We start from the raw sequence: 144179 nt of genomic DNA on the forward strand, positions 1-144179 counted from the left end.
CTACATCTTCAATTTCTATTTGCACAATAAACCACAATAGTTTAAGATGTCAATAGATAAATATCCAATAATACTTATCTATAATGCATAACAAAATCTAATATAAAGCACCATGGATATCTTAAAATTATATTCCATACCTTAGGGTTTTTATCTTCTTCAAGAAGACTATCATCATAAAGATTTATTGAACTTTTTGGTTTCTTCGTTGATAGAGACTTCACTTTTTCTCTTCATATCCCATGTCCTCGATACTAAGTCTTTGCTAAATTTGTAAAAACTCTTCCTCTATCGCTAGCCCCTCCTTTTCATATTCCACAATTTGATTAATACACGAATGCAAGGCTACATAGCTGTCTTGAAAATTCTATCCCTCAACATCAAGACTTGCTAGTTATTCATGTCCATAACCTATAAAATTCTTATCATTTTGGCCCCAGGCTACAAGGATTGCTCAGCAATAATCTTCTTTGAGATAAAAAAGATGTTGAATATTATTTATCAATACATATCCATTTTTTGTTGATTAGGTAACTGGAAAATGTTGGGACATAATCAAGAGGACCTTCTTCAATCTTTGCACTCAACTTTATCTCCTTTTCTTCCACTTTTATAATGTTCTCACTTTTAAACAAAACAACATCAAATCCTTGTACTAGTTGGTTCTCAACATCCTTCTTAAACATTTTCCCCTTCTCTTTAACCTCTTTATCTTTACTTGCAATATCATCTCTCTTCTTCTCTTGTATTGTATCTAAAGAACAATTGTACATATACTAAAGATATACAAGAAATCCAACATCCTTGTGGACAAGAAGATATTGATGCTGATTCTAATGAAAATGGAAATTTGCTTCCCACTTCTTGAATTCCTTATCAATGAGGCTAAACCTTGTTTGAAAAGCTATTCTAGCAACATTAATAGCTTCCACTACATCACTATAATGGTCAAAAACCCTCAATCTCTAGGCCCTACACATGTCTATCATAAGACTCCCTATAATCCTTCAGTTTATCTTCAAGATCATTCAAGAGCTCTTGCAAATCAAAGGGAACATTCAGCATATCTCTTATGTAAATGAATCTGGATGAATTTTTGGTTGCACAAAACCACATCATTTTACATATGTACAAGATCAAATCAAGTTTGCTAGAAAAATCCTATTAATCCCTTCATGCCATTTTTGGCTTTTTGATATTTTGTGTCACTCACTCTTGGCTTCGAAGCTTACCCTTTTAATGTGAAGCATGCTCATCAAGGGAACTTGAGCAAGGCTTCAATGTCCTCTTCCTCCTCTTGGACCACCAAACACAAAACCCAGAAGTGGACTTCCTACTATCTGCATGTCCTACATAATCAGAGTCAGTATACCCCACGACTCCTGTATCTTGGCTGCCATAACAAAGACACATATCTATTGTGCCTTTCAGGTACCTAATAATACCCTTCACATCATCCCAATGTTTCTTGCTAGGTGTAGCCATATAATGTGCCACAACCCCAACTGCAAAAGTAATATCTGGACGGGTGGCTATCATGGCATACATAAGACTGCCCACGACTGATGCATAGGGAATCTTTGCCATGTCGGCCCTCTGCTCATCTATCTGTGGACAATTGGCCTATGAAACTTTCATATGAGAAGGTAATGGACAGCAATAGGCTTAACATATTGCATGCGGAAGCACTCAAGGACTTTATGAATATACTCCCTCTGTGACAGATAGAGTAGTCCCTGAGATCTATCACGCCTAATGCTCATACCAAGTATATGATAGGCCTGTTCCAGATCTTTCATCTCAAATCTCTTCTTGAGCTGAGCCTTAAGAGCATCTAGCTCTTCATGAGCTGTCCATGCTAAAAGCATGTCATCCACGTAGAGTACCAAAATCAGTAAAGAACCATCACGGGCTTTCTTCGTGTACAAGCATGGATCCATAGCACTACTGCGATTGTAGCCCTATGACTGCATGAATGCATCAAACTTATGGTACCATTTCCTAGGTACATGCTTCAAGCCATATAGACTCTTCTTTAGCTTGCACACTACGTGTTCCCTACTAAGGTTTGTAAAGCCCTTAAGCTGCTCCATGTAAATCTCATCATGCAAGTCCCCATGTAGAAAAGTCGTCTTGACATCCATCTAGTACAAGTCCAAGTCAAGCTGTGCAACCAAGGCCAAAACTAAGCATAGGGTGATCATCTTGACCACAGGAGAAAAGACTTTATCAAAGTCAACATCATGCTCTTGCTTAAAACCCTTAGCAACCAATCGATCCTTGTATGTCGGTTTGAGGTGTCCAGAGGTACTTTTTAGCTTGTACACCTACTTGTATGGCAAAGCCTTATTACCCTGAGGCAAGGAAACCAAATTCCAAGTTTGATTCTTATGCAATGAGTCAAGCTCAGACTGCATAGCCCTCTCCCAAGAGTGACAATCACCCCTATGCATAGCCTCATCATAAGTGAGAAGCTCTCCTGCATCTGTAACCAGTACATAATTCATAGAGAGCTCAAAATAGTTAGGAGGGTGTCTGTCTCTAGTAGAACGCCTCAACCCAGGCTCTGTTGCCTGACTGATATCCAGTCTAACATCAGCATATCTAGCATCTGGGCCATGAGCATCAGGTGATGCCACATGCTGTCTAGGAGCGGGCTGAACGGGAGCAGGTGGCTCCTCCTAAAAGATAACTCTACATACCTCAACCACTTTCTTAGGCTGCATATGCATTTTTTCCTCATGAAAGATGACATCATGGGTACGGATTGCTTTCCGTGCCTATGGATCCCATAGACGATAACCCATCTCTCCTGCATCTCTATAGCCAATGAAAATGCATTTGACACTTTTAGGATCCAACTTATTGCGTTTGTCCTTGGGCACATGGCAGAATGCCTCACGTCCAAAGACACGCAAATGATCATAAGAGGGAGGCTTACCTGCCCATGCCTCCTCTGCAACCTGAAAGTCAATGCCACTGCTAGGTGACTTGTTAATGAGACGACTACAATAGTAACTGCCTCAGCCTAAAAGTGCTGCAGTAAGCCAGCCTGGCTAAGCATGCTACGGACCCTTTCCTGAATGGTCCTATTCATGCGTTCAGCCATACCATTTTGGGGTGGGGTGTAAGGAGCGGTCAATTGACACTTAATACCCCAGTCATCACAAAACTGCACAAAAGCACGTGATACATACTCACCCCCATTATCTAATCTTAGGCATTTGAGCCTTTTCCTAGACTGGTTCTCTGCCAATGCAAGCCAATGCTGAAATTTGTCTAAGACATTGCCCAAACCTTACGTGAGTAATCATCTATGAAAGTAATAAAGTACTTTGCCCCACCAAGTGAGTGACAGGGCATGGGCCCACATACGTCTGAGTACACGAGAGCCAAGGGCTCACCCATGAGTTTCTTACCAGACTTTTTATGCGTATTTCTAGTCTGCCTGCCATACAAACAATGATCACAAGAATCAAAATGCGAAGAGTCAAAAGGTAGAGGATACTGCAAAGCATGGAGCATTTCATTCATTTAAGAGACATATGCCCCAAACGAGCATGCCAAAGGGATACATGGGGAACAGAACCCACAAACAAAACATGATCCAATGTAGCTCCAGATACAAGTAAGGGATAGAGGCTGCCAAACTTGGCACCTCTTGCAAGTACAAACTTGCCACGAGTAATCTTTTATGCAGAGTCTCCAAAAGACACAAAATACCCTGCATCATCAAGCTGTCCAGCTGACATAAGGCTGCGACTCAATGCAGGTACATGGTGTACATCATGCAAAACAAAAGAAGTGCAAGAAGGAAACTCTAGCCTAACATCTCCAATGCCCACAATGTCAAGGGACCTGTCATCACCAAGACGCACAAAACGAGACATGGTACAATAGGTATGAAACCAATCTCTATAGGGTACCACATGAAAGGATGCACCTGAATCCAAGAGCCATCACTGCACATACATAGAATGTATCTCAGAATTCTGTAAGGCATCGCATGAAGAATCTGCAAGTATGTAATCATCATCTGAATCAATGGCATGCATGACATTAACCTCTTTTATCTTCACACTGGACTCTGCAGGTACAATACTGCGCTCAGAAGACTTTTCTTGCACTTTTTCTTTTCCCTTTTCCTTGCACTTATCATCACGCATTTTATGGCACTGTGGCCTAATATTTCCTGCTTTCCCACAATAATGACAGGTAAGATCAAACTTCCATCCACGGGACTTACTATGACCACGTGACTTGGACCTAGACTTCTGAGAGTCCCTGCCCTTATGATCATTATCATGCCTGCCATGTCTGCCACCTCTAATGGTCAATGCATGTGAAGAGCGGGAAGCATCATTGTTTCTCTTATTGATTTCCTCAATCGGTAAAGCACTCTCAACATCTTTGATTTTCAGCCATCAAGCTTGTTCGTGGGGAATATATCCCATGATTCAGGCAAGGTACCAAGCAGAAACAACGGGTGCAAGTTATCTTTAAACTCAATACCCTGTGACAACAGACAGTCCTTCATGATAGCATAAAACTGACTAAAATGAGATGAAAGGGAGGTCTCTTCCTTCATGCGAAGGTCCACTAACTGCTTCAGTCAATACATCTATGACACGGGACTCTGCTGCGCATAGAGCTCCTGAATCTTCTCCCATAAATCCCATGCACTCTGATTTTCATCTTCAACAACATTATGATGGACTTCTTCTAAGAGTGACAAAATAATGGTAGACTTGCATAGCTCATCAACTTCCATCCAAGCATCATCATCCATATCCTCAGGTTTAACACCCTTGAAACACAAGGGTTTAATCTGCAACTTCTACACCAAAACCTGCCATATTTGGGACTTCCAATATCCATACTTGGTATCATCCAACTTGGCAATGTTAAAGAGAGCTGTATCTTTCAAATGACTAGCCATACTATCCCAAATCAAAGCAAAAAAGTAAAATTTCATGTTGCTGTAATTAGTAGAAAATGCACTAAAACCACTGCTAAAACTGGCTGAAAGGGTGGATTTCACTAAGAGAAGCACTTGTCTACCAAATATGACCAAGATAACATCAAATAGTAAGCATTACCCCCATAGAAGTGCTCAAATTTTGCAGATTCCAGCTTGTTGTAATAAATGATAGAAGTATGTAAAACTGTCCCAAAATGAAGCAAGATACATCCAACAGTGAGTTTCCAGGGGCAAGAAGGTACCAAGAACTGTCAAAACCAATCACCTATCAGGCAAAAGACATCTCATAGGTCTAGACGTCATGCATGTAATGGGTCTCGGGGTAAGAGAAGAGACCAAGCACAAGCACAACCGATAGAGCAAGTAGCTCAATACATAACCATCCAAGATACATACAAAACTGACAAAGCTATGACAAAGATAGGTGCCTGCCCCAATATGTGTATCAAATCATACCACTACAAACAAACTACAGACATAAAGCTCTCAAGAGAGCAAATGCATGTAACTATCCCACAAGCTCAAGCATGCCAACTGAAGCCAAATGCCAGTGACGAACGACCAAGTTGGATCTTAATCCAAGCTCAAAAGCATTCCGGAACCAAGAAGAAGCATTTCACAACCTCCAAATACATCGGTATGATCATTCAAACCTCCAGGAAGCACCCCGTATCCATGAACCAATGCATACACCAAGTAAATGAGCTTCATCCTATTGTATTACAGCAAGCAATTTACTATTAAATGAAGCTCAGACGGTGCTCAAATCTATTCCAAATTAGTCCCAAAGTATAGCATAGCATCCCATAACATCCAAGCATCACTGGGCATCAAACGAGCAATGCCAAGAAACATTAAACAGTAAATGTCAAGTATTGCCCTATTTTGGCAGTCTTGGAACTGTGTATACAGCAAAGAGCTGAAGGGGGAAGCACTCGAATCATTCATCGGGAGTCAAGCACTAATTCCAGGAGTCAAGCAATGCTCAGGAGGGTTGCCAAGAGTGCCGGGAAGCCGAGAATGAGCAGGGAAATGTCGGGGAGCAGATCAGCCAACCCCCTAAAAATACACGGAAAATTGCACTAGCTATTCCTAAGGGCTGGGGGATCTTCAATAGCCCTTGGGGGAACTTGGCAATGTCAAGGGGGCTCCAATGGATCTCGAGAAGAAGCCGATGAAGGTCCGGAAGCTCGAGGAGGAGGCGAGAGATCAAAACATACCTGCAAATGAAGGTGCCATGGCTACCATTGAAGCTCTTCAAATTCGGGTTGAAGAGAATGCCAAGCAAGCTCCAATGTCTTTACTCCGATACCAATTGAAAGGGAAGTGAAACCCGGGAGGAGCAAGCTTGGAGGTGAGAACTATGGCGGATGAAGAGCAAGAGCCAAGAAAGAGAGAGACGTAAAAGTGGGAACTCCAACAACCACAATGTGTTGCCGAGCCTTCCTTTATTCAAATTGTCACTAAAAGAATAAAGAATAAGTGACTGTGACGAGCGCCCACCACCTAGTGTGCAGTGACGGGTACTATCAGTGTAGTAATACACGAGCGGCTAGGCGGAGGCGCCTTTACCCCCAACATGCTCTATAAGTGCCTCTTTACACCTCATGTTTATGTGTGCCTTGATGGATGAACAATCTTGACATTGTGCTGCTGGCATCACATAATACACTACACACTCACACTTGGAGAGAAAATTTGGGGAATGCTTGCAATAGAAATATCCAAGGCTTCCAAGACTATTAGTTGACATTCTAATAGTTAGTATATTGGTACTAAGGGAGTCAAGAGATGGGAGTCAATTCATAATACATAGTCATATAAGGGTACAAAAGGTAGGATGCTATTGCAGAATGTTTTTAAAAACCTTGCAAATGAGGAGAGCTACACCTATCCATACAATATGGCTTGGCGATCTAGATATTGAATGACCAGCATATTTTCTATTTGGACACTCTAGTTCTCTGACACATTTTCTTCAACAAACTCTACCATGGGATCCGATCAATGTCGACATGGGCTTTGGCCAACACCTCTCTTCATACTAGTGAGGCAAAAGTCAGTTGATGCCATGCATCTAGCTAATCGGGTGCTCCAAGATACAAGGATTTTAATTTTCATTCCCACAACACACTCCATGGAGGAGCTCACCAAGCAAATTGTGGAGGACGGGTATTGGCAAATAGAGTCAGGGAAAAGGTGTTGGGCCCTACGCATGACACAGGTTATTCATAGCGAGATATATGTTTGTGTTGTTCAAGACAGAGAGGTGAGAGGTTCAAAGTCACAATATGGTCATTTTGGTTTCCATTTACATATCATACTTGGTAGCTTCATTTACTTATAGCAATTGCTAATATTAGTATTTCATGCTTTAAATGCAAGTACATTTTATATATATTCTAGTGGACATGCACTTAGATGTCAATTACAAAGCAATTATCCCTCCCAAATTCACAAAAGACGGTATTACTATGGATGAGTAGGTGTGAGATACAACAAGAGCCCTAATGAGAGGTTGATATGAGATCCATTTTTGTAAAACTATTGCAAAGTCATTTTCTAAGCTTTTAGTAGGTTCCTAATCCCTTGGTGTCAATATCATCCACAATAGGTAGCATGAAACATGGTAGGGCTTTTTGGAACTCATTTTTACAAACATAAAAACTATTGCAAAGTCCTTTTCTAGGCTTTTAGTAGATTCCTAATCCCTTAGTACCAATACCACCTACTATAGGCAGCACGCAATGTGGTAGAGCTTTTAAGAGCTCATTTTTTGCAAACATACATAAAAGCAGGAGATGCCATGTTAGATTGCAATATTATGTGTGGTGACCTTGCATCAATAGCACTGAATTCTCAAAGACAACTTGCATACTTATATCGCTTTGCCAAAGAGGGAAGATTTCTAAGAGAAAAGGTAATATGTTTATGTAAACTAATATAATATTTGATCATAATGTAGCTCTCTTTTTATCATACCAATACATACATGCTCACCTTTCCAATCGCTCTTGTTTAGCTTTCCCCCACAATCTGGAAGCTAGTTGTGTTCGATGTGAACAGAGTATTTATCCATAGGTAGCCAAAGTAGAAAGGATCATTATCAATGAATCCCTTGGAAGTGGACAAATATTGAGTGACTTTTTAGCTGGGCCTCGCTAAGTTTTTGAAGGGAATATCTACCTTGTTCAAAATTGCAATTCAAAGCTCAATGAAGGAGGACAACTTAAGCGAGCTACTCGAACTGGTTAGAAGTGATTATGTAAAGAAAACAAAGCAAGCACCAGCATTTGTATTTCAATATGGACACAAGGCAAGTGCAAAATAGATCCCACAACCACTTCTTCAACTAGAAGGAGTTACGTGAAGCCCCTTTTTTATGAAATGTTTTGATGATATTGATTGGCCAACACTGACACTGTTTATGGATGATAGCATGGAGAAGATGCAAAGGAACCTACCCACCTCCTTTATATGCCCCCCTCATTTAAGGGAAATCTCGTGGACACCATCCTCTTGGAACACATACTTCCCTACTTGATTAAGCTAGTATGTTTTCACGATGGAGCCCAAGAGTTTGTTAGACATCACTGATTCTATTCTCCAGTAATGGATCTCGATTGATATTTTTTGTGCACAATGAATATATACATTTTCTTTGTACACAATAGTTTGCCATCTTGCAAATGCAGTTGTGGACTTAGTACACCTTTTCTTAAATTATTTGATGGTTGAAAGTTTTGAGTGTTGAATGATAGAGTATTGGAAGGAACAACTGGAACATTTAATGAGGCAATACATAACTATACTTTACAAATACTATTTAGCCATTGCATGATTATCGTAAGCTTAATCAAATGAGGATGAGAGAGTACATAAGAAAGAGAGAGATGAATGTGCAAGTAAAGCAATTTTTGTATGTGGTTTTTCTCAGGTGTGCACAATTGCAATACTAATATAATAGGATGTGTAAATAAAGCACATGCAAAAAATAGAGAGAAGGGAAAAATGTGAATGTAAACATATATGTGAATGTATACATGTATGTGAATATATATGTTCATAATTGAATGAGTAACAATGTGATAATATTGTTGTCCTAATATTAACTATTTGAACAAATATTGCCCCTTTTTATAGTAAATTCATGCAATAGTACAAAAATCTATTAGTGTAACAAATTATTTGATTATTGAAAGTTTCAAGTGTCGAATGGTACAATCTTAAAGGGAATAAATGAATAATGCAATATAAAGCTACAACTTACAAAGATTGTGAAGTAATTGCAAGGATTATTTGTAAGTCTAATCGATTGAGGATGTGAGAGAGCACAATTGAATCTAGTGAAAATATTTATGTTACGGTTTTGCCCATGTGTGCACACTTGAAATACTAATATGTTAGGATGTAATTGCAAAACACATACAGCAAATTAAGAGTAGAGAGAAATGTGAATGTATATGTGCATACAAGAGTACATGTGTATAATTGAACGAGTAACAGTGTGACATCATTATTGCCGAAATATTAACTACTAAAAGTATTTAACACAATGGATCTCATACTCACCCTAAATCCTTTCAAAATTACAATGATTATTGTAAATGGATACATAACATTCAATCCATATGTGAGCCTAATTAAATGAGAGAGAGAGAGAGAGAGAGAGAGAGAGAGAGAGAGAGAATAGAATTGCTAGTTGTGTATGAGTATGTGTGTGTGTGTAATCCATACTTGAGGTAGTTAACATGGGGAAAGAAACATTCAGAGAGAGAGAGAGAGAGAGAGAGAGAGAGAGAGAGAGAGGAAAAATGATATTTGAGGTAGTTAACATAGGGGGGAGAAACATGGGTGGAGAAAGAGACACCGTGTTGGTGGTGGTGTTGGTAGTGGTGCTAACGTGAGGGGGAGAGTAAGATGTGGTGGTGGTGGCAGTGGTAATGATAGTGGTAGTGGTGTTGGTAGAGATCCTAGTAGCGATGGAGAACCAGTAGTGAAGGTGGTGTTGGTGACAGCATTAAAATGTTAGTTGGCGAAGACAATGGCGAAGATGGTGGTGGAGGAGGTGCTAGTGGTGGTTGTGGGGGAAGTGACGATGGTGGTGAAGATGGTGGTGGAGTGGAGGAGCTACAATGGTGCTTGATATATACCCAAGAGAAAAGAAGAAATAAGTGGACTGTGTGGAACAAGAATTGGAGGTTGTCCAAAAAAGGTCACTCGTTAAAAGACTCGCTTCTCGCATGCACTCAAAACCTTAATTCTAACCATGATGTATCAAAATGAAAAGTGAATAAAAGAGCTCATTTTTGTGTGTGCCAGTTTGTGGGATCTAGGTCTCTCCTTCATTTTTTACGTCCATTGCTTGCATGTTTGTGTGTGTGTAAACAAGATGAACGATTGCACAAGTAGAACAATTCAAAATTAAGCATTACATAGTATGGTAAGAGGCAAAACAATATCCCATCAAAAAGAGGAGTAAATATTTCGTAGGCTATTTTCTTGCAACTTGCCCTTGGAGGGTTAGGTTGTGCTATGAGTGAGGCCATTTAACAAATCATTAACCAAAATCCCCCTAATTCTTAAACCAAGCTAGTCTTAGCAAGTAATATCCTTTTCATCCTAACTATTAAACAGTATGATAGTATATATAAGTATTCATACAATCAGAGGAACATATTAAAATTCAGCTTCTTATTCCCAATTACAAATAATTAGGGTTTACTAAGGTCACAAGTTCTAGCAAGGTTATAAACCCTTGTCAGAGAGAGAACTAGGGAGAGAGAAAGAGGAGAGAGAAAGACTGCAGAGGAGAGAGAAAGACTGCAGGAAGTGAGAGAAATAGAGTGACGAGGAGAGAGAAAGACTAGAATTGGAGAGAGAAAGACAGGAAAGATGAAGAAGCCATGGAAGCTTGGAGCAAGAAGGGAGAGAAAGATTGTAAATGTATTGATATGTCAAAAAGATATGAAAAATTACAACTTATCTCCTTATATACCAATGTCAGTGTGACATGGCATATTATCAACATTTCTTACACTAATTCCTTATTCTCAGCTTCTTACAATCCATCCCTTCCCAAAAGTTTTTGTCCTCAAAAACAAACCTGAAAGACTAGAAAAGGATAGATGAAACAGAGTACTACTCTGATACAAGGCTACAAAAATAGGAAAAGCACTAGTTTGTACTAGGTAATGGAGAGGATCGTAAGTGGGAAATGAAGGTGCAAAATCCTGCTCAAAACCTCCTGGATCAAAAGGTGTTCCATCATAATGATTGTCCAAGAGAATAGAATGCCTCTCAACCACATACTCCAATCCACCTGGATCAAATGGATACAATGAAGTATCCCCATAATCAAATCCATGATCACATCCATAATCCCCTGGATCATAGGGAAGCACAATGCCATCTTTATATTCATGTATGCCCAAATCATATATTATATCATCATCAAACATGTGTCGGTCATCATAACCATGATCAAGGTACTCATTATCAAATGCGTTCAATGGCTGTTGTAGACCTTGATTAAGTGTAAACTGATGCCCAAAAATATAATCATGAGATTTCTTTAAGAGTCTAAAACCATCAATATGACCATCTACATCTGCAAGTGTTTCATGTGATTCATCAACGAAGATGCCATCAGCTTGTACATCTTGCTCATCTGCAAGTGCCTCATGTAATTCATCAACGAAGATACCATCAGCTTGTACATCTTGCTCTTCATTGTTCACTTCTTGTACATCTTCTTGGACTCGTACATCTTCTTGGTCTTCTTCTTGCTCATCCTCTTGTTGATCATGTTGTTCATTATCCAAATCTTGTTGTTGAAGAGATGGATGCTCATAAGCATAAGCATGTTGACCATAGTAACCATTCTACTGCCAAGGTTCAATGGGATGATACTCTGCATTATGATATGGTACATCATATTTATAAGCATTAACATGCTGTCCAGATGTACTTGTATACTGCTCATATTCATTTGCATATTGTTGTTGTTCATATTCATAAGATACATGTGGATCATAGTGTGTACCATCAGCATATACATGTTGTCTATAAGCATAAGCATTTGATCCAAGTGTACCATCAGCATATAGATGCTGGCCATGAACATAAGCATTTGATTCAGGTCCTGCTGTTTTTTCCATAAGTGCAATACACTATTGAATCGAAACTACAAGTTTGTCAATATTAGCTTTTGTTTGAAGCTGATCTTGTACAAGTTTGTCCATTTTAGCCTATGTTTGAAGCCAACCTTGTCCAAGTTTGTCCATTTTAGCCTGTGTTTGAAGCCAACCTTGTCCAAGTTTGTCCATCTTAGCATGTATTTGAAGCCAACGTTGTTCACTAGAGCTGGAGCTATTGTTCTTAGCTGCTGCCATTGCAGTCAAGTTGAAGAGATATGCTGTTCCTTGAAAAATAGAAGTCCAAATAAGGTGTATGATAGCTTGACTCGAAGGTTAGGATGTCTAGTATCAAGTAGAAATCCTGGTTTGAATTTAGGAGTAGCAATACCCCTCTCTGTTTAAGAATTTCCAGAACTGTCCACAGTAAACTGCTAGTAAACTACCGGTACCAAATAGGCTCTAGCTCGAGAAATATGTGTCCAAATGAGACGTTTGATGGCTCCACTCGAAGCTTATGATGTACAGTATCGCTTCCAATTGTTTCTTTGTCGTTAGAATGATGCTACTAATTTCTGTAGCAACTTTTCCAAATCTGTCCCTGTTTGGACTGCACCCTGTTTTGGCCCTGTTCCAAGCGTTTTGAGTACTTCAATCTTGTGCTATCCATAGACCTGAGAAAAAGATATGTATCCGTAAATCTGGAGCATTGCACAAAAATAGGAAGGAACTCCCATTTCACACTGAATTTGGTCCTTTAATCACATAGAAACAGTGGCATGGTTGCAAAGGCTGAAACAACAAAGTTATTTAGCTCTGACAAGCTGCACCATTCATTTGCATTTGGAGCATCCTTGCCTGAGTTTAGTAACTTAATGTCTGCCACTGAAGAACATGTATTTCCATTCTACCCCCCCCCCCCCCCAAGTAATGCACATCATGATTTCCAGTTCTGTTTCACATGCAGAGTGATCTTTCAATTCTTCAAAATCAGCTAGCTCTCTTGATATTCTCTGTCTCTTTCTCCTGGCCTCATTCGAAGCCCAACAAGTTCTGCCTCAGCAACAGTGCTACTCCCATCTTCTTCCATGTTCTCTTCCATAGTACTTTCATCATGTTCATCTGGAGCTTTCACATACTGTGAAGGAAGCTCCTCCAAAAGACATCTTGCAACGGAAGCAAAGTTCACTGCCAATTGCCAGGGACATTCCTACACGCACAGGGCAGATCCTGAGGTTTCTAAAAGGTTACCAAGCAGGCACACGTGAGAGGGAAATAGAGATGCAGAATTTGAGGGCAGCCGTCTGAGAAAATCCGGCAGGGACAAGGCCAACTGATGAATAGAAAATGCCCAAAGGCCTTTGCTTACAAAGACCTATTTCAGTGAAGGGAACTTTTGAAAGAGAATTGGAATTGTTAAAATCTCTGTTGCAAAGCATTCATGGAATGGCATCCATGGAGATTGTTCTCACTTTACATGCCGCAAAGCAAGTAGCACAACAGTCTGTTCTAAACACAGGATAAAGCTTTTGGTACTGTCATGTTGTTCTGGCACAGCTAATAGGATGTCACAAAGCAGAGAGAAGAGTCTTCTTTCGGCAAGATATTTGATAAGTGATCCGCTTTGGCACTTTTCTTCCTTCCAAGCCCCTTCAGCATTACTTGACGATGCTTCTCCTTCAGGAATTCAACCACGACCCTGACAGTCCATCATCATGGAGAAGGAGAAACTCAAAGCTGTTCTGTCTTCTTCCATTGCCGAGAGAACAGAGCTCATCGATCAGTTGGCTGCAGAAAAGAAGATGGCAGCTGCAGCTGAAGTGCAGATTTCTGAACTCTTGCGAGCCAAGTCTGAGCTTGAAGCCACTGAGCTTGAAGCCAGAATAGCCGCTTTCCTTGCTCAGCACCAAGAGCTCGTTGAAAAAAAAATTACAATCGGAGAGGAATGCAACTGAAGTGTTCAATAATGGACTGTTAGCAGAGAAGGCACAGATGGAAGCTTCTTTGTCAGCAGAGAAGGCACAATTGGAAACTATTTTGTCAAGCTTATTAACAGAAAAATCAGCTTTGGAAACGTCTTTCTCAGATATGATTATTGCAGGCAGAACTTTCTAGTCAACTGCAAGCAGAGAAGGAGACGGCATTTGAAGGAAGAAGTCAATGGGCTGGGACTAGACAAAAGTATGCTGCTGTCTGAGAAGATGATGATACTTGCAGAGAAGGTGAAGCTTGAAGGCACCATCTTACTTTGACCTCCGAACTCGAGAATCTTCAACTAGAGAATGAAAAGATGCAGTCACAGTCATTGGAGAGGGTGGTTCTGGGGAAGCTCTTGCCATAGGCTGCTGCAATAAAATGCTTATACTGGAAAATGCTGTATATTATGTTGCTAGTCCGGAGGCATGTGCAGCTAATCTTGTGGAAAGATGCTGCTGCAGCACCACAGGCAACAGAGGCATTGAAGATCACTGCTCATGAACTTGTGAAATTGAATGTAGCCGATGAAGTTATTCCGGAGCCCATTGGCGGTGCTGAAATGAGTCTGTTCTCAATCGAACTTGGCGCTGAACGCCTGCTGTGAACAAAAGTTTTCACTTCCAACAAGTATGGCTAGCAAGTTGTCCCCTGCTACTCCCCGACCTAAGCTCCAGAGGGGTCCAGGCTTGGAGGTAGACAGAACCACCCCTCCTGCAGCTAAGACAGGTACCAGTATCTTTGGAGAAAACAGTCCAAAGGCAGGAGCGGAGAGGAGGTTAAAGAGGATGACACCATAGAGGAGGTGCTCTCTTCATGCCAGAATGCTTCTGATCTGAAGCTTTTGACTAGTAATGGCTCTATACTCTTCTCGTGGTTAGATTACCATGCCCCTTCCAAACTCCTGCAAGTAAGATTGGGCCTCCATCAGGCACAGAAGCCCCTGGAACCGCACATGGCTATTCATTTCGATTTTGCAGAGAAGCTGCACGATACTGCAGGGTACATAGCTTTATTGCATCTATAGGGGTCGTGGCCCATAAGCATCTGATACATTCAGATGATTTTTTGGTCGTGGGATGCTGAACCAATGTCCACAAAGCCACAATAGAAACAGACGCACACAACACAGCTAATAGAACCACAAATGTGCCTGTCGATCAGCACAGAGAAGCGAACAACTGTTAGTAGAGGGGCGGAGCTTCACCAAGTGCAAGAAGATGTACCGAATGCAAGCTTAACGGAAGAACAGTATCATGAAGGAAGAGGATCAGGAGAGGAGGATGTGCTCTTGGCTAAAATCTCAAGTAATTTTGGAGTAGCTAAGGATGAAGCAGAAGAGGAAGAAAGAATGCCGCACGCAGATTACAAAAAAAATAAAAATAAAATCAATCAGCACATCAGGAAGCTATAATTCCTAACCAATTTGTTGCCAAATGCAAGCAGCTGAAGTCCTTGCTTTCCAAGCTTTACATCGATAGCAAAATGCAGAACGAACTAATTGCAAGCCTCTCCAAGTCAAGATCTCCTGCTTCTAGTTGTCACACGCTTGAAAGACTCCAAGAAAGCTACAATGGTCTGTGTGGTCTTCATGAAAGCTGCCATTAATGCTCCTGCATGCAGTCCTTGTGGTCAGGAGGTGTAAACTCCCAAGAAAGCTGCCATTAATGCTTATGCATACAGTCCTTGTGGTCAGGAGGTGTAAACTCCCAAGAAAGCTGCCATTAATGCTTCTGCATGCAGTCCTTGTGGTCAGGAGGTGCTTTGGAAACTCCCCTACTGCTCCCGTACTTGTGTACCTTCAATTTTGCATAAAATTTGGTGACGTCCAGCCATTTAAGCTTTTATCCGTCATATCTGACCTTGAATATCTCCAGATGTAGTCACTTGCTAACTGTAGTTGTCCTGCAACACTCCACTAGTCACTGTCTTGTACCATTTTTGTCTGAAATTAATTTTGAAATAAAAAAATGAGAGTGAAAATTGAAAAAAATAATGGATCAAAGACTGAAGCTCTGATACCACTTGTCAGAGAGAGAACTAGGGAGAGAGAAAGACTGCAGAGGAGAGAGAAAGACTGCAAGAAGTGAGAGAAATAGAGTGACGAGGAGAGAGAAAGACTAGAATTGGAGAGAGAAAGACAGGAAAGATGAAGAAGCCATGGAAACTTGGAGCAAGAAGGGAGAGAAAGATTGTAAATGTATTGATATGTCAAAAAGATATGAAAAATTACAACTTATCTCCTTATATACCAATGTCAGTGTAACATGGCATATTATCAACATTTCTTACACTAATTCCTTATTCTCAGCTTCTTACAACCATAACCTAGTAACATCTAAATATGTGAGTCTAGATATATTTAAGAAAATCCATGTAGCCAAGGTTGAGAAATTGCATTGATATTAGATTAATGCAATTGAGATGCCTTCACTTCCAGGGTTCCATAGTATTGCCATAGAGAACCATTTCAGTATTGTATATATAAGGTCCGGCAACTAATATTTATATTCAACTACTTCTTCAATTTATCATTATTGAGATCCGTCACAAATTAATTTATCAATGCAACCACCAGGCACAACAGATTTATCATGGATAATAGCTCGATTTCCATCATTGCTACATCATGTAATCCAAGAGGTATATTATGCAAATACGGGTTGATGTATATGCTAGCAGCATAAGCCGGGAGCATTGATAAATGCTAGCCATGGCGAGGGGTAGTAATATGCCAGAAAATGAAGGTCACGCAGCAAACAGAGTGCCACTAAAAGAAAAATCGAACCAGAACAACGATCTAGGACAAACATACCGTCTGCACGAAGGGTTTGCCCCAAAGTATGTCTTCATGATCGCGTACGACCTGCTAACCTATGCATTAGAGTGAGACTACAGCTACCAGCATCCAAGCGCATGGACGCTGACATGTAAACATAGAGGGGAGGGGCAACATGTCTTTCCCAGCGACCATCATGAAGGCGACGGGCAAGGAAGGTGGAGCCGCAACAAACATTAGGGCTGAAATGGATAAACCTAGGGTCATACTAGTTGCAATTTGCCTCACGCACACCTAGTGCCAAACCCAAGAATTCTTGCACAAATGGGAATTCAGTTTTATAGTTTACACTAAATCTCTTTATTTTTCAGAAACTAAAACATACATCTGAGGCAATATATTAAGATAAATAGAAACCAATTTTTTTCAAACAAGGTCATAAGAAGGGCAACTTGTCACCCCACTTTATGGGAAAATGTAATGTTGTTGTATTGTAGTGGACAAGGCAAGAAAGGTTATGTGGTGTCTTAAAGCGCAAACTTTGACTTTAGAATTCCCAAGTCAAGGGAAAGAGTTGATTATGTTGTTAGTTGCATATCCATAGGTTGGCTTTGCAGAAAATACATTTTTATCGCACCCACTTCATTGCAAAAAAGGTCCAGAAGGATGTGACCAAACCCTAAATGCTAAATTGCACCCGCATTCATAGTTGAGAGAGAGAGAGAGAGAGAGAATGTGTGTGTGTGTGTGTGTGTGTGTGTGTGTGTGTGTGTGAGGGACTTGGTGAGTAAAAACCCTCTCTTGCATCCATTCTTCTCCTTATCTACTTCCTTTTCTCTTACATCGCATGCTTCACAAGGAATCTAAGTTCATTGTGTGTGAGAAAGTGTTACCCATCCTCCATGGCTCAAAGGAAGGAAAAAAGGTGTTGGATCAACAACTTGGCTTGCAAAGGGCATCCTCGAGGATCATGTGACCATCTACTTCCTTCTTCAAGTAAGGACTACAACAAGTTGGTATCGGAGAGGTGTGTAAATTACAATCTCTTGTGTTATTGAGCTTTATTGTTTGCATGGTTATTGTGAGAGGTCTAACTTCAATATCGAAGAAACCAATGTCAAACAAGAACTACAAGCATGGATCAAGGCAATGGAGCACTATTTTGATGTTATGGGTACCCTAGTTGTGAATTAGTCCATGATTGATTGCCTTTTCATCACTAACGAAGCCAAAATTTGGTGAAAGCAATAGTACCAAGACAATGCACTAATAGAGGCCTCTCAAATGTGGTAGCAAATCAAGGAAGACATCGTGAAAGGATGATATCTACCACATCCTTTGATTCCATCAAGATGAATGAATTCTAAAACCTCCACCAATTGAACTTGACTTTGGAAGCTTATGACTCAAAATTCGTGAGCCTCAAAAAGTATGCTCCACCAATGGTAACTGCACAACACCAATGGTAACGGCACAATCGTCAATATGAAGAATATCCAAAGACAACCAGAGAATTCATAGCATATACAACTACCATGGGAAAAATCATGTTTTGAGTGGATCCTAAGTAAAAAAGGTAGAGTCAATGGACAAACCTCTATAATCATCCAAGAGCAAGGAAGTGTAAATAACAAACAATGCTTCCAATGTGGAAAGACTAGACATCTAAGTTTAGACCATCCTAATCACCCAAAGAACCCAAATTTCAAACACTCTATAATGAGAGAAAGGGGAAATTGAAACAACCAAAGGAATCAAGGAAGGGCAAGGGCAATTAGATCTTATGTCAACTCCATGATGTCAACCAACAGGATTGAGAAAGGGGAAGAGCAATTGGATCTAAAGTCAACTCCATGATAGGCCAAACTATGGAAGATGAACCTACTCTAGGCAAACAATGTAGAGTGAGGATCCATAATGTGGCCATTCAACCAAAGGAGTGGATCAACATTACACAATCATTCAAATACCAACAACTTATCTAGGTAAATCATTCAAAATATTGATTGATTGTGGAAGCATGCATTCTTTATTATCTCCAAAGAAAGTAACAAAGTGTTCTCTTTTGGTTCTCACAATAGGACTTCATTGATGCCAAAAATCCCATTGCAAGGGAAATTCTTATCTCATCAAATTCGATTTTGAAATGTCTAATAGAATAGTGTTCAATAACTAGTTCATTATTTCAAAGGTGAGCTTTACATATATAATCTTGTTAATGTGGATAGAATTCACAAGGTATGACAATCTTACTTAATTGTAGGTATCTATCCATCAACTCTCATTTGGTGTGGCAGTGTGGCACTTAGAATCCCATGCCAAGCATCTCGAGAATCTTGTGAGACGTTATGATGCTAGTGTTGGTGGTCTTGATGCTATTAATGGTGTTGGTGAATGGCTATTTGAAAGGTTAAAAAGGTAATGTCCCAATAATGAGGCTCAATATCACTTGGAGAAAATCCCACCACAAGTATCTAGAGAGAGGTTGGTGGTGGTGGGGGATAATAGTGGTGCAATGGTGTTGGTGGTGATGGCAACACAATGATAAAGATAATGGCAATGATGGCCTAGTGCATTTGTGTTGGTGTTGGTGCTAGCGTTGATGCTAGAGTTGGTATTAGCTATGGTGGCCACTATTGGTGTTGTTGCTAGTGCTAGTGTGTATATATCTAATAACAATATTCCTTCCTAGAGATCTACATGGATGACTCGCAATTTGATATGAGGAATATAAGGAACCTAAATTTGCTAGAAAACAATAGAAAGGTTTTGTATCAATAAGTTCTTTTATCCTTAAAGAGACAAAACCCTAGGACTCTACCAGTGAAGAGAAAATTCTAGCCATTCTAGCTCCTAAATTGACAAGTGAAGGAAATGGGAGGCCTTGAAATGTGTAGCCATCAATAGAGATATAGGAAATGGGAGACCTTGAAATGTGTAATCATCAATTAACTATATAAAGCTACAAGCTACAGCTACAAATTTGCATATGCTCCTATTTGAACTTTGGCTCTAATACCAAACCCAAGACTTAGTTGTTGTTCTCACTTAACACAATATGCAATAGTGAAAACCAATGAATGCATATATAACAAGAATAGCGATGGAAAAAAAACCTGTCAATGTTGGGGATCAAAGGTCAATCTCACTACTTCACCACCTCATCTAAGAAGAAAATATTTTTCCATAAGGAATATAAGGAGATCAACAACATTGTCATCTTGATCCTCTTGGTATTCTATATATAGTCTGTGGTTATTTAGAGGATCATAATTTACTTCTTATGATAACTTTATTGAAATATATGTTTTTGCACGTGCTTGCTTTTTTCCTTTATAGTAGAGAAGCAAACATGGTTTATAGTCTAGATCCACTTGTTTTGGCAATGTGTCATCAAAACACATTGTTGATTTTATTGAAACCATAAATTCCCCAAAAAAAGTCATCTATGATTCTATAATACAATGAGATTGTTTTATATTTTCCATACTAAATGGTGGCTTAATCTATATTTTCATCACCAATACAATATTACAAGCTTTATCTCATCAAAAGGCATAGCTTTAAATTTTATAGCATAGACAAAGACAATTAATCGCTCTAGGGGAGTGACCCAAACCAAAGACCAACTTTAACTTTATCACTTGCGCATTCTTAGGTCACTCAAGGCCAAAATCAACTTTGATTTTGGCCTCAACGTGCCCACTCCTCAAATCGCGGAACATGTCTTAGCAGTCCATCGAGAGACATATCTAGAAGACGCCGCCCGCCACTCCCAAGGAATGACATGGGGTTTGCCAACTAGGGTCTCTCGAGTCTGCCCCACAACGGAACTTATCCGGCCGTTCCCACTAGGATCGACCTGAAGTCCGGATTCCTTATAATCGGGTCTTCCTAACAGTCTTCTAGCATCAGACTGCAACTACTCCACTTTGCGCAGATACAACTGGACAAAAGTAGACTCATACCGCACTTGGTTCAATAAGAATGGGAGACGAGAGGGATGCATCGCTCGACCTCTCTACCCGTAGGGCATAGTCCCATTCCGATCCCCTAAAACGGTATGAATCAGGTTTTTAACTTACAAGTTCTAAGATCCTTGTCTATCTAATGTTTCCATCAAATAAATTCCATTGAGGAAAGCTCTCGGCTAACCGAGACCACCCTGCCGTAGGATGGACCCGACGGTCACATCCGCCACGCTTCCCTCGGGGATTGTTTTAGTTATCAATTACCTACCACATTATGTTTGACACATAAAAGTAGCTTCATTAATCAACCCGTTAACCACAGGTTCCTTTATGTAATTTAGGGCACAAACACGAAGACAAGATAACAAGATCAAACACTTCCTTAACTTATTTTCAAATTAATGTTTGTCTCCCGCCCATATAGGAGAATTAAGTGTTCCTTTCTGCCTCCGCAGAAATAATCCTTCCGTATCCCGGAATACATTAAGTATCATGCCCGAAGGCTATCCCAACAATCTACAGGATTGCTGCTCCAAGTTCCGTCCGTAGACTAGTACACAGGCCTCGAGATCCCATCTCAAGTCATGTCGGCCTCTTGTGTGGGATCCGAAGGCAAGGGATTTACAGCCAGAGCCTCCCCTGGCACCCAAGCGTCCTCCCGCTCCAAGCAGCACCCACGGAGAAACCTCTCGCGGCGGGTTAGGTCCCTATACCCGGCGCGGCTAACAACCCTTGTGGATAAGGCCAGATAGACAGTCGGAGGTAATTGATCCTGCCTCTCCCTCTAGGCTCTTAACATGAAGCATTAAGTGTTTTGCCTTGAATAAGTTCCTCGAGCAAAGAAGTTCAAACAATGTACCTAAGTATACAATCACAATCATCTCAAAGGTCGTTTGTACGGCCAACTGCTAAGGTATGGTTCCTTTTTCCCGAATGCTTCCAGCATACAATCCTGGATCGTTCGCGACTTGGCGAGATCCCAATAATCTCAAACAAGATCATACAAGCAAATATTCTTGATAGGTTAACTTATTTTAACTTGCTCTTTTCCTTGGGTTTTACCTTATGGTATCTTAACCCTAACTCAAAGCATTAACTGATTAACCAAGGCAACGGACAAGCCTTATTCGCAACCCAACCAAGGGTCTTTTATTCCTCCTGTTCTTTACATTATCTCCCTCTAACCAAGTTCAGTTAACGCACTTGGCAACGCAAGACTTTTCATCTAGTCCTTCAGATATAATCTAGATGCATGCGTCCCTTCCATCTCTCTTAGTGCGGTACTATACAAAATTTTCCGATTAACTCATCTTACTCGCACTTCGAATTCTTAAAGCATCAACACAATCCGCGATCTTTAACTCTTTTCACATTTAGTCAATGAGTATTTAACCCTAATGTGCAAGTACTTGTATAGCCTAAGTTTTCCTGCATCAGTGCAAATGCATCCTATGAATAGAAACTATCATTTCATGTGTCTAATTTAATCACGGATGCAAAACGTGATTTTTATTGGTTAATTTAAGCATTGCTTTACGCGAAGGTCTATCATTTTATGTAAAAATTTATGAAAACCGTATCGTTTCATATACGTCAATCCATGCAGAATCCATTCTATTTGTCCACGACTCCCATACAATCATGCCGTATTTGCAATATTTCGTGCAACAATATTTCTTGTACTAGACTAGTCAATATTTCATGCACTTGACTTTTCATAATCATGCACCATGAACAATAAGCAATAAGAATAGTGGGAGGATTAGATACCATTTTCGAGGGGATTTCTTGATTCCCGTGAATGAGTCTTCGTGTTTGGCCTTCTGATTTCTCTTCGAGTTTCCTTCATTCTCACCTTCTTCTCCTCCTCCTCTCTCTCCCTCTTCTTCACCTTCTCCTTCTCCTCCTCTCTCTCTCTTCTTCTCCTCTCTCTCCCTCTTCTTCTACTTCTCTCTTATTCTCTCTTCTTCTCCTTCTCTCTTCTCTCTCTCCTCTTTTTCTCTTCTTCTCCTTCCCTCTCTCTCTCCCCTTCTCTTCTTCTCTCCCTCTCCTCTTCCTCTTCTACTTTTTTCTCTTCTCCTCTTCTTCTCCCTCTCTTCTCTCTCCTTCTCTTCTTCTCTCCCTCTCCGCTCTCTTCTCTCTCTCCTCTTCTTCCTTTTCTACCATCTTTCTTCACCTCCATTGAAACTTCCAAATACAAACACATTTCAAATGAAACAAAGCTTGTATATCGCATGATCTAATACTTGGAAACCAAAATTTATGATTAATTTTGAGTTGCTCTATTATTCATTTGCTCTTCTAATAAGAACTGGAGGTCTCCTTTAAGTCGCCTTGATGTTTAGCTAAACAAGGATTAAAACTTAAAAAGATATGCTCACTTCTAAATCCAAATTCCCATGAATGAGATGCATATTGATTGTTTGTAAGGCAAATAACTATTATATGCACACTTCTAAATCCAAATTCCCATCAATGAGATGCATAATGATTGTTTGTAAGGTAAATAACTATTATATATGCACACTTCTTATATGCAACCTCATAATAGATTATGATACACACTTCTTGTATGCAAGCTTATATTAATCGAACACACATTATAGAAAGGACAACACATAGTTCTTGAATTTATATATTTTTGGCTTTTGGGTATTTCAATTATTCATCTTTCCCTTCATGATACTCTTCAACATATTCTTTTATTACTCTAAAAACTTTATGACAACTCTTTAAAGTAGCTCATAACCTAATAGGTTCTTTACGCTCCTTTTTCAATCACTTCTCCATTTAAAATTGAGAGCAACTGTCTATATATACTTCTCCATTTAAAATTGAGTGAGTGTCTATAGATAGTATCATCAAATATTTGAAGAGCTCCTTGCACATCTTTCAATAACAAGATAAATTTAATCCTCTTTCTATTTTTCATATATAAGGATCCTTGCCCAAAATGAGTACCGTCAAATCATTGTTATATCTATGTAGAGACCAAGGAAAGCCAGGATGAAGGAAATTTAAGGTCATTTTGTGATTCACGAAAGATAAAAAGTCAACCCCCTTGCTAGGCATTTTTCACCCCAATGAGACCCTTCAAAAGGGAGTTTACCCTTCACTAGGGTACAAGTAAATTTGCCCTTCAAAATGAGTATACCATAGGATAAAAAGATAGGCACACCCTTCCAATCTTTTCATGATGCAATGGAGGTTTTAGTAAACCCCTTCAAAATAAAAATTTGGGCTGTCTTTCAAATTCTAACACTGATCACCTGCCATGATAGTCCACTTCCCTCTGTGCTCACCTTAAGTGCACCCAACCACCTGTTGTTGGCACACCCCTTTATCATCATACACTTCAGCACAAGCTGGCCTATGCATGTATCTGCTGCATGTCTAGGTGGGCCACAAGACTTGCCTACCAAAGGCACCTGTACCTTCTTTTTACTTTTCCAGCAATGTCGGTAGTTTCCATTGAACTCTAGACAGAGTTCTGCTACCTTCATTGTCAATCTCAAACTTCTTAATTACATAACAAGACATCCCATTGCATGGAACTTCTTATAAAGTGCAGTTGGCAAGATATCCTCCATGTCAACGAACAAAAATTGCAATTGACTTGATTGCTTGTGAAACCTCTCCAGTCTTTCGGCACTGGGAATCCTGTATGTTATGTCTACATTGATCAATCAGCACATTAATGCTGGTTTGTGGATGCTTGTCATCAAGGTCTATCATGGCTCTTACAAGCTGTTCTCAACTAGCAAGCAATTTACATTTTATCCTACCATGCTGCATTGTGGTGAAAATATGTTCTGCAGGCCAATGATCCTTTATTGTCCAGGACAGATGCCACGTTTAATTGTGCAACCACTCTACTCTGTGCAAGAAAAGAGCTAAAGGGGTACCACAATCAGAATATAGAATTGTGATAAGAGAGCTTTGAAACTAAAGTAAACGCAAAAGAAAAATGTGTCAAGCTCATAAAATATCGTCAACTTAGTCACCTGTTCACTCCATAGGTCTCCCACCCATGCTCTCCCCCTACCAGCCAGAGTCCTGGTCAAAACCACTGGGCCCTTACAGTGGCCTGTCAACATTGACTTTCTAGTCATCTGAATGCTCCAAAGAAGTTGGTCAACTAGCCTCAACCATTCACCAAGGCTGCCATCAGCTTCATAATCAACCTTTAACCTCCTTTCTGTGTAAATGGTGATCCTGCACATACTGAAACAGAACCTGAACCAATAGCACCAAAACTGAACTAGAATCACATACAGAATCAGAAACCATAGCTGCTGATGAGCAGATTCATGTGTTGTGGCTGGAGTCAAAAATCCCTTCTACTATCCTTGGTTGAAGTGGTTTGACACAGTCATTTTGTTCCTTTTGCTAAACAAATGTACTGACAGATTCCAATTTGAAAAGCCAAAACAACTATCACATGAAGCAAGAATAACTCAAAAATATGCCTAGTAGCTTACATTATTGAATCAATTCCATAATACCTAATGAGAAGAGGTTTGGTATCCGCCCAAAACAGAGAGAATTCCATCAAACACAGCAGAGTCTACTTCCCAGTGAAACACCACAACCAAAAGCCCTGTAAGATGCCACAAATAGCTGACTCTTTCATTCTCTCTGCTAAAAGAAGAATCATTCTACATTCAGAAAATAGAATTTCTTCTGTTTTCTACCACTCATATTTTCAAAAATCGGAAGTACAGGCAGGCCTGGAGCACATAGGATGATGATAGAAACATGCGGGTATGCTAGATCTGTTTATCCACATCTTCAAGATCCCATTCAGCATTTTGTACTTATGGCTCATGAATACCGAATTAATGCTATTACATAAGCTGTAACTCACATATACATGGCTCGTGGCAGTTTCTTCCCTCTTTGTCAGTTGTTCAGACACATTAAGATGGTGCAACTCAATTCAGGCAATGAGAGAAAATGTGAGGCACAAGGAAGGCTGTGCACACCTCGGAACTTGCTATGCTAAGATATAACAATGCCATGGTTTTTGAAACAAAACTAGCTTCTGGAAGACCTTGATTCTTTTCTACCATGCCGCTCCTCAGTATCATCCCTTTTCTCTGTCACCTCTCAAGGTCTTTTCTCACTTCTTTGGTCTCTGAATTTTCCATCCTCCCTAAAACGATCACCAAAAACTCTTCTGTTTTCGTTCTTTGGGATCTCTTTCACATCCTCTCTTTGTCTGCCATGACTTCTGTCATAACTGGACTTGCTGCTCTGAAGCTTCTCATCGTCTTTGTAGTGACCAGTTATTTCACGTCCACTCCAGCAAGTTCCACCACCATTCCTATTATACCATGCATCTTCATTTGAACTATACCAAGTATCCTCCTTCAAACTATACCGCGTATATTCCCTTCTATCTGCGCTGGACCTTAACGTGGTTTCTCTTCTTGCTTCCAACTTGCCCTTACTCTCTCTTATATCAGCAACTTCATCCCTTTTCTTAGAAGGGGCTTTGTACTTGTCATGATCCCACCTTGGTTCCTTGTCCCTTGGTCCCCAGCCTGTATCAGCACTTCTCTGTGGACACTCAATACAGATATTTGATATCAGCACACACCAAGAATCAGAAAGTTACATACAAGCATAACAACATAAGTTTATTTGAACATCAGACAATACTTTCCAAGTCCATCACAGCAAACATACAACCTTCTGACAACAAAATGATAAGAACAACCTTCAAGAAAACCTACCAGAGTCACATTGAGAACCGTAGAGTTGCTCACCCCCATTTCCAGTAGCATCAGGCAGCCAGCTCATGTTTTAGGAGTATGTTACGAACTAAACCCTATCCAAGCTTTATCAAAATTTAGTATATACATGCCAAGCAAACAAACAGTTGGATAAATCCAGACAAGGACCTGATTCTCAGGCTGACTCCATTTTCCTAACAACAGATTCAATTCATCAACCAATAATCCTAAGCCCACAAATTCCTACCTTAGAAGCCCATTGTTTAAACTGCATGTAGAAAATTGTATCCCTTATTCAAGAAGTCAAAAATCCCATTGTTTAGACTGAATATTCAAAAGCCTATAGCTCATTCAAAAAGAAAACATGAACCTTATAAAGAGCACGCTTAGCCACCCACTTGAGCACTCTCAGGCAGTGTTCACTTACAACTTCCAAATGTTATTTACATTCACGCCCTTGTTAGGACCTTTACACATCATTTGTGCATTTGTTTTTCTTCCCAAAACTAGAAAATGCGCATTTTTTTTCTCACCCTAACTAGGAAATGACCATTTTTGAAATAGACTGCAACAAATAAGTGTGCATATCATATGGTGAAGAAGCAAAAAGCCACAGCTCAAGAACATTTCACAAAACCGCGAGCACTGTACCTTTTCATCATGAGAGAATTTGCAAGATGATCCCCTGCTGCACTCACCACGCTGGAAAGCATAGCAAACTCCTCTCTCTTCCCGTTTCCGCTGTTGTTCTTCCTCATCTTCCTCTACCTTCCTTTTATAGTTAGCCACATGATCTACCTTCAAGACCCGACCAACCACTGAGGCTCCATTCAGATTATCTGCAGCAAAGTATGAGTTCAACCATGGGTATGTTTTCAAAGCAATGACAGACTTGCAAAAATCAGTTTCAAAAAACAAGTTATGACCTTAAATTCAACTGTGGATATATTTTCCAAAGAATAAAAGACATGCAAAACTCTGTTTCAAACAAGTCGCAATCTCTAACAATTAAACAAGTGATTATGAAAATATAACATGGTATTCTTTTCAAGCATTATAGTGTACTCACTTGAAATGCTTTTGCAAAATGCTTATTTCAGTATACTTACAGAAATGCTTTTACACATCCATTACATATATAATGCATGTTTAACGGAAAGAGATGAAATGCATTATGTAGCATGCAACCTGCGGCCTGCTGCCCCAGTGCCAGGGGTCACAATCCAACTGAAGGTCCAAGTGGATGCACGGCTGATGCCAAAGAGGAATGAGAGTGAAGAGGAATTCCCAGATCTGCTCTCACTGGGTCTGGGACTGAAGTACCAAGTCAGAGGGAGTTTGTGATGAAACCCCCGAGGGTCTGGCCCATTGAAAACGTACAAGTATCTAGCCAGGTCATAGAATAACTGAAATTTAAATACAATGCCAATAAATCTGAAGAAGAATGGACAATACGCGTCATCAACAACATGCAACACTCCCCCCAACTGAGACTGCACATCATCCTTCACAGCAATGCTCCTGTAGGTTGGCTGGTCCTGAACACTGGAGTTGCTGTTTGGAGTCATGAAAGAGTGTGCTCTGTTCCTGATCCCGGTACTCCTAGAAACCTGAACACTTGCCCATTGAGATGATAGAGATCTAGTACTAATCACTTCACTGCACCCACAATTCTGCTGCAATAGGATAGCTGTCTTATCCTTGTTCTTTGAATCTGCCACAGAGTTGAGTCCAGTCTCTGGAAAGATATATCTTTGCCTTTGGGGACAGAATAAATAAACACACACACACACACATGTGAGTGTGTGTGTGTGTGTGTGTGTGTGTGACTTGAGAGATATGAAGAATTGGAAATGCATAGAAATGACTTTGGTAATCTAATCACAAAATCACTGATCAACCATATGGCATGTACACACAATTTATAAATTGGCCTATTAACAACTATTTCAATATCAACCATAATCCATGAAATTAGAGACATAACAATCAACAAAAATAAAGATTCAAAACATTGTAATCACCAATGGTGCATTGTAATCAGCAATGTTGCATTAGTCCAACAAACATGCAATGTAAAGTCACAAAATATGCACCAAAGATGCAAGTTACAAGAGCTTCTCGTTGATTCCAAGTCAATACTCTAAAAGTTCCAAGAGGCTAAGTGCTCTCATTCATGGAAGATGGCTCCCCTGGGCCTGAATGCTTATCGCGTTGAACAACATCCTCGCCATCACCATCATCATCACCATTTCCCCACCGTACAAAAGAATTAGCCTTTGCAACTGATGTCCAAGCTAGCAAGCAAATATTGGAGCTCACATAAACCAGGTCATTCGTCTTCATTGCACCAAGAAGATTTCTCTTCTTTGAGTAAATATGCTTGAATGAACTCCATAGCTACTCTAAACAAGACGAGCTAACTATTTGGCTAAGAATACGAATAGCCAAACTCCACACCTCTAGAGCTTTTGCCCCACAATCCTCCCACCATAAAGCAACTCCAATAGTTATCTTGTTCTCTAGCACATCCTCTGTATTAAACATCCCTAATGTCTACCGATACACAAAGAACTGATTTTTTATTTTGCATTGCATCTCACAACTAGGATAGAGCCTTGCAAGCAATGTGTTCCAAGCCTTAACCACCTCGAGGTCTCTTTCTTGCATCTTCCTTGGAAACTCAAGATCAAGCACATATGTTGCAACATGCATAGGCGAGTCGTACTCATTCCATCTGCTAATGCATAACTCCTTGATCTGCCCATACCTTTTAGCATTTGGCTCCAAACTCTCCAACTTTTCAATCATGCGATCCATACCTTTATATATCTTTCTAATGCATGAATCCATCCATCTACAAGCCGCAACATATGCATGATAGGATCAACCATATAATTGGTGTGATTCACCTCATTCCAATGTGATTCACCCCATCCCAATAATCTCTATCAAAGATATATGCATTACATAACACAGCAATGGTAGTGGTAGTAGCAGCCCCATTTCAATTTTCATACTCATCACCAACAAATAGTTCTCTAATTGAACCTTTGCAATAGTGTAATTAACCAAGCATAAAAATTTTATATGCAAATCGTGTTTCCGAGTATTTGAGAACTCAAAGGTTCTTTGTCGCTTCTTTTGTGAAACTCAGCATACAAGTACTGATGCTTACATAGAAATGTGACAATCTTGTTGCCTTTCGCAACAACAAATGCAATCCACAATAAGTCCCCAATATCCTTCAACAAGTTATTCAAGCAATGTGCCATTCATGGACTAAAGGTGATATGTGGATACATTGCCATTAAAACATTTCCTATTGCCCTATTTGTAGGTTCACCATCAACCACAAATTGCACTCCATTTTCTACCCGACAACCTGCACTGCCTGGAGGCTCGCACCACTTAAATGCCAATACAATTGCACCTTTCCAATCTCTGAGGCATCATGACTACCAACAAAGTATACATCCCCACGAGAATATGCAACACCACCATGTATGGATAACCTATGGCATGTATCACTCCATCAATTTGCTATCAATGTCACTCCATTTCTTGCCCATTGATTACAAATATTTGTTGTTGCAATCTCTATGGCTGCTTCTCCTTTTGAAGCAATGTAGTCTTGATAGTTTTTTATGAAGGGGGCCTATATCTGGGTCCATACTCTGCAATCTTCATCACCATATTTAAACAATACAAGCTGAATTGAATGCAATATGGTCATGATAGAAAAAGCATACCACTACTACATCTATTTCCTCTGTTTTCTTTGGTTCCCATGAACTGTGCAATGAACTCTATCTAATACAACAACCTGCTGTTGTCACTCATGGCCCATGAGAAGGTTGCATAGTTGCTAATCCTAGTGGTCTTAAGCATGAAGCACCATGCCCTACTCACCTTGGAGTCCATGATGTTGAATCCACTGCTATGTTTGGTGTCCTCCTTACATACATATTCCCCATAGAAGTAGCTACGCGATCAAGCAACTCTCGTCTTTTCTCAAATGATATATTAATACAAAAACGAACACCTTTCCCCTCCTCAATGATAGGCTCTCACTCTATCAGGCCCACTAGTGCAACCATAAGGGCAAAGCTTGCATTTCCAAGGGCGAGCTCCTCCACCTCTCATTGGCACCCCTACATCTACCTCATCCCACCATGACCAAGTGGTGCTTTCACTTCCTCCAATTGTTGATGAAGTACCTACTAAGAATGATGAAGATCCCATAGATGTTGGCACTGCCATCTATATTAAAAGTAACAAATAATGAGTGAAGTTCAATGAAATTGCAGAAAATTGCAACCCAAATTCATGCATGTGTTTGCTAAGAATGCCCAAAGTCTGGTGCTATTTCAGTCTACATTGCTTTGCTGAAAATGCCCCAAATTAGGAGCGATTTCAGCCCCCAAATGTGGGGCATTCCATCTTGCTGAACTACTGAAAATGCCCCAAATTCAGGGCAATTTCAGCTACCAAATTTGGGGCATTTCAGTCTGCATTCCTTTGCTAAAAATACCCTAAATTTGGGGCAATGATTGATTTAATATGCCCCAAATCTGGGGGCAATTTCAGATCCCAAATGCCCCAGATTTGGGGACATTGAACCAAATTTGGGCCCCAATCCTTGTTGCTGATAAAGCCCCAAATTTGGGAAAGATTGCAGCCTAAATCGTAGATGCTTTGAATGCCCCATATTGCCACAAGTTAACCAAATTTTGGGGACATTGCAGCTAACTTTGAGCTGCGAATCCTTGCCGAATCACCCCCAAATTTGGGGCAATGACTGATCCGAAATGCCCCCCCAGTGTCAAATTTGGGCCTACCCAATTTATTGGCCACTAGTATTAGTGGTGACATTAGAGACTAGGCATTAATTGATTAATGCCAATCTAAGGGTCAATAACTGCTCAGGGATACTTGGGAGATCAATTGGCTGGGCCAATTTAATTATTGGTTGGTCAAATTATTTTTTTGGACACTCAAATAATTATTAAGTTAATTTTCAAAATTAATATTCTAAAAATTAATTTAATAAGCTGGATAATGTTGGAAAATGGGATCAAAAGGCTACCACTTAGCAAAACTGATCCGGGTGTCAACGATGAGAAAACTGCAAGCGACAGCTAGCCGCTGAAAACACAACAATATGAGGCCTCCATGTAGCAAGGCAATACCAAGTATGGAAACACCAAGTGCTACAGAGGATGTTGATGACATGGTAGCAATCATGTGGGTTGGATAGCCAATGAGAGGAAGGCTAACAACTGAAATCTGCACATGGGATTGAGAAAGCTACACACAAGGATGGATTGAATGGTGGGCAACCTATCTATTTATGGATGCAAAAGAATCCTCCCAAATTGCGGCCTATTAAGTGTACCCCAGTGAGGGAGAATGAAAAAAGATGGTTAGATTCAACACATCACAAAACAAACAAGCTAATCCAACCACTCGAGGCTGTTCAAGATGAGAAAAAGGGTGATGAAGGATGGCGAGGTGGTGGTAAGGTGGTGAAGAACCTGCAGTGAAGATAGCTCAAGCCCAAGTATGCTCTACACAATGAGATGTATAGAGTAATGCTACATGATGAGAATGCACCTACAATAGGTGCCACTTGGACAGTGTCCCTTGTGTAAAATTTGTTTCATTAGCGCCCTTTACAAAGATAATGAAATCATGCAAAGCAAAAGAAAATGTGCAACCCAGTTGAGGGAGGGGGAAACGTCAAAGACAAGTATCGAATCCTGTACAATATCGAGAAAGAATAGAAACCCCCTCTCAACCCTAGATGTCGAGGCTGAAGGAGAAAGAGGAGCGTAATGTCAATCTTCTGTGGTGCCAAGATCCATGATAATAGATAAAGATGAGAATGAAGCACCCTAATTGGAAAAGCGAGGTAGAAGTTACCTCCATGATAGCATCAAGAGGGATGCTGCACAATCCACCTCGGGAGGGGAAGCCTCCATGCTAGTAGAAGAGCAAATCTCCTATGGATATGAAACCACGAAAGGAACGGTACACATCCCATGTCTCCAAGCCAGCAAGGACTAGTGAAAACCTGCATGTTAGCCCTACACTAAAATACAAAGCCTTGCAAAGAGAGATCAAAATTTGCAAAATATAGGTTAGTAGTGAGATGCTCCAAAGAAAAACAAAACAAAAAATGAGAGCTAAATGAAAAAACAATGCAATGAGTGTGTATAAATGAGTAAATGTAGCGGAAGACTAAGGAGTCTAAGGATGTGGCCACCATCGCATACATCTATTAACAAGTAGCTAAGACCAATCAGCTAATCCTTCAAGAGTACTAAAAGATATGGGTCATTATCTACTGCCACATGTCTAATGGTCACTGGGGCAAAAGGAGCAGATGGAGCAACAATGGGAGGCATAGATCCACTAGACTATCCAACGGGAGTGGAAACAATTGCAATAGTCTATTGAGGCTTCTTAGGAGACTGTTGTTGACCTTGGTATGACACTCCTCGCCACATGGCCCATTCTCTAGCAATGTGCAAAACCTATTTTTCTTAGAAAGTCATTACCAAATGGGTTTTGTTCCTTTATTTTCGTCAAAGGAAGAGGCGTCACCCTTGTTTTGGCTTGCCTTCATGGGCAACCAAACCCTCTTTGAATAAGAGTATATGGAAAACTTATTGTGACCTTGATCATGCAGCCTCGCGTAACGCAAGAACTGACACTCGAACTCATAGATTCGCAATCGCAACAACAATATAATGTGTTGAATAAAAGTATTTTTCAAGTAATTATTCAAAAAGAACATAATCTGATCATCGTCTAACTTCAAAGAGCCAAAAGTGGTAAACTCCACGAGTAGCCACCAATATTCTACGAACTTGACTTTCATATCATCACCTTTCTTAATGTAAAACTCTTGAAGCTCAAATTCGAGAGTGATATGTTGAGAGCAATCTCGTGCCACATAGCGGTCAATGAGATGACTCCAACACTCAAATGCAAGAGGGAAATACTGTAACTGAGAGTGAAGCTCAAGAAACACCCTTGCATAAGCTCAACATTGGTTGTCGCTCTCCATTGATGAATGTAATTAGGGTAAGCTAGTCGAGGGTCCAACATAGACCCCAAACAAACTACTAGGTCTCAAAGACCCTGAGATTCAAGCACTTATTGCATGAAGTTTAACCAGGTGGTAAAATTCAACCCATTCAAACAAGTATTATCCATGAAGGTATACTTGGCCATAGCAAGAGGAGTGGTAATGCTCTAGGATGGAAAAGATGGGTAGGGAGGATCGGGTGGGGGAGTGGAGTACACTTGGGAAATAATCCTCGAGTGCCCACCATGCAAGCAAAAAGTATGCACAGTGGATTTAAATGTGGGCATGGTGACCACATGAGTAGCCTATGGAGGAGAGAGGGGGACACGAGCAAAAGATGAAAATCCATGCATAGGAGTGACCCATGGAGTGTGTGATGACACACCATAAGCAAAGGATAGAAATTCTTGCGTCCGAAAGATCAATGAATAGCAAGGTGAGTGATCGGGGGTAGTGAGGCCAATACCCATCACAACCGTCCCAAGGTGAAAAGAAGTACTCACATATGGATATGTTGAAGACACAATGTTAAAAGGATGGCATTCCCCCGAATAATGTACCATGGTACAAAGAGATAGTAAAGTGTAGGTACATAGAATATGGTGTGGAGAACGATAAGAGTGCTAGGAGCAAAGATGAAGGATCCACCTCCTAATGTGTTGGATGCGAAAATGGAGTGTAATGCAATGTTTTGGAATGAAGAAGAGAGGAAATCAAGATGTGGATTATAAAAGGGTGAGATAAGAGGGATTTCAGAAGATTGCTTTATATGCTCAAATAAAACAAAAGATGTAGATATATTTGATTAAGGATGTCTGCTTCAAGAGCCCCCCTCTATTAAAATTCCCATACGGAAAATCATCCACATCTTACACACCAAAAGGAGAAACAAGAGAGGGTTTTTATTCATACAACTCCAAGGGGTTGCAAAAACCTAACACTTGGCCTAGCTAAGATAAAGAAACTGTGTAATGTCCCCATAAGATCTAACCTGCACACGAGACACGACACAAGCCAAACACACCAAAAGGAGAAACAAGAGATGGTTTTGATTCATACAACTCAAAGGAGTTGCACAAACTTGACATTGGGCCTAGCTAAGATAATGAAGATGTGTAACGTCCCCATAGGATCCAACCTACACACTAGACATGATTGTTGTCCTCAACAATATCCTCAAGACAAAAACGAATCTTCAATGCTCTGGATAGTTTTTCCACTTGAACAAATATTCAGGGTAATAGTCTGACGGGATCGTTTAGTCCTAAGATTAAGAACCAATTTGGCTTCTGAGTAAAAGATAACAAGCAATATATTCAAGCCGTGAGACTTTCTCAATCGGAACAATCTAGTTACCTTGTCTCAATTGTTTTTTTCAAACAACTCCCGTGGAACATAGGGTGAACTCGAATTTCCAAAGACAAGTCTGACTCATAGGATACGCTACATATCTTCTTGATAATTTGAAAAGAAGCACAATACCTTGAAGACAATTTATAGCACTTGCTAGTAGTCACTGAATTTGAGTCCTTTGGGACTTTTAAAGTAAACCCACATGTCTTCCTGGGGCTCTCTAGAAGTACGATGTTGATTAGCATAAAATGTGGCACAATCCTAAACCATTTTAATGCTTTCCCTTGCAATTGTCAACATCACTTGTATATTGTATTGTGCAAAACATCAACTACAAATTACATTTTTATCCCCCTAGCTCTATCGCAATTGGTGGATACATAAGCATAAACAAGTTACAACCAGTAGCAAAATGCTTAGCACTATTATAAGCAAACTCAATCTGAAGAAGATAATGCTCCCAATCAAATTGTCTTTGAGAGACATATGCATGAAGCATATCCTCCATGGTATGATCCGTCTGTTCGCCTTGCCCATCAGTTTCAAGATGTTCCGAGGACGATATGGACAATCCAGTTCCCAATTTTTAAAAGACCGTTTCTTAGAAATGGCCATTGAACTTAAGAATCCCAATCACTTACCATTTCATCAAGCAAGCCATAAAATCTATACAATTGTTCAACAAAGAGACCAGCCAACTCATGGCTTCTCACTGTCGTCTTTATAGAAACAAATCGAGCCATTTTTATCAATCAGCCGACCACAACCTAGATTAAATCATAATCTTGATTCATATGAGACAATCCTACTACAAAATCCATACAAATGCTATTTCATTTCCTATCGGGGATTTGTAAAGAATCCAACTCCCTACTTGCTTGTGCCATTCAACTTTATTAAGCTAACACTGCAGACATTCACGCACATAAGACTCAACCATAATCTTAATATGCAGCCAATAAAAATAACCAGTAACCAAGGCCAAAGTCTAGAGTATGCTAGCATGTCCAATACTTGCAACATCGTAATACTCGTATAAAATTTTCTTACAGATATCCTAATCATCAAGTACACACACTTCACCTTGTTTAAAAAGTAATCTATTTTAAATGGAATACGTTAAGTCCGTCTTTCTCTCAATAGTCAATCTTCAAACATCCAAACTACCTCAGCTTCCCAAGCTAATAGGTCCCTCTTAAACTAGTTATCATATCTTACCAAAGTGAATTTCATTTTGGCAATGCCCTTTAAGAGCAAAATAGAGACCAACAAAAATTTCGAAGAAAGACAAGGTATTGACTTCAGAAATTTGACTAAAAACATCAGCAACCATATTAGTCTCTTATAGCGAATTTTGAAGTCAAACTCTTGCAAAAGCTCCATCCATCTTGCCTTGCAACCACCAGATCCGGCTAATCATATAAGTATCTCAATGAGTGGTGATTCGTCCAATAATAAATTAGGCAACATACAAATAATGATGTCATACTTTAAGTGCATGGATGACTACCAAGAATTCCTTCTCTTAGGTGGTATAATATATTTGGGCATCGACGAGCTTACGGCTCTCAAACACCATAGGTCAACCATCCTAATAAAGAACACCTAAAGCATAATCACTCGTATCAATATAAGCCTCAAAAGGTTTATTCAAATTGATAATCTACAACATCGGTGTAGTGATAACAAGCCATTTTAATGATTAAAAACATTGATCACGCTCACTAGTTCAAACAACGGACGAACTAACATATTTTTTCTATCTACAACATCGGTACAGTGGTCACAAGTCATTTTAATATTTGAAAACATTGATCGCGCTCACTAGTTCAAACAACGAACGAACTAACATACTTTTTCTTACTTCAAATACCCTTAAGGAAACATACTAAGGGTTTAACAATATGAGCATAGTTCTTAACGAATTTTCCAAAAAACCTCGTAAAACCTAGAGAATATTTTACTTGCCTTATGGTCCCTGAGATAGATCGATTGAGCACTACTCGTAACTTTTTGAGATCAATACAAATGTCATCAATCGAGATAATATGACCCAGGTATAATAATAGCTTCTTGCAAAAGATTTCGCACTTGGATAGTTTAGCGAACAATTGCTCTCATCTTAAAAGACATAAGAAAATACGCAAATGTTTCGCATGTTTCTCCAATGACTTACTATAAATAAGGATGTCGTTAAGAAAAATAACTATCCACTTCCCTAGATACGAACGAAATAGATCATAGATCATCTATTGGAAAGTTGCAAGAGCATTGGTCAATCCAAAAGATAGGACCAAAAACTAATAATATCCATATCGCGTTCAAAACGCAATTTTTGGGACATCCTCCAAAGCTATCCGTATCTAATGGTATTCGAACCTTAGATCAATTTTCATAAAATAACGCACACCAAAAAGTCAAAGATCATCTATCTATAGCAACAGATATTTACTCTTTATGGTCACCTTATTAAAATCTTTGTAATCCCCATATAAGCGTATCATGTCATTCTTTTTTTGACAGAAACAATAGGCACACTCCACGGGAATTTACTCGACTCAATATAACCCTTAGCCAAATAGTCCTAGAGTTGCCTAGCTATCTCATCTTTCTCTTTCAAGCTAAACCTATAAGGTTACAAAGAGAGAGAGAGAGAGAGAGAGAGAGAGAGAGAGAGAGATGGGATGGTTGTCGAGTAAGGTTTCAATCCTATGGTCTAAGGTTCCGCAAGACCACGAAAGTCCATCAAGTAGCTCGTACGAAAAAGCATCAGCAAACTCATGTAATATAGAATCCAAATATCCGCTTACATTTGAACGACATTAAGATTGTTAATAAAAGAAATTGAATCACATTGATTATCAGGCAATTAAACTTTTTCAACAAAACAAATATAAGTAGTAACAATTGGATCGAAAAAACATTGAGTAAACTCTATTGTTGAAATTATCTATATATTATTTTCTATAATCCCACAGGGTAAACAATTCTCAATCACATGGAAACGATCATCAAACTCAAACGAAAGTACATAATTTTTATAATCAATATACAAGGAGTATTTTTCAAAGAACCATGGCATGCCTAGAATAACATCCACATGGTCAAGGGTCATAAGTTCAAAATCCATGACCTGATGGTATTGTTGGATCAAAAGATCCAAGTCTAGCACCATCTATTAGATTTGTTTATCCTCATGTGTGAACACATTATTTTGTGTAAAACTATGTGTTTAGGTATGAACAACTTTTATACCACTTAGCACTAAATAAGAGTGAAAGGTGTAGATGGATACCTCGACCTATATATCCACATCCTATCACTTATATTTTCATACTACAAATCTCACTATCAATCTATCTTTTAGCTTATGTGTACATGCAAAAGTTCTCTCTCTCTCTCTCTCTCTCTCTCTCTCTCTCTCTCTCTCTCTCTCTCTCTCTCTCTCTCTCTCTCTCTCTCCATGGAGTTCCATCTACCATGGTTTGCTAATCACACGCGAGCTTCATACCCAACAATGGTATCAAAGCGAGTTTGCCTTCAACTTCACCCATGGCTATCCAATATTCTAGTGGTTCTCTTTGTGTGTCCATTTTGCATATTTGCCACTAGCTCTTCGCTGCACATCTAAAGAAGAGGAGGAGAAAATACTATGCTTCTAATCTATGTGTGTGTCCCGCATCTATCCTTCAAAATAGACCTATGCATGCCTTGCACCTATCCTTCACAACAGACCTATCGTCTATTTGACATGCATGCCCTGCACCTATTCTTCACGACAGACATACTGCCAACAAACAGTCATCAAGCCCCTATCTACTAGTCGCTCTACCTGCATTCTATGCACCCTGATCAAACGTGCTGGTCTACCTCATCGTCTACCCCATAATTGTCATTAGATATCTTGCCTATACCACGTCAACCTCCTTGCCCATTGACATTCACATCATAGTCTCATCATCTGCCTTGATACCATTTACCACAAAAATAAGATTTTTAAACCAAACCTTAGTTGATTAAAGTCTTTTTAAAAGAAGTGGGCTTTTTCCATTTTGAACCCATCTCTCAAAATTTCATAACAAAATTTGAGGCTTCTTTAATCTGAGCCCAATTCTCAAAATTTCTTCTCTCAACTTTGGGGGTTTTCACATTAGTGTCTATTTACATAAAATTGGGGCCATTGACGACACACACAAGACCACTCGAGTGCTCATGCCTTCAGTATCGCGTGAAAAATGATTTGCCAAGCATCCAATGTTTGACGACATCATCGCACGCAATCAACATTGATCGCGATGTCCTCAATATTAACATCAAGGGAAAATCTTTTATCCCAAAATTTAATATAATAACAAAAATAAAACTAAAATATAACAATATTAAAATTAGACACTAGCCATGCTTATGCAAGTGCTAAGATCTTTCCAACACTTACTAAAATTGTGTGGGTTTTCTGGCCGAATTTTAATCCAAAACAAATTGTATTTCTTTCTTTTTTTTTTCATTCTGATTCACAAAGGAATTATATTTTAAGGAGGATTCGAACCACTTTGTGCATGACCTCTTAGTTAATCCTGAAAGCTATACTCATATATTAGACCTCTCATCATATGCCTAGTGCCTCTAAGCCACGTTGGCTTTTTATCAACCTCTAAGCCATGCACACACACCTCTGAACCATGTCTTACATCAGGTCCCTAAGCTTATCAATAGACCATGTCATGACCAACCTCATGTTGTATCTCTCTTACTTATGTATCTCCTTTTTCAAAATCATTGTATGGGATTAGAGACTACCTCTTTGAAGTAAAATCTTTTCTTTTTCCTTTTTTATATGTTTCAATCATCCATGACCCGAGGGGATTTTGCTAGATTTATTCGTCCTCGTGTATGAACACACTTTATTGTGTCAAAGTGTGTGTTTAGGTGTAAACACCTTTTACACCACTTAGCATTAAATAAGGGTCAAAGATATAGATGGATAACTTAGTCTATATATCCACACTCTATCTATCACTTATACTTTCATACTACATAAATCACTATCAATCTATCTTTCAATTTATGTATACATGCAAGAGTATTCTCTCTCTCTCTCTCTCTCTCTCTCTCTCTCTCTCTCTCTCTCTCTCTCTCTCTCTCCATGGAGTTCCATCCACCATAGCCTATTGGTTACACACGAGCTCCATACCCAATACCATCCAATCCCAACGATCCACCGTAGGGCTCTCCAAATATGGAACACAATAAACTCGATCAACGAGTATTGTACAGAATCGCAAACTCTATATCAAGCAAAAAGAAATAAAATTATAAGTAGAACCATTATCAAATAAAACTATAACGCCTTGATCATTATACACCCTATGACCTCTAAAAGATCATGCGGATCAAATACAATTTTATTAATGGAACTACTATTGCTATTGCTAGCATTAACAAAACATTCTTCAGATAAAATTTCAAACGAAATACCTGGAGCCTCAAAGGTATTTATCAAAGTCTTGAAAGTAGACTTCGCCTTTTTGTTCTAGGGACACTTACAATCACTGCAAAAATGACATGTTTGATGACACACAAAACAAAGGCCCTTTGAGTGATCCTCGCTACAAGTGACCTTACCCCTTGCCTTCCTTTTTTTAATGCAACTCCAAGGTCAGGTGATAAGTTACCATGGGAATAGATGACTTCTTTAGCTTAAAGATTGAGACAACTTGATGGGAATCCCCAGTTGACCGGCTGCCCCTACTTGCAACCAATGTATTATCAAAATCCTTTGTATACCTATAGACATCCTCAAGCGAATGAAGAGGATTGTGGAGCACCTCAATAGCAATCCAAAGAGGTATCCCATGTAGAGCAACACTTGATTATCCAAGGCCTTCATCCTATACAATAATTTTTTTATTTCTTAGAGTACGATCCAAGCTCTTTTTTCTCATATCAAGCTCAAATAATTTTCAAAAATTTTCAATCAGATCATCGGTCTCATGAAATAGTTCCAAAAAACGAATTAAAAATCAGCCCAAATCGCCGGCTTAGGATGTAAGCCCACCCATCAAGCGTACACCTTCGCCTATAACATAATTTGTGTCTACCCTATGCGTTGAGTAATATCAAACTAATACAAATCGAAATACACCATCATTTTGGCCAATCATGAGTCGATGTTTGTCTCGTCACATTTCTTCATCTCCCCTTTAAAGGGATCAAGGTGGAGCTGAAGAAACAACTTCCTCATGGCTGCAGACAAATGGAGAATGGGAAGTGCGCAATTTGGCTATCTACTACTACATTTCCTTCACTTGACCTTGCAGAATCGCCACAATGGACTAATCTCCTTCGAACTTCAAAGAAGAAGAGCCTTCGAGATGTTGCTCATGCATGTGCTCACCTTTGGAAGAAGGCAAACGAGTATCCTCCATGTGCTGAGATTCTGTGAAAATGGGAACATTTAAGAGAAATACACCATGAGAAGACATGATATTGACAAAATAAGAGACTTTGAAAACGATAGAGAGAGATGACAAAAGAAGAGCAAAGAAGTAAAAACGGTCTACATTTAATGCAAAACTTGATCCTCTCTTTTTTCTTTTTTGTGGAGTGGATGGGATGGGTGGGATAGTAAAGAAGGGGGCAGCCTCGGTCAAGTAGTGAAACTAGTAAATAAGTCCAATTATTGTTTAAAAGAAAGATAATGTTTGATTGACTCCTTTCTTTTTTTCAAAAAATAAAAATTTATAAGTAGGATATAATAGATTCAACCACGTGGGTCATTGTTGGAAAATGACAGCCAACTATGGAGGAGAGAAAAGAGAGACAATGAGAGTGTCTTGAAGCAAAATAGTAGAGTGTACTTGCTGAACTAAAGGAATGAGAATGAAAGGTACGAGATAGATCTAAGATAGACCTAGCTCTAACTCAACTAGAGTTAACTAACTCTAACTCTTAACCCTAAGAGTGGTGACACAACTTATAACTTTAGTTGTGTTCACACTAAGAACTTTAAAAGAGCTAAAGACTAAAACATTTGGCACTACCCATAGAATTGGCAAATTCTAACACCCCCCTACAGTGCAAATGTAGTAAAGTACAAGAATGATCAGTCACATCAAAGGGTAGCAAGTTGAAGGACTTGCAAAAAGCCTCAAACTTCTCACAAGGTAGTGCCTTGGTGAAAATGTCTGCAACATTTTCCTGTGTAGCAATATACATCAAGCTGATCTCTCCTACATAACATCTCTCTCTAACATAATAGTAATGCGCCTCAATATGTTTCGTGTGAGCATGAAACACACGATTTCCTGCCACTAGAATAGCACTCTTAACCATCAAAAAAAATGGGTATAGGACCCTCCAATGGTAAACGTAGATCAACCAACAATCTGTAAAATCATACACATTCCAAGGCTTCCTTGTACTCGGCCTCACAGGATGAGGTAGCCACTGTAGGCTATTTCTTGCTTAGCCATGAAATGCATGAACCTAGAAAGAAACAATGTCCACTAGTAGACTACCTAGTGTCATGAGGACATGTATTTTTGAAAACCTCACTTCACATGTAGATTAATTTTTAATCACATGATTAAGTAAATGTTGCACGTGTGAGGTACAACTTGGGTTAAAGTAAATTTACGAGCTTGGGACCCGAAGAAATCACAGGATGTCAAAGGCAAAAGTTGCTATAAGTTATGCCACACATGTACTTAGTGGTATCCATTTGGCCATACATGTCAATTGGTGACAGTAGAGAAGTGGCGTTTAATGGTACCTAACGCCAAATTGATAGTCAAAGATGACGCACAGACACTCAAGAATGGAAGTTGCCTAGCCAATTTAATTATTGGCCAATCATATTATTTTTTAAGGCACCGAAAATATTGCTAGATTAATTTTCAGTATTTTAAGGCTGAAAATTAATATTTAATTATGAAAAATGTCGGAAAAACCATTTGGGAAGGTTGCCACTTGTCAATAATGCCCATGCAAGATTGAAAAACGTCTTTAGAGGCTGGAGAGAGACATTTTTATAAATTCAGCCTACAAGAGAGGGAGGAGAGGCTGCTGGTCTAATTTGCAGCAATTGGAGGACCTTCTGAGGCAGCCAAGGGCAGAAGAAGACCAATCAATAGCAGTTAACAGCATCTACAGGCTGTTGAGACAAGGCAGCAGCAATAAATGACTGATTTTCTTCAATTCTTTGCATCTACATGCTGTTGTGGCAAGGCAGCAGCTGCATTTGACTGATTTTCAGTCATTCTTCGTGACAAACTCTGAATTTTCTCTCTCTACAGCTTTCCCTCTCATCTCCCAACCATTTCATAGCCTTGCTCCGAAAATCTTAGCATTTTGGAGCCTTGGAGGCTAAGAAATTTCAAATTTCTCTGCTGTAAACTCTAATCAGCCAGCAGAAATTAGGGTTTAGCAACAGCCTCAAGAAGCGTGCCAAAAATTGGAAGCTCCAAGACTTGGATTCAACCGGGTTGAAGCTGTTTTTAGCCTATTCAAGTGGAGGGGCCAGCAAATAATTGAATTTTGAGCATTCTCCATCTCCATCAAAGCGAGTGAAGGCCAATTGATTGCCCGAATCAAGGAGCAAATCATATTAAAGACTTGCTTGTGATTTTGAGCAGCAAGGGGAGTTGGAATACTGAAAGGGATTGAGAAAATCCCATTGTAAATCAACTTTTTCTTGAATAAAGCTAAAGAAATACCAAAAGGGGTACCAGTTTTGGGACCAATCGGATGTGTCTTATCCAAGATCAGTATATAAATTTGTATTTTCAGATTTGAATTAATTGTTTGCTGCTGTAATTAAGTTGTAGTCAGGGATTTACTACCCATACACGGAAGGAAGACTGGTTTCATGGAAAATTAATCTAATAATTATTTTGATGTCTTGAAAAATAATCTGATTGGCCAATCAATAAATTGGCTAGGCAACTTCCATTCCCGAGTGTCTCTACGCCATCTTTGATCATCAATTTGACATTAGGTACCCTTAAATGCCACTTCTCTAGTGTCACCAACTGACATTTATGGCCAAACGGACCACCTAGACCAACAACTGGCACCAGATACCACCAAGTACCTGTGTGGCATAACTTATAGTAACTTTTGCATTTTACATCCTGTGATTTCTTTTGGTCCCGGGCTTGTAATTTTACTTTAACCCCAGTTGCACCTCACATGTGCAATATTTACTTAATCATGTGATTAAAAACTAATCCACATGTTAAGTGAGGTTTTCAAAAATACATGTCCTCAAGACACCTAGTGTCTGCATCACCAACCCAATCCAAATCACTATAAGCCTAAAATTGCAAGTCTCTCCCCATGAAATAATAATGCATGTGACAAAGTACCTTGCAAGTATTTGAAGATCCGCTTAATAACTTGCCAATGTATAGTACGTGGACTATGCATATACCTACTCACCTGAGACACTACATACTGAATATGAAGGTGTGTATTGTAAAGATAAATAAGAAAACCAACAACTTGGCTGTAAATTGCAACATCAGACATCTCTTCACCATATGCATAAACAGCTTCAAGCCAGGCTCCATAGGAGTACACATAGGTTTGCAATATTGCATATTAACCTATGTAACAACTTATCTACATATTGTAATTATGGCATCATGACACCATGATAATTTTGGGTGAATTGAATCCCAAAATAATAGTATAGACAGCCCATATCTGAAATAGCAATAGCATGTTCTAATTCAGCCTTGAAGTCTGCAATTTTCACAGTCATTAAAACAGGCCATCTTCCACGTCTTCATTCCAAAAAGGAAAAACGGCCCACCCCTCACGCATAGCAAAGGTCGAACCCACCAAACGGTGTTGTCCATTCCACCCCGCAAAGTCAATTTGATCGTTCATATTCCGAACAAAGTGGCATCGCTCTGTTGGCTGCCCTGCTGTGACATTCCACCCTACCATGATGGATTTCTGGCAGTTCGTCTATCCAAGTCACCACTCTCTCTCACCTATATTTCAATCAATCGGTTGATCTTTCCCTCTCACTCAATCGAGACTTTCTCTTTCTCCAAAAAATTCATAATTGAGATGTTCTCTTTCTCCAAGTTAATCGTTTTCAAATAATCGAGATGTTCTCATCCTCCAAGATAATCATTTTCTGTTTCCACGGTTATCAATCATCTCCTCTTTCCCCAACACCCAAAATCCAACTTGACAATAAGATTAACATTAGTAACATAAGCACTAAATTAATTGTAGCATTAACATAAGCATTAAATATTAAAAATGACTGTAGCATTTAATGTTATACTAAACTTAAAATCGATGCTAAACTTACCATTAAATATTACATTACTATCAATGAAAATTCTCCTATGCTAATTCAAGCTACAAGGTTTCAAACTACAATGATGCTTTGCCATAGCCCTAGAGTGGCAACTCCCCGAACTCCAATCATTGGAACAACCGAAAAACACTTGCACACTGCCATCACCCCAACACATAACCCGAGTACAAGTACGAAAAATCATTGCTCTCATACCCACCACCCGCAACACGTGCCCCCTGTTATGCTAAGAATTGCTCTTAGCCACTTAAACAGCCCCAAAACATGCTTATTTTAGGCTTATTTTAGCCAGAACCCTAATTTTCTATAAATTGGCAGCCAATTCTCTCTCCTGCTGTTGCAGTCGATGCAATCTTTCTCTCTCCTGCAGGCTGTCTTGCCTATGTTTCTACTCTTCCTCTCACCTGCTGACTGTGTTTTTACTCTTTCTCTCTCTTCCAAGCTGTCCTGCCTGCGTTTTTAATCTCTCTCACCTCTTGCCTGCGTTTTTAGTCTTTCTCTCACTTGCTGCCTGCATTTCTAGTTTTTCTCTCTCCTCACTGCTGTCCGCATCAGATCCAGCTTCTCACTGCTGCGTTTACTGGTGTTCGACATCTGGAGGCTGCCTTGCTGCGATTCAGGATCCGTTCTGAGTACGACACACTCTCCAACTCATTACCCCTGCCCCAATCCTTGAGATACAGGAGTTCGAGGTTCAGTATTCATTCACTGCAATAGTGTGTTTACTGCATGAGCATCGTATTATTAGTAGTCATATCATTTCATTTATTCACTGTGTTCGTTGTCTCTGAGTTACCTTAACCCTAACTGTGTTCTTTTATCAATCTCTGCTTTGTCGTACGGTTTCTGTTTATGCTTCTGTGTTAGGGTATTCTCTTTAGATGGTATCAGAGCCTGGTACTCTCTGAGAAACCTAGGCCTTTGATCTAAGAGCTCTTCGCAAGAAGCAAGAACAACATTAAGTTCAAATGGCTTCGAACACATCAACACCAATTCTCTCTCCAGAACAACCTATGGCGAGAACCGAGCGAGAGTGGGCCGATCAGCTTGCTCCACAAAGTTCCGACATGGTGGAAGACACATATGAGTACATGGAAGAACAGATAGGCAAGCTCACCTCTGAAGAATATAAACTGATCATAGCCTATCGACGAAAAAAGATTTAGGAGCTCGACCGAAGGATTGCCCTTCAAGAAAAGCTTTTGAATGAAGGTATGCATGATTGTCACTCTTCAGATGTTGCACGTAAGTCTGATGATGTTGTAGGGCCGTCGAGACCTCCATCAGGGATGGGCACCCCTCTCGAAGAGCAAGCTCCAGATTATTTTCCATTTTTTCGGACTCTTCAATTCTCTCCGGTGCAAGGTACTTTTGATTCGTCTTTTGTACCTTCTTCTTTTACCTCTTCTATTTTGCAATATACTAATAGAGTTCATGTGGAAGAAAGAGTCCAGTCTGTTGACTACGGAAAAGGTCCTCTTGAGGACCAATTCTTGTATATTAGCACACGTCGCGTGGACTATAAGAAAAAGTCAGGTACCTCTTCTTCTGCCCTTGCTTCTTTTCCATCTACTTCACATAATCAGAATGAATTTGGTGTTCCTTTCACTTCATTACATGGTGCATCATTATCTTCACAATTTCATTTTCAATCTTTAAATGATAAAAATGAACAAAAAGAATCTGCACCTCATATACCTCACTTTCAAAACCCACCCATCCCACCACATTCTTCCGTTGCTTCACCACTTCCATTTATACCATTTACATTTCCATTTCAGACACCTCATGTCGCACCGCACATCACATCGAGAGTTTTGGAAACATAGGCACATCCTTTAGAACCTCATCCTTCCCTCAGCCGGATGGTGTTTCACCTATCTCATATACACTTTCCGGGTCATTACAGCCTGTGTATCCTACTCAGTCTCTCCCAAGTGTGGATCAGTTGCCTCCACAGTTTGCCTCCATGGTTCTAGCTCATCTTCCGCCAAGAATGCATTTAATGACAACATTTGTTTATACAGGTCAAACTTTACTACCTAGTCGAATTTGATGAGACATGTCCTTGACTCACAAAACCTATGGGAACTTGTGCAGGGAACCTATGGGATCTTGTGCAGGGGTTGCAACCCCAACCCGATCTCACATTTGTTCCATAAAACGTCGTCCACTCATGGAAGGCTAGGAATGCCTCCGCTAATGTGGAGCTGATGCAAGGCTTATTGCATGAGTTTCATTCTCAGCTTTAGTATTTTGACTTAGTATCAAAGCGGTGGGCACACTTGACAAGATAGCTACACACACATGCCTAATGACAAGATAGGTAAGCTTACTCCCCGAGCTAATCTCCTTATTTTTGTGGGATATTCCTCTAAAGCGAAAGCCTATCGTTTCTTCAATCCTCAAACAAACAAGGTGATCGTTAGACGAGATGTTTTTGACGAAAGGGATATTGTGCAGTTTTCTACATAGGATTCTAATACGTTTCCTTCTTCCACATCATCCGAGATCGTACCTACTGAGCCTGGTCTACTTCCCGCTCCTAACATTCCTGCAGTTTCTTCAGCTTCCAGAAACCCTTTGCGAGACCCGTTACCACGCTGGTACCAGCAGACCATGCGGGATTCGGGGATCCTACCACCGGATTCCTCTCCGGAGGGACCTATAAGATCTACCCGGCTTGCTCCTCAAGCATCATTTGCAACGTTGCTTACAGCTGATTACATAGCAAATTCTGAGCCGGATACATCACTGGAGGCTCTTCGACATCCTCAATAGTGAGAGCCCGTGGAAAACAAGCTAGAGAATATTGACCGAAATGAGACTTGGACATTGTTGAATCGTCCGAGCTAGAAGAAAGTCATCGGGACAAAGTGGATTTTTCAGACGGCATTGATTATTTTAAAAAAATCATTGCCTCTACTACATAGTTGACTTCCTTTCGGTTGCTACTCGCGCACGCTACTCACCACGGCTGGCCAATACATCAAATGGATGTGAAGAGTGCCTTCCTGAACAGATACTTGGAGGAGAAAGTCTATGTGCAACAACCACCGGGCTTTTCTTCAGGAATACCTAGGGATCCGGTATTCCACTTGCAGAAAGCTCTTTATGGGCTGAAGCAAGCGCAACGATCCTAGTTCCATAGAATGAAAAAGTTCTTACAGACTCATGCATTCCATTCTACCCCTTATGACCTGAACTTATATGTTCGATCTCCACCAAAGGGGATTAGCTATATCCTGCTATACGTTGATGAATTACTCATCACAAGCTCAGATTCTGCTGCCATAGCAGAAATTAAGGCTAAGCTTAAAGCTGCATTTGAAATGAGAGACCTTGGTTTGTTGTCCTATTTTTTGGGGATGGAGTTAGTTTGTTCTGGAGAATCTATTTTTGTGTCACAGCAAAAGTGCGCACTTCAGCTTGTCGAACAGTATACTTCGGATCAGACATGGCCAATGGCCATGCCTCTTCCTCCTACTCTCCACTTGTCGAAGGATATCCTAGGACAACCCTTCGATGCACACACCTATCGTTCTGTTGTAGAAAAGCTTCTTTGGTTAATTCACACTCAACCAGATTTAGCTTACTCAGTTGGCATACTCAGTCAGTATATCACAGCACCTAGGATGTCACATTGCAGTGAATGTCTTCGTGTGTTGCGTTATTTGCAGTGTGCTTTTTCTTATGGCTTAACATATAGTTCCGGTTTATGTTTACAGGGATACACTGATTCTGATTGGGCAGGAGATCCTGACACCCGGCTTTTCCATGGTGGCTCCCATTTCTTGGTCCAGCCATAGGCAAGACACGATGGCGGCTTCCATGGCCGAGGCTGCGTACCAGACTCTCTTCGATGGCACCACCGACGCCATCTATTCGAGGAGTTTACTAGCGGCGCTTCATTTTCCATGTGACTCTCCCACAGTTGTCTACTGCGACAACCAGAGTGCCATTGCCCTTGCGGGCAATCCGATTATCACACCACAAATACGGCATGTGGGAGTCCACTTTGACTTTTTCAGAGAGTAGGTTGAGCTAGGAACTATTCTCACCTAGAGTTTGTGCCTTCATCAGATAATTTTGCAGATATCTTTACTAAAGCGGTCAACTGGCCGGTTCTTCAGTACCTGCTACCTAGGATCGGCTTGGATACACCCTCCTCTACTTCTTCAGCTTGACGAGGAGAGGGTGCTTCCCTCTTGCTTTTCCTTCCCGTTTGAGAGGGAGCGGCTTCTACTCTTGATTGTGGCAGTGATAATGCTTACAGTTTTTAGACATTACATTCACTTATTCTTTTATATTGTATTATGGGCATTTCTAACTTCATCCGCGCCGTCAGGATGACCTGATTGTAAAAGGGCACTTGGACAAGTGAACAATTCCCTTGTGAGGGCACTGTCCCAGTGGCACCGTTGCATAGCATATTGCATGAGCATGACCTCTTGCATCTCCCTTTGCATTACCCCATGCATTGGCATTCTGTTCATGTAAACATGCATTTGTTTGCATTTATCCCTTTTCGGTCTTTTAGACTGGTCGACTCTAGGATCCACTATATTCGTAGCATAACACATGGCAGTTCTCCTAACGACACTTTTTCTACCCTTGCTTGCTTGCTTGTTTTGCTTGTCTTGCTAAGCACACCATTCTTTTTTTTTTTGCCTTTCCACATATTCACCACATGATTGGCACATACACACACTTGTTCTCATCCTTAGATACTTATCCTAGTCAGTGCGAGGGATTGGTCTGCTAGTTTTGTGCTTGACTTGGGAAACTCTCTTTATCTTTTCCTATCTGTCACTTAATTGGCCGCTGCCCCAATATTAGTTATGTATTTTCAAAACATTTCAAAAAAAAAAAAAACCATTGATTCTATCCGCCTTTGTAAGACTTGGTAGGCCCTTGGGCAGCCGCCGAGCACCTTTGGTCCGATGCCCTAGCCTCTCTGGGGTGATCACTTGGGCTCCCTTGGTAAGATAACCATGGCCTCTCTAGTCTTGGTAGGCCACTAGGCAGCGGACGTACACCCTTTGTCCGATGCCCTAGCTGCTTTGGGGTGGGATGCCTTGGGATAAATCAAAATTTAAGCTAGCCTACTTTTCTCGCCCTATTTTGGGCCTGAGAGGGGGTGTTGTGCTAAGAATTACTCTTAGCCACTTAAACAGTCCCAAAACATGCTTCTTTTAGGCTTATTTTAGCCAGAACCCTAATTTTCTATAAATTGCAAGCCAACCCTCCACTCTTTTCTGAATCTCGTTTTCATGGGTTTCAAGTGTTATCAGCTTGCTGCCCACACCGTGTTCGCGAAGGACATCTTAACCCTTGCTGTCCATCACTATTCCCTACAGTCTAGCGCCTGTTTCCATCCCTCCACACGCTGATTGCTGCTGGTTCTGCCTGACGACTAACTGCTGATCATCTGCACTGCTATCATACAGCCTGCCACGTCAGCAAACTACTGCATTCGCAAGCTCCAACTGTTGCCCTGATAGTTTTCTCTCCTGTTACAATCGTTGCAGTCTTTCTCTCACTTGTTAGCTGTCATCTACAGTTTTCTCTCCTCCTGCAGTCGCTGCAGTCTTTCTCTCTCCTGCAGGCTGTCCTGCCTGCGTTTTTAGTCTTTCTCTCTCCTCAGGCTGTCCTGCCTGCGTTTTTAGTCTTTCTCTTACCTGTTGCATGAGTTTTTAGTCTTTCTCTCTCCTCACTGTTGTCTTCATCAGATCCAGCTTCTCACTATTACATTTGCTGGTTTTCGACATCCCGAGGATGCCTTGCTGCGATTCGGGATTCGTTCGGAGTATGACACACTCTCCAACTCCTTACCCCTGCCCTGATCCTCGAGATACATGAGTCCGAGGTTCAATATTCATTCACTGCAATAGTATGTTTGCTGCATGAGCATCGTATTATTAGTAGTCATATCATTTCATTTATTCACTGTGTTCATTGTCTCTGAGTTACCCTAACCCTAACTGTGTTCTTTTATCAGTTTGTGCTTTGTCGTACAGTTTTTGTTTATGCGTCTGTGTTAGGGTAGTGTAAACACCCCCTGTGCACGCCTCTCCCGCCAACAATGTCTCATACCACCCTTAACAAGAGAAAGGCATACCAAGGCGCGAATCATCACGATTTCATGAGCAAAAGTGGTTTTTGTACATGTCATCGGATCTTGAGCCCAATTGCAAGTCGATGCTCTGATACCAATGTAACATCCCCATAAGATCCAACCTACATACGAGACACTACACAAGCCAAACTCATCACTATAAAGGGATTGGACATCAACTCATCTCCCAACTATAGAGCTAATCAAGCCATAGTAACTAGGAACGGTTGTTTGAAGTCCCCCAGAAGAAGAAAATGCCATCCGAGACAAATGTGCCGAAGTGGACGTTGAAATAGGACGAGGGATGTCCCTTGTCTCATCCCCCCATCTTGACCGTCCCCTGTCCTGTTTTCCTTGTCACGTTCCCTATTGGGGGTGGGGCCTTTTAGGAGGTGGTTTTCTGGTGGCTTTTTTTGTGGGTGAGTGTTTTTAGACTTCTTACAAGGACTTTCCATTTTGTCACAAATACACATACAAAATCAACATACTCTTGTATGAAGTCATATCAATTCAGCTCACATTACACATGCAGTTTTTCTACAATGGAAAATACATATATGAATGAATACACATGCATATGTTTTTGGATAGTATACCACATCACATGCATAAATTTTAAAATGCTATCTATGTATCCCATCCCCTCCCCCGCCCCCCCCCCCCCCCCCCCCTTGCCCCTGTTCCTTGCTTTTGGCCATCCCCCTCCCTGTCCCTGTTCCCATCTCCCATTCCATGCTACTATGAATTGGGCTCACCCCTGAGCCTAAGAGCTAGCAACACTCCAAGTCATGACCACATCCCAAGGGTTGGAGTCCCATACTACAAGCCTACACCATCTTGGTGTACGAATGCATCAGCCAACGAGCCAAGAGTCCAAGAGTAGCGATCACACAATGAATGTGTACAATAGGGCCTTAAGTCCTATAAACAGGACTCGGCTGCCATAGCCCCAAAGTATCCTTAGTGCATTCGCACTAAGTCACTTTTTAACCACCATGACCAATGCTACTAGCGCCCCATCTGAATATCCAAGGACAAAACAAGATGGGTTGCCAATCATCCCACATGTCATATGTCCTCCATGATCAGAGAGGTGATCAGCCTTACCAATTGGTCCGAATGTAGTAGCAAAGCTTATAGGAGGGGTGTAAACGCAACTATACGTGATGCACAAATACTTTTCAAACTCCTCTGTCATGTCACTAAAATCTAGAACATAAGAAGAAAAAGAAAGTGAAGGTAGAGGTGGGGTCCATATTGCTTCCTCACGGTCTCCAATGATGTGGAAGCCTGATAAGACATCATGGGAGCCAAAGAAGAAGGTGTCTGAGACATAATGAATCAATAACATGTCGTTCGTGTACCTCACACAAACCAAGTCTCCAAAATATCTATAGGATACCCTTTACAAGAGCACCGGCCCTAGTATCATGTGAAAATATGCTAGGGTTTGCACTAAGAAAACACAACACATACGAACACGACTAAAACACAATAACTTAGATAGTAACACAATAGAGAACTCTAAAGTGAATGAATCAATGTTGCAAATAAATGAGAGAATGTACAGAATGCTCAAGGATAGAGCTGTTCAATAGTCAATGGCACTCATGGGAGTGGGCTAAGGGAGGTATCCATATGTATCATCCACCGGTGTGACAGATATTGAGTGCTATAGTCAACAGTCAAAGCGGTTAGAGTGTGGGAAGTGTAAAACATTGATCACCAAGGTAGTAGGAGACCCAAGTGACAACAAAGGAAGTGGAGAATGATGCAAGCAATCACAACAACTACAAAAACACAAGTTGATTCAATTGTCAAATCGAGACCAATCAAGAGCTGTAAACACAAGCTGATCTAGGTATCAATGATAAGAAAACTACAAGCAACAACTCGATCTGACAATGCAGCAATAGAAGGCCTCCAAGCAACAAGGTGACAACAAAGATAGAGACCCCACGTGTCAAAAAGGATGTTCATGACGAGAGGATCTTGATGATGTGGCAGCAAGCACCAAGGCTGGTTTACCATCGGGTAGAAGGCTAATGGCTGAAATCTGCGTATGGGAGTGAGAAACCTGCACACAAAAATGGGCTAAATGGTGGGCAGCCTACCTATATATAGATGCAGAAAAATCCTCCCAAACTAGGGTTTTATATGTGGGACACAAAAACTCTCTACAACCACCCACATTTAATGAAACTTTTGGTAATTTACCATTTTGGGGCTATTTTAAAGAGCTCATAAAAAGGAAGCTTCATGTTGCATGTGCATATGCATGGATTATCGTGCTTTGAATAAAATCACAACAAAGAATCAATTTCCGACCCCTCGAATCGATGATATTCTGAATAGATTGCAAGGGCAACCATATTCAGCCGTATTGCTTTGAAAAGTGGGTATCATCAAATTCGCATTAGACCAAAGGATGTGCCTAAGACAACTTTTGGGATATCTTTTGGGTTGTATGAGTTTCTTGTTATGCCTTTTGGGCTACAAAAGCTCGTATCACATTTAATCGGATGGTGGATTGCATCTTCAAGCCAACTTGGGATCTGTAGTAGACACATTCCATTATGGCATGATTGCCTACTAAAAGAATGAAGCAGAACATAGAAAGCATTTGGAAATCGTGTTCAATGAGTTACATAAGTACACGCTAGCAGCTGATGGCATTTGTATGGACCTTGCAAAGGTTGAGGCAATATGCACATGGCCATCTTTCAAGAATATCCATGAGATCAATGGTTTCTTGAAAAATGTTTCTATTATAGGAAGTATGTGCGCAGTTTTGCTGAAATTGCATCTCCATTGCATGCTTTGCAAAAGAAGGGTGTGTCTTTTAAGTGGACAGCAATGGAAATTTCAGCATTTGAGAAGCGAAAGTAAAAGATGACTTCAAATATTGTGCTTGTGTTGCCTAATCTAAGGAAGTAATTCGTTGTTCAATGTGATGCACGTGGGAATAGCAAAGGGGTTGTTTCAATGCAAGATGGCGGAGTTATGGCATATAAGAGTTGTGTTCTTCATGGTGCAAAAAGAAATTTGTAGATCTATGAGAAAGAATTGCTTCCTATAACTCATGTAGTTTTGACATGGAAACACTATCTTTCAAGGCTGATTTCACAGTGCACATGGACCATTAAAACATTGCGCTATTTCTTGACTCAAATTAAGTTGCCTGAGAAGCATATGAGATGGACCAACTTCTTATCTATGTTTCACTTTCAAATTGTACAAATCGATGGGAAAAGGAATGTCATGGTTGATGCATTGTTAGCTAGAACAATTGAGATATGCTAATGAAAAATGCATTCTATGAATTTCTAGCAGTAGTTTTGGATCCTTCATGAGCCTTATGTTGAATATGTTGGCTGGAAATTTTCAGTTGAGATATGTTGAAAAACCACTTCTTCAATTTACACACTTCATTTAGGGTTTCACTTAGTGCGCCATCCTAGACAACTTATGCCTATAAATAGGCAATCACTTCATTCATTCTTTACCACCACTCTTCAGTCATTCTTCACCCCTCTTCCTCCGTCATCAAACACCCTTCTCTTCGCCCTCCCCTCACACCCCTTCAAAAGGACATTGCGGTTCGTAGGCTTGTAGCAACCTTCACCCTTCCTCTTCTACGTCAAGCACGTTGTTCCATCACTCATCAAGCCTTGCATTTGAAGAATTTTCCACCTGGCGTCACTATCATTTGCTTGGCATCGGCACCCTTCTCTTTCAAGCTCCACCTTAACCTATGATATTCAATCTAGAGAACTTCTCCTTACCTAGCCTCATTGTCTCCACCTTGGCATCAACATCCTAGCCTCTAGTGACAATCTACACCACCTAGCATCAATGATTTCATTATTCGTCTATTGCAAGGGCTCCTGGTACCTGCGTTTTTGCAGCGTGGCTCCTCCTCCACCACTTTGTGTCACTCATCTACCACAGAGGCTACTGGGACCTACGTTTTTGTAGCCTGGCTCCTCCTCCATCATCTAGCGTCACTTGTCTATCACGGCGGCTACTAGTACCTACGTTTTTGCAGCCCGTCTCGTCCTCCATCATCTAATGTCATCGTTATCCACCTAGCATCAGAATCTGGGCTGCTCTCCCTACGTTTGACAACTCCAACACTTTGGGATTTGCATTTTGCTATCCAAGTTACTCCCCAACATCAAAGGACTGCGGTTTGCTCCCTTTACAGCCGGTGATCATCTTCCACATCTCCAACAACATCAAAGGACTACGGTTCAGTCCCTCAACAGTTGTCCTTCACCTTCTAGTGATTACTTCGACAGCCCATTGCCCAAAGAACCACGTTTCGCTTCCTTCACTGTGTAGAGTTCCACAGGTACTATCGCCTGATTCAAACGAGACCGTGCAATTATCTTCTAAGCTTTTGCTCCACTATATCAACTTTTCTTCTCGTAGCGTGATTCAGTGTATCATCACCATCTTCTTCTTGTATTTCTGAGTTTCTTTTCTCTCTCAGTGTTTGTCGTACACACTCTATGTTACTTCCCGCAAACCCTATTCTTTCTCTGCACTATGGCTTATTTAAATATGGTATCAAAGCATACCTCTTATTTTGAACATGGTATTAAAGCACAGGAGCTTAGAGAGCTAAAGACCATGTTCATCAGAGAAGGCAAAGACAAGTTGGGGGTTCGACATCATCTACTGATTTCACCCTTCATTTCCACTACATCACCAAGAAACAAAGACACTCTTCTCTTCCTTTCCCACCCATCCACCCAATCTTTTATAAGTTGATACTGCGGTGCTACGACTTCTGTAGGGACCGGTTAGGCACGGAGATCGAGACAGTATATCGATGTGCGCAGTGAGAGAAAAAGAGAGTGAGAGAGAGCAGAGTAGAGAGTGAGCACGTTTTTAGGTACAATGACGAGTGTGTACTTTTAGGTTTTTAGATAGATATATATCTGTAAGTACAAGTGCTAAGGGTGTGTTCACACCGAAGCACATTTAAAAGACACGAGAACTATATTCCCAACAACCTCCCATCTAAAGGCAATGTGCCTTAAGAGGAGAAAAGAATCAGCTAGGTCTAGGTATGTACAAAGCTAAAGTACATATATCTATCCAACTCCCATCATCTATCGGCAATGAGTAACTCCCTCTGCTGTAAGACTCTTCGTAAGAAGGTCTGCAAGGTTATCATCTATATGCACTTTGAGAAGCTCAATGCTTTTGCTGTCAAGTACATCTCTAATGAAGTGGTACTTCACCTGTATATGCTTTATCTTTGCATAAAAGACAGGATTCCGTGCTAGTATGATAGCACTCTGACTATCACAATGGAGAACATATAACTCAGTGATGCCAAGCTCTCCCACCAAATATGAAAGCCATAAAGCCTCCTTGAATGCCTCAATGGCAGTCACATACTCTGCCTTTGTAGTAAACAATGCAACACACTTTTGTAGCCTGGAGATCCAAGAGACTGCTCCTCCTATGAAAGTAAACACATACCCAAAAGTGGACTTCCTACAATCCGCATGACCAGCATAGTCTGCATCTGTAAAGCCAACAATAGATGCCTTTTGCTTTCCAAAGCAGATGCACAACTCCTTTGTGCTTTTGAGCTATCTCATAATACATTTCACTGCATCCCAATGCTTCTTGTCAGGGGTTGCTATGTATCTGCTAACCACTCCCACTGCAAAGACAATGTCAAGACGTGTAGCAACCATAGCATACATCAAACTGCCAACAGTTGAAGCATATGGTGTCTTGGCCATTTCAGCCTTCTCATCATCAGATGTAGGACTGTCCTTTGCACTAAGTTCCACTAATGGAGCCAATGGAATCCCAATTGTTTTTCCCCCTTTCATATTGAAACGATGCAAAACTTTGAAGACATACTCTTACTGAGATAGATAGAGTAAGCCTTTCCATCTATCTCTAAGTATTCGCATGCCAAGAATGTTATTTGCATCACCAAGATCCTTCATGTCAAAGCTGCCATGAAGACTTTGCTTCGATGAATCCAAGGCATGAGTATCCCTGTCAGCAATCAGCATGTCATCAACATACAAAACCAAGATAATCAGGCTGTCATCTGCTGTCTTCTTAGTGTACAAGTAGTGATTCACTTGACTTCTATGAAAGCCTTGGGACTGCATGAATATATCAAACTTATGATACCATTCTCTTAGTGCTTGTTTTAGCCCATACAAACTCCTTTTGAGTTTACATACCATTTTTTCCTTCCGTTGTTCAACAAACCCTTTAGGCTGCTACATATATATGTCTTCATGTAGATCACCATGTAAAAACACAATCTTTACATCCATCTGTATGAGCTCCATATCCTCAATTGCAACCAAGCCCAAAATGGTTCTCAAAGTAGTCATCTTGACTACAGGTGAGAAAATCTCATCAAAGTCAATTCCATGCTCTTGCTTGCACCCCTTTGCAACCAGTCTTGCTTTGTACTTTGGTGAGGAACCAGAAGTGACCTTCATCTTGTAAACCCATTTGCATGGAAGAGTTTTCTGCCCTTTAGGCAACTGCACCAAGTTCCAAGTGCCATTTTTCTCAAGAGATTCCATCTCTGACAACATGGCTTTATACCATTTCTTGCTGTTATGTCTGTCCATTGCTTCCTTGAAGCAAGACGGTTCACCACAGTCCGTCGACATGACATAATCAGCACATTATTTGCACCATGAACAAATCTGTCAGGTTGTCTAATAGCCCTAGACGATCTCCTAACCAAATGGTCATTATTTGCTGGTTGTTCCTGCAAATTTCCATTTTCAGCATGCTGTCCTGGCATTTCAGCCTGCAAATCAGCATTAACAACTTGTTATCCTGGCTATTCCTGCACATGTTATGGCTCATTTTCATGGGCAATAGCTGGCTGATCATTTCCAGCATCATTTCCTACATTTACAGGTTCATTTGCAGCAGGTATTTGCTACTGTACAGCGGGCACATTCTGCTGTCCAAATGGGATTTCTTCCCAAAATACAACCCTACAGACCTCCTCAGTCTTTTCGGGCTGTTTGTGCATGCGATTTTCCCGGAAGATAACATCATTGCTACATATTACTTTCCTTTTCTCGAGATCCCACAATCTATACCCCATTTCACCCTCGTCGCCATATCCTAGGAAAATGCATTTACCGGACTTTGGCTCAAGTTTACTGTGTTTTTCTTTACAAATGTGTACAAAAGCCTCACAGCCAAACACTTTCAGATGAGCATATGAAGGTAGCTTGCCCAACCATGCTTCTTGGGGAACTCCCCTCCCCCCCCCCCCCCCCCCCAAAGACCTGTTTGGTGACTGATTAATTAAGTGAACGGCTGTCATAACAGCATCAGCCCAAAAACATGGGGTAATGCAGCATGAGACAGCATTGTACGGACCTTATTCTGTATGGTCCGATTCATACGCTCTACAACTCCATTTTGGGACGGATTATGATGGGCAGTGAGCTCCCTCTTTATCCCTTTGCTGTCACAAAATGCCTGAAAGGCCTTGGACACATATTCCCCACCATTGTCAGAGCGAAGACACTTAAGTGTCTTATCTATCTGATTTTCAGCCAATGCCAAGAATTAGTTAAACTTATCAAGCACTTCATCCTTGCTACGAATGGGATAAACTCATACCTTCCGTGTAACATCATCAACAAAGGTGACAAAATATTTCTTTCCCCCTAAAGATAATCCTGGCATTTGACATACATCCAAATGTACTAACTCTAGAGGAGAAGACTTCAAAGAAAGAGACTTTTTGTGAGACGTATGTGCATGTGTGCCATAAATGCAATGACCACAATGCTCAAAATCAGCATAACAAAGACAAGGCAAGTAACCCAAACGAGAAAGCACTTTTATTCATGTTTGACTCATGTGTCCCAACCGGCCGTTCCACAAAGAAATGCTTGGCTGCTCGGTCACAGCAACAACATGGTCAAGCACACTAGATACATGAAGTGGATACAAAGTATCACTTTTGCAGCCACTGGTAATAACCCTAGATCCCTTACAGATCTTCCATTTTCCATCACCAAAGGTGATATGAAAACCATCATCATCTAGCTGCCCTGTGCTAATCAAGCTCTTCTTGAGTTGAGGTACATGCCGTACATACTGAAGTGTAAAGACAAAGCCATGCTAAAACTGTAACTGCACACTGCCAATACCTACAATCTCACATGCATAGTTGTCCCCAAGATGGACAATATCATGTCGACCCCCTGTATAGGCGGAAAACCACTCACGATGAGAGGTGACATGAAAGGAAGCACCTGAATCAAGAATTCAGGTCTACATGTCATCATCTATATCTGCAAGTAAAGCATGTGCACCAAAGTGTGAAGAGACAAAGAGTACGTCACTCCCACTGTCAGTGTCATGAGTGACTATATTCACCTCTTCAATTTTTACACTGCTCTTCTTAGGCTGGCTGTCCTTCTTCTCTTCCGTGCTATCATCTGTCTTCTTGCCTTTTCCTTTCTCTTTCTTCCATTTGTAGCAGTCACGTTTAAAGTGACCCTTCTTGCCACAATGATGGCATTAAACATCTTTGCCATGTGATTTGCTGCATCCCTTGACATCATATTTTCTCTTTTGCTATGATCTGCCCCTAGTATGCAAAGCACTGGAAGACTTACTGGATGCATTGTTCTGTCGATTCATCTCTTCCATAAGTAGAGCACTCACTACATCAGCATACAAAAGGATCACATTAGAATTGCTCATAGCAGTCTTGAATGTATCCCAACTCTCTGGTAGAGTGCAAAGCAAGAAAGTAGCCTTAAATTCCTCATCAATCATGAACTTCAAGGCAACCAGCTGGCTGAAAATGGAGTTAAAATCACTCAAGTGAGTAGACATTGCTGTACCCTCTTTCGTACGCAAATCCATAAGCTTTTTCAGCCAATACACTTTGCTTGCAGCACTCTTTTGTGCATACAGTTCTTCCAGTCTAGTCCATATAGCATATGCACAATCAGAACCTTCAATGTTGAAGTGCAAGGCATTAGAAATCGATAGCTCTATGGTTGAGCGTGCAATCTCATTTAACTCATCCCAATCGTCATGATCCATGTCCGCGGGCTTTGCCCCTTTGGTTTTGATCGGCTTTGACTACTTTTGTAACAGGATATTGTAGCACTGCTTTTGCCAAACTATAAAATTGTGTGCGCCTTCAAGCTTCTTTATGTGCGTCAGATTACTGCTGTCATTGGTGCCAGCCATGATTTTCAGCCCAAATGTGACCAAAAAACCAGCAAATGCAGGCCCCAACTGTCACCCAAGTGACCAAGGTACAAACAAGTACCAATCAGCAATAAATGACCACGCAGAAGCACAGATTTCAGATCTGTAATTAAATTTTCAGAAGCACCAAACCATGTGCTACAGCATTATCCAACTGATTACAGCTATTCCAAGGGCATGTCCATCACATTACATGAGAAATCCCAAAATTTCAGCTGCAATTTCTGTTGTACATGTATCCACGGGCATAAAATTTGACACGAGCGGTCAAAAGCCCCAAAACATTGTGCTCAAATCATCAAACACACATCTGCATTTCCTGTCATGCATAGGACAGTCCAATTTTTCCAAAATAGAGCAATTTCAGCAAAATCCCCAAATTTTACCAAGTGTTGATGTCCAAATTGCGCGGAATTCAACCTGCATGTACATAAAATTTTATAGGCTGCACAGATTTTGCCCAAACTGCAAAAGCCCCAAATTGCACGGGGTCCAATTTGCATCAATGTCGAGAAATTCGGTAAATTTCAGCCCAATTTACGCATGTACATGAAAATCCCCAAATGTCGGGGACAAAATGTCACAAATTCCTGCAATTTCTGAGACAAATTTGCTTGTCCTGCATCACAATCCCCAAATCTGGGAAAAGCCCCAAATTTCTGGGCCTAAATCTGCCCAGATTTGCACCTTGTGCTTGCGCGCGCGAATACCTAGAAGAGAGGAGGTAAATCAGACTGAAAATTTCTGATTTTTAAAAAAATATTAAACCGTTGACCTGCCCATCGTCCGTGCAGTCACGTCGCGTGACGGCTTGTCACTCGTGCAGCCCGACCGTCATGCCACCTGTTACACACCGCCTGACCAAGTCCTGACTGCTGGTCGTCGCCTAGTCTGCAACGTTGCCTGCAGAAGTTGCTTGTGCTCCCCCATGGTCGTACATCAGCTGCTGTCCACCATGCCCACTGGTCGTCAGACTGAACCAGTCGACTGCTACTCCCGCTGTCGCCTTGTCTCCAGCAATCGTCTAGGCTCGTTGCGACTGACTGCCATCTGCCGTTGCCCACTGGCTGCACGTCACGTCAATGACTCTCCTGCTCGCCTTTCCTATTCAAACTCCGAGTGGCACGGAGATACCAGTTTGTAGGGACCAGTTAGGCATGGAGATTGAGACAAAATGTCGTGCGCAATGTGAGAGAGAGAGAGAGAGAGAGAGCAAAGTAGAGAGTGAGCACGTTTTTAGGTACAATGACGAGTGTGTATCTTTAGGTTTTTAGATAGATATATATGTATAAGTACAAGTGCTAAGGGTGTGTTCACATCCGAGCACATTTAAAAGGAACAAGGCCTTTATTCCCAACAACTTCTCCACAAGCAAATGCACAAACCATTGGGTGCTCCTCTTGCGGCATTACCGAAACCCCCACTGATGCTTGCCGCCATGGACCTTTGCTCCCTACCCCGTCGAAGTATATGTGTCTACCCCACTGAGAGACAGTGACTATTGCCCACCCTTATCTCTGCATGAGCTTCACCTTTCCCCACCTGCAACTACTTAGATTCGAGAGGCCATCCCTGGGAGTTCTTTGATACCATAGATACCTTCTTCAACATGACCAGCAGCCCTTCCTTCATCATCAAATGATTCGAAGTCTGTGATCCATGAGTTTTTAGATTCTCTCTCATAGAGGGGCCTTCAAAAAGGGATGCACTCTCTTTGCCCTCAAAGGGGGCTTCTACTTCTTCGGCTTCAAAGGAGGCCCTTGCGTCTCCACCCCTTGAGGGGGCACCTCCTTATCGTAAAGTTTGTCGCCCTCCATTTACTCTTTTCAGATGGCTATCCTCGAGCAATCATCTCTTCTCCTGTCACCCAAGATCTTAAAAGACCACTTCGATCGGAGCCTTGGAGGTTCAACCGCAACTTGGTGACGAGGCCTTCAAATTCCTTCCAACATGGAGTTACAGAGCTATTGGCTTCTCTCCCAAGGTGGAGTCGGGTTCTACAATTCATCCCCGCCTATTGTTCCTTACTATAGGTTACCTTTCAGGTGGAAATCTTGGATCTCCAAGATCCTCTTCTTCTTCATCGTATCTCTCTTGGCTCCTCTTTTTTCATCCCTTTTGGACCTGAGAGGGAGTGTTGAGAAACCACTTCTTCAATTGACTCACTTCATTTAGGGTTTCGCACTAACAGCCCCAAAAAGGGCTGGTATCCACATTTTGGCCAATTTTCAAATGGGCTCCCACACAATGGTGTACCACCCTAGAAAACTTATGCCTATAAATAGACACTCACTTCATTCATTCTTTACCACCACTCTTCAATCATTCTTCACCCCTCTTTCTCCATCATCAAACACTTTCCTTCGCCAACCCCTTTCACCACCCTCACACCCCTTCACGAGGACATTGCGGTTCGTGGCTCATGGCCACCTTCACCCTTCCTCTTCTGCTTTAAGCACCCTATTCCATCATCAGGCCCTACGTTTAGAGCATCTTCCACCTAGTATCACCATCATCTGCATGGCATCAACACCCTTCTTCTTCAAGCTCCACTTCATCTGCGTTTTTAAATCCGGAGGTCTTCTCCTTACCTAGCGTCATCTTCTCTGGCTTGGCGTCAACATCCTAGCCTCTCGCGACATTCGACACCACTTAGCATGAGTGATTTCATCATTCGTCTATCACAAGGGTTGCTAGGGCCTGCGTTTTTGCAACCTAGCTCCTCCTCCATTACCTGGCATCACTCGTCTATCACAAAGGTAGATGGTGTTGTGCTAAGAATTGCTCTTAGCTACTTAAACAGCCCCAAAACATGCTTACTTTAGGCTTATTTTAGCCAAAACCCTAAAATGGGGAGCGGATCGAGAGAGTTAAGCGGGAGACGATCTAGAACCCTAATTTTCTATAAATTGGCAGCCATCCCTGCACTCTTCCCACAATCTCATTTTTGCAGATTTCAGGTGTTATCAGCTTGCTGCCCACACCCCGTTTGCGGAGGACATCTCAGCACTTGCTGTCCATCACTGTTCCTTACAGTCTAGCGCCTATTTTCAACCCTCCACATGCTGATTACTGCTGTTTTTGCCTGGCAACTGACTGCTAATCATTTGCACTGTTGTCGTACAACCTGCCACGTCAGCAAACTTCTTGCGTTTGCAGGATTCAGTTGCCGCCCTGACAGTTTTCTCTCTTCTACTGCAGTCATTGCAGTTTTTCTCTCTCCTGTAAACTGTCCTGCCTGCATTTTTAGTCTTTCTTTCTCCTGCAGACTGTCCTACCTGTGTTTTTTGTATTTCTCTCACCTGTTGCCTGCGTTTTTAGTCTTTCTCTCTCCTCACTGTTGTCTGCATCAGATCCAGCTTCTCACTCCAACATTTGCTGGTGTTCGACATCCGGAGGCTGCCTTGTTGCAATTCAAGATCCGTTCAGAGTACGACACACTCTCCAGCTCATTACCCCTGCCCTGATCCTCGAGATACAGGAGAGTTCGAGGTTCAGTATTCATTCACTATCATAGTGTGTTTGCTGCATGAGCATCGTATTATTAGTAATCATATCATTTCATTTATTCATTGTGTTCGTTGTCTCTGAGTTACCCTAACCCTAACTGTGTTCTTTTATCAATCTGTGCTTTGTCATACGGTTTCTGTTTATGCTTCTGTGTTAGGGTATTTTCTTTACATGGTATCAGAGCCTGGTACTCTCAGAGAAACCTAGGCCTTTCATCTGAGAGCTCTTCGCAAGAAGCAAGAACAACAGTAGGTTCAAATGGCTTTGAACACATCAACACCAATTCTCTCTCCAAAACAACCTATGCCGAGAAACGAGCGAGAGTGGGCCGATCAGCTTGCTCCACAAAGTTCCAACATGGTGGAAGATACATCTGAATACATGGAAGAACAGATAAGCAAGCTGACCTCTGAAGAATATAAACTGATCATAGCCTATCGACGAAAGAAGATTGAGAAGCTGGACCGAAGGATTGCCCTTCAAGAAAAGCTTCTGAATGAAGATATGTATGATTGTCACTCTTTAGATGTTGCACGTAAGTCTGATGATGTTGCAGGGCCGTCAAGACCTTTGTCAGGGATGGGCCTCCCTCTTAGAGAACAAGATCCGAAGTATTTTCCATTTTTTCAGACTCTTCCGTTCTCTCCGGTGCAAGGTACTTTTGATTCGTCTTTTGTGCCTTTTTCTTTTACCTCTTCTGTTTTGCAATATACTGGTAGAGATCAAGTCTGTTGACTACGAAAAAGGTTCTCTTGAGGACCAATTCTTGTATGTTAAGACACGTTGCCGGGATTATAAGAAAAAGTCAGGTACCTTTTTTTCTGCCCTTACTTCTTTTCCGTCTACTTCACATAATCAAAATGAATTTGGTATTTCTTTCACTTTATTACATGATGCATCATCATCTTTACAGTTTCATTTTCAATCTTTAAATGATAAAAATAAACAAAAAGAATATGCACCTCATACACCTCACTTTCAAAACCCACCCATCCCACCACATTCTTGCACTGCTTCACCACTTTCATTTACACCATTTACATTTCCATTTCAGACACCTCATGTCGCACCGCACATCACACCGGGGGATTATGGAAATATAGACGCATCCTTTAGGACCTCATCCTTCCCTCAGACGAGTGGTATTCCACCTACCTCATACACACTTTCGAGATCATTGCAGCCTGGGTATCCCACTTAGTCTCTCCCGAGTGCGGATCAGTTGCCTCCGCAGTTTGCCTCCATGGCATTGCCTAGTGGACCTTCTCGTCATACTGTTGTGTCCCAGTCTCACTTTGGACAAGGCTACTGTGTCCCAATGCCTCCACCTATACTGACACCTTATGGAAACATTCATATTTCAATGCCTCCATATCGATCGGCACTCATTGGACACTCACAGTCTACATCTCCCTAGCCACCTCTTCACCCTCCATCTTACTCTTATCAGACACACCCACCTCCACCATCTTTCCCACCATCATCTTACACCACCTACTCGACACCTCACAATTCTAGCTCATCTTTTGCCAAGAATGCATTTAATGAAAAGACTCATTTTAATGGGTTAAATTTTACTACTTGGTCGAATTAGATGAGATATGTCTTTGACTCACAGAACCTATGGGATCTTGTGCAGGGATTGAAACCCCAACCCCATCCCGCATTTGATCCATACTAGGTCGTTCGCTCATGAAAGGCTGATACTGAGCTTATTGCATGAGTTTCATTCTCAGCTTCAGCATTTTGACTTACCGTCAGAGCGATGGGCACACATGCCTGACGGCTATGCGGCTCTGGATAGAATCCGTTGTATTAATCTTGACTATGAGCTTCAGCTTTTCAAAATCGGTGACCGAGATGACTTTAAAGTCAAGTTGGTTGAGTATTGGTGTCTCCTCGCTAAATTCTCCACTACGGGGACTCCCAAGTCCTCTGACGATCAAGTCACATTGTTCCTAAATAAACTCCCCAAGAAATACTTCAAATTTGTGGAAGGAATAGTTTCAAAGCCTACCATGCCTACATTCTATGAATTTGAGTGTCAGCTGTTGCGTTACACACGATTGTTCGATCCGTTTCATAGGAATTCCTCTTCAGAGGGGACTCTTCTTGCTCCTTCTCAAAAAGGGCAACAAGGGAGGGGCAAACCAAATCAAAACCAAACTCAAACTCAAAAGCTAAATCAATCTGGGGATTCTCAAGGAAACTTCTAGTTACAGCTTAAACCAGGTTGGCAGAATGTACCTAAAAAGAATAGATATTGTCAACATTGTCAAAAGATTGGCCATTTTGATGACGAGTGTCAATCAAATGCACGAGGCACAACACCAAAACCCAAGTCTCAGACCCCCGCCCCTCAATCGAGCAACCCCCAGCAAGGGAGACAGGGTGGTGGCAAGGGGCACTTTAAAGATCAAACTCACACTGCCGCCGCACAATCATCTCAGTCGACAACGTTCTCAACTCCAGAGGGTTTGTTTGACTGGTCTCCAGAGACCCACATCGTCTCCGTAGAGACATACGATGCGAGTCTCGTTCACATCTGTGAGTTGCCTCTTGACGAGGTTACTGCAAAGGCCCACTCGTCACAGCTGAGTACTTCAACTCTAGTTTGGATTGTGGACAGTGGAGCTACACATCACATGACTCCTATAGAGGACATTTTCCGTACCCAAGTCCTTGCAACCGGGCGGTTCCGTATAAGAAACAACTCCTCGAACAAGATTCAGGCTCAAGGTTGTCTGAGTTTTGCCATTGACAAGGGTCCGAATTTGGCTTGGCTGGACAATGTATATCATGTCCCTCAGCTTGGGGTGACCTTGTTATCTGTTCAACAGCTTTGCCGGTTGGGGCGAGCAGTTTTCTTTACAGCGACCACAGTCGAGGTCCTTGACTCTCAGATTGTGGCCTATACCACATGACTCATTTTCTCTCTGATCCGACTGTCGAGGGCTCCGTGTTCCATAGCTTCCAAGCCTTCGTCACATCTCCGGAGTCTACGCATAATGAGTGTCTTCTTTGGCATTTTCCCTTAGGGCATATTGGTTATGACTCACTTTATGCGTTGTCACGCCATGAGCTTCTTGAGGGCCTTCCACGCCTGAAGCTAGCTCAAGATGTTTGTCAAGCCTGTCAGCTCGGGAAGCAACACCGTACCCCATTTTCTCAACAGTCTACACATAGAGCTGAGAAACCTCTTAGATTGATTCACGTTGATCTTTGCAAGGAGACATCCACTGCCCCTTTGAACGGCGCACTGTATTTCTTTTTTATAGTGGATGATCATTCTCGATACATGTGGGTGTACTTTCTCAAGCATAAATCAAATACTTTCACATATTTTTCGCTTGGGTACTGCTGGTTCATAACCAAATTGGTCGTCGTGTCGAGTGCATGAGGAGAGATAGCGGTGGTGATTCATCTCCCACGAGTATTCTGAGTTTCTATAGAAGCATGGCATTTCTCGCTACCTCACCTCTACCAACTCCCCCTCTCAGAATGGAGTCGTAGAGCATAGAAACCACACAATCATGGAAATGGCATGCTCTATGCTGTTCGCAGCAGAGCTTCCTGAGCACCTTTGGGTCGAGGCTGTTAACACTTTGGTGTACATCCTTAACCGGTGCTCGACTGCGGCTTTTCCTCAAAAGACCCCGTATGAGGCATTTTTTGACTCTCAACCAGTTATTTCCCATTTCAGAGTCTTCGAGTGCCGTGCGTACACACACAGACGCCTGATGACAAGATAGATAAGCTTACTCCCCGAGTTGGTCTCCTTATTTTTGTGGGATATTCCTCTGAAGCGAAAGCCTATCGTTTCTTCGATCCTCCGACAAACAAGGTGATCGTTAGGCGTGATGTTTTTTTTTTAGAGAGGGATATTGTGCAGTTTTTTGCACCCGATTCCGATCTGTTTCCTTCTTCCACATCATCCAAGATCGTACTAACTGAGCCTAGTCTACTACCCGCTCCTGACATTCCTGCAGTTTCTTCAGCTCCCAAGCCCCCTTAACGAGACCTATTACCTCGTTGGTACCAACCAACCATGCGGAATTCAAGGATCCTACCACCGGATTCCTCTTTGAAGGGACCTAGAAGATCTACCCAGCTTGCTCATCAGGCATCATTTGCATCACTGTTCACAGCTAATTACATAGCGCATTCCGAGCCGGATACATAGCACGAGGCTCTTCAGCATCCTCAATGGCAAGAGGCCATGGAAAAGGAGCTTGAGAGTATTGACCGAAATGAGACTTGGACATTGGTGGATCGTCCGAGCCAGAAGAAAGTCATCGGAACAAAGTAGATTTTTAGAACTAAGCTAAAAGCTAATGGGACTTTAGACAAGTACAAGGCTCGCCTTGTAGTGCAAGGGTTTCGACAGAAGCACAGCATTGATTATGAAGAGACCTTTGCCCCTTCTGCACGGTTGACTTCCTTTCGGTTGCTACTCCCGCTCGCCGCTCACTATGGCTAGCCGATACATCAAATGGATATCAAGAGTACCTTCCTGAACGGATACTTAGAGGAGGAAGTCTATGTGGAGCAGCCACCGGGCTTTCCTTCAGGAAACCCTAGGAATCAAGTATTCCACTTGCAGAAAGCTCTTTATGGGCTGAAGCAAGCACCGCGATCTTGGTTCCATAAAATGGATGAGTTCTTACAAACTCATGGATTCCATTCTATCCCTTATGGCCCAAACTTATATGTTCAATCCACACTAGAGGCGGTTAGCTATATCCTGCTATACGTTGATGACTTACTCATCACAAGTACATATTTTGCTGCCATAGCAGAAATTAAGGCTAAGCTTAAAGCTACATTTGAAATGACAGACCATGGTTTGTTGTCCTATGTTTTGGGGATGGAGGTAGTTCGTTCTGGAGGATGTATTTTTGTATCACAGCAAAAGTACACCCTTCAACTTGTGAAACAGTACACTTCGGATCAAACACGGCCAGTGGCCACACCTCTTGATCCTATTGTCCACTTGCCGAAGGATACCCTAGGATAGCCCTTCGATGCATACACCTATCGTTCTCTTGTAGGAAAACTTCTTTGGTTAATTCACACTAGGCCAGATTACTTAGTTAGCATACTCAGTCACTATTTCACAATACCTAGGATGTCACATTGGATTGCATGTCTTCGTGTGTTGCATTATTTGCAGTGTACTTTTTCTTATGGCTTGGCATATGGTTTTGGTTTATATTTGCAAGGGTACACTGATTCTGATTAGATAGGATATCCTGACACCCGGCGTTCCCATGGCGCCTACCTTTTTACCTTGGGCACGCCTCTCATTTTTTAGTCCAGCCGTAAGCAAGAGACAATGGCAGCTTCCACGGTTGAGGTTGAGTACCGATCTTTCTTCAATGGCACCACCGAGGCCATCTATCTGAGGAGCTTACTAGCGGCGCTTCATTTTCCATGTGACTCTTCCCCACTTGTCTACTACGACAATAAGAGTGCCATTGCCCTTGCGGGTAATCCGATCATCACATCACCGACATGGCATGTGGAAGTCCACATCCATTTTTCGATAGAGCAGGTTGAGCTAGGCACTATTCACCTAGAGTTGGTGCCTTCATCAAATAATTTTGCCGATATCTTGACCAAAGCGGTCAACTAGCCGGTTCTTCAATACCTGCTTCCCAGGATCGGCTTGGATACACCCTCCCCTACTTCTTCCGCTTGACGGGGAGAGGGTGCTTCCCTCTTGATTTCCCTTTCAAATTGAGAGAGGACGGCTTCTACTCTTGATCATGGCAGTGATAATGCTTACAATTTTTAGACATTTCATTCACTTATTCTTTTATATTGTATTATGGGCATTTGTAACTTCATCCGCACCATCAGGATGACCTGATTGTAAAAGGGCACTTGGACAAGTGAACAATTCTCCTGCGAGGGCATTGTCCCAGTGGCACCGTTGCATAGCATCTTGCATGAGCACAACATCTTGCATCTCCCTTTGCATTACCCCATGCATTGGCATTCTATTCATGTAAACATGCATCTGTGTGTATTTATCACTTTTCGATCTTTTGGAGTCGTCGACTCTAAGATCCACCATATTTGTAGTATAGCACATGGCAATTCTCCTAACGGCAATTTCCCTACCCTTGCTTGCTTGCTTGTTTTGCTTGTCTTACTAAGCCCACCATCCTCTCTTTTTTTGCCTTTCCACATATTCACCACTTGATTGGCACATACACACACTTGTTCTCATACTTAGACACTTATTCTAATCAGTGCACGGGATTGGTCAGCTAGTTTTGTGCTTGACTTGGGTTTAAAACTCTCTTTATCTTTTCCTATCTGTCACTTAATCGGCCGTTACCCCCTATATTACCTACATATTTTCAAAACATTTCCAAAAAAAAAAGTCTATTGATTCCATCCGCCTTTGTAGGACTTGGTAGGCCCTTGGGCAACCGCCGAGTACCCTTGGTCCGATGCCTTGGACTCTTTGGGCTGATCACTTGGGCTCCCTTGGTAAGATAACCATCGCCTCTGTAGTCTAGGTAGGCCACTGGGAAGCTGACATGCATCCTGTGTCCGATGCCCTCGCTGCTTTGGGATGGGACGCCTTGGGGTAAATCAAAATTTAGGCTGGCCTACTTTTCTCGCCTTTTTTGGGGCGTGAGAGGGAGTGTTGTGCTAAGAATTACTCTTAGCCACTTAAACAGCCCCAAAATATGCTTATTTTGGGCTTATTTTAGCCAAAACCCTAAAACGGGGAGCAGATTAAGAAAGTTAAGTGGGAGAGGATCTAAAACCCTAATTTTCTATCAATTGGCAGCCATCCCTCCACTCTTCTCACAGTCTCGTTTTTACAGGTTTCAAGTGTTATCAGTTTGCTGCCCACACCCCGTTCGTGGAGGACATCTCAGCCCTTGCTGTCCATCACTATTCCCTACAGTTTGGCCTCTATTTCCAGCCCTCCTCACGCTGATTGCTGTTGTTTTTGCCTGGCGACTGACTGCTGACCATCTGCACTTCTGTCGTACAGCCTGCCACATCAGCAAACTGCTGCGTTTGCAGGCTCCAGCTGCCACCCTGACAAATTTCTCTCTCTTGCTGCAGTCATTGCAGTTTTTCTCTCTCTTGTAGGCTATCCTACCTGCATTTTTAATCTTTCTCTCACCTGCTGCCTGCGTTTTTAGTCTTTCTTTCTCCTACAAGCTGTCCTACTTGCGTTTTTAGTATTTTTCTCTCCTCACTGCTACAGTATCAGATCCAGCTTCTCCCCGCAGCATTTGCTGGTGTTCAGGATCCGGAGGCTGCCTTGCTGCAATTCGAGATCCTTTCGGAGTACGACACACTCTCCAGTTCATTATCCTTGCCCTGATCCTTGAGATACAGAAGTTCAAGGTTCAATATTCATTCATTGCATAGTGTGTTTGCTACATGAGCATCATATTATTAGTAGTCATATCATTTCATTTATTCATTGTGTTCATTCTCTCTGAGTTACCCTAACCCTAACCCTAACTGTGTTGTTTTATCAGTCTGTGCTTTGTCATACGGTTTCTATTTATGCTTTTGTGTTAGGTTATTTTCTTTACAGATGGGACCTATGTTTTTGCAGCCTGGCCCCTCCATCACCTAGCGTCACTCGTCTATCTCACAGAGGCTGCTAGTACTTGCATTTTTTCAACCCGGCTTGTCCTCCATCATCTGGCGTCATTGTTATCCACCTAGCATCATCATCTGGGTTGCTCTCCCTTCTTTTGACAACTTCGACACTTTGGGATTTGCATTTTGCTACCCACGTCACTCCCTAGCATCAAAGGACTGTGATTCGCTCCCTCGACAACCGGTGATCATCTTCCACATCTCTGACAATATCACAAAGCTGCGGTTTGCTCCCTCGATAGTGATTACTTCAATAGCCCATTGCTCAAAGAACCACGTTTCGCTCCCTTCACTATGTAGATTCCCACAGGTGCTATCACCTGATTCAAACAGGACAGTGCAGTTGTCTTCCAAGCTTCCGCTCCACTATATCAACTTTTCTTCCCATAGCATGATTCAATATATCATCACTATGTTCTTCTTGTGTTTCTAAGTTTCCCTTCTCTCTCAATGTTTGTCATACACACTCTGTGTTACTCCCCGCAAACCCTACTATCTTTTTGCACTGTCACTTATTTTAAGATGATATCAGAGCATGCGTCTTATTTTTGACATGATATCAAATCATACTTGTTATTTTTGACAAATGGAAATAGCACTCTATAAATTTTTTGCAGCAGTTTTAGAATCTTTATGTGTCTTATATTATATTTATGCTAGCTGAAAACTTTCAGCAAGTGTTAGGCATAAGCTTGGTTAAGCAACAATGGTCAATATTGTTTACATTATGATGCCTTTTGAAAATTTCCAACGAAGTATGTCTTTCTTTGGCACATTGCAATGCACTCAAGCATAATTGCAAGAATTTCAAGGGGCAAGTCTGTCAGGAGACTGTTAAATTTTAATGCTTTGCTTAGCATTTGATTAAAAGTTAATCAAATGTGCAGAGGTGACTTCCACATCTGAGGTGCAACTTAATTATTTCATAATGTGGAATCTAGGACCCTGAGATATTGGTTGGTACCAAAGGCAAAAGTTGTAATAAGTTTTACCTAACAAGTACTAGGTGGTACACGGTGCCTAATTTGGACCTAGAACAATTTAGTGGCCACTATTGTTAATGCTGATATTAAAGACTAAGCATTAATCAATTAATTAGTGTCAATCTAACGATCAATAACTGCTCAAGGATACTTGGGAGACAAATTGGCCGGTTGGAAGCGATAGGGACGTAGCTCGAGCAAGAGTGAACGAGTAAGTGTGACGGCTCGAGGGAATGTGAGCAGAGTGAAAGTACGAGACGATAAGAGTGTACCAACAATTGTTGTTGGTACACAAAGAATAAAATGTATTTATACTTAGGGCACGTAAAGGGTGCGTTCACATGTACAATGTGCGTGTACTATACACGGAGGTTACTGGGCCTTTATATCCCAACAACCTCCCACTTAAAGGTCCGATATAAACCTCTAGCTAACCAACTCCCACTAGTCGAATGCAATGCTCGTGCTAAGCTTTGCTTAGACTTTTAGTGAGAACATTTGCAAGGTTATCATGTATTTTAATTTTGGTCAATGTGATTTGACCATCTTTCAGAATATGTCTGATGAAGTGATATCGCACATCTATATGCTTTGTGCGTGAATGATACATGGCATTCTTAGCCAGATACACAACACTCTGGCTATCACATCCCAAAACTACAGTACCTGTAGACGTGCCAAGATCATCTGCAAGTCTGCTCAACCATATAGCTTCCTTAGAAGCTTTAGTAGTTGATATGTATTCAGCTTCAGTGGTACTCAATGCAACAATATTCTGCAACCTGGAACACCAAGAAACAGCCCCACCAGCAACTGTAAAGACATACCCGCTGGTGGGCCTACGTGTGTCCAAGTCACCTACCATATCTACATCACAATAACCCTGCAAATTAAGTGCACCCTACCCATAGCAAATACTTTTTCTTTGTATATCCTTAAGGTATCGAAGAATACACTTGACAGCCTCCCAATGTGCTTTGCCAAGATTTGACATAAACCTGCTAACAACTCCCACTGCATGAGCAATGTCTGGACAAGTAGCAACCATAGCATACATAAGAGAGCCACAAGCTGATGCATAAGAAACTCCCTTCATAGCATTTGCTTCCACATCATCTTTCAGGTTGTTGGCTTTGCTAAGCTTGAGATAAGGAGGTAAGGTTACCCCAAAAGGCTTAGCTTCAGCCATGTTAAATCTGTCCAGTACCTTTCCAATGTACTTTTCTTGAGATAAAAACAGCAATTTCTGCATTCTATCTCTACGAATCCTCATGCCCAAAATATGCTTTGATTCCCCAAATCTTTCATGGAGAAAGCTGATTTCAGCTGATTTTTGAGAGCATCCAAGCTAGTCTTTCTTTTCCCAGCTAGTAACATATCATCCACATACAAAACAAGTATGATGGGGCTGCCATCTGTATCCTTTTTCATGTACAAGCAATGATCTGCATGGCTGCATGTAAACTCATGAGATAGCATAAAAGTATCAAATTTTTTGTACTACTGCCGTAGTGCTTGATTCAGCCCATACAGGCTGTGTTTTAGCTTACACACCATCTGCTCTTTAGGAAGAACTACAAAGCCCTCAGACTGTTTCATGTAGATTTCCTCATCAATGTCACCATGCAAGAAAGTTGTTTTTATATGCATTTGATACAGCTCTAAATCCAAAATAGCAGTAAGAGCAAAAAGCACACGTAAAGTGGTCATCTTCACAACAGGTGAGAAGACCTCTTGGAAGTCAATCCCTTCCTTTTGTGCATAACCTTTGGCAACTAGCCTTGCCTTGTACTTGGGTTTCCCATCAACTGTCTTAACTTTGTACACCCATTTGTTTGGAAGTGGCTTCCTTCCCTTTGGCAATGACACAAGATCCCAAGTATCATTTGCATATAGAGATTTAATCTCTTACTGCATAGCTACCTCCCACTTACTGCTGAACTCACATGACTTGGTCTCTTTAAATGTAAGAGGCTCACCCTCACCTGTAAGCATCACATAACGCAAGGAGGGGTCAAACCTATGTGATTGTCTTCTTATGCGTGTAGACCTGCATACCCAATGATCAACATTTTCAGGAATTGAGTGTACATCTGGAGGTATATTATTTTCAGCATTCATTTGCTGTTGTAAACCATTTTCAGCATGCTGTTCATGCTATACAGCACCTTCATTTTCATAATCAGCAAGCCTATCTTACTGTCCATGACCTCCTTGTGCTTCTATTTGCTGTCCATCATCATCTGGCTCAAAAGTGACCGGCTGATCATTAGTTTCAGTCTGTGGTACAGCATCTTGAGGCTCATTTTGTGAAGTTATGGATGGTTGCAAACTTTGAAATTTCACCTTTTTCAGATCTTCATTAGAGGCTAAAGTGGCTTTCAGCAATTTTGCCTCATTGAACACAACATTACGACTGCGAATAATTTTCTTGGACTCAGGTAACCACACTCTGTAGCCAAATTCACCTTCATCACCATAGCCCATGAAAATGCCTTTGGTGGATTTTGGGTCAAGTTTATTCCTCAGCTTATCCCTAACATGTACAAAAGCATCACAGCCAAATATACATAAATGGTCATATGAGGCCGATTTGCCAGACCAAACCTCCTCAAGGATGCCATTATTTAAGGACCTATTTGGAGAGCGGTTGCAAATGTGAACCGCGGTTTTGAGTGCCTTTCCCCAAAATGCATAAGGGAGATTAGCAGTGGACAGTATGCACCGCACTCTTTCACATAAAGTCCTGTTATATCTTTCAGCCACCCCATTTGAAGAAGGACTGTAAGGGGCTGTAAGCTCGCTCTTAATACTATGTAAGTCACAAAATGACTTGAATTCAGTCGATGTGAACTCACCCCCATTATCAGTTCTCAAGCATTTCAGCTTTCTATCTATCTAAGTAGTCACAAATGCATGAAAAGTTTTAAAAACAGCAAACACTTCACTTTTCTTTTTCAGCAAGTACACCCAAATCTTCTTGGAACAATCATCAATACAGGAGAAAAAATATGCAGCACCACCCAATGATTTCACGGACATACTACATACATCAAAATGCAAGTCCAAGACATTGGACTTACGAGAGACACCAGAGTAAAAGGAATTTTTTATTTGCTTTCCAAACTGACACTCCTTACAAAAATCAAGTTTAGAGCCTTTTCCATCAACCCTCTTCAAAGAGATAAGAACATCAAGTCCTTTTTGGCTCATATGGCCTAATCTCTTATGCCATAACTCCAAGTGGCTGCAAATTTCAGCAACTGCAAGAAACTTACCGTTCAAGGCTTTACAATGCAAACAATACAATGTGCCCTTCTTGGATCCTTTTGCAATCAACATGGAACCCTTTTTTACTTTCCACAAACCACCACCAAACAATGCAGTGTAGCCATGCAAGTCAAGCTGACCAACAGATAGTAAAGTCTTTTTAATGCCAGGCACATATCTGACATCTTTCAACACAAGCTCTTGACCATTGTCAAAAGACAAGTGTACAGTGCCAATCCCATCAATGCTGCAAGCATGGTTATTTCCAAGGTACACCTTTCCATAACTGTTTGCATTGAACATAGCAAAACGCTCCAAGCGGAGTTACATGGAAAGAGGCACCAGAGTCTACAATCCAAGTCTGAGTGATACCATCATCAACTGACAAGAGTGCATCAATCACATCAGCCTTGGTAATCTGCATATCCTGCATGCAAGGGCATCATAATCAACTGCACATAATACATCAGTCTCTATATCTAAAAGCTCCTCTATGACCACACTAGAGGCCACATTGGCCTTTTCTTTGCCTTTGGATGTCTCCAATGCATCTGTCTTTTCTTCCTTCTTTTTATCTCCTGCATTCTTCTTTCTCTCTTGTTCCTTCTTGTAGTACCTGCAATCAAGTTTTTTGTGGCTCTTCCAACCATAGTGATAGCAAGTAATGTCACTCTTATCCTTTCCTTTGCTCTTTCTCCTGTTTCTCTGCCCTACATATGCATTTTTCTTTTCAGCCCTGCCTCTTACATTATAAGCTGAGTTGCTGCCTTCTCCACTAGACATACTTCTAATTTCTTCATTCAAGATAGAACCCCTCACCCCATCATCTGAGAGATTGGGGTTATTGTTGAGTGAAACCACCAAGGCTTCCCACGAGTCTGGTAGTGTCATGATCAAGAAGATCGCCCTCGACTTATCATCAAAGTCCAAATTTGCACCTTTGAGCTGATTTAGAATCCTTGTAAATGCTCTCAAGTGCTCAGCAGCAGGCTTTGATTCATCCAATCCCATATTCACCAACTTGTGCATTAAATGCACTTGATTAACAGGTGTGGTGATCTCATAAGTAGTTTTCAATTGCATAACCTGTGTCTAAACCCTTAATGTCTGTCATCAGTGACACCCATCTTTATGTAAGCCACAGCCTTTTTATTCACTCTGGCCCAATCTGCATCAAACATTAGTGCAAGTTTATCTTCCTGCAAAGCATCTTCACAATCCTTCAGGAACAAAATGCCCTGTATACGGTCTTTCCAAAGGTCAAATCCATGACCATCAAACCATTTAATCTCCATCAAACTCTTGATGTCTGAACTGGAAGAAGTTGCAGCCATTTTATCACGAACACAAGAGTAAATGCACTAATCTGCGGAAGCACAAGCTGAACCAGCAAAATACCTTGCTGTTTTTCCTCAACCAGAAATAAATCTCTACTGTTTATACATTAACCAACCACTGCACGGGCAAAAGATGCAGAAATTTACCAAAATTCTACACAAATCCCCAAATTTTCAAGTCCAAAATTGCATGAATGTCAGTCAATCTGACCCAACTGAGTAAAGCTTTGCCAATACATGAAAAGCCCCAAATTTCTGGAATCCAATGTCGGGAAATTTTACCCAAAAATGCAAAATTTCGACAAAATTGGCAAAATCCCCAATTTAATTGAGGTCAGCACTCGCGATGTCTGCAATTTCTAACTCAAAGGTCATTGATAAGCATGAATGATGCCAAATCTGGGAAAAGCCCCAAATTCTGTGGCTCGAATCCTCACAGATCCGTGATCTGTGCTTCTAGCGTGTGAACTCCCGTCAGTGGTAAGTGGTAATGAGAAGATTAGAGAAATTTTGATTTTTTTTTTAACAAAGGAACCGACAGGCGAGGGCGCGGGGGTTCCGTTGACCTTCAGGCAGGTTGCTTGGCGGCGCCTGCCTGTTGCGTGACGTCGTCATCCACCTGTCGCCCACGTGCCTGCCAATCGCCAGTTGTCGCCCAGTACACTTCAGCCCGCCCTGTCCCTGCCGTCCTGTCCGCGTACCCCTTGCAAGTCGTCGCGACTCCTGCCAAGTCTCTAATCTACCAGTCGCCCGCTACCCGCAAAGGTCTCTGCCTGTCGCCTGCTTGCAGAAAGTCACCTGCTAGTCCACGACACAAAAGCTCGGTCGCCCGCTTGCTGGTTCACGAGACGAATGCTCAGTTGCCCTTCTGCTGGTCGTTTTCGACTGGTAAGACGTTGGGAAGCGTGCACAGAACCTTAGGCTCTGATACCAGTTGTTGGAAGCGATAGGGACGCATCGAGCAGGAGTGTCAGAGAGAGAACTAGGGAGAGAAGAAGAGGAGAGAGAAAGACTGCAGGAAGAGAGAGAAATAGAGTGACGAGAAGAAAGAAAGACTAGAATTGAAGAGAGAAAGACAGAAAAGGTGAAGAAGCCATGGAAGCTTGGAGCAAGAAGGAAGAGAAAGATTGTAATTGTATTGATATGTCAAAAAGATGTGAAAAATTACAACCTCTCTCCTTATATACCAGTGTCAATGTGACATGGCATATTATTAGTATTCTAAGTATTCCCAGCTTCTTACAATCCATCCCTTCCCAAAAGTTTTTGTCCCCAAAAACAAAACTAGAAAGAGCTAAAGAAAAGATGGATAGAACAGAGTACTACTCTGTTTTACAGCTTTACAAATAGGGAATGAGTGAAGAATTTATCATTACAAGGGCTGAATTTGAAGTACGGAAAGTGGACCCTGCTATATACATGATTTGAAGAACTTTAGAAGCCATTGGAGCCATAGAATCTTCAACAAATAGTTCCAGAAGAAAGTAGACAGCTTGCTGAAATAACAGTCCCTGCTGGACCAAATCAACCATAACTTTTGATAGAAGTGTCCAAATGAGGTGTACCACATATCAAAACGAAGCTCTTGAAGAGTACTTTAAGCTCATGTAGATAGCTCAATTCTGAAAATGAAGTACGACAAAAACTGTTCTAAAACAGCGTGCTGTCCTGAACCAGTCTGCACCAATACTAGCTCCATAAGCAATAGGCTTCAGCCACCAATGTATCCTTCAAGTATGGATACTCATCCAATATTGAATCAGGTCTCCAAGAAGCCTCTTCAGAGGGTAAACCTCTCCATTTAATCAAATATTCCACAATAGAACGTGATCGAAGTTTCTTTTCACGCTGACCTATAACAGCCTCTGGGATGTACTGAACGATACCATCTTCATCAATAGGTGGCAGCTCATCAACTAATCCACTGGATCACCATAATAGGGCTTGAGCTGACTAACATGGAAGACGTTATGAATTTTTGTAAAAGAGGGAAGCTCTAGTCTGTATGCCAAATCTCCAATCCGCTTAAGGATCCTGTAAGGGCCATAGAATCTGTGGGCAAGCTTATTACTGGATCCATCTTTCAATGTAGAATACTTGGATTTGGGCACCTTCAACAAAACCAGCTCTCCTTCCTGGAACTCTAGAGGCCTCCTCTTCTCATCAGCATACATCTTCATCTGATCTTGAGCCTTCCTTAGATTCACCTTGCATTGCTGAAGAAGGGTCTGCATTCTATCCAACTCTTCCTTCCCATGAGGGTTGATCTTTTCGTTAAAAATGACTGTGGGTAGGGGCACCTTGTAACCATACAAAGCCTCAAAGGGTGAAACTCCTATGCTCGCATGAGTGGAATTATTATAAGCAAACTCAGCCAGGTGTAACCAAGAATCCCATGAGGTTTGGACATCATAGCAAAAATGGCGAAGATATGTCTCCAACCATTTATTAACTCTCTCTCTCTGTCCATCAGTTTGGGGATGATAAGCCGTAGATGGAGCCAACTTGGTACCCATAGATGTAAATACCGCTTGCCAAAAGTTACTCATAAACTTTGAGTCCCTATCATGGACAATCACCTGCGGTAATCCATGCAATCTGAAAATATGCTCCATAAACTGGTTGGCCACCTGAGAAGCAGTAAACTGAATTTTTGTTGGGATAAAATGAGCTGCTTTGGTGAGTCTGTCAACCACCACATAAATACTATTTCACCCCTTCTTGGTAGTAGGTAAGCCAGTGATAAAGTCCATAGTAATATGAGTCCATTTACCCGTAGGAATAGGTAATGGCTGCAATAAACCCCCTGGCTTATGGGTGCTATCCTTATTTTGCTGACAAGGCATACACTTCATAACGAAGTCCTTGACATCTTTCCACAGTCCTTTCCAATAAAAGCTCTTGCTGATCCTGTCATAAGTCTTGAAAACTCCCAAGTGTCCAGCTCAAGGCGAAGAATGCATCTCCTCCATAATTTTTCGCTTGAAAGAAGAAGTAGAGGGAATAACAATCTTGCCCTTCCACCAAATAAGACCATTTTTAAGCTGGTAGTGCGAGTTTTCTTCCATGAGACCTTGCTGTAATTTCTGAAAGATTTGGCTGAATTCCTCATCTAAGAGATATACCTCTTGTAGCTCTTCAATCCAATCACTATGTAATTCCGTCATGGCTGATACTTTGCAGGCCCACATACGAGAGAGAGAATCAGCCACTGTGTTATCTTTACCCCTTGTATGAGTGATGTCAAAGTCATAATTTTGTAATGTTGCTACCCATCGTCGTTGCTTTGGAGTAAGATTTGACTGAGTAAGGAAATACTTGAGTACGCGATGATCACTATGTACTCTGAATCGGCTGCCATATAAGTAATGGTGCCATTTCTTGATTGCATGCAAAATAGCCAACATTTCCTGATCATAAACATTCATGGCCATCTCCTTATCAGTAAGCTTACGGCTTTCAAATGCAATTACTCCATGCTCCTGAAGCAAAACAGCCCCAATGCCACGGCCACTAGCATCACATTGTATAGTAAACTCTTTAGAGAAATCCGGGCATACAAGAATAGGAGCGGAGGTAAGTAATTCCTTTAACTGGTTGAAGCTGCTATCTGCAAGAGAATCCCAAAAGAAAGCCTCTTTCTTCAACCTGTCAGTTAAAGGGGCTGCAATTGCCGCATAATGCTTTATAAATCTGCGATAGAATGAAGATAAACCAAGAAATCCTCTAAGAGAGGTAGTAGTAGTAGGCGTTGGCCAATCTTTTATCCATTGCACCTTCTTGGGATCAGCCTGTATTCCTTTTTCACTGACTATATGTCCCAAGTATTCCACTTCAGTCTGCATGAAAGAACACTTCTTCTCCTTAGCAAAAAGCCTATGATGTCTCAACACATCAAAAACCTTCCTCATATGCGACAAATGATCCTGAAAAGTCTTGCTGTAGATCAAAATGTCGTCGAAGAACACCAAGACAAACTGAAAGAGGAAAGGTTGTAGAATCTTATTCATCAGGCTTTGAAAGGTAGCTGGAGCGTTTGTAAGGCCGAATGGCATCACCAAGAAATGGTAGAGCCCACGATCAGTCCTAAAAGCAGTCTTGACCTCATCACCCTCTCTCATGCGAATCTGATGATACCCTGATCTCAAATCAATCTTCGTGAAGAATCGAGCCCCCTTAAGCTCATCAAGCAAATCATCTATCCTGGGTATAGGATACATGTTCTTCACTGTTATCTTGTTAAGATCCCTGTAGTCAATGCACATTCTGAAAGATCCATCTTTCTTTTTTACTAACAGGACTGGGGATGCATACGGTGAAGAACTTGGTTCAATGAATCCCATTTCAAGAAGCTCTTTGATTTGCTTGGCTACTTCCTCTCGTTCACATTTTGATAGTCTGTAAGGTGGCTTATTGATCGTCTTTGAGTTGGGTTCCAAATCAATGGGGTGATCCACCGCTCTCTTAGGAGGCAATGAAGTAGGTACTTCAAATAGATCTCTGTACTCCTCAAGAAGAGCTGTCAAGGCTGGATGGTTTGCTGAATTATTGGGCTGATCCTGTGTTTCTTTGTTCAAATGCAATACAAATATCTGTGAGCGCTTCTTGTACTCTTTCTTGAGTTGTTGAATAGTGATAAGCTGAAAATCAGATTTACTAGGGATCCCCTGTAAACGGATGAGCTGTCCATTGGAGAAAAACTCCATATGTAACTGTGAGAAATCCATAGTAATCCTGTCTAAGGTCATCAACCAGTCACAACCAAGTACAATATCTATGGGCCCCATTTCCAAAGTGATCAGGTTTACTTTGACTTCAAAATTTTCAGCCATCTGCAAAGAAACCTGTGGACAAATCTGTGTGCTGATTTCCTCTTCACCATTAGCCACTTGTACTCTAATGGGCTGTTGTAAGTCGGTGGGAACACAATTCAACTTGTACAAAATGGATTTATTGACAAAACTGTGGGTACTGCCACTATCTATCAGGATGAACACTGGCTTTCCACATATGCTTCCCTTCATACGAAGTGTATTAGGGTTCTTAGATCCCGTCCAAGCATCCATAGAGATAGAACAATTAGTGGCAGTAGGCAACTCATTACAAAATCCACCAGGATCAAATGGGATATCACCGCCTGGATCAAAAGGAAAAGAGTCAAATGGATCATAGAAGTACTCCTGTCCACCATCATCCTCGAAATCTTCATTTTCAGCATTGATTGGGACTGCATTAACTTCATCTATGTCATTTTCAAGGTCCTCAAGAGCTAGCATACTCTGAATTTTTGGCTTGGCATTTTTGTATACACACTTTGAAGCATGGTCAGGAGTATACTTTTCTCCACACTTGAAGCATAAGCCTTTGTCCTTTCTTTCCTTGTAAAGATCCATGAGAATATTTCTGGAATTTGTATTGGCTGAAGTAGACTTAGGCTTATTGTCACCTTACTTAAATTCAACCTTTGGACTGTTTGCTGTCCTGAAATTGCCTTGAAGCCTAGAAGCATTAAATGGAGGATAAGTTGGTATCCGTAAGCTCCCACTAGGTATATGATTGCTGCCATAATTGTTACCAACTTGCCCTTGCTTTAAAACAGTCCTTGGCTGTCCATAACTTGGCTGAAATGAAGATTCTTTCCTATACTTCCTTCCAAAGCGCTCTGCAAGCTCAATAGCCTTGAAAAGTGAAGTAGGATTCTGCGCCATAACATCAGCTGACAAGGATGGTTCTAAACCATACATGAACTTGTGTAACTTGGCCTCATCACTGATGTTTTCCACATACATGGTCAAGTTGAGGAATTGGTTTGTATATTCTCTTACACTTAGGCCCCTTTGTTCCAAAGCATACCATCTTCGTTCTAACTTCTCTTTTTCAAGAGGTGAAACAAAGACTTCAGCCATAAGTGCCTTGAAAGCTTCCCAATTCTCAATAAGTACATTCTCTTTCTTGATATACCTCCAAGTGTGAGCAAATCCTTCTAAGTGGAGGGAGGCAAAATGTATCTTCATGTCATCAGTTTTAGGAAATATGTCGAAATAAGACTCCATCTTAGAAGTCCATTTGTCTAATTCTGATGGTGAAGATGACTGGCCATTGAATTTGAATAAAACAATTTTATCCTTGAATTCTCTATCATGGAAAGGTTGTTGTCCCAAAACTGGCTGATCGGAATTTCTAAGTACAGAACCCCCAAAATGAGATTGAAATCTTCCAACAGGTGGCTGAGAATTACCCTGTAATCTTCCTGTTGGTAAAACACCCCTAGAATGCTGAGTATGCAGTCCAAAAGCTTGAGTATTGGCGCCGTTCAAACTGCCCAAATAGTCATCATGCCTTTGTGAAGCTTCTCCCACTTCATATTGACTATTGGGTATGCCTCTTCTTCCTATGATCCCATCTCCATAACCATTTTGGTTGGATGGCTGAAGTGGAACTGAGGGGTCACTATTTGAACAAGCCTTCTCATTTGCTTCTTTTGATTCCTTTTGTGACTGCATGAGTTGAGAAAATTGTGCCATAAGTTGAGCATTAGATTCTACCAACTTATCAATGAAAGCATTGGTTCGGTTAGTTGATTCCATCATCTTCTCAACAGTAGACTTCGTTTGATCAAATGATAAAATCATATGCTCCATTGCTGACCAAAATAGTCTCATGACGTTCCTTATGTCTTAGTTCATGGGCACACAAAGCGTCATTGAGAATACTAATCTCTCCTTGTTGAGGCTCTTCAAGGTTCTCTTGAAGTGTGCTTTCCATCATAGAATCCCTGATTTGCTGTGCATAGTCCTCCTGGACCTTATTTTTGCCTTTATGCCCTGCCATACTAGTGCAGTCCTGCAGTACTCCCTGTCAGTAAAACGGCTATAACTTTGGCTAGAAAACTCCGATTGCAAAACTTTTTTGTGCGAATCGAAGCTTACAATGCCCTCTTCAAGATGAGCTATAGCACGCTATAACAGGTTTAGGACAGAAAATTCTGTAACTGAATTTCAGAGTCTGAACTGTCCAGTCCTGCACCCTGTTTAGACCTGTAAGTGCCCTGTTTTGACCTTGTAATGCAAGAAAGTAACCTCCAATGGCTACCAAACCCTGCAAAGGGGTATATGGGACCTGTGGGTACCCTGTAGTACCTGCACCTGTACTTCAGTATCAAAGGGTGTACCTGTATCCACCTGTAAATACCCTGTGGGTAACCTGAAAATGCCCTGTTTTACCCTGTTTTACTCCAATAGGTACTTGAGTCGTTGGAAAGTCTTCAATCTTCAATTCTCCACTCGCTGTACCTGTGTGAGGGATAAAACGGCAGGACGGGCTCCCTACACGGGCTCCGAATCACCGGGAGGTGGGCAAAGTTCCCCCCGGGTCGGTTGGTTGCACCCCTTCGGGATCTTCGATAGTAAGGGAGGGTCACCTCTCTTTTGTCCCACTATCTCCCCCGGCATCCACCTTTTTCCTCGGTGGGAATATCAACATGGCAAAGGCTAGTGTACTAAGCAATTAGCATGATATGCATTTGAAAAATATTCATTCAGCCTTTCATGAGATGCAATTGATTGAGATAAAAGAACTTGAGATGGGAGAAGGGTTTTACCTATGCAATTCAGTGACTCACTGATTGCTAGTACTTACCCTTTACAATTTTCCAATTTAGGCAAAAGAGAATCAACCAATCAATTAGATTAGAGTAAGCAAAGGAATCAATCAATGTATTCAGTCCATAGGATTCAAATGTTATGCTGAAATCTTAGATTAAGGCCCTTCATTCACTGATTGAAGCTAATATGCATTAGGCAAGCATTGCATTCATGAATAGATGAATTCAAGCAAAGGTTGGCTGAGAATTTGATAAAAATGTTCAATTCTTTAATCTCTCAGTCAAATGGCTTAAGCTTAGCAATTGGATTAATGAGAGAGATTAAAAATTGAAGAGAAATACCTTGACATGGCTGAAAATAACTTGCCAAATGCTTGATAGGGCTCCCGGTTGTCCAATGTTAGCAAAATAATCCATGAAGCTTGCTTATCTGATGGTAGAGACCAATCTTGAAGCTTCAAATGCTTGAAATTGAAGCATTAAACCCGTTTCCCCCAAATGTTTGCTCCATAGAAGCTCTTGATCTTCAATCTTAAGCCATCCCGTGCTTAATCCTTGCAATTTGTTGAAGAATCCTTGCTGAAATGATTCCACGGGCCAAAAGGATGAAGAATCTTCAAGAAATTGTTAAGAAATGAAAGCTTGGGCTGAAGCTTTCATGGCTGCCCATGGATTGTTCATGTAGGGTTTCAAGAGAGTGAAAAGCTGAGAAATATGGTTCTATTTTGGAGTAAACACACCAAAACCTTGAAGGAATCACTGCCAATGATGAATTAGAAGCACCATAGCTGAAGATTGGCTGAGAACTGGAGGAGAACAGGGCTGGAAAAATCAGCGCAAATTTCGGGCTGCTGTCCAGGCCACGTGGCAGCTTCTACAGGGCATGATTGGTGCTCCACTTGTTGCATTTGATGTCTAGAGTGCCATTATGCAAGCCATTGTTGATGGAGAGCAAAGATCAGTGAGAAAAGAAGAGATCTCAGCCAACAAACTCCATGAAAGCTTGGGCAGAGCTTGAGGAAAGAGGAAAGGAAGACCTCTTTTGAAAAGTAACTGTAGTTTAGTCTCTAACTAAGCCCGGTTAACCATCCTTTACCCTAGTTACCTCCATTTTTGCATAAAATTTGATGACGTCCAGCCATTTAAGCCTTTACCCGCCATATCTGACCTTGAATATCTCCAGATGTAGTCATTGCTAACTGTAGTTGTCCTGCAGCACTCCACTAGTCACTGTCTTGTACCATTTTTGTCTGAAATTGGTTTTGAAATAGGAAAATGAGAGTGAAAATGGAAGAAAATAATAAATCAAAGACTGAAGCTCTGATACCACTTGTCAGAGAGAGAACTAGGGAGAGAAGAAGAGGAGAGAGAAAGACTGCAGAGAAGAGAGAAAGACTGCAGGAAGAGAGAGAAATAGAGTGACGAGGAGAGAGAAAGACTAGAATTGGAGAGAGAAAGACAGAAAAGGTGAAGAAGCCATGGAAGCTTGGAGCAAGAAGGAAGAGAAAGATTGTAATTGTATTGATATGTCAAAAAGATGTGAAAAATTACAACTTCTCTCCTTATATATCAGTGTCAATGTGACATGGCATATTATTAGTATTCTAAGTATTCCTAGCTTCTTACAAGGAGTGAACAAGTGAGTGTGACGGCTTGAGAGAGTGTGAGCAAAGTGAGAGTACGAGACAATAAGAATGTACCAACAATTGTTGTTGGTACACAAAGAATAAAATGTAATTATACTTAGGGCACATAAAGGGTACATTCATATGTACAATGTGCGTGTACTATACACGGAGGTTACCGGGCCTTTATATCCCAACATTGGCCTACCCAATCTAATTATTGACTCGTGACTCTCTTTTTTAGTATTAAAATAATTATTAAATTTATTTTAAAATTTGATATTTTGAAAATTAATTTAATAAGCTAGATAATGCTAGAAAATGCAAAGGCTCCCAATTGGCAAAACTTTCTCATACAATTGAAAAAACGTTTTTCAAATTGTAAGATATATATATATATATATATATGCAGAGAGAGAGAAAGAGAGACGGCTATCATTGCTACTACAACAATTGACAAGCCATTTCCAGCTACTACAAGAGACCCTCCACGGGTACGTAGCATGTCCAAAAGAGACTATAGTAGTAGATGACAACGGTTTGAGGGTTGTTTCTGTTAGCAAACATATCAGCTCATGTGAGTCTGTGCATGATTTTGGACTAGACATTATTTAGGTTATTCTAGGCACCATTAAATGCTGGCCAATCTTATCATTTTGAGAACATATTTTTGTCCTATCTATTCAAGCTCTTCCTCCTCAAACAATCAATCACTCACTATCACGCTTGTGGATCTTCTGCTAGGAAGAGGAGCCTATCACCAGGTGGTGATACTTTTTATAGTTGCTTTTCCTATTTACTTATATAAATATTTTTTTTCTTTTGTTGTTGTTGCTTCTTACCCCCAGAGTTCTCTTGGAATAAGCCGGGATCTTTGCATCGCCAGAAGAGACAGCCATTGGGACAAATTGGACTAAAGGTTTGTCTGAGCCTTAGGACCGGTTCCATATTGAATGGGCACTGAAAAATAGAAATGCCAGTGGTTTGGGACTGTGTGCTTAGCCACTGGAAATAGTGCAGGACAATGAGCTTGGCCAAGACAAAAGATGCACATATCAGAATGCTCACGGAATAAAAGTCACCGTAAATGAGACACATTACACTTTTTAATGTGGTCACAATGATAAAAGTTGCTCAGAACAACTTGAGGAATGCAGGGGTCACCATCCCTAAAATTTAGAGAGTTACTATTTTTCGACCCTAGAATCTGTTCGCATCATTATCTTCATTTTTGCACGAGGATTAATTCTTTGGTTTGTGCGGAGGTCAAATTTTGCATTGACCAAAAGATTTAAACGGGAAAATTGTTACATGTATGCCATGTGGCACAAATTCCCAAAAGAGAGAGAGAGAGAGAGAGAGAGAGAGAGCATTAGAAAAAACCTAATAGGCATAAGGAGCAGATGGCAGAATGAAGTTTTGAGAAGCTGAGGGTAGATTGCTACAAGACAATCAGCCATGGAGAGTACTTCTACCTCTCTGACTCAAGTAAGGAGGTAGAGCTTGCTCCCTCTGATCAACTCTCTCTCTATTCTCAAAAGAAATGCTTCGCATGATGGGCTGATTGCATCGAAGGTACAATTTTGTGTTTTCTCTGAAATTCTGCACATTAATCATTGAGTATTGGTCACAGAAAATGCAGGACATGCTGGACAGTAAGAACAGTGAATTCAAAGATCTGCAAACTATAATTCTGCACACGAATCATTGAGTATTGATCACAGAAAATGTGGGACATACTGGACAGTAAAATCAGTGAATTCAAAGATCTGCAGACTGCAATTCTGCACAGGAATCATTGAGTTTTGGTCATAGAAAATGCTCTCCTAAAAGGGATGTTGATCTGGACATGTTGTACTGTTCTTATGCAACTAGGATTTACTCAGAAGAGATGAAAACCAACTGTTCACAAATTATGTATTTTGGAACATTATCATTTTTTTGTAATTTTTCATCTTTTAATTAATAAAGAAATACCGTGAGGGGCTCCGGTCTTCGAGGTCAATCTAGTGTTGAGCGAGGGAGTGAGGTCTCTACTTATGTCTGTGTGTGTAAAGACCAGGTGTTAATTGAAGGAACTACCGCTTTATGTGAGTCATAGACCGGTTTCATAGTTCCATCCACGGGATTTGAATTCTTTTCTGTAAGAATTTAAGCTCGGACAGTTTTGGGTGAAAAGGCCATACACACAGGTTTTACAAAGATTACAGGACTAGAGAGAGAGCAAACATGGATAAAGACAAAGGAAAACTCATTAATGAAGAAGAGAGTTGTTCTTCTGCTTTGTAGACACTAAAGAGAAAGTATTGGTGCACAAGTGTCAGCACCTTTTAGAACCAACATTGAACCACAGGATGAGGAGCAAGAACAGAAGGACTTGTTTATGGCACAACTCCTGAGTATGGTTGGCTCTTTCAAACAGCCTGTAAAGAATCCTCGGATACAAAAAATTTTCAAGTCACATAATGAGGATTCTGAGATTGAGTCATCACATCATACCATGGAGCATTCAAAAAGGCAAACCTCTAATGTGTATGAGCATGTGGAAAAGACAAAACATGGAGACACGTCCAGTGCAACAAGAAGCACAAGCACAGGATCAGGGAGTAAATGGTCAAGGCAGTTATACACAAGTGGCACAGCGAACTATTCCTCCTCAATTTGCTATCTATCCTGGTTACTTTGGTGGTGGATGTAAAGAACATATCCTAACACAAAAGCATAAACAGAAACCGTACGACAAAGCACAAACTGATAAAACAACACAATTAGGGTGAGGGTTAGGGTAACTCAAAGGCAATGAACACAGTGAATAAATGAAATGATATGACTACTAATAATACGATGCTCATGCAGTAAACATACTATTGCAGTGAATGAATATTGAACCTCGAACTCTTGTGTCTCAAGGATCAAGGCAGGGGTAATGAGCTGGAGAGTGTGTCATACTCCGAACGGATCCCAGATCGCAGCAAGGCAACCTCGGGATGTCGAAAACAAGCAAACGCAACAGTGAGAAGCTGGATCTGATGAAGACAACAATGAGAAGAGAGAACGACTAAAAACGCATGCAACAGGTAAGAGAAAGACTAAAAACACAAGTGGGTCAGCCTGAGGAGAGAGAAAGACTAAAAACGTAGTTGTAAGAAGAGAGAAAACTGCAGACGATAGCTGACAGGTGAAAGAAAGACTGCAGCGACTGCAGTAGGAGAGAGAAAACTGCAGATGACAGCTAACAACTGAGAGAAAGACTGCAGCAACTACAGCAGGAGAGAGAAAACTATTAAGGTGGCAACTGGAGCTTGCAAACACAGCAGTTTGCTGACGTGGCATGCTGTACGATAGCAATGCAGATGATCAGAAGTCAATCGCCAAGCAAAAACAGCAGCAATCAACGTGTGGAGGGCTAGAAACAGGAACCAGACTATAGGGAACAATGATGAACAGCAACGGCTGAGATGTCCTCCGCGAATGGAGTGTGGGCAGCAAGATGATAACACCTGAAACCTGCAAAAACGAGATTCAAGGAAGAGTGGAGGGCTAGCTGCCAATTTATAGAAAATTAGGATTCTAGATTCTCTCCCACTTAACTCTCTCAATCTACTTCTCGTTTTAGGGTTTTGGCTAAAATAAGCCGAAAATAAGCATGTTTTGGGGCTGTTTAAGTGCCTAAGAGCAATTCTTAACACAAACCCCCCCCCCCCTCTCAGGCCCAAAATAGGGCAAGAAAAGTAGGCCAGCCTAAATTTTGATTTATCCCAAGGCGTATCACCCCAAAGCAGCTAGGGCATCGAACAAAGGGTGCACGTCGACTGCCCAGTGGCCTACCAAGACTATAGAGGCGATGGTTATCTTACCAAGAGAGCCCAAGTGATCACCCCAAAGAGGGCAAGGCATCGGACCAAGGGTGCTTGGCAGCTGCCCAAGGACCTACCAAGTCCTACCAAGACTACAGAGGCCATGGTTATCTTACCAAGGGAGCCCAAGTGATCACCCCAGAGAGGCCAAGGCATCGGACCAAGGATGCTCAGCGGCTGCCCAAGGGCCTACCAAGTCCTACAAAGGCAGATAAAATCAATGGACTTTTTTTTTTTGAAATGTTTTGAAAATACATAAGTAATGTAGGAGCAGCGGCCGATTAAGTGACAGATAAGAAAAGATAAAGAGAGTTTTAAACCCCAAGTCAAGCACAAAACTAGCAGACAAATCCCTCGCACTAACTAGGATAAGTGCCTAAGAATGAGAACAAGTGTGTGTATGTGTCAATCATGTGGTGAATATGTGGAAAGGCAAAAAAAAAAAAGAATGGTGTGCTTAGCAAGACAAGCAAAACAAGCAAGCAAGCAAGGGTAGAAAAAGTGTCGTTAGGAGAACTGCCATGTGTTATGCTACGAATATAGTGGATCCTAGAGTCGACCAGTCTAAAAGACCGAAAAGGGATAAATGCAAACAAATGCATGTTTACATGAACAGAATGCCAATGCATGGGGTAATGCAAAGGGAGATGCAAGAGGTCATGCTCACGCAATATGCTATGCAACGGTGCCACTGGGACAGTGCCCTCACAAGGAAATTGTTCACTTGTCCAAGTGCCCTTTTACAATCAGGTCATCCTAAGAGTGCGGATGAAGTTACAAATACCCATAATACAATACAAAAGAATAAGACAATGAAATGTCTAAAAACTGTAAGCATCATCATTGTTACGATCAAGATTAGAACCCACCCCTTCTCAAACTGGAAGGAAAAGCAAGAGGGAAGCACCCTCTCCCTGTCAAGTTGAAGAAGTAGAGGAGGTTGTACCCAAGCCGATCCTCGGTAGCAGATACTGAAGAACCGGCCAGTTGACCGCTTTAGTCAAGATATCTACAAAATTATCTGATGAAGGCACAAACTCTAGGCGAATAGTGTCTAGCTCAACCTGCTCTCTCGAAAAATGGATATGGACTTCCACATGCCGTGTCTGTGGTGTGATGATCAAATTACCCGCAAGGGCAATGGCACTCTCATTGTCGCAGTAGACAACTGGGGAAGAGTCCCATGAAAAATGAAGCACCGTCAATAAACTCCTCAAATAGATGGCCTCGGTGGTGCCATCGAAGAGAGCCCAGCACTCAAGCTCGGCCGTGGAAGCCGCCACTGTTTCTTGCTTACGCCTGGACCAAGAAATGGGAGCCGGGTCCAAGGTAAAAAGGTAGCCGCCATGGGAACGCCGGGTGTTAGGATCTCCTGCCCCAATCAGAATCAGTGTACCCTTGCAAACATAAAACAGAACCATATGTCAAGCCATAAGAAAAAGTATACCGCAAATAACACAACACACGAAGACATGCAATCCAATGTGACATCCTAGGTACTATGTAATGGTGGTTGAGTATACTAAGTAAGCTAAATCTGGCCTAGTGTGAATTAACCAAAGAAGTTTTCCTACAAGAGAACGATAGGTGTATGTATCTAAGGGCTGTCCTAGAATATCCTTCAATAAGTGGACAGTAGGATTAAGAGACGTAGCCATCGGCCGTGTCTGATCCAAAGTGGTAAGCTTATCTATCTTGTCATCAGGCGTGTGTGTGTGTACAAGAGCCGCAGTGGGACACCGATTGAGGATGTAGACCGAAGTATTAACAGCCTCGACCCAAAGGCGCTCATGAAGCTCTACTGCGAACAGCATAGAGCGTGTCATTTCCATGACTGTGCGGTTCCTACACTCTATGACTCCATTCTATGAGGGGGAGATGGTAGAGGTGAGCTGGCAAGAAATGCCATGCTTCTACAGAAACTCGGAAAACTCGTGGGAGATAAACTCACCACCGCTATCACTCCTCATGCACCCGACACGACGACCAATCTGATTATGAACTAGCAGCACCCAAGCAAAAAAATATGTAAAAGCATCTGACTTATGCTTGAGGAAGTACACCCACATGTATCGAGAATGATCATCCACTATCAAAAAGAAATACAGTGCGCCATTCAAAGGGGCAATGGATGTCGGCCCGCAAAAATCAACGTGAATCAATCTAAAAGGCTCCTCAGCTCTACGTGTAGACTGCTCATGAAATGGGATACGGTGCAGCTTTTCGAGCTGACAGGCTAGACAGACATCTCGAGCTAGCTTCATGCGTGGAAGTCCCTCAAGCAGTTCACAGCATGACAACGCATAAAGTGAGTCATAACCAATATGCCCTAAGCAAAAATGCCAAAGACGCTCATTGTGCGTAGACTCCCGAGATGTGGCTAAGGCCTGGAAGCTATGGAATACGGAGCTCTGGCATTCGGATCAAGGAGAAAATGAGTCACGTGGTATAGGCCATTAGGCTGTGCCTCATCGCGAGCAATCACTAAACCAGTTTGAAAGTCAAGGACCTCAACTGTGGTCGCTGTAAAAAAATCGATCGCCCCAATCAGCAAAGCTGCTGAACAGATAACAAGGTCACCCCAAGCTGAGAGACATGATATACATTGTCCAGCCAAGCCAGATTCGGACCCTGGTCAGTGGCAAAACTCAGACAACCTTGAGCATGAATCTTGACCAAGCAGTTGTTTCCTACACAGACCCACCTGGCTGCAAGGGCTCGGGTACAAAAAATGTCCTCTATAGGAGTCATGTGATGTATAGCTCCACTATCCACAATCCAAACTGGAGCTGAAGTGCTCGGCTGCGACGAGTGGGCCTCTGCAGTAACCTCGTCAAGAGGCAACTCACAGATGTGAACGAGACTCGCATCCTATGTCTCTACAGAGACAATGTGGGCCTCTGCAAACCAGTCAAACAAACCCTCTGGAGTTGAGAACATTGTCAACTGAGATAGTTGTGCGGTGGCAGTGTAAGTCTGACCTTTAAACTGCCCCTTGCCATCACCTTGCCTACCCTATTGAGGGTTGCCCGACTGAGGGCCAGGGGTCTGAGACTTAGGTTTTGATGTTGTGCCTCGTGACTTTGATCGACACTCCTCGTCAAAAAAGGCCAGCCAACCTTTTGACAATGTTGACAATACCTATTCTTTTTAGATACATTCTGCCAACCCGGTTTAAGTTGTGACTGGGAGTTTCCTTGAGAATCCCCTGATTGATTTAGCTTTTGTGTTTGATTTTGATTTTGAGTGGAGATTTGGTTTGGTTTGCCCTTCCCTTGTTGCCCTTTCTGAGAATGAGTAAGAAGAGTCCCCCTCTGAAGAGAAATTCATATGAAATTGATCAAACCGTGCATAACCCAACAGTTGACACTGAAATTCATAGAATGCAAGCATGGTAGGCTTTGAAACTATTCCTTCCACAAAATTGAAGTATTTCTTGGGGAGTTTATTTAGGAACAATGTGACCTGATCGTCGAAGGACTTGGGAGTCCACGTAGTGGTGAATTAAACGAGGAGACGCCAATACTCAACCAACTTGACTTTAAAGTCATCCAGGTCACTGATTTTGAAAAGCTGAAACTCATAGTCAAGATTAATACAACGGAACCTATCCCGAGCCGCATACCCGTCAGTCAAGTGTGCCCATCGCTCTCACGCTAAGTCAAAATGCTGAAGCTGAGAATGAAACTCATGCAATAAGCCCTGTTTCAGCTCGACAATAGCGGAGGCATTCCTAGCCTTCCATAAGCGAACGACCTAGTACGGAACAAATGCGGGATAGGGTTGGGGTTTCAATCCCTGTACAACCCATTAAAACGAGTCTTGTCATTAAATGCATTCTTGGCAAAAGATGAGCAGTCCAATAAGTGCCGATTGATGCGGAGGCACTGGAACATGAATGTTTCCATAAAGGGCCAGTATAGATGGAGACATTGGGACACAGTAGCCTTGTCCAAAGTGAGATTGGGACACAACAGTATGACCAAAAGATCCACTAGGCAATGCCATGGAGGCAAACTGTGGAGGCAACTGATCCACACTCGGAAGAGACTGAGTGGGATACCCAGGCTGCAATGATCTCGAAAGTGTGTATGAGATAGGTGGAATAACACCCGACTGAAGGAAGGATGAGATCCGAAAGGATATGCCTATATTTCGATAACCCCCCGGTGTGATGTGCGGTGCGACATGAGGTGTCTGAAATGGAAATGTAAATGGTGTAAATGAAAGTGATGAAGCAGCGCAAGAATGTGGTGGGATAGGTGGGTTTTCAAAGTGAGGTGTATAAGATGCAAATTCTTTTTGTTTATTTTTATCATTTAAAGATTGAAAATGAAACTGTAAAGATGATAATGCACCATGTAATGAAGTGAAAGAAATACCAAATTCATTCTGATTATGTAAAGTAGATGGAAAAGAAGTAAGGACAGAAGAAAAGTTACCTGACTTTTTCTTATGATCCCTGCAACGTGTCTTAACATACAAAAATTGATCCTCAAGAGGACCTTTTCTGTAGTCAATAGATTGGACTCTTTCTTCCACATGATCTCTACCAGTATATTGCAAAACAAAAAAGGTAAAAAAAAAAGACACAACAAATGAATCAAAAGTACCTTGCATCGAAGAGAATGGAAGAGTCTGAAAAAATGAAAAATACTTCGGATCTTGTTCTCCAAGAAAGGAGCCCATCCTTGATGGAGGTCTCGACGGCCCTGCAACATCATTAGACTTACGCGCAACATCTAAAGACTGACAATCATGCACCCCTTCATTTAGAAGCTTTTCATGAAGGGCAATCATTTGCTCGAGCTCCTCAATCTTCTTTCGTCGATAGGCTATGATCAGTTTATATTCTTCAAAGGTCAGCTTGCCTACCTTTTCTTTCATGAACTCGGATGTGTCTTCCACCATGTCGGAACTTTGTGGAGCAAGCTGCTCGACCCACTCTCGCTCGGTTCTCGATATAGGCTTTTCTGGAGACAAAATCAGTGTTGATGTGTTCGAAGCCATTTGAACCTACTGTTGTTCTTGCCTAGGTTTCTCACAGAGTACTAGGCTCTAATTCCATGTAAAGAAAATACCCTAACACAAAAGCATATAAACAGAAACCATACGACAAAGCACAAACTGATAAAAGAACATAGTTAGGGTTTGTCACAACTCTATAGAAACAGAATTTGTATCATTTTTCATTAATTTGTCTATATAATGATTTATTAAAATTGTTTCCTTTGCACTAATTAGATATAAAGAAAAGTGCATTGGAGCTGGCCACTGATGAGTGGTCACAGGTTATGGTGGACCCACACGGTGGGTTAGAGAAAAGATAGTTCACACTTCCACCTATATGGCTCGATTGGACGTCTGTGACCAGAACTCACGCATATCAGGGTTAGACTCGCACACAGAAAGGATTGATGCCTTGAATTGTGGGCTAGATCTGCCAGAACAAACAGTTACAATCAACAAGATGGCATGATCATGAAATGCTTGTACAATGTGCATGTGTGGGCTAAAAGCTTGAAATGCACATTTCTTTGCATTGGAAAGTCACATGAAGATTCTGATACCGTTTTTGCGATATACACGGAAAAAGCTTTCATATGACACCCATATTGGGGGGGTCTCTAAATTTAGGAGGTCCCTAGATTTTAGAAGCCTCGAATTAGCCTAAAAATGCTAGTCCTAAAAAATAAGGATGTCATTCTAAAAATAGTAAATTTTGTACTCTGACTGTGCTTACTAAATTTGGTTGTTTCTATTCTTGACAGTACTCAGCCCAAAAACGAAGGCCGTAGAGAAGAGACAAGTGTCAAGACACTTGTCACACAAGTTTCCAAGAGTCCCACCACTTGTCACATCTCATGACATGTGGCTTGACACTTGTCTTGTGCTACTCCACTTTCCCCTTTTGTACTAGCTCTTCCCTCTCCTATAAATAAGAGCTCGTTTTTCTTCATTCAACATCATTTTTCTTTGCTGTAAACTCATATACAGCACCCACAGATAGCCAGAAACTAGCCCCATCCATCCCCATCATCATCCCCCACTTCTCCATTATCAAATTCCTCCATATTCCATCTTCTATCACTGCTGTTTTACAGGACAGCAAGCCTGTAAATTCATTACAGCACCTCCTTCTTGAGCTCTTTCTTCCATTTTAGCAACAAGAAGCAAGCCCTATCCATGTACTGCTGATCAACGATGGAGAAAGGCTAATTTCCCCTCTTTCTTCTCTCATACTGTAAAGAAATCAGTTCTTATCATTGCATAATAGATAATGCATGTGTGTTTGTATATCTTTGCATGATCTTGTGAGAGTGAGAATTACTTCTCCTCACTCTCAGGTTGATTGTAACTGAGCTCTTCCCTAAGGGACTTGGGTTGAGCAGAAATACGGGGGGGGGGGGTGTAAGGGCTTTGTAGCTATACCATGCCGTTGCTACCGATTGCACCTATATAGGGAGTAGTAGTGACTCGAAGCCCTGCCTTGTTTCCACTCTACGTGTGATTTCCTATACCCAGTGGTGAACCCTCTTATGTGCGGTGTCACGAGGGTGTAGTACTGGGATGTGTCTATGTTGTCCCGCTTTTTGGATTGAATAATACAAGAGTATACCTTGAGCTCATATATCGTGTTACATTTCTGTGCCGTGTTGAGTGCGTAACGAGTGCAGGTTCATCACACTTGGTATCAGAGCGACTCTTGCTCGGAGTGAAGGAGTGCTCGCGGAAACAAGAGGAAAGATCCAGTGCCCCGAAAAAATCGAAGTCGTAACGACCCACAGCACGACGCCCCGTGTCGTGTCGCCCCACGTCGCGTCGCCCCATGTCGCGATGCCCCCCCGACGCGTTGCCCCAGCATGACGCCCCAACATTGACATCCCACCGTCTGAAGACGTGACGCGGCTTCTCCGCAGCACGACCCACACCACCACAAGGCAAAACACGACTTCCCCGCGTCAACACCACCACCAACCACATGGAGGACGAGAGGGAGAATGTCACCCTCCCAACAATGGAGGAGAAGAAGAAATGTAGAGGGCAAGAGTGAAGAGTGGCCCAAGAGGAGAAGCTGGCTGGACTAGAAAGACAATTAGATGGTATGTCAGGCATGCTAGAGTCAATATGGAGAAACATGCAGATGAAAGAAGAGGAGGAAGAAAGGAGGAAAAAACTAGAAGTAGAGTAGGGCTATAGAGAATGGGTGATTCAACAACAAGAAGAGGACAAAAGACACAAAATGCAAGAGGAGATGGATAGAATGGGTAGAGAGGAGACATCTAGGAGAGCGCAAGATACAAGGAAGGAGAAGAAGAAAGTAGTAGAATTAGGAAGCAAAAAGAAAGACAAGAAGAAGGAGAAGAAGCACCATCGCAAAGAAGGGAAAGATAGCAGTAGTTCAGAAGATGATTATGGAAAATTCAAAATGCCCCAACCCGCCAAGTACAAGGGAGAGAGAGATGGGTTGGTTCTGAAGAAATGGATCGCAGAGGTAGACAGATACTTAAAGTATTCACGAATAACCGAGGACAGGAAGGCGGAGGTGGCAGCCATTTACTTGGAGGAGGACGCTGCTAGTTGGTACCTGCTGGAACAAGAGCAGGGCCACACCATCTTTTCGTGGGAAGAACTCCAAGAAGAACTGAAGGACTACTTTATTCCAAAAATGGAAAAATTCAAAGTGAGAGATGAATGGAGGAACCTCAAGCAAACACAGGGAAAGATGAAAGAATATGTCAGCAAATATAGGCAGATCATGCTGCACCTACCAAACATGGATATAGACACTAAGCTACATGGATTTTTGAATGGGATGCAAGAATGGGCTAGAAGAGATGTGGAGAGATAGGAGCCGATAAGCTAGAAGCCATGAGAATGGCCCGAACGACTGGTGGACCTAGAAGGCAGAAGAACAGCACAAGGGAATCAAAACAAGTTCAACAACAACTTCAACAACACCTTTAACAACTCATGGAACCAAAGGCCCAGTGCTCCTAGAGAGGCATTCACAGATACAAGGAACCAAAACACCACCACCACCACGGCCGTATCACAGACCGCCTTAGTACCAAGAGAAGCAGCAGGAAGATGGGGAAACAATTACTACAAGCCAACCCCTAGCACATTGTATGGGCCCGCAGGACCAAACACGTCATGGTGGAGACCCCTAGGCCCGTTCGTCGGAATCAAATGCTTCAAATGCGGAGGTCCACACTACCAAAACAGATGCCCAATAGAAGATACAGCTTCGTCAAGTGGATTAAGGGTGAATGCAACTAGTGCATATGAAGGAGAAGAACCACAACCACCGCGAATCCAAGAAATCCCAAATGGGAGTGAAGAAAGTATGGACCACCCAAGGGTAGGGTCAGTTAGCGCCCGACCCCAATCCATGGCAGCCAGAGTAGCAGCAGTCTACCATCTATACATCAAAGGCCGAGTGGGCGAGGGTAACCAACCTATCATGGAGGATACAGGAGCAACAAACAACTTCATGATACCAGGGTGTGCAGCAAAACATGGATTAAAACTGTCGAAGGCCCCAGAAGGATTAACACTAACATTCGCACAAGGAGAAGCCAAGGAGGTGAAACAAGTCTTTGCAGTCCAAGTAGAAGCCGACAAGTGGAAAGCGAAACTCAACTTCTTAGTAATCCCCATGGATGATTTTGAAGTGATACTGGGCTTGGGATTCTATGACAAGTATGTCATTGCAATGTTTGGTAAAGGTGTAAATGAAATGATGCTAGATATGCAAGGAGAAGGCGTCAGAGTACCATGTGAAAAAATGCAACTGCCTGGCAGGACCCCAATCAAAGTGCAAATGAAGGAGAATAAGCCAGGATTATCATGCCAAACAATGAAACCGACTACAACCCAACCAAAGGGCCAGACCCAAAGTGCACTGGTCCAGGGGACCGTTATCAGGCCACGTATCATGACTTGCAGTGCCAAGCAGGTCGAAAAATCAGTCAAACAAGGAGATATGGTCTATCTGTGTATGATCTGACCGATTGAAGAAGAAGAAAGTGGCAAGAAGCCCAGACAACAGAACAAGAAAACAGAGGTGGCAGAAACACTTGAGGAATTCAAAGATGTGATGCCAGCCGAGCTGCCCAAGGGTCTACCACCCAGGCGAGATGTGGACCACAAAATCGAGCTGATCCCAGGGTCTGCCCCACCGGCCCGAGCTCCCTATCGCATGGATCACACCGAGCTCATGGAACTGAAGAAGCAACTACATGAACTAGAAGAAGAAGGATTCATTCGCCCTAGCAAATCCCCCTTTGGTGCCCTAGTGTTATTTGTAAAGAAGAAGGATAGGGGACTCAGACTCTGTGTAGATTATAGGGCCCTTAACAAAATCACCATAAAAAACAAATACCCCATGCCCCTAGTGGAAGACCTCTTAGATAGATTACACGGGGCCAAGTACTTTAGTCGTATTGATCTTAGATCAGGATACCACCAAATCCGCATAGCCGAAGAAGATATCCCAAAAACAGCCTTCCACACCCGATATGGTAGTTTTGAGTGGTTAGTATTAGGATTCGGCCTAAGCAATGGGCCAGGCACATTTTGTGGCCTCATGGATGGAGTCTTTAGACAGGAGATAGATATCTTTGTCATTATCTACATAGATGACCTCCTAGTCTACAGCAAAACATTAGAAGAACACAAGCAGCACTTACGCCGAGTTTTTGAGAAATTGCAGCAGCATCAGTTATATGCCAAGCCGGAAAAGTGTGAGTTTGCAGTGAAAGAGTTGGACTTCTTAGGCTTTATTATAGGAGCAGATGGAATCAAAGTGGATCCTAAGAAGGTGGAAGCCGTCCAAAGATGGCATGTACTAAAGACTGTAAGAGAAGTGCGGGAGTTCCTCGGCTTCACAGTATTTTGCCGGAGATTTATAAAAGATTACAGCCTCATCACTGCCCCCCTCTCCCACCTCACCAAAGAAGATCACCCTTTTACATGGGGGAACGCGCAACAGGAAGCCTTTGAGCAGATGAAGAAGTGCATGAGCCAAACTCCCGTCCTAAAGGTGCCGAACTTTACCAAACCCTTTGAAATTTCTACAAATGCATCCGACTATGGCATAGGAGGTGTACTGGTACAGGAAGGTCACCCCATTGCTTATGAGTCAAAGAAGTTCACCGGTGCTGAAACAAGGTGGAGCACGCATGAGAAGGAAATGTTGGCAGTCATACACTGCCTTAGAAAATGGAAGCATTATGTTCAAGACAAGCATACAGTCGTCTTCACCGACAATATCTCCCTCAAATACTTCCAATCTCAGCCCAAGTTATCAACAAAGCAAGCCCGTTGGCTAGACTTCCTAGCCGAATTTGACCTGGAGATCAAGCACAAACCCGGCTCTACTAACAAGATAGCAGATGCCTTGAGCCGGAAAGCTGACCTGAAAGCTGTCAGTGTGGTCAGTAGCAACTTCATAGAACTAGTCAAAGAGGCCCTAGAACAAGACCAAGAAATGCACAAGATAATCAGAGAAGTGGAAGCAGAGAAGACCCCACATGGAATGTACACATTAGAGGAGGGTATCCTATTTTTAGGCAAAAGATTGTATATCCCCAACAATTTGGAGCTGAAGAAACTCACACTGCATGAGATCCATGATGGTAAAATTGGAGGCCACAAAGGGCAAAGCAAAACCTTGGAAGCCCTTAGGAAGCAGTTCTTTGGCCAAACATGAAGGAAGAAGTAATAGACTACATCAAAACTTGTCCCACTTGCCAACTGGTCAAAGCACCACGATCAAGACCAGCAAGTCTACTACAACCATTACCGGTATCCAACCGCCCATGGGACGTCATCGGCATGGACTTCATTGTGGAACTACCTAAGTCCCATGGGTACACAATCATCTTTGTAGTGGTGGACTATTTTTCCAAACAGGCTCACTTCATCCTAGACAAACCACCACTGAATGCCAAGAAGGTAGCACGCCTCTTCTTCACACATATATTCAAACTTCATGGCTTACCACTGGCCATTGTATCAGATAGAGATGGAAGATTCATGAGTGACATGTGGAAGGAACTTTTCAAGACTCTGGAAACACAATTGAGATTCTCATCATCCTTCCACCCAGAGACAGATGGACAGACAGAACGAGTCAACCAAGGCATCGAAGATTATCTCCGAAGCTATGCCCAAGTGAACCAGAAAGATTGGGCATTGTACCTTGATGTTTTGAAATTCCACTATAATAGCTCCATATACTCGGCAACCAGGTACACCCCCTTCGAGTTAGCAACAGGAAAAGAAGTCATTACACCATTGGCCTTAGCATCTGGAGCGACCAAAGTGGAAGATCAAGATGCAAAGGAATTCTTGAAGAAATGGAGAAACCGCAATGCAGCAGCTAAGCAAAGCCTAGAGCAAAGCAAGATCACCATGACAGAGCAAGGAAACAAGAAGAGAAAGGCTGTACTATTCGCCAAAGGAGACATGGTCCTAGTGAGCTCTAAGAATATGTCACTTCCCAAAAACATGACCCCCAAGTTCAATCACCGTTACTATGGACCTTACCGAATCACTCAAGTGCTGAACGAAGTCACCTACAAGCTGGACCTGCCAGACAATGTCTGTGTTCATAATGCATTTCATGCTCGTCTTTTGCGCAGGTTCTATCCCAACAACCAATGGGGATGACACGTACCAATGCTCCATTCCAACGATCCCTTCGAAGTAGAAGCATTCCTCCGACGTCGGGAACAAAGAGGCTTCCCCGACTACCTCACCAAGTGGCGCGGGCGTCCACTCAAGGAGGCCACTTGGATCTTAGAAGCGGAGGCCCGCGAACGCGGAAAGGATACCTTCGCCCTTTGGCTCGAGGAGAACCCCCCTGCTCCTTCTGACGACCCTTGAGCCTCTCTAGCACTCCAACAAATAATGCGGTTCTCAATCATAGACCCCAAACGTGTCTCCACTCCTCAAATGTAATCGAGTCGAGGGTAAACCCGCATGGTAGCAATCATCAAAAAAATAACTCCATCAAACAAAAAGCCCCAACGTCCTAGTGCGGCAGACACTGGCCAGTCTGATAGTATAGACTGTGTTAAGACCCCGCGGTCCCCTTAGACCGGCAGACACTGACCAGCTTGCTAGGAAAAGCAGCGTTGAGACCCCGCATGAGTCAAATAACAAACGCTACCCTTAGATTGCTAAGGTCAGCAATCCAGTAAGCGGGGGTGAGTGTAAGGGCTTTGTAGCTATACCATACCGTTGCTACCAATTGCACCTATATAGGGAGTAGTAGTGACTCAAAGCCCTGCCTTGTTTCCACTCTACGCATGATTCCCTATACCCAGTGGTGAACCCTCTTATATGCAACGTCACGAGGGTGTAGTCTTGGGATGTGTCTATGTTGTCCCGCTTTTTGGATTGAATAATACAAGAGTATACCTTGAGCTCATATATCGTGTTACCTTTCTGTGCCATGTTGAGTGCGTAACAAGTGCAGATTCATCACAAGGGGGGGGAGGGGGTTGCCCATCTTCAACCCTCAATCTTGTCTCCCTTACTTTTACATTTTCATGGCTGTAATTTTGTGAGTAATTTTCATTTTCAGCTTTAATTGTTCATTCTCTTTTATATTAAATCTCGAAAACAAGCGAATATCATAATTGTTAAGCATACTACGTGGTTCGGGACGTTTACAGGGTTAGGGTTAGGGTAACTCAGAGACAATGAACACAATGAATAAATTAAATGATATGACTACTAATAATACGATGCTCATGCAACAAACACACTATTGCAATGAATGAATACTGAACCTCGAACTCTTGTATCTTAACAATCAGGGCAGGGTTAATAAGCTGGAGAGTGTGTTATACTCCGAACGGATCCCGAATCGCAGCAAGGCAACCTCCGGATGTCGAACACCAACAAACGCAGCAATGAGAAGCTGGATTTGATACAGACAACAGTGTGGAGAGAGAAAGACTAGAAACACAGCAACATGTGAGAGAGACTAAAAACGCAGGCAACAAGTGAGAAAAAGAGTAAAAACGCAGGCAGGACGGTCTACAGGAGAGAGAAATACTAAAAACGTAGCTGTGAGGAGGGAATTGCTTCCTTTTCTCCCATAACTATTATTTGTTTTTTCTTCCTTTTCTTCTTTCCTACTCTCGAGGGTATTTCCACCTTTTCTCGAAGAATGGGTCGGCATGACTAGGGCCTAAGTCCTTTTCTCCCATAACCGATATTAATATTTTTTTGTAAAAAGAATGATAGAAATACCATATGTCATGACCATCCACATCACCACAGCTGGATCAGATGAGAGGAGAATAGAGTAAGGATGGGAGGTGTATGGGAGGAACTAACAGATGGAGACTGCCGCATGAGGAAGATCATAAGGGCTAACAGAAGCACAAAGAGAAGGACAGTGCGATACCCAAAAGGAAAAGGGTGGGTCGGCTGTGATTGTCAAGATCCCCAAGGAGGGAAATTCTTCTTTCCACGGATACTTGCCCAGAGGGCCACCAAGAATGATGCCTACTAACGCAGTGAACCAACTTTATGCTAATATTGGTCTATAGCCCGGTTATCAAACTCTCCAGAGTCCTTATTTGATGCATGGAGTACAAAATGCAACGGCTGGTTTTTTTCAGCCTAGTGGACATATGGCAGCTAAGACAGGTGAAATGAATACTGAGAATGCGTGTAAGGGATTCCCCTTTTTACAGCCACTGTCTATGATAACCTGACACCAAAAAGTGCAAAGCCTAAAGACTATAAAGAGGGTGGTCAAGCAATAAAGTTTGAAACCTTCAGTGGTATGCAAGATAAGCTAAAAGCTTTGACATTTATACAGTAGTTTGATGCAGCTTACACTGGAGGGAATTTTACCGAGACTTCTAAGGTACAGAAGGCTGCAACTTTTTTGAAAGGTAATGCGTTACAGTGGTGGAACATATTGTTGATGCAAGGATATTTACCTGCCACTTGGGTCCATGTTAAACTGTTGTTTGCAACCTCATGGTTAACTAACACGTTTGAAGTCGATATCATGACTGCATGGCATAAATTGGACGCAGCAAATTGTGAGGATTTGGACGAGTACAATAAGAAATTTTGGAAAGCACTTTTGCCCGTGAGTTCTTACTGGACAGTGCCCTTGTCAAAACAAATTGAAAAGAACTGTTGCGGTTTGCCCGAAGCCATCAGGGATTATTGTACAAAGACTAGGGTTACAAATATGGTACAGTTAATTGAAAATGCTGGTGTGGCAAATGCATTGTTGAAAGGAAAAGCTAACAACTTTAAAGGCACTAAAAAGAAGGATTCTCAGTTTAAGCAGGATCCTGGCAAGAAGAAGAAGCAATTTCCAGAAAAGACCAGCTTTACAAAGAAGTCTTTTTGGAAGAAAAGATTTCAGCAGCAACCCCAGACTTCTTTTAAACGGGGTAAAGGACAGAAGAGGCCACTTTTTGGCAAATCATTTGAAGAAAGAAAGACTTTAATGATGGCTGGTAAATGCTTTATATGTGAACAGAAAGGTCATATTGCTTCTAAGTGCCCATAGCAATCTTCTAAAGATGCGGAGGATAAAGATGCGCCAGGTAAAAAGAAGCCTGGCATTGGCTTAGTGCCTGGTATGGTGGGAGATCAATCAGCTGATGATTCTACAGAATTGTGCAAAGCTTGGGGAAAGATCAAAGATTTCACAATGCTTATTTTCTTTGATCCTGGAGCTCGTGCAAACTTTATCTCACCAGCATTGGCAGCTAAGCTCGGTATACGTCCCGAGGAAATGGGACCAGTTGGACAAGCTAATTTGGCATGCCCACGACATACTGAACCTGTCACCCCCATTCTTGACAAACTTCGTATGCATATTCAGAACTATGTGGACACAGAGGAGTTCCATATTATGCCTTTAGAGGGCTATGATGTTCTGTTGGGTATCCCATGGTGCCATAGGAAGCATGCTATCTTGGATACTTACAATAGAATGATTACTCTTGTACATAGGGGCAAGACTCATGTGTTAGATGTGAAGCTTAAAGGAGAGTCTGTCCTAGTTGTTTCTGCTTCTGCAATTACTTCTATAATGAAAAATCATATCTCTGCGTACTTGGCTTTTGCAAAGTAAGTTAAAGAAGTTGACAGTAATGTGTCTATACTAGATGAAAGTAGAAGGGCTTTCTTGGATAAATTCAGTGACTGTTTCCTAGAATCGTTACCAGGAGAGTTACCCCCTGGGAGGCCTAAAGATCATACCATAGATCTTATTCTAGAGACTAGTCCGCCCAATAGGCCACCATACAGGGTCAGTGCGGTGCAGCAGAAAGAGATTATGACACAGGTTAATGAGCTTTTAGAAAAGGGACTAATTCAGCCCAGTAGTTCTCCGTTTTGTTCACCTATGTTGTTAGTTCAGAAAAAAGACAGCTCTTGGCGAATGTGTATTGACTACAGAGCCTTGAATAAAAACATGATCAAGAATAGGTTTCTGATTCCGAGGATAGATGACATTCTTGATCGATTACAAGGAGCAAGAATGTTTAGCAGGATAGATTTGAAAAGTGGGTACCATCAAATCAGAATCAAGCCACAGGATATCCATAAGACTACTTTTAGAATGACATTTGGTCTGTATGAATTTTTAGTCATGCCGTTTGGATTGACCAATGCTCCTGCTACGTTTAACAAGATGATGGATAGAATTTTCCACCCTTGTTGAAGTTTCGTTGGCACATTCTTTGATGATATGATTATCTTTTCAAAAAATGAAGAGGAGCATAGAAAACACCTAGTTGCAGTCTTTAATGAGCTTAAGCATAACAGATTGCTCATTAATGGTAAGAAGAGTGAATTCTTTTTGGAAGAGATTCACTTCCTTGGACACATAGTTTCTAAAGATGGTGTGAAGATGGATCCTGCGAAGATAGAAGTAATTGTCTCTAGGCCAGACTTGAAAACCGTTCATGATGTCCGCAGTTTTCTTGGCCTATGTTGTTACTACAGAAGATTTGTAAGACACTTTGGAGAGATTGTTTCTCCTTTACATGCGCTTGAAAAGAAGGATGTCAAATGGCAATGGATTGACAAAGAGAAATCAGCATTTAGATGTTTATAGGGGAAAATGACTACAGATGCAGTAGTTATTTTGCCAGATCTGTCTAAGCCATTCGTAGTGCAGTGTGATGCATGTGGAAATAGCATTGGTGTTGTATTAATGCAGAATGGCCGAGTTGTGGTATACAAGAGTAGAGTACTTTCTGTCATTGAAAGGACTTACCAAATTTATGAGAAAGAATTATTGGTTGTGATCCATGCACTCTCTAGCTGGAGGCACTATTTGCTTGGTGCTGATTTTGTAGTGCAAACGGATCATCAAACACTTAGATACTTTCTCACATATGCTAAATTGACAGAAAAACACTTGCGTTGGGCAAATTTCCTATCTCTGTTCCATTTTCAAATAGTGCATGTGGAGGGCAAGAAGAATGTAGTTGCAGAAGCTTTTATCTCACAAACCACAGGTCTTAGCAATTTCAATTTCTTATCACCATGAATTGGATAATATGAAAAAGCAGTATGCCGATTACGAACATTTCTCTAAAATCTATGAACAATTGATCAATGGCCAACATCATGATCATTATGTGTTCAAAGAAGGCTTTATCACGATGCATGGAAGACTATGCATTACAAAACAGTTGAGGCAAAAAGTTTTATTGGAAAGTCATGCTCCACCGTATGCAGGACATCATGGTATTGATGCTACAATCAAAGCGGTAGAGACTTTCTTCTATTGGCCAGCCTTGAGATCTAATGTTGATGCATATGTTACATCTTGCCTTGAATGCCAAAAGGTCAAATTTGATAGAAAGAAGGCACCAAGGTTATTGCAACCACTGCCTATTCCAGAAAGGCCATGGAAAAGTATCGCCATGGATTTCATTTTTGATCTTGCAAGAACTTCTTCAAGGAATGATGGAATCTGGACTATCATTTGCACATTCAACAAACAGGCACATTTCATTCCTGTAAGGAAAACGATTAAGTCAAAACACATGGTAAAGTTATTTATGCAAAATATCTTCAAGTACCATGGAATGCCACGGTCAATTGTGAGTGATAGAGACCCAAGAATGACTAGCTTGTTTTGGAAAGCATTGTTTGAAAACATGGGTACTACGCTGAAATTTTCATCTTCTTTCCATCCACAAACTGATGGACAATCTAAAGAAGCAAATTCGACTATTTTAGATCTACTCAAGTGTTATGTTTCAGATCATAAGACTTCTTGGGAACACTACTTGCCATTGGTTGAGTATGCATACAATAATACAGTACACTTATCTACTGGCAAAGCACCTTTTGAGATTGTGGAAGGTGGAAAGAAATTGCCTCCCATTTTGCAAACAACAGATAACATCTTTGAAGCAAATCGTTATGCAAAGATTGGGAAAAAGCATATAAAAAGGTGAAGTATGCCCTAGAAAAGTCACAAGCTAAACAGAAAAGAGCTGCTGATAGTCATCGTTGGGAGCTCTTGTTCAAAAAGGATGATTGGGTCTTATTGCGTTTTGAAAAGGCATGTTTGAGAAAACAGAAGGCCAAGGAACATTTGTTTCCAAAGCTGAGTATGCATTACTATGGCCCTTTTCAAGTCTCAGAGAAGATCAATGACATAGCATATAGGCTGAAATTGCCAAAGAATTGGAAAATTCATAATGCATTCCATGTGAGCCTATTGAGGCATTTTATTGGTGAAGTGCCAAAAGATGTGGTTCAAGAGGAACAGCCTGAAGTAGAGGAATTAGATGAGATTCTAGTTCCTGAGCAGATCCTAGCACATAAGGATAGGAAAGTGAAAGGTAGAGTTATAAGAAGATTTTTGGTATGTATGGTTTACATTTAGCATTAGCATGTGTATCATTGAATGAAATCTCAATGCTTTGAAGTTGTATTTGTTACACTTCAGTTGAATGAATATGCATGTTGTGACACTAATAGTTCGCGCATATGTGCTACCGCCCTGTGTTGCATCCGAAAACATGTATATTAGAAAGGCTCCTAGTAATCATAGTTGGATACAGAAAGTAATCCTCCACCTATGTGAGACTTGAACTTACAATGACACAAATGGTAGTGGGGAAACTCCTACCATTGCCCCGTGTCATCTGTTAGCAAGTGATGCATGCGATGGCACTAATAACATGGAGAATCTTGTTATCGCCCTGTGTCATCTGTTAGCATGTGTGGCATGCAATCGAGGTCGCTTGCTTCTTTCAAGAGGGGGTTATGTCACCAGATGGTGATACTTTTTACAGTTGCTTTTTTTATTTACTAATATAAATATTTTATTTTTCTTTTCTTTTGTTGTTGTTGCTTTTTACCCCCAGAGTTCTCTTGGAATAAGCCGGGATCTTTGCATGGCCAAAAGAGACAGTCATTGGGACAAATTGGACTAATGGTTTGTTTGAGCCTTAGGATCAGTTCCATATTGAATGGGCACTGAAAAATAGAATGCCAGTGGTTTGGGACTATGTGCTTTAGCCACTGGAGATGGTGCAGGACAATAAGCTTGACCAAGACAAAAGATGCACATGTGAAAATGCTCACGGAATAAAAGTCACCGTAACTGAGCCACATTACACTTTTTGATGTGGTCACAATGATAAAAGTTGCTCAGAACAACTTGAGGAATGCAGGGGTCACCATCCCTAAAATTTAAGGAGTTACTATTTTTGGATCCCAGAATCTGTTCACATCATTATCTTCATTTTTGCACAAGAATTAATTCTTTGGTCTGTGCCGAGGTCAAATTTTGCACCGATCATGAAGACTTTTAGACCAAAAGATTTAAACGGGAAAATTGTTACATGTATGCCATGTGGCACAAATTCCCAAAAGAGAGAGAGAGAGAGAGAGAGAAAGCATTAAAAAAAACGTAATAGGCATAAGGGGCAAATGGGAGAATGAAGTTTTGAGGAGCTGAGGATAGATTGCTACAAGAAAATCAGCCACGGAGAGTACTTCTACATCTCTAACTCAAGTACGGAGGTAGAGGTTGCTCCCTCTGATCAACTCTCTCTATTCTTAGAGAAAATGCTTCGCATGATGGGCTGATTGCATCGAATGTACATTTCTGTGTTTTCTCTAAAATTCTGCACATGAATCATTGAGTATTGGTCATAGAAAATGTAGGATATGTTGGACAGTAAGAACAATGAATTCAGGGATCTGCAGCATAGTAGCAAGGGAACGTTGTTCCACCCCCTCGAGAACGTGGAAACGCATTTCACACCAACAATCGTAAAAGGAACAGGGAAACACTACGTGGGAACGCCTGTGAAGGCGAAACCGCCGGGGAAATGTGAGGGGACATGGAGAGGAACATGGGGAACATTGGCGGGAACGCCTGTGAAGGGGGAATGGTTGGGGGAACGTGGATGCTGCCGTTCCCCAAAGGGAAACATTAAAAAAGTGACAATTACTATTGCGACTGCGAAAGTGACCACGAGGTGTCCGAATTGTGGCCATTGGCATGCAAACTGTCGGATTGTCGGGAGCAGGGGGCTGTGTGCTGCGACTCGCGTGCATTCGTTTCAACCTTTAGGTAAGAGAAGGCTGCCCGCTCTCTCTCTCTCTCTCTCTCTCTCTCTCTCTCTCTCTCTCTCTCTCTCTCTCTCTCTCTCTCATTTCAGAATAATTACAGCTCTCTCTCTCTCTCCCCCTCCCATTTCAGAATAATTACAGCTCTCTCTCTCTCTATCTTAGCTTTGTTTTTACAGCTCTCTCGCTCTCTCGCTCTCTCTCTCTCTCTCTCTCTCAAAACACGTTGAGTATCATGGAGGGTCGACTAATGCTTTTGATTTCTGAATTTGTAGAAGTCGTGGCTTCCTCAGGATCAAAGCGTTCGGGAAATAAGCAATCTCAGCCTAGTTGGTGGGACGAGGTTGATAAATGGACCATTTTGCATCAAAGGGAGGTGCAAAGAAATGAAAATGCAAAAGGTGTGAGCAATTGAAAACAAGAGGATCCAATCATGTGAAGCAACACTTATGTCATGTTGACATCGGAGCCCAAATAAATTTATGCCCAAATACCACACCCGAAATACGAAGGCAGCTCTTGGCAAAGTACCCAAGTGAAGAAGACAAAGCATGTCCAAGGAAAAAGCAAGCAATTGATGCATCTTTTTTTCATGGACAAGCTGATGATATAGTCATGGGTGATGGAGCCATGCATGTGGGACCTGGAACTTTGCATCCTCACAATCCCATCATGGAAAATGCAGCAAGCAACAAACCTTGGGAACAGCTTGGGATCCTCGTAAAAAGGACAAGGTGGATGCAGCTGTGGCAAGGTTTTTCTACCATGATCATGTTCCATTCAATGTTATAAGATCTCCCGACTTCCTTGAGATGGTCCAAGAGATTACCAAGTATGGTCTAACCTATAAGCCTCCATCATATGAGACACTGCGTACCACTTTGTTGCAAAAGGAAAAGGATGTAATTGAATATGCTTTGGCAACTATGCAAGAAAGTTGGGAGAAGAATTGTGTCTCTTTGATAGCAGATAGGTGGAGTGATACTCGAAAATGATCCATCCATGGGATGGTTGCTTATTTTCGAGGAAAGATGCAATTCATTTCCTCACATGATGCCTCAAGTACAGGAAAAAGTGCAGATTAGCTTGTGGAGAAATGGGCAAAAGGTGTTGAAAAAGTTGGGGCTGAAAATGTAATCCAGTTTATTGCTGATGGTGAGGCAACAAATAGGGCAGCAAGTATGAGACTTGAGGAGAGATATCCACACATCACATTCAGCCCGTGCTTTGCTCATTGTTTGAGCAATTTGTTGAAAGTCATTGGTAGCTCGTCATGGATTGATCCCTTCATCCAAAAGGGCAAGGATATAATCAGTTTCATCCAAAGCCATCAGTTCATTCTTAGTGAGTTCCGCAAGAGAGCACCTAAAAAAGATCTCTTAAAGTACTCTGAGGCGCGCTTTGGCTATAATTTTCTTATGACAAAGAGACTTGAGAAGATAAGTTTACCCCTAACTGGGATTTACTCAGAAGAGATGAAAACCAACTGTTCATAGATTATGTATTTTGGAACATTATCATTCTTTTGTAATTTTCCATCTTTTAATTGATAAAGAAATACTAAGAGGAGCGCCGGTCTTCAAGGCCAATCTGGTGTTGAGCGAGGGAGTGAGGTCTCTGCTTATGTGTGTGTGTGTAAAGATCAGGTGTTAATTGAAGGAACTACCACTTTATGTGAGTCATAGACCGGTTTCAGAGCCAGTGCCGGTGCCCACAGCCAACAACTCACCATTATATGCAACTGCCTCGTGTTGGATATATGGATTCCATTTCCCGAGCATATATTTGAGTTCTCATTTGTATTGTGTTCTTCAATGTTCCTTCTTTCCTTTCTCTTTTGTCTTGTGTTCAGCACTTTATTTCAACACATGTTTCTGCTTCCATTGCTACATCCACTTTTGACATGGTATCAGATTTGAGGCTCTGTGCTCCTGCTGTGTTTTCTTTGCTTATTTCAAGGCTGTTTTAACCATTACTGATTAAGCAACTGTTATTCCAACCAAGCAATCTGTTTTTCCTACATTTTTGCTGACATCAAAATCTATACAGCCTATGTCAGCACCTCTACTACCTATGTGTCTAATCCAACATGCATTTTGGTATTTATGCATTTCCTCCTGGCTGGACAATTGCATTCTCAGGCCGTTTTTGCTGTTTCACGCAGTCTCTCACTGATTTTTTGACTTTTTGCAGCAGATTTTCTTCTTGTTTTGGTCAGATTTTGGTGAACACTGCATGTGAACTCTCATTGTCTACAATCTGTGCTTGTGGCTTGGCTGTGTTTCCTCTCCAAATACCTTCTTCTCTCCTTATCTTCTTATTGTCTATAGATGGCTCCTCCGAGCACATCCATTGATGATAAGTTACATGGGCTTGACTATCTCACATGGAGTGCTGTGATGAAAGCTTAGTTTGCGCAAAAGCGATTATGGTACATCGCATGTGGAGCTCCTCCTCGTCCTCAATGTCCTCCGACATCGGATGATTTTGATGAAAACAACCATGAGGAAGCAGTGCTTGCATGGGATTCAAACATTGCACATGCCTATTCAGCCTTGCTTCAATGTGTTTCTAAAGAAGTCCTCCCGATGGTTACCTCCTACAGGACATATTCTGAAGTATAGACAAAGTTGTAGCTGCTGTACGCAACATCTTCCCCATAGAAACAGGGAACGGCCGTTCCGGCCTGTAGGAACGGCCTAACGCGTTCCAAACCCTCAAAGGAGGTGAAACGGCCAGGGAACGTTCCCTGCCGTTCCCCTTGCCGTTCCCTACTGTTCCCTGCCGTTCCCTGTTTGGAACGGCCGTTCCAAGCCTATTTATTGAAAATTGACATTTTTTCTTGTTTTTTTTTTTCTAACTTGGGTCATAGTCCTTATTGTTTAATGTGCACACACTAATCTCTCTCTCTCTCTCTCTCGGGTTGAAGATTCAAAGTGTCAAGACAACCCACAATCTAATTAGGAGTCCATGCAAAGTTCAAATTTGCTGCATTATCAACTCTTGCAAATTAGAATCAAATTTCAGCCGATCCTCAATTCCAAGGTATTCATCCATTTATATTGTCTAATTTCAAGGGAAATTGGGATAATTGGGGCAATTCAAGGCAATTTGGAGCTATGGGGGTAATCGAGTCAATGTTGGGACATTTGGGTCAATTTCATGCATTGACGGGTATTGGGGCAATTAGAGGGACATTCTTTGGGGCAGTTTGGGTCATGCAGGGCATATTTGGGGCACTTAAGACATGTGCCGTTCCCCCCGTTCCCGTTCCCCGACCTTGGACGTTCCCCCTGTTCCAGGGGGTCCCGTTCTCGTTCCCGTTCCCCGTTCCAGGTAACTATGATCTTCCCCCATGCGGGCAGTCACTCTTTATGGACAACTCCAACAAATTATGTTCGAGGCCAAAGATACTGTCCAATCTTTTCTACTTCATGTGACCCAAATCCAAGACCAACTTCGGCAAATGCAATCTGCAGAGACTCATCTTATTAGACTTGTACTCTTTAAACTTCCTCAAGTGTTTGATGGAGTAGCGAATGCTTTGAGGACGCAAACATCATCTACCCCTTATTACCAACCCTCTCCGAGGAGGAAGGCTAGTCTCAATTTGTATGGCCTAAATCAAGCTATTGGGTTTGTTGTACCCTTTTGTCTTTGCAAACAGTGAGGTTTGAGACTTAACATGATCAATGTGGCATACATGTTTTTCTACAACTCTACTTGGTTATTCACCGATGCAGTGAGTACCACTTTCATAGCCATAGATTTATACAATTGTCATTGGTTGTATACTAGTGCAGTAACTACTATCTTGGAAAAATATATATATTGCTAAGATATGGAATAACAACAGTGTGCTTGGTTGCTTTGAAACATACATGGATAATTGTACATTAGTAGTACATGGAGTAATAACAGCATGCTTGATTGCTTGGAAACATGTATGAATAATTGTACATTGACAATACATGCAATAATGGCAATGGGCTTTGGTCGCTAGTGAACATGCAATGACAGTAGTATGCCTCATTACTGGAAAACACATACTAACAACAATATGCTTGGTTATTAAAAAACATATACTGGTTATTTTGCATGCCATGTCAGATCTTAACTATGTGCAATCAGAATTACTTGTAATGTTTCAAGAGGGGGTACATCACCAAAATGAGAAATGAACTTAATGATTTTAATTAAACTTCACAAATATTTTTGTTTAAAATGAACTTTAATTTTGCTACCCCTAGCTCTTGGCATATTGACCATTGTACAACATAATTGCCAAGGGTTTTTAAAACAGGAGGTATGAAACGGTTTCATGGGTTTCATACGAGTTTCGTAAAATGTTAGAAACAAGTTTCATTCGAGATGAAAGTTATGTATACATATACTAAATGACTCGTGTGACATAAAAGACACAGATTGAAATTATTCATTATTCTATACAATGCAAATGAACATTCAACATAGCATCAATATTTGCATGCACAATGATTCACTATCGATGCCCAACATCAACTTTAGCTATAAAAGGAGCCATCAATATATGCAATCATTATGTTTAACAACTCAAAATAAAACTTTGACAATCAGTGTTAATATCCTTATCAACATGTTAAATAAATCCATGATAAACAATGACTATGAATGTCCCAAAACATTTAGGATATGGCATTGATGAAAGTGTAAATTAGGAGTACCATACGTTTATGAAATGCCTAGGTATGAAACGAGTTTCCAAACCTTATGAAACGGATTTCTTAGCAACTATGCACAGGTTGTAGGATTTGACACTGCACATACAATGGACAAGTATATATGCTATGTGGTACAAGGACAAGGCAAAAGGAATAAGTTGCAATGTGAAACTTTCATTGAATTAAAAGTTTGCACCTAAAATTTGAGTTGCATTGAAAGTTTCGCCTAGTAAACAGCTCACTTAAAGCAATTAAGTCATTAAGCAAACCTTGAGCTAAAGCTTCATCAAATGAGTAACTCACTTATGAGAGCTATAGCAACAAAAGGAAATGCATGTTTGCTAGTTTTTCACAATGAACAGTAAGAGAAGAGTGTTTTGTAGCAATCCCAAGGTGTTGGACAACCAAGAATCAAACTCTTTCTTCTCCTCCTTGTTTCTCTCTCTTGGGCTATAAGCTTTGTTTTACAACAAATGAGAATTAGAGTTTGTTGTTTACAACAGATCAATGGCTAAGGTTTACAAAAGATGGTTACGCGTGAAATTGCTTGTTGAGGGCATTTCAACCAAAACCCCCAATTTTCTCCTTGTTTTGGGTGGCCAAATCATTGAAGATTCGGGTCTTCAGAACTGTCCAGCTTGGATCAGCCCTTCACTACTCTAATACCATGTCAAATGGCAACTTTGTGAACGCAAATGCATAGATCGAACAAGAAAGATAAGCTAGAAAAAAAGAGAGAACGAAAGAGATGGAGAGAACTCCAAAATTAAGAATGTTGAACACTAACTAGACTGGGGCAGACAGATACAAGGGTTGTTATGTGTACACACTCGACCTTGTCACCTCACACTCTCAAGTACAAAACTGAGTTGAAGACCATGCATAGCAACTGCCATAGATTTCTCCATACATTACCATAGGGCATACACATACCTATGGAACTATGGAATAAGTATGGTTCGCTAACCTTGGGTGAACCATACATGATCCTTAAATTTTCCATACTTTCAAAAAAATAAGGATATATAATGTACATACTAGAATTATAATCTAAACTTAAAACTTTGAGTTCAAACCATGAACGTTGAAAAGATCAAAAGTGCAAGTCTTGGATTTCATTGTACACATGCCTCTCAGATACTTTTGGAGAACAATGATAACATCCCATTCTTGGCATTTTTATCTTCCCATCCCCACAACCTATAGGAAAGGAAGAAACTTCTTCAAAATCCATATGGAAAGACCAAGAGAGAAGGAAAAAAAATGTCCATGGATCGCAAATGAAAGCACACAAGTAGGTAAATCGGCTTTTTTGCAATGACACAAAGCTTGTTTGTGTTCATTCTTAACAAGCATGCTGAATACAAGAGAAAAACAAGCTGAAACATGACATTACCTGCCTTTCTTTTTCCACTAGAGCAAAGTATGTTTTTTTTTCCATAGGTTTTCTCCACACCATACATTTGCAAACGTTTGGCATTTCAAACATACACATATGAAAAAAACTATGCAGCCACCTATGAATAGGCTGTTGGGATGGGGAAATAAGGAGTAGGTTGGTCATAAATGCTGGCTAACTGCCCTGCTTATGTGGCAGGCTGTCTGGTAGGTTTTCCCACTGCCTGACATGCCCTGCTGCCCGTACTACCTGCACTTATTCGTCCACCTACCAATGTGCCCGGTCATCCAAGAGGTGACTTTAACAATAAGTTAGGCACTAAACCAATAATTAAGACCATTGAGATGCTTGTCACTTGGTATCAAGTATCTCCAATGGATGAAGTGAACCAGTCTTAAAGATGCCCGACCTTATTCACTTAGTGCAGATTACACTTTTTACATAGCTCTTTCTACAACTTCAATTTTTCACCAATATAAACATCTCTTAACCAATTTCATGGTTCTCTACATGCCTAGTTGCCCCACCCTAGAAACATCATGAAATTCAAACAAAATCTTTTGTTGACCATCGTAGATTGCTGAGACACAACCTTTTCTCTCGCAAAACAATGGTGCACTCTACATAAAACACTTATCTTTGTCCTATCACTTCGGCATGACTCACTTAGGTTGCCAATCTTTGTCCTATCGCTCCGACATTACTCACTTAGGATTCCAAAATGTCTAGGCCTCTATGTAAGTTACAACCATGTTCAATATCGTTCCCAACTTTGCCAAAATGGCAATTGGAACATAACCACCAAAGAGAGAGAGAAACCTTTGAGATCTTAATCATAGACAAGGCGTTCACTTCAAGTATCCAACCGAGTGCGTCAGGAATTAGATTAGTGGATCCCTTGAAGTGATAAATCTCAAAGCAAACTCTTACATTAGGGCAACCCACCTAGTTTTACTACCCTCTAAGATTGCCCTACAAACAGATATAAGAATAATGATCAATCAATCCATGATATAAACTTCAAGCCATACAAGTAATGTATCTGCTTTATTAAAGCATCAATCACAACATGAAGCTCTTTCTCGTACATTGCATACAGCATTTCACATAAGAAATCTTATTGCTTTCCAAGGCAATAGATCGCAACTAGCTAGAGAAGGAGACTAGAAGGGAGGCTGAGGAGGCCATGTGCTTGATGCGAAAAAAGTCCATGAAATTGACAGTTGCAAAATTGTCATTCAGCACTTGGCGACAAACATTGGCCAAATGTCATTCAGCAGTTACCTATTAATGCAGTACAAGCTTTGGTTAACAAATGTTCATAGCCACCAAGACACTCAGTCGGTTGAACATGCATCTTCCCTGGTCTCTTGGCCGCTGGTTTACAGCAAATCCGTGACCAGTCCATTAACGTTTCTGAAAAGTCTACATCATGTCGATAATATATATTAACCCGAAGTCTGAAAAAAGAGATTGAATGCGATATAACACGTTGGACACGAAAGCCATATAAAGATTATGCTCCTTTGCAAGTTTACTAGATTATGCTCCTTTGCAAGCTTTCAATATGTGACAGTTAATGAAGATTGAGTACTCACCTACGGCAAGAACGGTACTACGTTGATCTTCATAGGCAATGAAAGCAAAACCCCGTGACTTCCCTGTTGCTTTGTCACGAAGAAGATTGATATCTACTATCTCGCCATACCTTGCGAAGGACGAAGAAGATGATTTAAGGAAAGAGCATGCACATCGATTTAGAAATTAACGCCGAATGCCGCAACTTACTGTGCAAATATAGCTAGAAGGTCGCCTTCTGTGAGCTCAAATGAGAAGTTGCCGACGTAGATGTAGGCGGAGTCCTTGTACCTAGCGTGCCAGGAGGCTTCTTCAGAAATACCAAGGGCTGCTTCCCGAGCTGTAATCTTCTGTGTATTCTTCACCTGCGTTAACGGGTTCATCGAGAGAGAGAGAGAGAGAGAGAGAGAGAGAGAGAGACACACACACACACACAAATGAGAATTATTTGAACCCTGGCACAAATGGGCTCGCGAAGAAGAGGGTGAGGACCAGGACACGCTCAAGTGAATCTCTTCTCTATTCTCTATCTTATTTTCATTGTTGGTTCGTGTCTTCGAATGTCTAGAGGACTTCTCAAAGTGACCTGTACTCAAACTTTTTCAATTTGGAATAAACCTTTTCAAATCAATTCGAAATAAAATTATTTTGGTGCATGGTTGGATGATCTTTGAACCTCCACATGACTTCTCGAACCTAACAGATGCCCATCGAATGCTTTTCAAATTTTAATAAGCCTTCTCACACACGTACTCATACTCTCTCTCTCTCTCTCTCAACACAATGGGGGGGAGTTGGGTAGGGTAGTAGAGAGGGACAAGGGTTGAGCAGGGCAAGGCCCTCTCTCTCTTTTCTTTTCATAATCTACTAGCTAGCCTGGTGGTAAGCCACTTGTTTTATTAACCCACTAAGCTGAGTTCCAATGTTCCCTTTTATGTTCCTATACTAAATGATTGCGCAAAGGTAGGAATTGAACTCAAGACCATCTAGTCACCATGCATTCAACTTTACCAACTGAGCTACATGCGTTTGGTCAACCCTCTCTCTCTCTCTCTCTCTCTCTCTCTCTCTCTCTCTCTCTCTGTCTCTAGTGGGGGGGATTCGGACAAGGTAGTAGAGAGGGATGGGGGTTGAGCAAGGCAAGGCCCTCTCTCTTTTCTTTTCATAATCTGGTGGCTAGCCTAGTGGTAAGCCACTTGTTTTATTAACCTGCTAAGCCAGGTTCCAATGTTCCCTTTTACATTCCTATCAATGATCGCGCAGAGATAGGAACTGACTCGAGACCATCTAGTCACCATGCATTTAACTTAACCAACTGAGCTACGTTCGTTTGCTCTCTCTCTCTCTCTCTCTCTCTCTCTCTCTCTCTCTCTCTCTCTCTCTCTCTCTCTCTCTCTCTCTCTCTCTCTCTCTCTCTCTCTCTCTCTCTCTCTCTCTCTCTCTCTCTCTCTCTCTCTCTCTCTCTCTCTCTCTCTCTCTCTCTCTCTCTCTCTCGTTGTCGATTGTCGATCGTCAGCACTACCTTCTCATGTGCTTGCTTTGATGCTCGTTGTTGATTGTTGATTGTCGGCACTACATTCGCATGTGCTTGATTTGATGCTCATTAAGAGAGAGAGAGAGAGTGTGTGTGTGTGTGTGGGTGTGTGTGTGAAAAGAAAAGAGAGAGAGAGAGAGAGAGAGTTAGTTTAAAGAAAAGAGGGTAGAAACATCGAGAGAGAGAGAGAGAGAGAGGGGGAGTGAAACAAATTAGAGAGAATGAGTGAGAGGAAAATTTTTATTTCCTCTATGTGTGTGTGTGTGTGTGCACGCATGCGCGCACATATGTCTTTATATTTTCTCTTCCATATATTTGTGTTAAAATATTTCTCTTTTTTCGTAATAGTAGTTGTATTAATAATGAAAAAAGAGTACAAGATTGCAATCCCTCTTTCTTTGTGTACACACACACACACACACACACACACACATATATATGTCTTTATATTTTCTCTTCCATAAATTTTTGTGTGAAAATATTACTCTCTTTTTTCATAATAGTACTTGTATTTATAATGAAAAAAGTACAAGATTACAATCTCTCTCTCTCCCTCCCTCCCTCCCTCCCTCCCTCCCTCCCTCCCTCCCTCCCTCTCTCTCTCTCTCTCTCTCTCTCTCTCTCTCTCTCTCTCTCTCTCTCTCTCTCTCTCTCTCTCTCTCTCTCTCTCTCTCTCTCTCTCTCTCTCTCTCATATTGACTATCTCCTTTGCCATCAACACTACCTCCAACCACGCCTACCTAACACCTCCTGCGTTGGTTTTGGCCCATTACCATTACTTGCACTACCTCTATGAGAGAGAGAGAGAAGGCCTAGTGCCACTAAGTGCCTCCACTCTACCCCACCTCGCCGCATTGGTCTACAAGAGAGAGAGGGGAGCAGCCTACCCTGTGGTTCCAATGGGTTGAGGGAGTGAACGTAAGGATTTGGGAGGGAAGGGGACGCAGGCCAAAGGTGGGGGGGAGGGGGATGGCAAGGGTGGGGGTGGGGGCTTGATAGGTTGTTTTGTTACTTATAAAGGGAGGATACCTGCATTTGTGATTTACAAACATCCAAACCATTTAAGAGGTTGCACAATGACCAAGGTAACAAATGCTACTATACCAATTCAATGATGAAACAATTACATAAAGCCTTAATCGTGATGAAATATTAATATTTATACGCTAACAGTCTTGCCTTCAATGATGGCCATATCAACATGATTGCCTTTCAAAAATAGTTGAAAAAGTGCATTTACATGGTTGGACATTTCAAAAACAAATGAAAAAGTTGCATCTACATGGTTGTGCCTTTCAAAAATAGTCGAAAAAGTGCACTTCGTGGTTGCATCAACATGATTGCATTTCGAGAAGAGTTGAAATAGTACATCTATATGGTTGCATCAACACGGTCACCTTTCAAAAAGAGTTCAAAAAGTGCATCTACATGGTTGCATCTTTAAAAAGGCATTGTTGGATCACCTCTTTAGCTATGTTGCTTGTACACAACCTTGCTATATCAACCATGCATACCGCATTGTCAATGCATGGTCCGATCCATAGAAAATAATAAACTCAAGCATTAGTAATGCTAGAAAATATGGGGCTTTTGTCATGATTATTCTCCAACCATCAAGGTATCGAAGGATGTAACGAGTTAAAAGGCAACATGAAGATCTCTCTCTCTCTCTCTCTCTCTCTCTCTCTCTCTCTCTCTCTCTCTCTCTCTCTCTCTCTCTCTCTCTCTCTCTCTCTCTCTCTCTCTCTCTCTCTCTCTCTCTCTCTCTCTCTCTCTCTCTCTCTCTCTCTCTCTCTCTCTCTCTCTCTCTCTCTCTCTCTCTCTCTCTCTCTCTCTCTCTCTCTCTCTCTCTCTCTCTCTCTCAGGTATACATTTCTCATATCCATGCATGACATCATAATAGAGTGGAGAGATGAGAGGAACTACAATAGGGTAGAGTAGATATGATAGCACCCCTCCTTGCTTCTTGCCCCAATGTATAACGTTTTATATCACACCATAACCCACTAGATGGAGCTTGTGATAAATTGCTCATTACTCATCATGATGTATATTCAACCACCAATGTAGCCAAGGAATGAAAGCATTCACAAAATAAATTTTAGCATAAGAGTTGGGGGCCAAGCGAGTGTTATGGGGCCCAAAGTTTTGATGAGAGAAACACACCTAAGGTTTGGATCGGGGTTTAGGGTTTTACACGGTTGCTTTGACTTTGCACCTTCATGTGTGTGTGTGTGTGTGTGTGTGTGTGTGTGTGTGTGTGTGTGTGTGTGTGTGTGTGTGTGTGTGTGTGTGTGTGTGTGTGTGTGTGTGTGTGTGTGTGTGTGTGTGTGTGTGTGTGTGTGTGTGTGTGTGTGTGTGTGTGTGTGTGTGTGTGTGTGTGTGTGTGTGTGTGTGTGTGTGTGTGTGTGTGTGTGTGTGTGTGCGTGTGCGTACAGTGAGTGTAGGTAACATTTTCCTCCAATAACTTGAATCATATTATTGAAATATTAAATAACTAATTCAATAAATCACATTAAATTCAATGACTAATTTAAGGGAAAGCATAGAATTAAAAAAATAATGCATCTTAATTGTTATGAGAAAATATGACCATACATAAGAATAATAAGTTATATAGTTAAGTTGAATGTGCAATTTTTAACAAATAGTAACCAATTTTGGTACAATAAAACATGTCATTTAGAATGTGAAAATAAAAACACAAAAAATCTTGAAAATAGAATTAAGTAACTGCATCAAACACATCAAATGATATATGAACTATAAACAAATTTTAAAAAATCTAAAAATTATTTGGAAATTACAATCTCACAAAGATCCTTTGGGCATGATTTTGATCAAGAATAAATGCACATTGAAATAAATATAACTATACAAAATTGTTGAATTTCGTCAATGGTAGTCCCTAGTAGTAGCCATTCTAGGTCTAATTGGGTGAAGAGTCTAGGTGTTACCTGCATCAGAAGGTGTAGACCTTGCCTTCTTATATGTATTGCATGTGTCATCATGGGACCCGGTTGTCATCCCGGTTGCACCTACAAAGATGTTAGAAGAACTAAACCCTAAGGACTTATATCAATTTTGTCATGAAAATGTAAAACTTCACATAATCAACACTAAGTATACATACAATTGACCATTCACAAAGTAGATTTAAAATAGACTTTGGATTCAACTAAAAGGTATATGTAGATGCAAGCTAATATGTTTTTGTTAAGTTTACCCTTAAGCATTTACTATTGCTCCACTACCAATTATATATATGTACGCACTATTACCATGATCAAGAAGATTAGGAAGTTCAACATACGAGCTTTCAACTAACAACTTTGATGGGAAGACAATGAGAAGCTTTAGAAGTATCAAACTACATAGGCAACAAAGAGTGTCACCACCCATTGCTAAATGTATAGAAACATCATACTACAAATTTTTAAATGAGAGAGAACGTGGTCTATTTTAAAGAATACCTTACAAAACATCTTATATGAGCTACCACCTTTTAACCTTAAACAAAACAAGATTTACTAATGATGTAACGTCACATCTTGGCTTAAGAATCAAGACATTTAGAAAAATTATATACAATTTAATATTTCAACCTGATTTTGCTTAATAATCCAACATGTGTCTATTTTAACATTGTAAAACATAATGAAAATATTTTCATCTAAATACATTAAAAAAATATAATTCTCAATTTGGGAGCAACCTAATAGGTCATGTTAGTCACAAAACATAGTGAGATATGTACTATTGTGAATACTGAAAGCCAAGCCTAGTGAGCTAGGTATCAACATGTTAAGCGAAATCACATAAATACCATCATTGTTATAAGATGCTCAACCATATTTGTTGCCTTATTTAGAGCTATTTATAGTATTATATGTGGCTTACTCTAGTGCATATTTGAATCAGATAAACCTAAAGACTATTGACCATCCATATCTATATCAAAGTTAGCAAGGCTTTAGAGCAACACAACTTAGTTTCGTATGTGGCTTAGTCATACGTCATGACTTTTGGAGTGTCGCCCTTTGGTGGACTGATGCAAACGCACTATTTGAGAAACTATCCTAAGCTCAAGGGAGAAGAAAGCCATGAAGTGAAGACATTAATACATGTAATCCATGCTTTCTTTATGACAAGTTACCGACTAGTAGTATCACTTGATGCATAAACATTGATATATGTAGTCCATGCTCTTTATGTGGAACCACAATAAGCACTTGCAGTGATCACTTTTATTGTGACATACTTTGTAAAAAAGGCTTGCACTATGTAAGTCATTAACTGCCATGAGGGGGAGAGAGCGAGAGGTACTACTAGTTCCATAATGGAGGTGCATCATTTAACTTGATTTTAGATGTTGGATTTCATTCTATGAAGATCATAAAGAAGGCAAGAATCATTCTAAGCACTCCATACTTCCAACTCAAAAGAGGTCAGTATTATTATTACTACTAATCTGACCTATTGTAGGCTTTGATAAGACATGTGTCTTTCTTTGGTCAATCGTCCTTGTGATCATGCACTAAGTGCAAGTGTCGAAATTGTGGGCCCAACGGTTGGCTTCTCCTCTCAATTGCTTTTGTGAGGAGGACATAGTGGATAATCTTAAGAAGAAACTGCAACTCACCACGCATATAGGATGACCAAGAAGAGTAGGTGCAACAACTTGGGAAAATTGGACTCCTAACAAAAGATTTAAGGCCAATTGGGTGGTAACTAATAAAGAACCCACTCAAATCTTGGAATAGCCACCAGCATCATCCCTTTCACTTGAGTTAGATTGGAAATAAGAAGAACTCAAGGAATAACTATCCCTACAACCAAAACTGCCATAGAAACTGAAAAGGCACTTGCACATTTCAGAGGGAATTACCGAAGCCATGCAAAGAAGAAGGATGAGGGTGGAGAGAAGTAGAAGAAGGCTCACCACCTTAGTCCAACTAGTACCAGATATACCCTTCCCACAGAGAGGAGAGTACATTTTATTTCATTGGGATATGAAACTCGACACTTGGGAGTATTGGGAGGCTCAGAAATTCCCTATGCAGTTTTCCTTTTACTTTTCCCATGAACTCAAAAATGTATTGCCACTCATGCTGATGTAGAAGATAATTTAGGCATCCTCAAGACGAGGGAAGAAATGGCTAGAGCAAAAGACTCAACATCCTAGAGTGTGGTAGTGAGAACCAATCGACCATTGGTAGGATAAAATATTCAAGGTACTGAACCCCGTGAAGGGCTAAAATCTTAACCATCATGGTGAAGGAATATCCTAGACGACAACATGGAAGCATGAGTAGCCTTCTGTAGCTCATTACCTTTTGAACAAGGGAATCCCACGTTTATGTCTTATCCTAGGAGGCATGGAGTTGACTATGACTTTGGGCAACATGGCGTGTACGACTTTTCTCTAATTTTCAATGTCAATGCAAATAAGCTAGAAGACAACTTTAGGTTATGTGAAAATGACTTTGATCCATCTCCGAATTGAACTTGCACGTGGATAGCAAGCACAACATGATAAGATAGACATATACCCTTCAAAAGTGCACAAATTCTTATGTAATGAGAACTTAGTTTGAAGATTAGCTCATCTAAACTAACAACATTGATAGCCCACATAATCTCTCTCTCTCTCTCTCTCTCTCTCTCTCTCTCTCTCTCTCTCTCTCTCTCTCTCTCTCTCTCTCTCTCTCTCTCTCTCTCTCTCTCTCTCTCTCTCTCTCTCCCCCTTTACCTCAACACAAGCCAACCCTTGGAGAACTAAGCAAGAGCTCATCCCCATCCACACTAACAATGGCCTAAAATTATAGTGTTACTAGTAGTTACCCTTTATATGACCAACCAACATTGGCCGCACATTGATTCCCATTGGACTACAATGTGCCATGGGACTTGCATTAGTCTAGAAGGGAGGTAGTGTTAAACCCTCTTGGAAAGGAATGACAAAGGAAGCACTCAAAAGTATGACACAAATTTAAAAATTTAGAAGGATAGAAGAAGTAGAAATTAGAGCAATTATCCAACACATGTAATTTTTGGATAAGAAAATTATTTTGAATCTATTTTTATCAAATAAAGCCCATGAAAATTATAAAATCCAAGTGATGCATGAGCTCAAGGGATTTTCACCTAGCAAGTTGAAAAAATAATTGTAAGATACAAAACATTAAGGATATCTTAAGATCTTATTATGGCGATAGGGAATCAAGATAGTGGATTGAGTATCTACCTCTTGTGGAATTTGCCTACAATGATACTTATCAACTATAGACAATCAAAATTTCCCCATTTCAAGATTTGTATGGGCAGGAACACTGCATACCCTTGAAATTTTCAAACCCCACTCTTAAGGTGGTGGAAGGATCCAAGGTCATGCTTGAACAAATAGACCAATAGATTCACCCTATTTGATGTGACATCAAAGCTGCCCAAGATTAATAGAAAGTTTATGCAAACCTTGAAAGATTCGCATGAATATTCAAGGAAGGTGCTATGGTTCTCCTAAGATTAAGATCCGAAGCAAGCTCACTATCCTTGGGGAAATACAAAAAGCTTAAGCCGAGATATTGTGTACCTTATAGAGTAAAAAAAAAAGAGAGGAAAAATAAGCTTATAAGCTTAAACTTCCATATAAGTCTATTCAAATTGTATGTATCTAACCTTGAATATATACTTGATGATGAGCAAATAGTCATATCGGCCTAAGGAATTCTAGAGATGCAACAACTTGAGAAAATCCTAGAGACAAGGAAAACCCCTTTAAGGAGCCAGATCCTAAGGAAACACCTCTATAATGGAAGGATTATCATGAAGAGGACTCATGTGGTTCACTATATATAAACAATGTATATTGCATCCATTCAAGGCCTATTTAAAAATATCCTTATTTGTGAATTTCTAAAAAATAAAACATATCCCTTTTCTATTCAATTTGTAAATGACTCCTTTATATGGCATTTTTTGAATGTAAAAAATGTGTAAATTTGGTATTTGAAATATCCATTATTTTGAATCCACATGATATGCTTACATATTTTTGAGTGACCCCCTTGAGGAAGAGGATGCCACTTGGTTCAATTAGGTAAACCTTATAAAAGAACACCTCTAGTTCTTCTTCAGATGAGGACAACTTGATTTCTTTAAGGGAGGGAGGATATAATGTCTCCATTACTCAATTCACTTCAATAAAACAATGTATGCTTAGAAACAAGTTAATCAATGTATGAAAAAAGTTGCATAAGTGGTTTCATTAATGAAATGTGAATACTTGCCACATTTGCAAAATTACAAATTGTTAAACTTAGGTGTACTTAGTAAAAATTAACATGTAACGATTTTAAAAAAAAAATCATATTTTAAATTGGGCCACTCAATGGCGAAGATGAGAGAAATTACTAGTATACACATCTCCATCTCAAAAAGCTAGTTACCCTACAATTTTACAACATGTTAATCTAACATTGGAAGCATGTTAGACCTTACCTATAAGAATAAAGGCAAAGGCACTTTTGAGTTTATAAAAAAATGGGAGAAGGAAAAAACAAATTAGGATGGAAAAGAGGAAATGCAAATTAGCTTTTGTGCAAAAATAAAGAAGCCAAAAAGAAAGATATACTTTTAGGAAAGTCATGCTCAACTAGGCCTAATTTTAAAATAGAGTTTCAAAAAAAGCAAAGTGGATAGAAAACATGTCAGGCTCTTCTCTCCTAAAGTCTATATAAACATTCCATATTGGGCAAGAAACCATGCATTTTCTTCCCTACGAGCTAGGCCAAACCCTTGGAACTTGTTCTATTATTGCCAAGGATTCCAATAGTGCTATGTAGGTTAAGATTCATGATTAGGCTTGAGAGAAATCTACACTAAAATCTTTGCTACTCCTTGCCTCTTTTTTGCTTATAAAAATTTAAGCATTACATTGTTTCAGTTCTATTTATACTATCTTCTACTCTCAAGTCACTTACTATAAGCCTTGGAGAGTATCGAAAGGTCCAAACAACTTCAAAATAAGGTCACAAAAATGACTGATAATTGGTATAGCTCTATTGTGTCTTTAAGTAATAACATGCATGGGTTTTAAAGATCGTTTGTGCATGTTTTTGTGAGGATCATGCTCAAAAGACTATTTCCATGGTCTTGAAGAGACGTAGAGAGATTGTACAAGCTTTCATCAATAACAAAGTGCACTGAAGTTAAGGTTAAACCCAAGATTTAAGCACAACCCAAAGAAGCCTCACAGCTCACACAACCCAAAGTTATGGTAGTTGTATGCCAACTTGAAGACGCGGTAATCCCATGTAATGATGAATAACCAAGCGATAATAACCTGGTTGGAGTAAGGATTATGAGTTAAATTTGATATTCTAATATTATTGTAAAATTTTGTTATTTCTATTAATTATTTTTATGTGCATGATCATAGGCACTTAAGACAAAATAAAAGAATAAATTTGAGATAGTGAAAGAAGCATATAGGATCGTTCTTAACCATCATTCACAAAGTGGTTAAAAATCTGTCTCGTCTCATAAAAGACAATCATCTAGTTTAGGATAGGAACTTCCAATCTCACAAGGTTGGGATGTATGTGATCACATTCCTTTTGTAGACAAAGAGGGTATGTTTTGGCTTAGGGCTCCACTAAGCTTCCCTACGCCTCTAGAGCTGTCCTACGTAATAGGGGTATTTACACTCAGCCTTTTGCCCTCTTAGGTACTTGAGTGATCCATAAATAACACAAACACCCATCTCCCTTAGGAGCATAGGAACTCCACCTGCAAAGTGAGTTTTTTGCATTTTATAGAATGCTAAGGAGCATTGGATGGAGATCCCAATGTGCTAAACCACCATAATCCATAAGTTTTTCTACTATTATAACCATGGGACATCACATATCCAAATCCAAAAGTAGCCATAACCATAAAATGATGTTTGTAACACACTTTTACACATGTTGTGCATAGATGTAGCTCCTCTCTTAGATTTAGGGTTGTAGAAACGCAAGCACATAACTTAGAGAAGAAGTTTGAGAGAGCACAACTCAAAGTGCATTAAGAGGTAACACAATTTTACACATGTTGTGCATAGATGTAGCTCCTCTCTTAGTTTAGGGTTGTAGAAATGCAAGCACATAACTTAGAGAAGAAGTTTGAGAGAGCACAACTCAAAATGCATTGAGAGGTATCAATAGACAAGATTTACACCATTAGGTATGGCATAAAACTATATAGGCATATATACAAGGCCATGGGAAAAAACCTCCTACAGAGTGAGGAATGTATAGGGAAATGCCATGCTTGGTGGATTAGATAAATCCACAAAGCAAATAAGACCAAATCATTGAGAAAAATTTAAACATCTCATGAGGCAAAGCCTTTGTAAATAGATATGCAAGGTTGTCCTATGTTAGTGTATATGCCAAGGTGATCTCTCTTGTAGAGGGTCTCTCCTTGACATAATGATAGTGCACCTCAATGTGCTTAGTACATGTATAGAACATTTGATTCCATGTGAGCCAAGTGACATCTGAGCCAAACACACTTAACCCTAGTTGTGAGAGTTGTCATATACTTAGCTTCACAACTAGAACTAGCCACAATGGGCTACTTCTTGCTCAACCATGATATGAATGCATGAAGAAAAAATCACTCGTGGATACATCAATATTACACAAACGAGCCCAATTAAAATCTAAAAAAGTATGTAAATCTAGTGGTAATGATCCCTCCTTGGGATGAAATGGCCCAAGGTGTCAAGCACCACTCAAGTAGCAAAAGATTCACTTCACTGTATGCCAATGCTTAATGCCTTGGCTATGCATAAACTTGATCATTTGTCAAACTGTAAAGAGAATGTTAGGCTGCCTTGTAATTTATCAATAAATAAATTTCCTAGGAGCCTTTGATAGAGAAAAATATAAAAGTAGTTTGTGGCATCATAAAGATTCAACTTCAAACTTGTCTCCATAGGAGTAGCAATAGGCTTGCAATCTTTCATACCAAATCTTTGTAATAATGTATCAACACACTTTATTTGATACAAAGTAATACCTCCATCACACTGATTAACTAAATGCCCAAATAATGATGTAATAGACCCAAATTTGAATGCCAAAAGTTAAATTCAACTCAACTATAAGATCAGTAATGTATGTCTCATTAAGACTAGTGAGTAGCATGTCATCAACGTAAACCCCACCATAAACCACGATGATTAGAGGCACATCACCCTCATGTTTGACATATAATTTTCTCTTAGTGGGACTATTTTAAAAACCATGTGCAGTCAAATATGCATGTATTTTGTCATACCAAGTCTGAGGTGCTTGCTTTAGACCATATTAAGCATTTTCAATCTACACTTTATTTTCTTATCCTTTTTGCCACAAAACCATGATGTTAAAAAACATATACTTCCTCATGTAAATCACCATTCAAAAATGTAGTTTTGATGTCCAATTGATGTAAATTCCAACTATTATGAGATAGTAATACACATGCTATGAATAGTTGTTGTACGGCAAGTGGGAGCAAAGGTCTCCTCAAAATCAATGCCCTTCTGTTGAACATAATCCTTTGCCACAAGTTTAGCTTTGTAACAATCAATAATACTATTTGGTTTGTGCTTTAACTTATAATAACACTTGATACCAATGGCCTTCTTTTCATGAGGCAAATCACATAAGAATCAAGTACCATTTTTTATAATAGTGCATAGCAACCATCTAGCCTTGTGAATTTTGTGCCTCTTCAAAAGATATAGACTCATATTTATCACACAAACTAAAAATAGTGAATGCATAATAATTTGATGCATAAGAGGCGCTATGAGAGCTTGAATGAGTACGACTAGTTGACAATGTATCCTTACTCTCTTGTCAATAAGTATATCATTCAAATTTGCATAAAAAATAAGCTGATTTGTGTTATCATGAGAAACCTATGTAAGTTAAAAAATTGGCTCATTGTGGCATTGCATATGACTGTATATCACTGAAAAGAGGCCACAAAGTATCATAGATATCATGTGAGTGTACATATATCTCTTTTGTACATGAAAATAAAGGCTGAATAATTCCACAAAGAAAACATCATGACAAACCAATATATGCTAACTTTGTGGGGTATAACTTATAAGAATTAGTTTCATTACTATAACCAACAAAAATGTATTTTATAGCTTTGTCATCCAACTTCTTACATTGTTGCATTGGTAGCTAGGCATAAAGCAACAAAAAATATGCAAGCAAGCCATAGATGGCTTTATACCATGCCAAGCCTCACATATACTAATAGATTGCAAAGCTAGGACACCTGTTAAGTAGATAGGCTACATATAAAACAACTTCAAACTAGAAACCATGTGGTGAAGCTTAACTTTGTATCATGCATTATACCATCTCCATGAGTGATTTGTTTTTCCTTTCAGCCACACCATTTTATTGTGGCTATATATGGAACTATATATTAGCGTTTTGTCCCACATTTCACTAGATATACATTAAATTCCTTAGATATATACTCTCTCCCTCTGTTCAGAGAGTGCATATTTTACATCCTGACAAATTTTTAGCCATGCTGTCAAATTTCTTGAAGCACAAAAACACTTCAAACTTAGCTTTTAAGCCATATATTCATACATGCCTAGAGTAGTCATCAATGAAAGTCATGAAGTACAAGTAGTTATCAAAAGAGGGTATTTGCATGGGACCACAAACATCAATGTATACAAGCTATGGTTTATGAGCAATTCTTATCGAACCATCTTTTGGAAATGAAGCATGTTGCATTTTACTCAATATGAAACCTTCACAAATGTGTTTTCACCTGCCAAGAGTATATAATGAAGACATCCTATCGGACTTTTGTAGACATAACAAAATTCAAATGACCAAAGTTTAGCATATGAAACTAGTTGCAAATTTGCAGTTGCAATTGCACATGCCATGTCTTTCATACATTTTTCATAGTTATTTATCTTATACAACCCATGACATAGTGATCTAGATGTAATAATTGCATCACCCACAAGAGACCATAAACTATATATTTGTCTCATCAACAAACTTCACAATTAAGCCAATCTTAACAACAAGTGTAGATGCTAATAATAAATTCTTGTTGATCTCTAATACATACAAAATTTCTAGAAGTGTAAAAGTCCTGCCATGAGTAATAATTAGCACAAAATTTTCAACTTCTTTGATAGGATAAGAGGAGTCATAACTTCTTTGCTTCATGGCACCATTATCAAAGTCCCATATATCTAAATACACAACAGACATATAAGAATCATGTAAAGAAGATTCATAATTGCATTGCACACTAAGTGCCCATTCTAGATTTTGCACAACATTTGCAAATTCTAACTTAGAAGGAGAGGTATCTACAACAACTATACTAGCCACTTTCGCAACCGGTTTAAGATAGTTCTTAGACATGATCTTTTGCCTTAGAATACTTGCAAAACATCTAATTCTCCTTTTTCTTCTCATCCTTATTAGCTTTCTTTGTTTGAGTAGCATTTACAAATTTCTGATTACTAGTAGAAGAGGAAGCTCTACCTTTACCTTTTTAATGGGCTACAAAGTTTGGTTTGCAACACACATATTAGACTTGTTTTGTCTAGATTATTGTTCTTGCAATGAAAGAAAAACCAACTCACAAATGAAAAAGCATTCAGATTGCCCTCCATCATCAAATGAAGAGTAGAGGTAAATCTTTGATAAGAATCAATAAGACCATTGAGAACAATCTGCACAAGTGAACTATTTAGAAAAAATCTCAACTTTAGCAATCAACTAGATATTTCATCCTTGTCAAAAAACTCTTCCTGGAGTCAATTTCATCCATATGTTCACTCTTTAACTACTTACACAAATAAGCAACATGGGTCTCATTTCTTCATTGGTGCAAATGTATACGTGTATCCTAAGCATCCTTAGCTATGTTACATAAGCGAATATGCAAGATCATGGTATGTTTGATAGATAATGCAATCAAAGAATGAGCCTTTGCATCTTTTCCATCCTAACAAATCTGCTTGAGAGTAGATGGTGGTAGTGCTCTACATCAGCCAAAAGCAAAATTGGAACTTGTAACATCCTCAACAACACCTATTTCAGTTGCTTCTATTGTTGTAGTCATAACTTCTGAAACATCACCAGAGTATGATGTTACAAAGCCCCTTTGCAATTAATACATGGTGCATTGTATATGTCCACCTCATATAGTTGGTTCCATAACTTATCCTCATTAACCAACCTATGGAATACATAATTGTTTCTAGCCATGACCATCAACTATACTTGATGTAAAAGTTATTCCTCTCTTTTGTGTTTTTGGTTCCTTTTCTCCTTTAGCTCCTTTAGCAAATCTTTGAAATCTCGAGTTGGGCCTCATGTGAGGTAAGGAATACATTGTTACCGTGTTTCCCGCAGCACAGAGGAGTGGAAAATGGAAAAAATGGAAATAGCAAAAAAGGTGCAGGATAAAAGCAGAAAAAGGCGCCTTGATCGGTAACCAGTCCCTGAAAAATTTAAATGTTCGGGCACGACCCCCAGAAAGCCTCGGTGTTGGCTCGAAACAACAAAAGAGAAAAAGGGCGCACCATTAAAATGTGGGAGTGCCCCCGAATCTTTGTAAAAGAGTGCCAGGCTCGCTCCTGTGCAAAGTGTACGCATTAGTTGGGAATAGGATAAATTAGAATGGTGGAAAATGGGAAAAAGGGCCTAGGCTACGGCCGACCATGTAAAAGAGGGAAAAGGGGATGACTGCCCAAAAAGGATTTAGGGCTTTGTATATAAAGTTGAAAAGTGAATGAGAAGGTCATTCTGTGGTGTGGCAAAAAGAGTCTTCTTCTTCCTCTCTTCTTGTCTCCTTCTTGCTTGTGTGTGCTCTTGAGAGAGGGAGTGTGAGAGTGTGAGGGAGTGAGTGTGTGTGAGAGTGAGGGATCAAGAGGGTGAAGCTCTTCACCATCTCCTCTTCTCTTCTTCTCTTCTCTTCTCTTCTATTGCGCGCACGGCTATGGAGAATGGAGCTTGGAGATGGAGGAGGCTTGAGGATGCTTGAGCTAGCATCAAGAATCGTGGAGCTACCGGAGTGCAAGAGAGAGGAGGGTACTCAATCGAGCATCAAGGTAGGCTCACTACGCTCGTAGGATCGACGGCGCGTCGGCTAGGTGAGAGATAGCCATTAGAGCTCGCTTGGAACGCTTGAAACAATAAGCGGTCCGTGGGTCTTGGCGGTTGAGCAAAAGCTCCCACATACATGTAGATGATCCTTCTATTTTGGGTATCTTCTCAGTTCTCTTATTTGACTCTACCTTTGGTATTGCCATTCTTTTAGACACTATGATTGTCAACTCTTCTTATCATCCTTGTGACAGTGCTATAACTTGAGTTTCCAGCTTCTATATTCAAGTTTCCAACTCATTTTTGCTATTGACTTTTGTCGAGGCTTATTGAATTGGGGGTGGGATAGTAGTTAGAGCGAGATCTCTTGATTGGGGCAGAGGGGGTGGTAGAGTTTCAAATGTGTAATTTTCCTTTACCTTCCATAGGCATATGTTCTTCTCTCCACTCTTGTTAGATCGACCTCTGCTAGGGTCTATTGGCTTGGATCAATCCTACTAGGTTGCTCCATAGACATATGCTCTTCTCTCCACTCTTGTGAGATCAACCTCTACTAGGGCCTATTGGCTTGGATCAATGGTAGTTTATTGCTCAATCCTACTAGGTTGCTCCATTTATCTTTAGATAACTCCTACATGTCTTTCTTTTATTTATTTTGGGCTCTTCTTCTTCATATTGAAGCCTAGCTCGCCATTGCTCTTTCTCCCTCCTAGATTCCTCCTTTGATTCTTCAATCATATCTTTCTCTTTTGAAGCTACCTTCACTATCTCATTATCCTTCTTAGATTTCCTTTTCTTGCCCTTGGTAGGGATCTTAGTCTTTCTGTTCCCTTGCTTTCTTGCTTGTGGGGTCTCACCTAATTTTTGTTCTTTCACCATTCTACTTTTGGATGGCCTCTAGTTTGTTCATCCCTCTAGGTCTCTTTAGCTCTTTTCTTTCTCTCTTGTTTTTGCTCTTTCTATGCTTGACTATGAAGTGCTCGTCTCTTTGTGGCTATGAGCTACTTGACTTCACTACCCATGGGTGGGCTTTGTCCGGACATTTGATTAGATGATTTCTTGCTTGTATCTATGTGTGCTTCAAGCCTTCTTGAGTCTTTGCCAAATGTTTCACTAAATTTTTAAGTTTCCTTCTATAGCTAAATACCTTCATCATCTATGGGCTCAAGGTTGGAAGATCCCACTTTAGCTCTATTGCTGCTACTTTCATTGTCAAGGACACTTCTTATGTTGGTGCTCCCTCCTAGATCAACATTCTTGGTATGCATGGATCATTACATGGCTTCTTTTATAATGGCAACTAAGATACCTCCAAATCCCACTAGGGTGTCCTTTGTAGTTGTATTTTTTATCATCGCCTTTTTCCTTGGTGTATCCTTTGACCCTTCATGTCCTTATATCTCAGAGCCCAATGTCTTAGCTACAACATGAATAGTCTCTTGCACATAGGCATTGAAGTTAATGACTTTCAATTCTTCTTGCCACCAAATCCTCCAACAGTCCCACATGGATTCTATTCATTATTGAGTTATACTTTGTGCTAGAGAACAAGGTATGAAGAAACTTCACTTGTATCTTGAGGGTAGGGTCTAGAATGGGATCTACCTATACTTTGTCATTTGCACTCAAATCTTGCTTTTCTAGTTTTAGTTGTACAAAAACATCCATGTTACTTTTAGGCATTTTATGCCATCTCTTTAGCAAGTTCAAATTTTTTTGTATGTCATAAGTGGTGGTTAGAAATTCTATACACTTGGGATGGTCCACTTTGCTCTCCGACCTTTCCATGTATGTCTACAAAGCACATAGATCCAATAACTTCTTAGCTTTGGGTTCTTCACTCACAACTTTGCTGAGGTTTTGGATTTTTCTATATCTCAAGTTGTGGTGCTTCCATCTTCGTGTTGAGATTGAATTTCTTTTGTTCTTCTTCAATGAAAGGAAGTTGTGGCTTGTTGAGTCTTTTAGAAATGATCTTCTCACCTATACTTGCCATTTTTTTAGTGCACTTGTATGTAGCAAGATCTGATAAGAAAAATATTTAAATAAAGATATGGATGTGCCTATGGTGCCCAATGTGCATGTTTTCTTGCTTGTGGTTTTAGGCCCTCTTCACCAAAGTGATTGCAGTACTTCCTAAGATTGTGCAAGAGTTAGTTGTTGAATAAAAACTCTTCCAGTGTGCTTTTTGTGGGGTGAATTGCTTAAAAATGATAATTTTTGTAGAAGATGAGGTATCTTTATTTATTCACATTCATTTTGCAGTAACCATTCATAAAAGTTAATATTATATTCGAGGGCTGCATAATAATCAATGTCATATAGGCATATGCTGACATGGGTTATGTAGGCAGGGACATCGATTAAGAGGTCTCCTAAACCTAATTGACTATCTATATGAAGCTCTTCCTCACTCAAAATCTGGTCCAAGTATGGGTGTAGCATAATGTAGTCCTCTAGCAGTCTATTTGTAGTTAAAGCAAGCACTAGAAATGATGTTGGGCCAATGTTAATAGGATAATACTCATTGGTCTCTATTGCTCAAGGTCGTTTACCATTAGTCATAAGATCACTTCCCACCCTTTCTCATTGTGTACATTACATGAACCACTTTTATAAGAGTGGGGACTCAGATTTGGCCAAATGATCTAAACCATCATCTAGGTCTTCTTGCATAGTGTTTAAGCAGCTAGGTTTAAATGCAATAATCAAGCATCCTTTGAGACCCTATTCTCTTATTACTTGCATAACTATCAATTCTTTTGCAATTCTAGGATGCTTGGTGAAGATAAAGTCAAACTCCTTCCATGAACATTGAAGGGATTTAACTACTACATCAAATGTCATTGTCTAGAAGGCCTAGGTCTAAGCATTCATAGCTTTGAGTAAACATGGTGAAAGTATTATTGAGGCATTTAATTCTACTGATGAGGTTTTCACTTGTATCAACATCCATCTTTGTAGTGGCTAGCACTAGGATTGAGGAACTCCTATAAGAGAGACCTAATCCTAGAGTTGGGTTTGGTTTAGTGACATGTACCTCAACTAGTTATGGTAACTTGAACTTGAAAGAGATTTTAATCCAAATTCAATTTTTGAGTCCTCCAAGGTGGATGTAGCTTTTGTATACATAATTATTGTTTTTTAGGGTTAGCCTTGGTGTTGGGAATAGTAGCTTTTCATAGTTGCAACTTTGATGGACTCTAGCTTTGAGAATGTGTGGTCATGGAAGATTGAGAAGAGCACAAGGAAGTTGAAGTTGTTAATGGTTCCTCATGTCCCTTCTCCTTGTTCTTGGACTCATCGATTGGTGATGAGACAACAACTTGGCTTTATTAATGCCTATTGCTACATGATCATGACTCTATATATAATTAGGGGTTGTGAGGGTTTTGAGTTCTTTATTGTTAGCATTGCTTGTGATGAGAGTACTTGTGTGTCTATTTTGGCTTTATGAAGCGATGGGCCATGTTGCACTTGTCTACACAAGAGGTTCTTTCTTTTTGTAGATAATCACAAGTTTGGGTTCTTTGTTTATATTAGGTTGTTGATTTTTAGTTTGTGATTTAGTGGCTTGCTTGGTCAATTGTTGTTGGTAAAGACAATAGAGTTGTAGTTGAGTATGTTGATGTAGCTTTAAAAGAGACAAATGGTCCTAGAGGCTTCAGTTTGCTAGATCCATCTATTCCCTACACAGTACTCTTGAGTGCATAACAGGACCTTGAGGAACCCATCATGGCTTGGTATTGATTCTTCTTTAGTATCCTTAGCACCTTCGTCTAGAATTTTAGTCCCATTAGTTGCTTTACAAGCAAGGTAGTCTCCATGTTTTTTGTTTTGTCTTAGAAATCCACTTTTTTAGGGTTTTGTTTGGTTTAGAAACCTTGCTTTATTGGTTTGTTGGTGATCATGTTGTGCTTCGAGTAATTATTTGAGTAAGGTTAAGCCCCCCTCACTAAAGATGTTACTAGGTTTAGTTGAAGATATTGGTGGCATCTCTTATTTCAAGGAATCAAGATTGCCCTGGCTAAAAGCCATGATAATTTTCACATTGGGTAGGGCCAGGTGTATTCACTATGTATCATAATCTACATTACACTTGGCTTACCATTTGAATATCCAACCCAATAAAGTTTGTTTCCCAACCCTCTTTGCATTAGGTAACACAAACAAATTTGTGAGAAGGTTTTCAATCTTGATGGTTAACACCACCTTGCACTTTCCTAGTGGGATGTAAGGTGTACCCTCATATGGTTAACATCACCTTGCACTTTCCTAGTGCGATGTAAGGTGTACCTTCATGTGGATTTATTTTGGCAGTAGTTGAGATCAATTAAGGTTGCTTTGTCCAATCTACATGAGTTATGACATTGTGAGTTGCTCCCTTGTCAATTAAAGCATTGATTATGTGTCCTCTCTTTGCAATGATCTTGACCTTAAGATAAGTTAGTTGTACTATTTCTTAATCTTTGGGGTCAATTTTTGTGATATTCACAATGCATATAGTGATAATGCTAGTAACATTGGTAGCTCACACAATGGATGTGTGGGTGGATATTGTTTCTTGATATGGTTTTATTGAAAAAGTTGATCTCCTCACCTTTTAGAGTCTCTAGCTCCACTCAGCTGATCTTGCACACCCAAAAAGGATCAAGACTTGTTCATCTTCTGGTCGTGACCTTTGATGGAGTAGAGCAACGTAAGGTCACCCTTCTTGAAGTTTCTTTATTTGATGTGCTTATCAAATTAGGCTTTGCTTCATGCCTTCTTACTGATTAACATGTATTTTCCAAGAGTCAATTGTCTGTAAGTTTGAGCTCAATGAGATGCTTGGTCCAAGCTACCAATCCCTAGACTAGGAACAAAGAACTCAATCGGTAAGATTATGTTTGTCCCATAAATCAGCTTGAAGGGAGCTTGTCCTATTGTCATTTTGTAGGCTATTTGATATGCCCACAAGGCTACCATTAGCTTGTTGTCCCCATCACTTTAAGAGGCTGAGATTCTCTATGTCACCACATTGATTTTGTTTTTAGTAGCCATTATCTTGAGGATAGTTGGATGATGATTTTTTGCGGAGTGTCGCAGTCACTTCATTGATGAAACACATGCCTTAACCATCACAATCTTGGTGGGGTAGCCAAATTGAGAGATTACCTACTCCCATAAAAGCTTAGCTATTGTCCTAACATCAATCTTTCAAGTGGCCCTTGTTTAAACCCATTTTGTGAGATAGCCAATTGCCATGGTGTTGTACTTTGCTTGTGAGTATTAGGCTATAGGGTTGATGGGTTCACCAAAATCAATACCCCATGTCTTGAAAATTTTTGGGGCTATTGTAGGTGTTAGCTCCATCTTATCCATTTGAATTGGCACTTTTGTGTGCTAACACTCATCATAGTACTTAATGAATGTAGCTGCATCACGAAAGAGAGTAGACCACCACAATTGAGGATAAATAACCTCCCTTATAGTGATGTCTCCATCAAAGTGTCCTCCTATGATTCCCTTGTGTACTTTGGTAAGACTTCCATGCATTTCATATTCACTGACAAATCTTCTCATAAGACCATCCTGGCCTAATTGATACACTTGACCCATGAATAGTTGGTAGGGTTGAGTCCCTTGTAAAGACTATACACGTGTGATGTATTCTCAGATTTCCTCTTTGTCATTTTGATTCACATACATGATCTTCACAATGAGTTATTTTCATGCCTTGCTTTTGACAATCTCTTGATGAGCTAGTTCTTTAGCATGCTAAAGTTGTTCCTCTTGACATCAACTAGGCTAGTAAATCAAGTTTGGCTTGTTTCACCTCGTCATTACCTAAAGGCTTGTGCTCAAACTATTGAACAAAGCTATAGGGATCATCTTCTACCTTGTACTTCTTAACTCACTTCATGACTATGGGGATCTTTGATTGGTTTCACAAGTTGGGTGCCACTCCCAACCTATTAAGATAGAGGCAACTAGGGCAACATTACTTTTTTCAATTCCACAATCATTTGAGTAGGAGCTCCAATGGGCCAAAATCCACAATGCAAGATTCAGTTCCTTTGGAGCTTTTCCATTCTACCTCCTCCCATAAGATCTAGGATCTATTGAACTTGTTTTGGCTCACCCTCTTTTCTTTGCTTATCTAGCTATTGTGATTATGTAAAAATTAGCAACTTGCTTCAAGAGGTCTCTACTTAGTTTCCTCCCTGCTATATGTTTGCTAATATGTCTTTGACCAATTTTCTTGCATGTTCCACTCATGTATGCACATCATGTTGGGTAATCATCTATTGGATTTCCAGTGGGAAGTCCCAAGGGTCAAAATCCAAGGCTCTAGTACTAGAGTTTGTCCCCAAGATTATCCTAGGTTCTTCTTGGTCTATTAGGGGATCAATGAGGTTGATGAGATTAGAAAGGGGAACAAGATTCTACTTTGATCCCTCAAGGAAGACATTTCTTACCTTGAGTATGGTCGAGATAGTGTGGTTCTTAGTACCCTAGGTGCTAGGGTAATGTTGCTTCATTTACCCTTAGAGGTTGGATATGCCTAGAAGCTCTATGGTCTCTATTTTCTTTTGCATATTATCATTTTGATTTATGGTGTGCAAGAGTTGCAAGATAAACCTACATGGAAGTGCACACTATGGTTGAAGGTGTGGATTCCCTAAGGGCTCTAGGCAATGGTGGTGATGTCCTCCTAAGGTTTTAAGTCCATGGGACTTCGTAGAAGTGAGTGCCACTTCAACCCAAACTAGAACTCCTCTCTACACTCTTGGGTCATGATGCATTCCCTAACCCTAACACTCAAGAATCTTCTTAAGGTTTAGTGGATCCTAAGCATCATTTACATGAATTGCGTGATCAAGGGGCCTTTGCTAAGAATTTGGGATGCTCTTACATAGGTGGTTGGCTTGCTAGTGTGTTGAGATTCATGTCCCCAAGCTTCTTAAATTATGTGAGGTGCAATCTAGGTAGCCTAACTTGTGGTGCCTTTCCTAAACATGTCATATGATAGATTCCTAATGTTTGAAAGATATGCAAGTCTTGCTTAAGTGGGATATGTGGGTCCTATTAGGTGAAGCCTAGGCAAGTCTCAAGGGCTTATCCTAGGTGCATCTCATGTAACTAACTCTAGATATAATAATTACACATATGTCTCACATGGTAGATGTGTCTAGCAATGCAACTATGATCCTAAGCATGTTGCCTAAGGATGGCCTAGGGGTTTTGAGGTATTGGATGTGGTCCTTAAAGTAGTTGTCTCTACCTCCATGTGGTATGGAGGTGCCCCCTAGATGAATACATGCCTATCTTGTGCACTAGGGTGCCCTACCTCTTAAGTGACACCTTGCCTGAGAGTTGAGATGCTTTCAAGGTAGCCACTAGTAACTCTACACCTACAAGTGGCCTTACAAGTTCTAATGTCAAGACCAATTTACTCACCAAGGAGGTGAATAGAACGAAAAATGTAAGGTCAAAGAACTCTAGTGCACTCACTATGAGAGGAATGTCAAATGTTAAGGAAACTCTCATGAGAGAGACAAGTCAAGGAGTAAGTCTTGCAACAAGAAGGATGTGGAATGCTTTTTTTGTAATAGAAAGGAGATATGCAAAGAAGGATTGCCACAAGTGGAAGAATAAGCAAAAGGGAAAAAAAAGCATAATGAGGATGATATCGAAGAGGAAGACAAGGGAAAAGTAAAGATAGGAGATTGATGCATGCAACAATGATGGTGCAATTTTCTTGTACATATCCTCTTTGGTGATGCATTTGTGAACCTTCTTATAGGAATTCACAAAATCAGGAAGACAAAGGCATAAGTGTTGGAAGTTGCTTCAAAGATTTATTAACTTTTTGAGCCTTGTATATATTATTTTTTGGGCATTTGTAATCATGCTTGTAATTATATTTTTTGAAGAGATGTAGGCTCACTCCCCTACAAGTTGTAATGTATTTTTGAGTTAGGTTTGTTGGCCTGCAATGAATATGAGGTTGTGCACATAGAGCTTCTATTCACTTTAGTTGGAGGAGGTCTAATTAACCCAAGGCGTATGTATAAATCAAAGGAAAACTAGTGAAAGGCCAAAAAGGAGAGTAGGATGACTAACGAAAACCTATGTATAAAAGCCAAAAAGTGAATGTAAGAGCTCATTCTTGTGTGTGCAACTTTAAGCAAGCCATCTCTAGCCTCTAGCTTATTTGCTTTTGCACTACCAATGGGAGAAGATCTTCTCCATCTCCACCTTCTTCTTCATTTCATGCCTCTCACCATGGAGCAATATGGAGGCTATGGAGTAGCAATTCCACTCAAGGAGGCACCATTTGAATCATGGTGCCATTTTCAAATTTATAGACTCTTGACTACAACATATAAGGTAATAAACAAACTCTGTTTAGAGTCCATTTAAAGTTGCGGGACATAGTTTTTGGGTTCCATTGTCGAGACAATGGAACCAAATGGATTATTGATGTCCCCATTCTCATACCATGCGATAGAATAGGAGCTTGCACTCCAAAATGACTCACAGATAGGATATGAAGAACGGGTTGAGAGGGTATCAATTCATTGTTTTTGTTGATATTGGTTAAGGTTAGTTTGAAGAAAAAAAACCCCCAAAATAAACTTAGAAACATAAAACCATTAAAAATACAATCTTTAGGTCTCTGTTTCAGACTTTGTAAGAGTGAGAGAGATGGATTGTGAAGGGTGAGCCAAGAGACTTAGCTTCCAGTCTCCCTATAGAGTAATATGGTTCATAGCAATGCCTTGGACAAGAGAAGCACAATATGGTAGGAAGAATAGGATTAAAAAGCATAGGATGCACAGAGTTTGAGAAAAGCCCTATTGCTTTTGAGTTGTTCTTTTTTGTGTGGTAATCCATTTTGCAAAGCAGGGTGACCTATTGTGAGAAGAGAAAAGTAGTGAAGAAGGCTTGTTGTGAAGAGAAGAGTTGCAAGAGAGGATTATAGAAGCTAAAGAAGAGAAGGCCAATCACAACAACTGCCTCTAGGATTTCCATGCAAAAGGGGAGAGAGTGCCAATATCACCTCCAAGCAAATGAAGAGAGCAAGAATTTATCATTAGCAAGTCAATCATCAGTACAGGATTCCATCCTTACTACATTGAATAGGTACCTCATCAAATATCCCTACTATTGGTGTGCTTTTATTCAGTTAGGCTAGGTAATTTTAGCACTGTTCAAATCATTTGAGCACCCTAATCTTAATTGGTAATACCACATCACCAACTTGGCTTTTGCTACACTCTTATGATAAACTTGGCCCTATCAGCTAGCTCACCACTTGGCCATTGGGCATCCACTTGGAGCTTGACCATCTAGCCACTTGGCCATGCATCAACTCATCTAGCCATTTCGCACTTCGCTCTCAACTGGAGCATTGTAGTGCCACTCGATTACTGGCAACTCACCCACTAGTCATGCTTGCTACACTATGAGACTCAACCGCCATGCAACCCTACCTAGTCATCTCCCTTGGCTCAACATTACCCTCCATCCCACATGTGATAATAGCTTGGTCACATGACAAAAATAGCAGTTGAGTATAATGCTTAAAAAAACACTCGGATACATAGTGGTGTAATAACTTGATCACATAATACACACTACACTCAAGCACATGATGCTCATAGCACTTGATCATATATGGCAGCTCACCATTCAATCACACTTAGGTGCATTCAAGCATATGGTGATATTGGCATCTACTCACATGTGATTGGCTTAAAGGTATGAGGGCACAATAACATATAGGATATACAGCTAGAAGCATTAGTGCACTTCGGGGTAAAATGTCTTGATCACGTGACACATTAAAAGCATTAGGGTAGATTTGCACCCCATGACACATCACGCATTTGAGCACCTTAAGAAATGGTACACAACCACCCCAAAGTAAAGGGTTAGGGCACCCTTAGACAATACTCTATCCTCACATCTAATCACATTGAAGTGCTTAGTCACACTACACCTAGCTAGGGTACACTTTGATGCACTGGGATACCTTGCATGTAGATACTAGGGCAAGCTATATTGTTGAAGAGACGCTTACAAGAATTCAGTGTCTGATAACACCTTAACTAAATCTTTATCAAAGAAACCAATCATACATCAAAGGACCAAGCACATTGAAGTGAGGGAGTACTTTATCAACGTAGTACTGTATCATTGTAATACTAAGGAGAATGTTGTTAATATTTTTAGTGGAGCTATAGGCAAAGAGCTCTTCTACAAATATAGAGTAGGACTTGGCATGATGGAGCTTCCATTAAGGGAAGGATTTTGAGAAGTAAGGGAAGTTTCATAATGTAATGCATGTTAAATAACACTATTAAGTAGCATATAGACAGTGTTAACTAGACAATGTCAACTAGCACTCTTAACTAGCATATAGAAAATTGTTAACATGCAAGAAAAGAGGGGCAAATAAATTGTATTTAGAGATGCTATCAAACTTGAGGGAAGGTGTTAAAGTATGCAAGTTCACACCATCTCAAAGGTGTGAATATTACTCTTTAGTTTAGCTTACAAATAATTGCTAATTAGCATACAAGACAACAAAACATATTCTTGCTATTTAGCATAGAAGAAAGCACAAGAAGATCACTATTAATTAGTATTCAAGAG

At 40.8% G+C, this 144179-nt stretch overlaps 1 protein-coding gene across 1 annotated transcript; it reads right to left on the bottom strand.

Moving 5' to 3' along the window:
* Positions 1 to 23749: 23749 nt before the first annotated feature.
* Positions 23750 to 118404, bottom strand: LOC148009592 (RNA recognition motif (RRM)-containing protein). The gene is made up of 7 exons (XM_087672983.1): positions 118062 to 118404; positions 117872 to 117981; positions 117558 to 117698; positions 27231 to 27418; positions 25709 to 26403; positions 24846 to 25441; positions 23750 to 24734 (listed from the first exon to the last, which is right to left on the bottom strand). The coding sequence occupies exons 1-5, from the start codon at positions 118232 to 118234 to the stop codon at positions 25951 to 25953; spliced, it is 1065 nt and encodes a 354-aa protein (XP_087529109.1). The 5' UTR covers positions 118235 to 118404; the 3' UTR covers positions 23750 to 24734; positions 24846 to 25441; positions 25709 to 25950.
* Positions 118405 to 144179: the final 25775 nt, after the last annotated feature.

The sequence above is a fragment of the Lygodium microphyllum genome, chromosome 30 (genome assembly GCF_053477565.2).
Source record: "Lygodium microphyllum isolate KBCC chromosome 30, Lygodium_microphyllum_v1.1.10, whole genome shotgun sequence".
NCBI classification, from domain to species: Eukaryota; Viridiplantae; Streptophyta; class Polypodiopsida; order Schizaeales; family Lygodiaceae; genus Lygodium; species Lygodium microphyllum.

Excerpts from the sequence above, each read along its gene's own strand:
- LOC148009592 (XM_087672983.1), bottom strand. The coding sequence starts at position 118,234 with ATGAACCCGTTAACGCAGGTGAAGAATACACAGAAGATTACAGCTCGG. Across the intron at positions 117,699-117,871 it reads TAGTACCGTTCTTGCCGTAG|ACTTTTCAGAAACGTTAATG; the intron begins GTGAGTACTCAA and ends GACATGATGTAG. Across the intron at positions 26,404-27,230 it reads AATTCTCTCATGATGAAAAG|AGAAGTGCTGATACAGGCTG; the intron begins GTACAGTGCTCG and ends GAGTGTCCACAG.